The following is a 144,179-nucleotide window of genomic DNA, read 5'->3' on the forward strand; positions in this document are numbered from 1 at the left end:
CGAACAGTTCGGCCGGTGCGCCGGCGCCTATAAGCGCCCTTAACTATAGCATGCCTAGTGCGGTTAAATACCTCAAGCGAGTATCACCTTAATTTAGGAAAAGTATCATCTATATATGTGGACTCCTCTTAAAACCCCTCCCTTCCTTTTCATCATCTTAACGTTCTGCCACACGTTTCTACCCAATGACGTCGATGTGGTACGGGCAATAAAAAGACAATCGCGATATCTCCACCAACACACTTGTATAATTGATATTGTGTCATCAAAATATGATTGCCTCCGTGGCAACACATGGACAATTTGTTAGTATATACAAAACAAGGAAGTAAGAGATGAATGTCGTAATTGATATCTTTGTGATATTGATAAGTTCTTTTTGTAAAAAAAAAGTGAATGTTGAGGCGAGCACTTTTTCAGTCGTGCACGGAGTCTCCTTCCATTCATCTGACGACACACGCGCGCACATCCACGGGCAAACACACCCACATGGTAACCATAGGCTGCAGAGGGCCCACGTGCTGTCTTTCTTTCCTGTACCTGGGCCGTTTTCTTGCCAGTCTCTTGCGGCTGGCCGTTTTCTTGGCAGCCTCTTGCGGCTGGCCGTTTCGTCCAAGAACCTCCTGCTGCTGATGGCGACGTAGCACCATCACGGGTCTACCGAAACCTTCTAGAGAGATTCGCCAAGTCAATTTGTACGATTTCTTGGTGACGCCGATTGAATTTGTATGTTTTTCTTTTCTCAAAAAATAAAAGAGTTTTGATTTCGTTTATATATCAATGTGCATTCCTTCAATTACAAATCTAAAATAAGAATATTTTTTCTCTCTCATGCGTGAGACCTGCCCTGTCTAACAATAATTTGGGCGCTTAAATAGCTACAGCCTACAATGATGGCGATGAAAAGCACGAAAAGAAACCAACAAGCCGTACAAGCATATTGGAGGAGCCGGGTCCATTGATGATGGCAGGGTGTGTCGACACCTAGTCGTCCCCACCACCTGTCCATTTACGCACCACCTCATCCAGCGCCGTCGTGGCGGCGCCGCCCTCGCGGAGGCCCTCCGCCGCCGCCTTCTGCAGCTCCGCCACCTTGGCCCGCACCTCGGCGCCCTTGCCCTCACCCGCCATCACCTCCCTCACCGCCGCGGCGATCTCCTCCCTCCTCTTCGTGTCCGGCACCCGTATCGCGGCGCCGACCCCCTCGCTCAGCACCACGGCGTTCTGCCGCTGCTCGGCGAAGAGGGGCCAGGCGACCATCGGCACACCGTGCGCCAGGCTCTCCAGCACCGAGTTCCACCCGCAGTGCACCAGGAAGCCCCCCGTGGCCTCGTGGGCCAGCACCTTTATCTGCGGGGCCCACGAGGGAACGAGGAGGCCCACCTCCTTGGTCCTCTCCACGAACCCCTGTGGGAGGTAGGGCAGGGGGTCCCTCTTGCTCTCCGCGTCGTAGTAGTTAGCGTTCACCGCGCCCTCGTCGCTCGGGCTCCGCACCACCCACAGGAACCGCTGCCCGCTCAGCTCCAGCCCCAGCGCCAGCTCCCGCATCTGCTCCGCCGGAAGCGAGCCGCCGGAGCCGAAAGAGACGAAGATGACCGACCTGGGCGGCTGCCGGTCCAGCCACTCAAGGCACGCCTCACGCGGCGCGTCAGTGTCGACGTCGGCGGCGTCGGTCTTTATGAGCGGGCCGATGGCGTACACCGGCGGGCGGCCGGGCTCCGGGGCGCGGAGGGCCCGCGCGACGTCCGGCTCGACGGCGTCGAAGGAGTTGACGAGGATGGCCTCGGCGTCGCGGTAGCGCCGGCCGTGGTGCACCATCCAGCGGTAGCAGGGGTCGGACTTGTCCTGGAGCGGCGAGAGGATGTCGGGCCCCGGTATGGGCACGCAGCCGGGCAGCCTGACGGGCTCGGCGAGGTCCCGGAACTCGCCGGGCACGGAGGCGTCCAGCTCCGGGAGGTGGAGGATGAGCGTGAGCACGTGGAGATTCGTGGGAAAAAACAGGCACCGCCTCGCCACGCCGGCGGCCGCCGCGGCGTCGAAGGAGTCGGCCCCGAAGAGGTCGGCGACGAACGCCACGAGCCGCGTCGTGTTCTTCAGTCCTGAGAGGATGGCCGTGAGCGCGGGGACTGCGCGGGCGCACTCCTCGGACATGAGCGTCTCGATGGCGGCGGAGGGAGGCAGGTCGGAGAGGTCGACGGGAGGGAGAGACAGGGAGGTGATGGCCGGCGGGAGGGAGGCGAGGAAAGCCCGCTGCGTGGCGGAGGCGGTGGAGGCGAAGGTGATGAGCGTGGCCGTGGCGCCGTGCCGCGCGGCGAGGCGCTTGGCCAGCTCCGCCAGCGGGATCAGGTGGCCCATCCCGGGCGTCACCAGCATCGCGACGTGCGGGGGGCGGCCAGGCTCCGCCTCCGCCTCGGCCGTGCCGCCGCCGCGGCAGAGCACGCCGCCGTTCGCCTCATCCATCTCTGTTGCTCTGGTGTGGTTGGGGTTGGACTCGTGTGTCGTCGGTGACGATTTGGTTGGACTCGTGTGTCGATCTGGGGATGTGGGCGTGGGCGTGGTATATAGATAGAGCGGAGGAGGTCCGTGTCGTCGTATCTGTTCTCCGTTGGTGGTGGGGATGCGACATGAGTGGAGAGAATCGGCGGCAATAATGGAGTTATCATGGTGAGGTCATCAGGGTGTCATGATCACGTACTACGTGCAGAATACTCAAGAAAGAAAGAAGAAGAAAGACGACGAACGAACAATCATCTTGTAGGCGGCAGCTTCGATTCTTCCAGAGCCTACGGACTGCGGGTCTAGACTATCTAGACGAGTAATCCATGCATGCAAATCGTGTGCTCTTTTTTTAAATTTTAGAACCATGCAGCGGTAGGTGGCAAAATTGGTGTGCTCTCGTGTCTTGGGTCCTATGAATCTACGGAGTTCATATGAAAGCTCTTTCACTTCAGTTAAATATATATATCTTGTTTCTTGTCTGAAGATGATATATAGCACACCAGCCCCTAGGGTAGTAAGATTGTGAGGTTTGATGGGTACACACCAGCCCCTACGATAACAAGGTTTGATCCATGGTTGGCTCCTGAATAGTGCTTTTTTGACCACTGCTTTTTTTTTTTTGAGGATCAGAGACCACTGCTTTTTCAAGCTCCGTGTGATGGGTACCGTTATTGTTTTCTTCCGGTGCAGCAATCTTGGCGCTCCTGTGGTAGCTCCGAATCATGGATTCAGACAAGGCCCCAACCCTGCCATGGCAAACTATATTTGCGTGTGCGTCGAGGCAGGGTCTAAGCCCACAATTCTCCCCCTCAACCCCCGCGGGAGGACCTTGACGACAATAAAGCCCACCTCGTCACGCAACTCCTCAAAACGATGAACACCAAGCGGCTTTGTCAGGATGTTTGCCCTATGACCGTTGATTCCGATGAACTCCACGGCCATCATGCCCTTCTCGGATGAAGTGATAGCGCAAGTCGAGTTGCGGTCATGGAGCACTGGATTTTTGCAGAGCGAGATGGCGGATTTGTTTGTCGATGACGAACGCCGTTGGGGCGGCGGTTTGATTCAACGGATCATCAAGAAATCGAGCTACCTAGATCCCCTCCCATTTTTTTTTGGAACTTCGATCATTTTATTGGATCATAGCACTGTTACATCGTCCACCAAACCTTTTACAATGAAAGCCGGCGGTTCCTCAGCCCACAGCGATGGAGAAGGCCTCGCCAACCTAGCTAAATCATGAGATACATAATTTGCCTCTCTAGGGCAGTGGACAAAAGTGACCGAAGTGTATCCTATGATGAGGACCAAACAATCCGAATAGATCGCCGCTGCACTTGAAGCCGTGAAGCCTCCATTATTCATACTCCACCACAAGCTCGCTTATCCCCAGTAGTTGGAGCCCCCGCCGGTTGATGTGCTCAAGTTTAATGTGGATGGAGCCCACGTTCCGAGCGCGCAGACAGGTGCTTGGGGGGTGGTAGTCCGTGACAGCGACCGAGAGGTGGTGGCGGCTCGTGCTGGGCGGACTGACCGTGTACCGGACGCGTTTGGTGCCGAACTGCTGGCGGTGGAAAAGGCACTGGATGTGGCTGCTGAGCTCGGCGCTGTGCACCTCATTGTCGAGACCGACGCCCTCCTGGTGGAACAAGCGCTAAATAAACGAGGACCGGACTTCTCCAGGCAGGCTCAAATGATTGACGACCTGAAGCTCCAAATGAACCTCTGGTTTGCATCTTGTGATGTAATTCATTGCCGCAGGGAAGCCAACATGCCGGCTCATCATCTTGCTAAGTTTGGTTTATCTCTCCACAACGGAGGAATTCTTGTTTCAGATGTGGATCGATGTTCCACCTCTTGTAGCTGACGCTGTAATGGCCGATTTAGGCCCAACTGTTGCGTAATAAAGCTATATGCTTGCTCTCAAAAAAAAGAAAAAACTGGGTAAAGGGGAGTTAGTCGTTGTATGTTTTGCCCTCGCCTCCAACTCCCACTTTTATTCGCTCGACCCCCTCCCTCTTTTAATCGGGAATTGACACTTACCAAAACACGCATAGTCATAGTACATAGCAAATCTTTTTTTATGCAATGTACATAGCAAATCTACCCAATCAATTGCCAAAATAACACCCACTGCCGTACCATTCACAACACATCCTTACCTACCAAATCAATTAGTTGCCAAAATATTAGCTAATCAATTCACATAAAGTCATTATGCACGTGTTGCTATACCAAATCTACCATACAACACACGGGTCATTAGTGTAGTATACTGTGGTTCCCCTCTCCGTGCGACAGTTAGACACAGGCGAAACCAGGGGTTTTCGTTTCCCTCCCTCGTCGAGCGCCAGCGATCCCCTTTCCGTCCGTCTGCCGCTCTGACGGCGTGAGGGTTGGGGAACCCCGCTCCTCCGTTCCAGCTGTAGATAGGTGTTGGGGTTGGTGTGTCAGCGGCGCGTCGTGATGGCGGGGACGACGTCGAGTGGAATAAATCTGGCAACTTCGCCCCCATCCCGGTATGGTCGTCTACGACGATGTCAGCGAGCTGTGGAGGATAGGTGTGTGTGGCACGGTCGCTAGCGTTCCCCGATCTCATTCCTCTTCCTGGCGTCGTCCTTTGTGGCGGTGGCACGGTCACTAGCTAGCGTGCAAGAAGGAAGAAGAAAGGCAAACGAACAATCATCTTGTAGTTGTAGGCGGCAGCTTCGATTCTTCTAGAGCCTACGAACTGCAGATCCATGCATGTATTTTTTTGATCCATGAATTGGTGTGCTCTCGTTTCTTGTGTCCTATGAATCTACAAAAATCATATAAAAGTTCTTTGAGTTCAGTTAAATATATTGTCTGAAGATGATGGCACACCAAATTCACCCTGGGACAGTAAGATTGGGAGGTTTGATGGGTACACACCACCCCTACGATCGATGGTTGGCTCCTGAATAGGTAGGTGTCAGGCTACTGCTTTTCTGGCTCCGTGTGATGGGTACAGTTGTTGTTTTCTTCTGACGCAGCTATCTTGGCGCTCGCGTGGTAGCTCCTTGGCGACTCGAGGGGAGAAACCCTAACCGGCCGCCCCTCCCTCCACCTTTCCCCCTTCCCTCGCCGCCGCCTGAGGGGCTCGCGGGCAAAGCTCGGCTGGCTCTCGCATCTGTGGTGCATAGGCCACGTCCTCATAGACAACTTGATTCAACATATCGCCGAGAAATCAAGCTAGCCGGATCCTCTCCCCCTTTTAATCGGTAACTGACACTTAGCAAAACATGCATACCCATATATACCAAATCTACGAAATCAATTGCCAAAATAACACACACAACCGTACATAACACATCCATACTTACCAAATCTACCAAATCGAGTTTCCAAAAATATTTGGTAATCAATTCTTGGAAAATCCTTATGCACGTGTTACTATACCAAATCAACTATACGACATACGGGTTACTACCAAATCAATTCGCGGAACTCTACCAAATCTACCATCGAACGCACTGTAACTAAATCTACCATACAATGCACATGTTCCTATACTCACGGTTGGCAATATAAACGCGTGATTGATAATTATGTTTTATTCTAGGTTGCCTGTTCTACGTACTAGTAAAATGAAGAAAACTGGGTTATTATTTTGAGAGCCCGTACACGTTTATTTTGTCAAATCTCTACTATTAAAGAGGAGTTAGTAGTCGTACATTCGCCCTCACCCCTCCCCATGCCCCTAACTCCCCCTTTTATTTGCTCAACCCACCCCCTCTTTTAATCGGCAATTGACACTTACCAAAACACGCATAGTCATAGTACATAGGAAATCGACCAAAATCAATTGCCAAAATAACACCCACTGCTCTACATAGAACATCCATACCTACCAAATCAATTAGTTGCCAAAATATTAGATAATCAATTCATGAAAAGTTTTTATGCACATGTTACTATACCAAATCTACCATACACGACACACGGGTTATTAACAAATCAATAAACGGAAATATCTACCAAAATAATAAAACGGGATGAAAGCCCAAAAGTGTCCTTCTCAGCTCGAGCTCATATGAGCTTGAGTGAATAGTAAAATTAAAAAGAAAATATTCTTTCTTTCAAAACTCATTTTTTGTAGCAAATATTGAAAATGTTTTGATTACTCGTAAAGTTTCACCATCGGGGACTCGGCAACTTGATGAAACGAGCTACGCTCGACGCGATCCGGATCTTGGGGGAGCCAATGCCCACGCGGCCATAGCGGGGTGCCTACTAAGCTGGTCCCCATCTCTAGAGCCGCTCTAGAGCGCTAGCAGACGTCGCGCGCCGGAAACCCCAAAAAATCGACTATCGTCGCGTGTGTCTCAAAACGGAGCCTAGGGTCTAAAAACGGTGTGGGCACGAACAAATTTCGACGGCTGTCCCGGACTTGTCAAAACCTAGGGTAAACTACGGGAAAGCGCACAAAAACAGCTTAGCGGCGACGGCATATTCTTAAGAGGGTACGTATCACCCCGCTTCCATGTATGGCGGCAGTAAGTATGTGCCACCCGAGAGTCTCCCGCCCAATTTTGCCTCGCAACCGCATTCCGTACGAGCGCAAACTTTCCCGCCAAAAATTTCATTTTTACCGCCCTAACTTAGTCTTCGCTCGCGGCTTCCATTATTTTATTTTATTTTCAATCCATCTCTCTCTCTCTCCCTCCCTCTCCTTGTCATGTTTGTTATTGTTTTGTTTTAGGAACGCCATGCAATGATGAGCAACGCGCCCACTTTTGACATACCCCCCCAGTTCCAGTTCAATGCAGGCGACCATGACGCCGATCGAAAGGTAGCCTGGTTGAGGACTAGGCAACTTGAGCGTATGAAAGCTCTTTTTTCTTTTGGAACCATGCAGCAACAGGTGGCAAAATTGGTGTGCTCACGTGTCTTGGGTCCTAGGGAAATTACGGAATTCATATGAAAGCTCTTTCACTTCAGTTAAATATATATCTTGTTACCCTGCAAATATATATATATATATATATATATATATATATATATATATCTTGTTTCTTGTCTTGAGATGATGGTACACCAGCCCCTAGGATAGTAGTAAGATTGTGAGGTTTGTTGGGTACACACCAGCCCCTAGTAGGATAATAAGATTTTGAGGTTTGATCGATGGTTGGCTCATGTATATGAAGTGAATAGGTAGGTGTGAGACCACTGCTTTTTCTAGCTCCGTGTTATGGATACCGTTGTTGTTTTCTTCTCATGCAGCCATCTTGGCGCTCGTGTGGTGGCTCTGAATCATGAATTCAGACAAGGCCCCAACCCATGCGTCGTCTCCTTGGCAACTCGGGTGGAGAAACCCTAACCGGCCGCCCCTCCCTTCACCTTCCTCGCTTCCCTCGCTGCCGCATGAGGGGCTCGCCGGCGAAGCTCGACTGGCTCTCGCATCCATGGTGCATAGACCACGTTCTCCTAGCCTAACGAAAACAACCTAACAACACCAAAAGAACAAAACCGATAAAAGGGTTGTCATGGCAGCGAAAACGGCTGTAGTGATGGCAGTTTTTGGGTTTTCCTGGAAACGCTGCCATGGCAAACTTTATTTGCATGTGTGCCGAGGAAGGGTGTAAGCCCATAATTCTCCCCCTCAACACTGCGGGAGGCCCTTAACATCAATGATGCCCACCTTGTCACGCAGTTCCTAGAAACGAACACGACCAAACGGCTATGTCAGGATACCCCCCCTCTGTTGCGTTGATTTCGATGAACTCCACACCCGTCATGCCCTTCTCAACGCAGTCAGGGATGAAGTGATAGCACAAGTCGGTGTGTTTGCTGCGGTCATGGGGCACTAGATTTTTGCAAAGCGAGATGGCAGATTTGTTGTCGATGAAGAGGGTCATTGGGATGATGGCTAGATTCAACAGATCACCGAGAAATCGAGCTAGCCGGATCCTCTCCCACTTTTAATCAGTAATTAAAACTTACCAAAACACGCATAGCCATATATACCAAATCTACCCAATCAATTGCCAAAAATAACACACACAACCATACGTAACACATCCATCACTAGTAGAAAAAGGGCCTTTAGAACCGGGACTAAAGGAAATTTTATATTTTTTTTTGAATTTTTGTTTGAATTTCAAATTTCTGAATTATTTTAACCTCTAATCTCTAATCACCCCTCATCATTGCTCAATTTAACCTCTAATCTCTAATCACCCCTCATCATTGCTCAATTTAACCTCTAATCTCTAATCACCCCTCATCATTCCAAATCATCTAACTTCCCGGACGGTCACCCATCCTCTCACTACTCTAGCCTGAGCACGCTTAACTTTCGGGTTCTATTCTCCCTCGTTTCCAAGTCTGCACTTGTTGTTTTCCTGACAATAGTAAGATGTCAATTCTATTAACCCTCAGGAATTTAGCTTGAGCATGAAGTCACACATTTCACTGTTTGAGTTTGAAACTATTGTTCTAAAAAACAATAATTATTTAGTAACACCAATATTTCTTGAATAAGTAGTTTAACCATAGTTTGACCAGATTTGACCAAAATTCAAAAAAACTAAAATAATTATTTAGTAACACTAATATTTCTTGAATAATTAGTTTGACCATTGTTTGACCACAACTTGACCAGATTTGACCAAAATTCAAAAAAACTGAAATAATTATTTAGTAACACTAATATTTTTGAATAATTATTTAGTAACACTAATACTTCTTGAATAAGTAGTTTGACCATAGTTTGACCAGATTTAACAAAAATTAAAAAAAAACAGAAATTTGAGCATAACTTTTTTTCCTTTTAGAAATTGAGGATTCTAAAAATTTGCAAACAGGCCGTAGGCGGTCAATATCGGATGCGGATTTTCGTGCTGAACATTTTGATATATTATACGTTTTTTTTCTGACATCGTATGCAAAAGTTATAGCCGTTTTACATTTTCCCTACACTTTTTGCAAAACATGTCCAAATTTAAGTTTTTAAATTTTCCTACCTAGCACATGTAGTAACATAACTACATCTGGAAGGATTTTAATTTTTGAAGTTTTTATCATTTTCTTTTGCTTTTTACAAAACTGACAAGGCGATGGGGGGGGGGGGGGTAGAGCTTGAAAATGGGACCTTTAGTACCGGTTGGTGGCTAAGGTCTAACCTTTAGTATCGGTTCGTGGCACCAACCGGGACTAAAGGTCCCATTTGAACCGGGACTAATGCCTGTACGGTGCCCTAGCCGCTCGAACCGGGACTAATGCTCACATTAGTCCCGGTTCGTAATGCAACCCGGATTAATGCTCTTTTCTGGCCGAACCAAAGCCCTGTTTTCTACGAGTGCATACGTACCAAATCTACCAAAGAGTGGCCAAAATATCCGGTAATCAATTCATGGAAAATCCTTATGGACGTGTTACTATACCAAATCAACTATACAACGCTACTACTAAATCAATTCACGGAAATCTACCATCAAACGCATTGTAACCAAATCTACTAAACAATTCACGTATTCCAATACTCACGGTCGACAATATATGGCACATCTAGATGTGCTTTCGCAAAAACGGATATAAAATATGTGTTAGATAATTATGTTTGATTCTAGGTTGCCTGTTCTACGTACTAGTAGTAAAATAAAGAAAACTGGGTTATTATTTTGTGAGTCCGTACGACGTTTGTTATATGGGCTCGAGTGAATAGTAAAATAAATTTTTTCCCGAAAACTCATTTTTTGCAGCAAACATTGAAAAATGTTTTGATTGCTTGCAAAGTTTCACCATGGAATGACATTCATGTAGGACATGACAAAAAATATTTGTTATATGGGCTTGAGTGAACAGTAAAATAATAATAATAAATATTTTTTTCCCAAAAACTCATTTTTTGCAGCAAACATTGAAAAATGTTTTGATTGCTTGCAAAGTTTCACCATGGAATGACATTCATGTAGGACATGACAAAAAAGATTGATACTCCAAAATTATTTTGAAAATAACATTTTGGAGCATCAATGTTGTTTATTTTGCCACGTCTTTCATGAATGTCATTCCATGATGAAAATTTACAAGCAACGAAAAAAATTGTCAATGTTTGCTACAATTTTTGTTCTGATATTTTTACCGTTCATCCGAGCTCACAGGAGCTAGAGCTTAGATTAATCGTGTCCGGTGAAAGCCTTTGTTTATCGGCAACGAGAAAGAACTTTGACGCCTGCATCTCAAAAGTGCTCTTTTAGTCCCGAGCTCACATGCACCTGAATGATCAGTAGAATCCAAATAAAAAGTTCAAAAAGTTTTGTTTCTTTGTGCTAGACATTGATGAATGTTTTACTTGCATGAAAAATTCCATGATGAAATGACATTACTTGCATCCCAAATTCCATGTGAAACATTTATCAATGTTTATCACAATCTTTTTAGAATTGTTCGGTTTTTTTACTATTCTTTCATACTCCCTCCGTTCCTTGATATAAGGTGTATAGTTTTTTGAGAAAAAAAACCAAAATATAAGGTGTATTGCATTGCATCATTCCTTTGGATATTTTTTTTAGGAATTTGATTACATTTCCTTATATCAAGCAAGCTTCTCTATTTTCTCATGTCAATTAGTCAGGTGAAATCTCGCCCAAAACTTGCGAAATTTTCCCTCCATGTGCGTTCTTTAATTTCCGTGCCAAAAACTATACACCCTATATTTAGGAACGGAGGGAGTATTTTACTCTCCATCAGGGTGCATACGAGCTCAGGATTAGAAACTCTCTGTCCCCTGCATCTAAGCTTCTTCTCTAGTACCTTTTTTTGAACACCTTCTCTAGTACCTCTCTGCTCTTTCTCTCCCTAGTTCCCCGCTAGAATCACCCGCCCGCCTCTCTCATCGCTGCTCTGGGATCCGAAAATCTTCTCACTCAGGCTTTATTTACTCGGCATACTAGGTTTGTCTAGAGTCAAACTTTATATACTTTCAACAAGTTTGTAGAAAAATATATTAGCATACACACCACCAAACATATATCATTGGATTCACCATTGCATATATTTTCACATCATGTAAATTTGTTACTGCAAATGTTCATATTGTTTTCTACAAACTTGATCAAACTTTATAAAATTTAACTTCAGCCAAAGCTAATATGCGGAGTAAATAAAAGCGGAGCGAGTGTAATAAAGCGTCCCAAATATTGGGCCTCACACCGTGGATCTTTCCCCGGCCCAACCCCTTCCAAACCACGGGTGTACTTGTGGAAATACTTGTGGATACCCTAAAAAAAATACTTGTGGAAATTTCCCCGAGCGGAAGGGGGAAAATGCTTCGAGGCGACTGAAGCGGCGGCGGGTCGGAGTGGGCGGCGGCGGCACGACCTACCCGGAGGAGGAGGGCGTTCCCCAGCTTCCACGGCCTGCCACGGAGCCCCGCGAAGCCCTAGCCTCCGCTTCGTCCCACCTCTCTCCCCCGCCGCCTCACTCCGGAGAAGAGGAAGCCGCCGGCGTCGAGATCTTCAGGTACTGGCTCGTCCCCTCTTCCCCCCTCTCTCTCGCGACGAGATCTGCCGGTGCTGAAAACCCTAGCCGAGTCTTGACTCGTGTGTACTGGTCGAGGCTTTCTTGGGGTTTCCCCGTGACAACATTGCTCAGTTGCTGCTGTTAAAATGGGTAACCTGAGCATAACTTCAAGTATGCCACTCCCTCCAATTCATATTACTTGTCACTCAGACGGATGTATCTAGATATATTTTAGTGCCGGGCACATCCGATTTGGAGCGACAAGTAATATGGATCGGAGGGAGTAACAAAATCGTATGTATAGTGTTCTGCTTTTCGATTTACTAGCAAATATTCCTGTGCGTTGCAATGGGGAACAATCAACAATCCCTCCGTAAAGAAATATAAGAGCATTTAGATCACTACTCTATAGTAATCTAAAGGCGGCTCTTATATTTCTTTACAGAGGGAGTACACACCTCTAAAATGGCCCATAACAGAGGCTTTGAATAAACAATTTTCTTTGTTTTCAAAATTTCGTCACGGGGAGCAGTTCAATGCTTTTGACGACCGTGCCATCTAACTAAAAATTTCAAATTAGTTGCACTAGTCATAGGTGCTAGACCAACAAATAAAGTATATGAACGTAATGAAAATAACATTAGCCAACACCAAACCTTCCAAAAGTCCTCTGAATCTTGTGTGCCAACGCTATTCCCAACTAATCATTAGCTTTGATAAGCACATCCACATGCATCAGCTCAACAGCCCGACGATTGTGGACTGTTTAGAAACCGACCCATTTATGTTGGAAGAAGCAATGCACAGTATTAGACTCTAGATAACTGGCATCATGTTTTGCGGGCATAATAGCAAAGAGTATAACTGGTGATGCAACTTAAAAGGACATACAAAAATGAGAAGGCAATATACAAGAGTGCAGATTTTAGGTGCATAAACAGTTGCCGTGAGATTAGGAAAATGATCAAGAAAATAGCGGAGCAATTCATGGCTGTCCTGTATCTGGTGGCCTTTCAACTGAGGGTATTTTAATTACGCGTGGCCTTGGATGAATTTGTTTCAAATATTACAAAATCATGGTTGTGATTGTGCTGTTCTGACTCTGGCATTTACTAGTGGTAAGCATGGTATTTTCTTATTAGTTTTTTCCTAGAACTTGCTTTATTATATGGACGCATGCTGTGATTTGAACATGCTAACCACTCTGGTTTCTTCTGTTGGTAATGTCTTTAGATTGGCTGGATATGGATCTAATTCTTCCATTTAAAATTGGAGATTTTGCCGAGGCAAAGTGCTTTGATGAAGGTTTCAAAGGCGCATGGTTCCGCTCGAAGGTCGGACATGTATTTACATTTTATGTGTGATATTAATGAATTTAGTAAATTAGGTAGCAAACAACCACTCTCACCATGTTTTTTATTGTGTCAATACTTCCCTCAAAGTAGAAATTTGGCCACTCAATCTAAACATTTCTCTTTGCACTTCTAGTATACTCATGTCAATTTCTCATACCGTTTCCATCTATTTGTCGTTGTAGTGATATGTGTGACAAGTAGGGGTGTCCGCTAGCCTCGGAAAAGGTCATTCTACATGGGCGGGAATAATGACAAGTGAATTTCTATACAAAATCTCTTGTCGTAAGATTTGATCAAATTGACATTGGATTGAGAGGGTCGAGATTGGGGCTTAGGATATCACTAGTATATGCTTCGAGTAACTATTTGGTGCTCTTTAAGACTTTATATAAACTCTGACATAAACTATCTTTTTCGACCACCAACTCTGACATGAACTAGGTAGAAGAGACTAGGTAATTAATTATTAACCACCCAAGGATTTATATAAGAGCCTTGTTGACTTGAAGACCACCATCAGCTTTGGTGAGAAGGAAAGTAAAAAGGGCAATAGCATAAAAGGTCATAAGTTACCACGAGCACCTTTAGTGGGAGAGAAAAGCGAGGCTATAAGAGGAAACATGGCCTATACTTTACGACAGGCCATCGATTATGAACCTAGCTCACAGTCCATGGTAGACCTTCGACCTTGAATCTTTAGGGGTCTCAACTTTTTTATTGGTGTTCAGCTTCTTTCTTCTATCTAGGAATTGTTTGGCTCTTGAACTTCTTTATTTCGTCTTGGGTCATGTGCGTGACCCAATGTGGCATGTTCCAAAGTTGAGCTAGCCGCTTGGGCCTCTACACACGCCCTGGTTCCGAGTACAGTATCCACCACACTTCCCCAAGGGGCGTGGGTCATATGCGGATACCTCTGTCGTGGAACCTCCTCAGGTATTGACGGCTCCCCTGTGGCACTACTCTTATCTTCTGCCCCCCTCGAATCTAACGTGTTAACCATCATTGTTATTACGAACTGATCTTCTTAAGGCTCACAACCATAGGTTACCGGTTTAAATACCAGAAAATCATAATGAAATGCACACAAATAGCCCACCAATGAGCATTTGGTAAGAATTGAACTCTAGTCATTAGTTTATAAGACGAAGGGCTATGCTATTGTTGTCCACAAGTCTATGAACTAGACAAATTAGATTAAATCTTGGGTGCTAGAATACATATTACAAACATAGACGAGGAAGCTTTTTCTTTCTAATACATCATGCTAGTATGGCTACTACTTTTGTATCTAATAATAACATCAGTCTGTCGCTTGACCATAATCTCATGGACTACAAATATAATACTCCCTCCGTTCACTTTTGTAAGTCGTTTCAGACAGCTCAAAATGGGCTGTTTTGCACATTGTCTGAAATGTCTTCAAGGTCTTATAAAAATGAACAGAGGAGTGCTTCTCTTCACTCATTCTACAGTAGGGTATAAGGCTTTACTAACACATATTGTATTAATTCTCTTTCAGATAAAAGATATGCGTGTCACAGAATCTGGGCATCTTGAGTATTACTTGGAGTATATTGACTATACTGAAGAAGGTAAGCAAATCTTTATATGCAAGCTCTGTTTTTTCTTCTGCACATAACCTTTTGTTTTTTAAGAGAGTGTGAAGGGACCACATGCAATAAATCAATTTGATTACTCATTCTCAAATTTTTAGCTTAAGGATATTGCGGTGCAAGCACTTTGTTCTTCATTCTGTAGACATTCTATAATATTGCCTCAAGCTTTTAATTGATCACGTATGATATCTAGCCAATACTGTTTACCTTTAAGGAGATGGATCATGCAGTGATTGAAAAACCACGCGATCTGTCTATATCCTCCCCAAAATGGTTTGCGTTGTGCAGGTCATAATCCCCCCGCAAAAAAAAAGTACAGGTCATAATTGATGAGTTTGATTTTGAACAGGCAGTTGCAAAGCTTACACTCGAATCTGCAGGGCTAGTAAAATCATGGAAATATCTGATTATACCTTGCATTTGAATTTACCCGAGAAATTGATCAATCAATGCACCTACATTTTTCCAGTCCCCTATAAAGCATGTGCTTTCTTGCCCAATGTTTGTCCTGTATGGAAGCGGGGGCAGTACAGTTGGTGGCAGTAGCCATCTAGCGCAAATATGTCTTGTCATGATCTCAGTTTTACCCTTACTGTTGGCTAGGCACAACAAAATCTTGGGATACGCGAATCTGACCAAGATTATAACTGTTGGTTTTCTGTACACCTGATATGATTATTCCTGATGCCCTTTTCAGCCAACGAATGGATTGGAGTCTTCCAAAAGAACCCATTCAACCCACCATGCCTGGAAGGGAAATCAAATGGCAGTACTGAAATAATGTTGCGTCCTTCCTTTCCTCGGTGGTATAGGGGGCAACACGCTCCTAGGCACTTTCCGAAGAGCGAGGTGATAGCACATGTTCATGATGCCTGGAAAGTAGGTGATTGGGTTGACTGGCATAATAAAGATTGCTACTGGACTGGGCAGATTATTGAGTTGACCAGTAAAAATGTGGTTGAGGTAAAACATTTACTCCCTCATTTACAAAATATAAATATATTTGATGTTCTAGTTTTGTCCCAAGTCAAACTTCTTTAGGTTTGACCAAGTCTGTAGAAAAATATATATACAAACATCTGCAATGCTAGCTCCCAATAGCATTATGGTTTGGCAATCTCAAATTCTCAGCACTCTCACCCACGGATGATTTGGTGTTCCCTAACATGAAGCACCAATCAACGGTTCAACACAAGCAGGCAGCAGCAGCACAGGGAAGCAACAAACAAGCAAGCAGCAGGCCAGCGGCACGCGAACAACATGGGGAAGCAACAAGCAAGCAGCAGTTTCTGGCGCCCGTGAATGCAACCTGCAATTCTGCAAAACAAAAGGGTTTCCTATCGGGCCGAAGAGTAGTTGGGCCTCCCGAGTCCCTCACGTGTCCCCTACATCTCCCAGCCGTGTCCTTTTAATTCGTAATTCACGAAATATGGTGGGATACGCGTGTCCGAGCGTGTCCCTGTCTCTGGCCGTATCCTGCCGTGTCCATGTTTTTTAGTCTGGTGGTCCAGTTGTGTTACGGGCTGGTAACACACAATCAACTTTCTTGCTGATGAAGATGACACGCACTGATAAAATGACATCAAATGAACTTTCATGCTCTCGTCAAATGATTAAATATGAACTGGGACAGATTCTGTTATCATTTGATGATCTCCATGTTTTCATGCTGATTATTGGTTTTCTGTCATAACTAACATTATCAGAGACAATAAATTACATGTTCTTGCTTGGCATTTGTCTACAGGTAAAATTCTTGGATCATCCCATGGGTGAAGGCCAGCAGTGTCTTGCTAAGAAAAAGGACCTGAGGCCTGCGCTTGATTGGTCCATCATTAAAGGCTGGACTGTGCCTCTTTCGACGGTAAGTTTCTAAGGTTCGTTTAGGTTCTACAGTAGCTTCTAAATACATTTTGTTAATTAATTAATGCTTATTCTAGAAGGGAGTTGAGGTGATCCTTGACCAGTTGTGGGTTAGTTCATGGAATCAAATGGATTCTTCTTTTTTGGATGGTCTAACCTTATATATTCCACAGTTTAAACCAAATTATCGTCTATTTTTGTAGACATCTTATAGTGTATCTATTTATGGTCAGGCAAAAGGGAAAAGCTGGCAAGCTGCTCATCTGGTTCATCCTCAATCTGGTACGGCTGATCTTTTGTGAAAATATATGGCTGGCTGTAAATGCACACTAGCTAGGAAACTGGTGAAATTAAGTTTCATGTTTGCGTGGTGGTTTTCAGATGTAGAAGAGAGGAGCAGCACAGATGAAGATGAAGCTCTGGGATCTTCATCAACCGTCAAAACACCTTCGTCGGACAGAAACACCGTATCTAAGCTAAGCAATCAGAGGATGGCGACACACATATCATTAGACCCCAGTCGACGGCGTACCCGCAGTTCCTGTGGGCTACTGATATCTCCATTGGAGCCTGCCACCGTCGAACCGAATGGAAATAGCGGTTCCCGCCGGTACCCCTTTCGGGTCCGAAGGAACGCAGCGGAACAGCAGAGATAAGCTGGTAACGCTGCACACTTGATGACCCCCACGGGGGTTTACAGGCATTATGGGATATACTTAGTGATATATAGCACATCAGCTCTGGAGAAAATGGCCGATCGCTGTATTTGCGGAATTGGCCATATAGGCAGCAGAGGGAGACTTTTCGCGACATTTCTTATGAGAGTATTTGGGCCATGATCCATTGACTGGCTGTTACTCGGCAGAAGTTGTATACTTAAGGCTGGTTGTTACTTGGACCTGCGTTGTCTCATGTGGTTCTGGACCTCCGTGTCTGAATCAGACTGAACAAAAGCTAAGGCCCGTGATGAAAAAGGAAAAAAAATATACTCCTGTTTTTTTTCTTTTCAAAACTGACACAAGTGTTTTTTTTTGAGGGAAAGCCAATTGGCACTTTATTACTGGTTCAGAATAGTTAATGATTGCTGCGGTCCCGGTTTTCAAAACTTTCCAACCGTTTTTTTTTCGTTTTGGGAACCTTCAAGGAGGTTCCTGAACCAGTTTTTTCTTGTTCTGTTTTTTTCGTTTTCCTTTTTTTCCATTTTTCCTTTTTTTCTTCTCTCCTTTTTCCATTTTATGTTTATATTTCTTTTGTTTGTATTTCATTTTTTCTTTCCTTTCATTTTAAATTTTAATTTTCTTTCTTCAAATTTCTAAAAATCGTTGCGTTTTAAAATTTTGTTGATAAATCCAAAAGATGTCCACTATTTTGAAAAAAATTGTACTTTTGAAAAAATGTTCCCATTATAAAACAATCACAAATTTAAAAAAATGTTAATGTTTCAAAAATTGTTCGCAAATTTCACATTTTTTCTGAAGTTCAAAAAATGTCACATTTTAATTTTTTCCCAATTTTCCGAAAATGATCCTGTTTTCAAATATTGTTCTGTATGTTTTTCTTCAAAATGTTCTAAAAATATTATTTTTTCCATTTTTGCAGGAGTTTCAAAAATAGTTCACGTTTCAAAAGTTGTTTCCAAATTTCAAAAAATGTTTGTGTTTTGAATATTTTTTTCTAAAATTGTTCGGAGGGTTATTCAAAAGTTATTTGGAACTTCAAAAAATGCTTCTGTTTTCGAAACAAATTTAAAAAATGATAATGTTCCCACTTTTTAAGAGTTTCAGAAAATGTTCGTGTTTTCAAATTTTCTTTGGGAGTTAAAAAAAATGTTCGCTTTTCGAAATTTTGTTTTGGAATTACAAACAATGTTCCCGTTTCAAAAAAGTGTTCACGATTTTCAGAAAACGTTTTTCAGAATTTAATGATTTGCGCTGGGGTTTGTTTCTTAAGAGTTTGTGTTGTCTTAAAATCACTGAAGCTCGATAGCTCAGCTGGTTGTATCGACAACTCTCTTAGGACGAGATCCTTGGTTTGACTCCCACATGTGACAGATTTTTCGATTTATTTTTACATTGCCACGGCGCCTAAATGGGCCGGCCCAGCCGGGGCTCCATGTGTGCGTCGCGACGGCAATTTGCCGCAGATCGCGTCACATAGGAGGTCCCGAGAATCACAACTATTTCAACCTCTTCTCTCTACCTCTCATCCCCACGCTGGACCATGACGGGCTGGAGCCACAAAATTCAGATTAATACATCATCATAATTGACATGCTTTTGGGCATTTTGTTTGATTCACTTCGCCGTGGATATGATCAGTGTCAGCGCAAACATTCCAACCGAACACCGACGACTACAATTGTCTCAAACTAGCAAGCCAAACTTCAACATCAAACACGGCTCTATCCACCAAAGGAGGAACCTGAAACTTGTATGAAGAGACAACGGCGACCGGCAAATGGTGATAAGGCAAGCAAAGGTTATGTGATAGCTGATAAATGAAGTGAACACAACCTCTCTAGATTATACCATTTTAAAGAACATGAAAACCGGCCAGGAAAAATCTCCTTGGGATTGTATCAAGCATGCGGAGTCCAGAAGGTACATAACTTAAGCCAAATAATTAGCCAATATCGGCTGTGGGCTAGTTTTCAGTTGGGTATACACATTCCATTGGATCATATTAACCAACCAGAACTAACTTCATCAGATTACAACCCAAGTAGCAAGTACCAAGTAGGTTTGGCAATCTTAATTCAAATTTTATTCCTAGTATTTTTTTTATCATAATGATTTGGTCGTTTTCAGTTGGGTTGGGTTACATAAACTGAAACTAACTTCATCAAACTAGCTTTAGATTTGTATTTTTCATTCCTAGTGTAATTTTTTCTACCATAATGATCTATTTTAGAATGATTTGCTCTTCCCACTTTCAACTCTCAAGTAGGCGTTAGGTGGCATTTAACCTGACTAGGCTCTGCACCAAAATTTAGAGACTCCTCCTGCTGTAGTGCTTGCCTTAAAGCCTCAGATGTGGATGATAATTATGGCCGTTTTTATCACTATATCCTGAAGGTTCTCACAAATATGCTGAGCCAATCAAACTTGTCGGATGTCATGCCTGCAATTTCCTTCCGACATAACCAAAAATAGAACTAATTATGAAAGCTCACATACTAGACCTCTCCCGAGTATTTCTGCATTTGACAGGCCCAGTACTAAATGCCCAGTCAACACTTATTACCTGTGGAAGAAGCTCAGTTCCTTCTGATTCTCTTATTGCAGCCTGGAATTGCTCAAAGTTGTCACACTCAATTAGAGCATATCCCTGCATACGAGAAGGCAAGGCACACAAACATTTGTGTCAGCAACAATGACACGTCGATCGCCATTTTATTTTATGTAAGTCCACTTTGAATCAAACTTTGCACGCAATTGTTCCACTTCGAACCACATTTTAGTATTTGAAGTGTTTCTTGCATGATCTGCCCGGATTGTCATGGCCCTCGTTCGACCTTAATCCTTTGTAACAGCCTCTACCACATCGATCCCAGGTTAGCGTGGAGCCGTGACATGAGAACCACTTCAAATACTAAAATGTGGTTCAAAACTACTCCCTCCGTTTCAAAATAAGTGTCTCAAGCTTAGTACACTTTATACTAAAGTTAGTATAAAGTTGAGACACTTATTTTAGGACGGATGGAGTATAACCATATGTGTTCAAAATCTGGTGCAAAACACGCTCACAAAATAGAATGCAGTTCAACCCGTCACTGTATCACAAATATCTGCCTCTTCACAGTGGAACTTACTCTTTCTTTTTAGCACTCCGCAGCAGCTTTGCTTGACCTGTTCAAGCCTGCGACTTTAGCATCTCGATGGATTAATGAACAAGGCTCTGGCATAGGATTCGGACCCAAGATGAATCGTGCATGTACGTGCATGCCCGTACCGAGAGAGGCGACCTTGACCTAGAACCACTCGCTTCCACCTATAGTTTTTGGCAGGAGTAGTATAAGAAACGTTATTAGTGCCACTGCCATCTGGTCAGAGAGCTGCCTAGAGTGAGTGAGAGAAGAGGCTTTGACATCGATCGCTAATGAGGAAGGGACCTTCTCCTTCTTCGTCCTCGCTCCCATGTGCCGTGCCAATCCTCCTGGTGATTGTATGCTGCTGCTCCCTGCTGCTACCATGCTCTTGCTCTGCCGCCTCCGACCAAGGTAACGGCTTGTTCGCGAAGAAAGGTAACCACCAGTCCCTGCTGTTTCTTTCGTGTGTTTGGAGTTGATGTTCATGCATGCTGCAACTGGCGCTGGTTGTGATTTGCATGCGATGGTGGTGTTCATGCAGGTGCAGGCTATAGTTTCCCGGCCGGGGGTCGTGTACCAGTACAGTGGCCGACGCCACCCCAGCCCGGGCCGCCGATACGCCAGGGCGGTGGCAGCAGCGGCAGCGGTCGCAGCGGTGGTGGTGGCCTTGTCTACGCTCAGCCACCGCCGCTGGCACTTGCACGGCCACATCGTGAGGACCCGCATCCCCGGCCACGCTGCAAGAACCTGCACGGCAGGAGGAACTGAACAACGTCCCACGAGTCTAGCTACCTGATGAGATGAAGAGATGCCGGCGTCAGTGCCCCACCGGCTTGGAGCCTTGGAGTGGAGAGATTCTTGCCCGATTCAACAATGTTTGGGGCTATCACTCACTGGCTTTGTATTTTCAGAGCTCAGACTCATCATGAAATATAATTTCTAAATTTAAAGATTTTCCTCTCCAACAAGATTGCCGTATTTTTCCAAAAGCAACAAGTTTGTAATTTTTTTATTCCTTTTTTGTCAATTTTTTTCGATATATATCAGTATCACCCTTAACAAGTCCATTATTTTTTGAAGATTATTGTTCTTTTGTGGCTTCCTTGCAAATGAAAATCTTAACAGGTCACCTATTATCGATCTGAAGAAGGAATCTGGGCATCACTAGGCTTTTATATTTTTAAGATCACAAAGATCAACCGTCAGGCCAATGTGCTGGCACATGAGATTGCAAAATTCAGTTTTGATAATAGATCAAATGGTGGCATATGACGAATGATCGTGTAGACCTTTTAATTAATTAATTTACGGGGAAGGTTTTTTTAGAAATAAAGAAAGAGAAATAGCAACAGTGCACATATGCAGTGTAGTGAACATTGACCAACACGATATGAAATCATAAATACACAACAAGTCTTGCAGGGACTGGACATCAGGATGTGTCTGTATCCTGCCAAAGGAAACTCACATCCAATTTGGACTTTGGTCTATATGTAAGCAGCAAAGAAGACATACTATTTCTAGTAGTTACTCATCACAACAAAATTTGGATTGCATTTTTTATCCATGGCAGAATTGGCCTTTTTTTTGCTCCCAGCGTGCAATTTAATTTTAAATTTGTAATTTTGTTGTATGATAGATGGCTATATTGACTTCAACAGTAGTAGTGCTAGAAATTTTTACAAATACACGGCTTGATTTTTTTTGCAAAGTGAACCTGGTGATCCAGCAGAAAAACAGTGAGAAAATTGATTGAAAACAAAGTAATGGGCCTAACAGAAGTATTGAAGGCCAGTTTGAAAGTAAACGAGCACATATACTGTCAAAAAATATCAGAGCCAGGTTTCAATCCTGGGACCTGTGGGTTATGGGCCCACCACGCTTCCGCTGCGCCACTCTGATACTCCTTGTTTATGTTGCGATGTCCGTTTAATTATACGGCAGCGGCTGATTTTTTAGAGGAAATAATTTTACTGTAGCATGTACGTTTTCGTGGCCATGCATGCATGCCTCGAATTCTATGTTACTAACACCAAAGATTGACCGGTTCAAGCCTGCAACTTGGATTGAGATGCACTGACACCAAAGATTGAGTGTCGGCAGAGACGACTTTGAGCTCTTGACTTTCAATGGCGGCATCGAAGATCGTGATTACATTTGGTTAATCAAGATGTTCAGAGAATCTGTTGACTTGACGCACTTGTCGTTGCTGTCTGAGTACTTAACTAGGATGAGTAACCCATCCACAACCACAAGAGACATCGAATCATTTCTTCAGAACTGAAGCCGGCAAAGCAGGATAGGATCGTGTGCTGCTGCTCCTTGCCGCTGCTCCGATCGACCATGAAGCGGTCATCTTCTTCTCCGTCCTCGCTCCCACGCGCCATGCATGGCAATCCTTCTGGTGATCGTGTGCTGCTGCTCCCTGTTGCCATTCCAATGCTCTGCCGTTTGCAAAGGTACCAAACCACGGCGTCGGTTATAGTTCTTATATTTTGGACGTGGATGCCCATTTTTGACATATAATTTGTTGCGATGGCACCAGGGCGTGCATTTGGCCACTTTGGTCAGGGGGCTGAGGCCGGGCCAAGGGGAGGAGGAGACCAATTTGATCAGGGGGGTGGGGAGGGAGGGCCTGGGAGAGGAGGAAACCAATTTGATCAGGCAGCGCCAGGGGCAGGAGGAAATCATGTGGGTGAGGGGGTTGGGTTGAGTGGAGGAAACCAAGTAGGACGGACGCCTCCGGCGCCGCGGGGTAAGACACCGAGGAACCACAGGTGATGTGGCGACTCCTGCCATGACGTTCATCTGGCGCCCCCGGCGGTTATTGGAAGCTGATGGCTGCTGGTCTTCCTAGGGGTGGTTTGGGACGATGCTTGTCTTTGGCGCAGGCGCTGCCTTTCGGTTGTAATCTGTGCTGCTGTCCCCAACTTTTTTAAACATTTGTATCACGTGCTTATAGGATTTTTTTCTCATAGTTGTTGTTCGAGAGCGAACATTCACAATGGGTTTCCTATTGGTGCTCCAACTCGCAAGTCTCTTCAATATTTTTGTTTTTCTCGCCTTAATGCAAATGGGTGACTCGGGAAGCCAGTGACTTCTTCTGGATATCTTCTTGGCGGCCAATCTCCTTTCTACTGATCCAACCGTATCTGATCCTGCTTTTTTTCAAAAACTAAAAATATGTTCAGGTTGGCTTTTGGCCGCTGTAGTTGCCTCAAAAAATAAAAGAAAAAACAGTCAGTCAGCTTGACAAAATTTGAAGTTGAATTTTGTTCACAGTATAATGGGCCTTCTTCTTTTGCATGTCAACGTGCAAATTAAATGTAAATGTATAATTTTATTGTATGACATATGATTTTTTTGCCAAAAGGTTTAGACTAAAATAAAGATTCATCGGAAAGCACAAAGCATCTCAAACATAGTAAAAAAAATACATCGAGGTCCATGGACCACAGAACGACCTTTGCCGCTGCCAGAACGAGCGGCTAATGCGCCGCTGTCACCGCTCCCATACCGGAGTCTGATCATGTCAATGACAACCAGAAAGTCTTCGTGCATGTGCCCTAGGGACCAGCGCCCCGGAGCCACACTCGTTGTCGTCGCATCCTTGAATCGATCTGAAGAACCTGACACCGAATCTCACCATTGCGTACGCACAATGAGAAACCCTGAAGTCACCGCCCTGATCGAGGAGGTGACATGAATCTATATCAGAGCTCTATCTAATCCGTGCTAATGAATGAACATGAGGAGGATCTGAGCCAGGAAAACTATATCGAAGAAGCGTCCGTCCGAACAGAGAAGTGAGTCCGCATGTCAGCAAATCACAATCGAGGAAACTGAAGGCCTAAGTCTCCATTCTTTCTATCTTACATCGCCACACAAGTATTCAAGGCATATGACACATAATTCATTTTTATATTTTTTTCTTATTATTAAATTGATTTTTATGCTCTTTTGAAGCATCTCACGAGATATTTAAGCACCAAAGATTTGTTGGTTTTTTCCTTTTACTTTTTACTATAGTATATTCTTATATTATTTTTCTTCCGTTCCATGGATTCTTTGATCAAGAAATGTCTTCAATTTTTTTATTTTGACTTGATTGAAATTAAGTGGATGCAATGAATAAACAAGGACCAAACACTACTGCATGCTGCTGCTAACGCGATAATACGATCAGAGACCCTTCGACGAAACTGTGTGCGATGCAATAATCGCAAACGGTGGTGTAAAAAAACCGTCAAAAAAGGTGCAAAACGTTTGCGATGACGGATGCATCAAACACGGTTCAGATTTTAGTTGCGTGTGCGAGGCAGGGCATACGGTTCAGTTCAATTAACTGTTTGCGATGACTAGGAACAAAAGAAATGGGCAGCCAGATAAAGGTGTGTGCGATATACAGCATACGGTTCACTCGGATAAACTGCTTGTAATTAGGCAACACAAAAGAAACGGTCAGCCAGATCAAGGTGTGTGCGATATACGATATGCGGTTCACTCGAATGAACTATTTGCGTTGAGACAAAAGAACAGAAACGGTTCAATATAACAAGATGTGTGTGTTACACGACAAATAAGTCTGTAATCAGAAATATATGCGAAGACCGATAATAACACAGACGATTGCTGCTAATAAGACGTGTGTGTTGTGCGATGGGATTGCATACAGAACAATATACATACATACATACATACATATATATATATGTATACATACATACATACACACACACACACACACACACATATATATATATAGTGTTACTATTCATCGTAGACACACACACTTATAAGGACATGGTTACATAACCAAATTAAACATTCACTTACATAGGTGGCTACTACAACCATGGCATTTGCACATATCAAAGTAAACTATTACATGCATAATTACATAGGTGGCTACTACACACGTGACATTTCCACATACCAAAGTAAACTATATATTACATGCATGATTAACTAGAATAGACGATTATCTGATCATCATCTACTTCTTGTGACGCTTGCTCTGGTTGTGGCTCGATCCGGCCTAGTCGATCTCCATAACAAGGCACTTCCTCATGTCAACGATCCGCCTATGCATCTCGTAGCATGTGTTTTTACACGCTTTTGACCGCGAACCTGAGGTGAGGTTCATCCAGTTGCCGCATCCAAGCCCCGTGCCAGGATACGGGACATGTTCTGTTGGCATCTTACTTCATCTTTTCGCAGTATGGGTCGATGATGGCCGAAACCAGGGAGTCGTTCCTCGTGCTGCCCCAGACCCTGTAGTGCTCACGAATTTTGACAAGGTTCCGGCAAGCCAAGCTCGTAACCCTGAGCGCTTTTACATCATCGGTGGTTTCCACCATGGCGAACTTGTAGTCGGTGCTGTTGATAAACCTTGTGAAATGGTCGAAAGGCTCTGTGGCCATGCAGTAGTGGTAGATGAGGACATGACGGCGCACGCACAACTGGGCGACGACAACCTTCTGATCTATGTTGGGATGATCGGCGGTGTACTGTAGGTCGATGCCGACTACCTTGTACTTGTCTCGAGCAAGCAACTGCTCAACGGTGTTGCTGTAGTCGTCTACCACGGCCGGGGAGATGGTGTAAACCACCGAGAGATCTGTCTCCCTCGGGTGGGTCTCCACTTTATGCTCGCCGAACTCCATTGGAGCTTCGCTAGACATCGCCTCTCTATGTGTCATCATGGGTGTGCTTGTTGTGTTGTGGGGCGCGATCGAAAGATTAAAGAGACTAAGGTTATAATGGTCGCGGGAATTAAAGGGGAAGCCGGACGACCTGGAATATCGGCACGCACTGATGGCAGTTCTAATTTGCAACTCATAACTCTATCATGCCGCACGTAATTGCATCGCGTGGCAACGCGCGCGGCGCAACCGCATGCATATGGGCCCCCGACGTGATCATGTACACACCCAACCGATGGCAGAGCGCGCGCGGAGGGACGCGAGCAGAGCGCTCCGCGGTCACCTCAACGGTGAGCAACCATATATATGCATATAGCAGTTGAACACGCAAGGAAAAGCTGTACACAAGCCGAGCGCGCCGCGGCGCCTAAATGCGAGCACAACGTGCTGCGGCGCCTAACGGCGAGCAGAGCTTGCCGAGGGACGCGAGCAGAGACCGGCACAGTGATACGTGGTAAATAAGACGAACTGTGGGAGCGTTGTCGGAGACATCAAACACGAATCAGATTAGAGTTGCGTGTGCGATACGTGGCGTACAGTTGATCTATCCGTGCTGTTTGTGATGGAATAAGCCGTGTGTGTTGTGAGCAAACGCTTGCTGGCATATAACCTTAAATTTAACCAACAAAATGTTAACACATGTTACAAAAAGTATATAACTGGAAACTATGTTCAAATTCGAATCCAATGATATAATCTTTGGCGACATGCATTCATATTTTATTAGTTAAATCTTACTTATAAACCAGGACGGGGTATATAGTAGGTAATTAAATCACAAACATTTTTTATTAACCGTATGATGTCTTCGACGAGGCCGTACGATCCGTCGTACAAGCGTGTCCATGTCACGCGGGATGCCGTCTTCGACGAGGCCGCGCGCTGGAACTGAGCGGACACCACTCATGGAGCTCAGACTAAACATAGTGAGTTTTTCACCATTCAGTACCCCGCCTACAAAGTGCAGATTGCTCACCACGGCGGCGAGGAAGGATCGCAGCCGCAGACGCTGTCGATGCCGCAAACCCCGACTAGCACACATGCAGAGTCAGCGCCCGGGTCCGCGGCCACGGCGGTGCACACGCCCTCAATAGCGGGCTGCAGTCAGGCGGCATCCTCTGCAGAACGTACACCTGCAGCGATCTCCACTCCAGTGGGCGTGGAGTTCGTCTCTCCGCCCTCAGGGACCCCCGTGCTTGACGCACACGACCTTGCCCGTGTGGCTCACCACTTTCGCTGTGTCGCCGACCTCTTCGACGAGCCTGAAAGTCAGTGCAGCACACTGAAGAGCTATTGATCGCGTCTGCTGAGGAACCGAACACATTCAGAGAAGCAGAGCGCGATCCAAGCTGGCGGAGGGCAATGCTCGAGGAGATGGGGTCCATCGAGGAGAACGGAACGTGGGAGCTGGTGGATCTTCCCGCCGGCCACCACGCCATCGGCGTGAAGTGGGTCTTTCGCGTGAAGCGGGACGCCGCCGGGAACGTCGTCAGGCACAAGGCCTGGCTTGTCGCAAAAGGCTTTGCGCAGAGGCAGGGGATCGATTTCGATGAGGTCTTCGCTCCAGTAGCTAGTCAGTACGCGTTCTGCTCGTCCTCGCCGCGCACGAGGTGTGGGCGATTCACCACATGGACGTGAAGTCGGCCTTCCTCAACGGCGACCTGGCGGAAGAAGTATATGTCCAGCAGCCGCCGGGGTTTGTCACCGCTGGCCAGGAACACAAGGTGCTGCGACTACGGAAGGTGTTGTACGGACTGCATCAGGCTCCAAGAGCGTGGAACGCCAAGCTCGACGCAACGCTTGTCGCCATGGGCTTCCGCCGCTGCGCCTCTGAGCACACGGTCTACGCACGCGGATCCGGCCGCGAGCTTCTTCTTCTGGGGGTGTACGTGGACGATTTGGTGATTCAAAGGAAATTGATAACTTCAAGAAAGAGATGAAGGGCACGTTCAGGATGAGTGATCTTGGGATGCTCTCCTATTACCTGGGCATTGAGGTGCGCCAGGAAGCAGCCGGGGTGACCATCGCTCAGAGCGCGTACGCCGACAAGATTGTGGAGAAGGCTGGACTGGCAGGGTGCAACCCGAGTCCGACACCCATGGAAGCACGTCTGAAGTTGAGCAAGGACAGCACGGCGGCTCCGACTGACGCAACAGAATACAGAAGCTTAATGGGGACGCTGCGCTACCTCACGCACACACGGCCTGACATCACCTATGGTGTCGGCTATGTGAGCAGATTCATGGAGTCGCCCACCGTCGAACACCTGACGGCGGTAAAACACATCATCAGATATGTCGCGGGGACACGCAGCTTGGGCTGTCACTTCCCGCGCCGAGGAACTGGAGGAGCCAACCTCTTTGGGTACAGTGACAGCGACATGGCCGGCGACATCGACGACCGCAAGAGCACGAGGGGGCGTTGTTCTTCATTGGAGAGAGCCCCGTCATCTGGTTGTCGCATAAACAGAAAGTGGTGGCCCTCTCAACTTGCGAGGCAGAGTTCATCGCGGCCACCACTGCTGCCTATCAGGGGGTGTGGGCGGCGAGACTGCTCGCAGAGATCACCGGCGAGAAGCTGCAGGTGCCCACGCTTCTGGTGGACAACAAGTTCGCCATCGCACTCTGCAAGAATCCTATTCTGCATGACAGAAGCAAGCATATTGACTTGCGCTACCACTTCATCAGAGAGTGCGTAGAAGAAAGAAAGATGGAAGCCGATTACATCAGAACTGAAGATCAGCTGGCTAACCCCTGACGAAGCCTCTGGGACGAGGCAGATTCATTCAGCTGCGTGGCAAGATTGGGATGAAGAAAATAACGTAGGCATACTAGAGTTTAGGGTGTGATTGTTGAATAAACCCAAGTCTGCAAGGTTTAGGCTAGTGTAGTTTGTTTTCTTCAGTTTCGTCAGGTAGTTGCAGTCAGCGAGAATAGCTCGTGGTTCTGTTAGTCTGAACGAGTCCTGCGCCCCTCCAGATGGCTCGTGGGATGGCATGAGCACCATGATCGGTGGTGGCGCAATGTAAGGGGCCACGACCCCGTTTTCCTTGTTACTTCAGAAATAAGAACGAGAGAAAGAAGAGCAGAAAAGCGGCAAGTTTTACGCAGCGCAAAACCTCCCTTTTCTTCCTGTCACCTGGTTTTCCAGAGAGATCGAGGTGAGGAGAGCGAGATAGGCTAGAATTTGCCGACAGCGGAGGCGATGAACACGAATTCCATGTGACTTACACTTACCAGCAGCTTTGCTTGACTGGTTCAAGCCTGCAACTGTGATTGAGAAGCATGCAAATATTGTGACTGTCGGCACGGACGACTATGAGAACTTGACTTGGGCCTCCGACCAGCTATTAGCTCAACTTGTCCAATGGCGGTATCGAAGATCATGATTACATTATGTTAATCAATCAAGATGTGCAGAGAACTTGCCGTGGCTGTTAGAGTACTCCCTCTGTCCCAGAATAAGTGTCTCAACTTTGTACTAACTTTAGCACAAAGTTGTATTAAACTTGAGACACTTATTTTGAGACAGAGGGAGTACTTAACTAGGTGGGGAAACCCGTCCTCAAAGAGAGATCTAATCAGTCCTTCAGAACTGGAGCTGGGCAGGTAGGATCGTCCAATCAACCATGAAGCGGTCTTCCTCTTCCCTTTCCTCGTTCTCACGTGCCGCGGCAATGCTCCTGTTGATCGTGTGCTGCTGCTCCCTGCTGCCATTCCCACGCTCTGCCGTTTGCAAAGGAATGTAACCATGCATCTGTCTTTGTGACAATATATTTGAAGTGGATGACCCTGAAAGCGCTAGATGTGCTATCTGTTTGTTTTGATATATAAAGTTATTGCGATGGCATCAGGGAATGCTGTTTATCAGGGGGGAGGAGGAAACCAAGTAGGACGGCCCCTCTGGCGCCACGGGGTAAAGACGTCGTGGAAACAACAGGTGATGTGACGGCTCCTGCCATGGTGTTGATCTGGCACCGCCAGCGGTTACTGGAATTTCTGCTAGTCTTCCCAGAGCTGGTTTGGGATGATGCTTCCATGTTTAGAGCAAGTGATGCTTTTTGGATGTAATCTGCGATGTGATCTACGGCTTTTTGTTTAAACATTTGTGTCTCTTGCTAATAGGGTGTTGCCACATAGCAGGTGTTCTAGAGCGAACATTAACCGATTCAAGGCAGGGTTTCTTACTAGTGCAGTAGTGATCCAACTTGCAAGACCTTCTGTTATCACCGGCATATTAGGGGCTTAGCCCAGTGGGTTGTGGCCCAAGTTGCCTTATCGTTATTAGGGGCTTAGCCCAATTATCTTATCATTATTAGGATCGTTTGCTTAAGAGTCAACTAAACCTCTCTATATAAAGAGAGGGGATGCATCAATCTAATCAAGCACGAAGCAATCATTATTTGCTCGGCTTCCTTTAGGGAGCCTGGAGACCTAACCCTAGCCGCCTCTTGCGCCACCGCCTCTTCTCCACGCAAGGACGGCGCCCAGCCGCCGGCCGCCGCGCCCTCGTCCTCGTCTTCCCCCATCTTTCCCCTACAATCTCCGCCCTAGAACCGGCAGAGCCCTAACTCCTAACACCTTGGTATCAGGTAGCTCGGTTCCGATCATGTCTGCACCACCACCCAACCCGCCGCTGCCCGTCACCACCGTGCCGCTACCCGTCACCACCGCGCCGCTGCCTCTCTCCACCGCGCCGCTGCCTCTCCCCACCGCGCCGCTGGACTCCACCGCCGGCGCCTCCACCGGCCATACGCCTCCACCCTCAACCGCGCCGCCCGTTGCCGTCTACTCGCCGGCGGAGATGACCGGATCCTCAACGACCTCGTCACCGCCGTCCACGGCATACGCCTCTACCTGGCCGGGCCCTACGGGGCAGCCGCCACCCTTGCAGCCGACTGCCGCGACCGGGCCAGTCGCCCTGCCCTGGTACGCGGCCACCACGACACCGATCAGGCCTCTACACCACCACTGGCCCGGTCAGCCGCCGCCCGCCGTCGCCCCCCATTGGCCGCAGTGGCCGGCTCCGGCGATCGCCGCGCCCCCGATGCCTCCCGGGTCCGGGCAGCCGCAGCCCCAGCTGCTGGCCCCACCGCCGCCCGCTGCTGCGCCTCAATGGCCACAGTGGCCGGACCCGGCCCTCGCGGCACCCCCCACGCCACCCGGGTCCGTGCCGCCGCAGCCGCAGCTGCGGGCCCCGCCACCGCCTAGCAAGGGGCCCGGGTCACCCTCGCAGGGAGGCGTACCGATCCAGCAAGTGCGCTTCCCGCCGTCGCCGTCCCCAATACCGGCCTGGCTAACCGGATCCTCGTCGCCACCCGTCTACACGTCAGCTGGAGTGTAACGCCCACGATGCGGCTATATCTCCCACGTGTCGAGGCACGACTTAGAGGCATAACCGCATTGTGGTTTGTCGCAAGAAGGGTCATCTTCACACAATCCCATGTAATGAACAAGAATGGGATAAAGAGTTGGCTTACAATCGCCACTTCACACAATACATAAATAAATCATACATCAGTCAGAGTACACACATAGACCGACTACGGTCAAAGCCAAAAGAAAAGAAGATAACCCAACTGCTAGATCCTTGATCGTCCCAACTGGGCTCCACTACTGATCAACAGGAAACGAAACAACACAACGAACAAGATCTTCATCGAGCTCCCACTTGAGCTCAGTTGCATCACCTGCACTGGTCTCATCGGCACCTGCAACTGTTTTGGAAGTATATGTGAGTCACGAGGACTCAGCAATCTCACACCCGCGAGATCAAGACTATTTAAGCTTATGGGTAGGAAAGGGGGTAGTGAGGTGGAGCTGCAGCAAGCACTAGCATATATGGTGGCTAACATACGCAAATAAGAGCGAGAAGAGGAGCAACGGAACGGTCGTCAACTAGTAATGATCAAGAAGTGATCCTGAACTCCTACTTACGTCAAACATAACCCAAAAGCCGTGTTCACTTCCCGAACTCCGCCGAAAAGAGACCATCACGGCTACACACGCGGTTGATGCATTTTAATTAAGTCAAGTGTCAAGTTCTCTACAACCGGATATTAACAAATTCCCATCTGCCTCATAACCGCGGGCACGGCTTTCGAAAGATAATACCCTGCAGAGGTGTCCCAACTTAGCCCATTATAAGCTCTCACGGTCAACGAAGGATAAACCTTCTCCCGGGAAGACCCGATCAGTCTCGGAATCCCGGTTTACAAGACATTTCGACAATGGTAAAACAAGACCAGCAAAGCCGCCCGATGTGCCGACAAATCCCAATAGGAGCTGCACATATCTCGTTCTCAGGGCAATACCGAATGAGACTAGCTACGAGTAAAACCAGCCCCCAAGTTTCCCCAAGGTGGCCCCGCAGGCAGCTCAGTTCGGACCAACACTCGAAGGAGCACTGGCCCGGGGGGGTCTAAAATAAAGATGACCCTTGAGTCTGCAGAACCCAAGGGAAAAGGGGATAGGTGGTAGCAAATGGTAAAACCAAGGTTGGGCCTTGCTGGAGGAGTTTTATTCAAAGCGAACTGTCAAGGGGGTCACATAAATCACCCAACCGCCTAAGGAACGCAAAATCAAGGAACATAACACCGGTATGACAGAAACTGGGGCGGCAAGAGTGGAACAAAACACCAGGCATAAGGCCGAGCCTTCCACCCTTTGCCAAGTATATAGATGCATTAATAATATAAGAGATATTGTGATATCCCAACATAAACATAATCCAATAAGGAGCAATCTTCATCTTCACCTGCAACTAACAACGCTATAAGAGGGGCTGAGCAAAAGCGGTAACATAGCCAAACAACGGTTTGCTAGGAAAAGGTGGGTTAGAGGCTTGACATGGCAATATGGGAGGCATGATATAGCAAGTGGTAGGTAGCGCGACATAGCAATAGAGCGAACAACTAGCAAGCAAAGATAGAAGTGATTTTGAGGGTATGGTCATCTTGCCTGAGATCCCGCAAGGAAGAAGAACAAGTCCATGAAGAAGACAAACGGACGTAGTCGAACAAATCCTCACAACTTCGGAACGAAACCGAAGGTAACGAGAGAAGCAACCCAGAAAGAAACAAACAACATAGTAAACAACCACCACATAAACATGGCATGATGCAAAAACAAGTATGATGCATGTCCGGTTTAAATATGCATGGCATGGCAAAGTGCACCAAACAACACTACAAATTAAATGGAGCTCAATATGCAACGAGTTGCATATTGAAGAAACACCACATCAATTATTTAGTTCTCTCTCGTTTATGTACCCAACAATATTAAATGTTATTAAACATGGCAAGAGGAGAAGCATAAGTAAACTAACTATTTAGGCAAGTTTAAATGAGGCCGGAACAACCAACAACAATTCCGGAAAATCCTCATGTGCATATTTTAGATTTGGTACTGTTCTGCCCTAAACACAATTTTAATGTTGTTAAACAGCAAAATGAAGTGCACCATGTTAAACTAGGCATTTTTCTACCCCATTTACATATAAAGTTTATTTAAATCCGAGCTACGGTTATTTAGTTATGAAATAAATCATTTTAACATGGCATTTATGCAAATTTAATCAAACAGCAAGTTTAAACATTTTAAACACGGATGAGAGTGACATATTGTGAAACTAGACAAAAATCCAAGCATCTTTCATATATAAATTATTTACATAAGATGCACGATTGTGGAGTTATTAAATGCATGAAGTCTAGGGGTTTTTCTGTAAATCACTCGTTCACTGGATAATGCTAAAATCGCTGAAACAGGAAAAAAAACATAACGGGCTGAAACTACACAGAACATGGGCTAAATAGAGGAGGGGCTGTGGGCGCTCACCCATGGGCCAAGCCCAAGATGGTGAGGAGGGAGAGGCTGGGGCTGGCTGGCTTCGGCTGGGCCTGGTGCTGGCTGCGGGCCACGGAGGCACATCGAGGCGAGGCAGGGCCCGGTCAACGCTCGGGACGAGCGGGCCGCTACTGCCCTCGTCTCTGAAGAACAGAAACAGCAGCAGGGGAGGCCGGCGATGAGGGCTTGGGAAGGGGCGGCGCGATGCAGGATGCGCCGGCAGCGGAACTTGGCGAGGCGACGGAGGCAGGGCTTGCCGGCGGCGTGGCCGGATGCGGAGGTCAACGCGGGCATGCGGGCGCGCTCGATCCTGACCTGCTGCTCGAAGCAGCGGCCGCGGCAGGCGGACTTGGCGGCGGCGGCTCCTTGCTGCAGCAGCTACAGGGAGAGAGAGATGTGAGCCGAGAGAGAGAAGGAGAGGAAAAAGGGAAGGGCGGAGGGGAGCAGAGGGGTGGCCTGGAGTCGATGTCTCCGGCAGCAGGTCGAGCTCGAGGAGCTCGGGGCCTCAGGTGCGGGAGCAGAGGAGGCCGAGGCGCCATGGCAGGGAAACGGCAACAGCGGCGGCATCCAGATGGGCTCGACGACCTGCTGGTCGGAGACGGCGACGAGGAAGGTCGGGCGAGGCAGCTTGAGCTCGGCGGCTGGGCTCGTCCTGTAGGCAAACAAAGAGGGAGGGCAGTCGAGTAAGAGAGATGTGAGAGCCAGAGGAAGAAGGAGACGGAGGAGAGGTGCGGCGACCTGCTAGTGCTCGATGGCGAAGGGAGCTCCGGTGGCGCTGCTGTTTGCGGCGGCGCGCGAGAAGCATGAGAGGATGCAGGGGGTTGCGGCTCCTGCTTGCTGCGCGGGGAAGCACCGACGAGGAGGAGATGAATGGCGGCTGCTGGATTGGCTCGGGAAGGAATGAGGGGATCCCAAGGCAGAGGGGACTGGAGGAGTGGCGGCGGCGCGATGGGATCGATGGGACAAGGGGGCTAGATTTTTGGGATTGGTCTAGGGTTGGACTATTTATATAGGTAGGGGATTAGGGTAGGGGTTAAACCGGTCCGTCCGATTATAATCGGGCGGTCGTAAATAAATAGGTTAGGTAGCCCGAATAATAAAACGGAGATGTTTTATAGATGTTAGGAGATGATCTGAATGCAACGGTGATGACTGAGTGGGTCGGGTTCAGGACAGGTTTCGGACGAGCAAGCGAGGGGGTCTAAGAGAGGTGATGAAGGCAAAGGAGAAACGGCAACAACGAGCGAATGCAAGTTTTAAAACATGACGGCAACGAAGTGCCGATGCAATGCAAATGATGCGATGATGAAATGCAACAAACCAATAAATCACACGACGAACTCAAAAAACATGGAAGGCTTCTGGAGCGTCGGTCTCGGGGCGTTACAACACTCCACCACTACAAGAGGATCTCGTTCCGAGATCTAGGATGGCACCGGAGAAAAACGGAAGAGGAAGAGGTAAAACAAAAGTTGCTTCTTGACAAACGAGTGAAACCACGAACCTTGAGAGATTGAACGAACGAAAAGAGAGAATACCAGGGAGATGAACGAGATTGAAAACACTCCGTTATCAAAGAGGAACAAGGAACATTGCGAGAACCTTTGTAGGTTGAAGAATATGAAACAAGAGCTTAACGGATCAAAAAGGAATATGAAAGCACACCGGTAGAAAAGAGAAATAAGGAACACCATGTGAACCTTGGAGCTTGCAAAACTATGAATGACGAGCAAAATGGACAAGAAGGAATTGAAACCACTCCGGTTAAAATTAGCTAGGCAAGGAATGAGAATAAAAGAATTCGGGTAGCACTCCGGTTAAATGGATGTAAGCAAGGAAAAGAACATGATCTTGACAAAAGGAGAAGATGGGATGAAGAGAGCAACCTTCACATTGCTTCCGGAAGAAGGAATAGAAGATGGATCATTGGAATAAAAGAATGGAGAAGGAAATGCCAATTTCTGCCACAAATGAGCTTGGAAAGCACCTTTCCAAGAAGGTTAGAACGGAGTTGTTGGAAAAACCAACAACGAAACGAATATGCTTGTAGTGGGCTTATGGAAAACTTCTCAAGATAGAGGCGAAATTCTGCCACTACGGAAACAACTAATATAATTGATAACACCAACGAGATGAAAAACTTCTTTCATCAAGAGGATAGGAGAAAACTTGGATCATTGATAAGCACCACAAATAGCAACAATCCTTAGGGAAGGCTTTAGGTGAAATATAACCCAATACAACTCCAACAAAAAGATTGATTGGTTGAAAAGATCTCTTGAACAAAGATAAAATGATGGATTTAAATATGTCACTCTTGAAAACTTTGTGAATCATGACCCGAAGGGAAATTATCCAGAATGACATAGCACCACCTCAAAAGATAAGGTAGAAAGAATTGCACTTTGGAATGCGAGATGAAAAATGCTTGAACTCCTCAAAACAAACATGTGTTGAGCACCATGTTTATTTTGAAGTATGGCTTGACGGATCATAACTTCGAGAGAATTCTTGAAGAACAATTGAAGAATGAAAGGAATCCTTGATGAGCCACCATGTAGAGCCTCCATGAAGAACTCCGGTAATAAAAGAATGATCAAACGAAAGGGAAAGTTGAAAAGAACTCCGGGAGAAGCCTTGCAATGATTAGATGAAGCTTTGAAATGATATAATTGAAATAACTTGGAGCTCCGGAAAGAAAAATGAACAAATGAGATCAAGAATTTTGATGAATCTCCAGAATGAGGAATTAATCACTTGGATGAAACAAGAATAAGAGTTACATTATGCTTAGCCTTCACCAATTTAGATTGATGACAAGCAACGGATTTGGCATACTACTTATTCTCGTAGAAAGGATTAAGATAGATATTGCGCAAACTTGGGAAGGTCTTCATCGAACCACCGGTAGGATTGAAACAACGAATAAATTGATATGATAACGAAGGAAGATAAATCTTGAACGAACGACCGCGAGAATTGAAAACAATTGAAGAAAAAATAAAGAAACATCGGGAAGAATTAGAAAATGAACGAAGATACTTGACAGAATTTAGATACAAGTGAACGCAGAGATCCCGAGCTGATTAGATAATACTTGAATGATGCACCGGAAGAATATGGAGATGAACGAAGAGACATCAATTTAGAATAATTGGAGAACGAGGCTAAAAACTTAGAACGAAGAAATCTTTTGAAAAGATGGCCTTTGGATGATCAAGAAATGAAAACAACTCTGAAATGCTCTGGATGGGTCAGAAAGAATTGCGCGATTGGAAACCATTTGAGAGGATGGCAACAAGTTAGAACCATGAATCTTGAGAGAACGGATAAGATTTGGAGGAAAAACTCTTCTTCGGTCTTCAAATGTTGAGAATGATGACAAGAAACACCACCATAAATTGTGGAGATACTCCGGGATGAAAATTAGAAAGGTTGAACCAACGATGAAAAGAATTTGAAAGATCTTGGAGAAAGACATTTGACTGATGATAATTCATTCTTACGTCAAACTTTGAAATGAATTTGATAATAACTCCGAAAAAATTAGAAGAGTCAGGTAAGATCCTGGAAAAAGACCTGTGGGTTAGGGCCCACTCAAAAGAAACACCGTTGAAATGATTACTTGAAAGGGAGATTGCACCGGTTGAATTAAATGGCTTGAATGAGATAACAACCTCAAAATAGTTAGAATTGATGCAGAGTGGAAACATGAGTCTTCAGAGATATCTTCAGCACTCCGGAACAATTGAATAGCAAGCGGGGAATGATTAAGAGATATACCGGCATAAGAAAGCACTTGAAATAAAAGGAATACGATCAACACTGAAAGCTTGACTTGAGTCCACCGGAGAAGAAAAAGAACGAAGAATAATAAACTTGAAGCTCCGTTAGTATCTTCATGGGAAATCACCGGATAAGAACATTGACGGAAAAGAATGGAGAGACTTCCCATCTATAAGATGGATACTTGATTAAGAAATCTGAGTCCTTGAAGAAAAGGGTGGGAGGGTGGGAAAATAAAGGCAACTTGGGGCATATGGAATAAACACCGTTGAGAAAAAGCTTAGAATTGATCTTGCGAATGTTGGAATGATCGGATTTACTTGAAGAGAAGCACGCCGGTTGGAAAGAATTGGGATGACAATCTCGATGATCAAGAAGGATTAGTATTCACATAGAAGTATGAGAACACCGCTTAGGAAAGGTAGGGAATCAACACCTGACTTCGAAGCAACTCGAATACCACAAAACAAAACAAAGGATTTGGCTTGCAGAATAAGCCGGAACAAACATATGATAGAGATTTCGTCCGAAGTTTTCGTGGTGGGGCCCACACGGGCTCGATCGTACAGCACCATCATGTACAAGGAAGTGCACATGACATACGAAGCGTCCCCGAGTCGGCATAGCGAAGGACTCTTTAAGACACTACGAGACCACTTTAAAACCAACCGTGGAAAGGCGGACCACTAGACGTCGAACCCCAATCTCATATCATGCATCTGTCGGAAAGATATCCTAGGAAACTCCCGAAACTTTCTGGTTATGCAATCTGGTGTTGGGGATACAGGGGACACAAAATATATCACCCAAACTAACAATCCCTAGATCCAGCTGTATCCATCCGTCAACACATAACCAAGAAACCTTCGGAAATCGTTTACCTCAACCTTTGAAAAGCATCCGTTATACGAGTTATGGCAATACTCCCGAACTCCCGCCCCAGTACTGGGTGGCGTCGAGGTGATCTCACCAACAACTGCATAAAAGAGATTTTCGATGTCGGCGAAACTCAGGTATTCCAGAACTGCAACGATAAAATTGTGACGACAACACCTCGGAGCTCAACTCCCCGGGACACTACCACAACCCCTAAATGTCAGGAGGCACCAAGAACAATGTTCTCGTCACAAAACCATCGGAACGATTCCAAGATACCCGCGTGATCCTAAATTTTTTTTTTGTGAAATTTGAGGAGAGAAAAGTCAAAACTTCTACGTCAGGAGACCTCACCAGAGCGACGAAGGGACTGAGGAGTAAAAAGAATCCTACTCTTCGATATATATAATCCTAAGGCTCAAAACATTTTTGTTCTAGACTCCACAACGCCAGCGATTCGATCAAGCAGGGGGCTCCTAAGTCGGGGATGACTCTGTTTACCAACTTGGAACGTCCACGATGCGGCTATATCTCCCACGTGTCGAGGCACGACTTAGAGGCATAACCGCATTGTGGTTTGTCGCAAGAAGGGTCATCTTCACACAATCCCATGTAATGAACAAGAATGGGATAAAGAGTTGGCTTACAATCGCCACTTCACACAATACATAAATAAATCATACATCAGTCAGAGTACACACATAGACCGACTACGGTCAAAGCCAAAAGAAAAGAAGATAACCCAACTGCTAGATCCTTGATCGTCCCAACTGGGCTCCACTACTGATCAACAGGAAACGAAACAACACAACGAACAAGATCTTCATCGAGCTCCCACTTGAGCTCAGTTGCATCACCTGCACTGGTCTCATCGGCACCTGCAACTGTTTTGGAAGTATCTGTGAGTCACGAGGACTCAGCAATCTCACACCCGCGAGATCAAGACTATTTAAGCTTATGGGTAGGAAAGGGGGTAGTGAGGTGGAGCTGCAGCAAGCACTAGCATATATGGTGGCTAACATACGCAAATAAGAGCGAGAAGAGGAGCAACGGAACGGTCGTCAACTAGTAATGATCAAGAAGTGATCCTGAACTCCTACTTACGTCAAACATAACCCAAAAGCCGTGTTCACTTCCCGAACTCCGCCGAAAAGAGACCATCACGGCTACACACGCGGTTGATGCATTTTAATTAAGTCAAGTGTCAAGTTCTCTACAACCGGATATTAACAAATTCCCATCTGCCTCATAACCGCGGGCACGGCTTTCGAAAGATAATACCCTGCAGAGGTGTCCCAACTTAGCCCATTATAAGCTCTCACGGTCAACGAAGGATAAACCTTCTCCCGGGAAGACCCGATCAGTCTCGGAATCCCGGTTTACAAGACATTTCGACAATGGTAAAACAAGACCAGCAAAGCCGCCCGATGTGCCGACAAATCCCAATAGGAGCTGCACATATCTCGTTCTCAGGGCAATACCGAATGAGACTAGCTACGAGTAAAACCAGCCCCCAAGTTTCCCCAAGGTGGCCCCGCAGGCAGCTCAGTTCGGACCAACACTCGAAGGAGCACTGGCCCGGGGGGGTCTAAAATAAAGATGACCCTTGAGTCTGCAGAACCCAAGGGAAAAGGGGATAGGTGGTAGCAAATGGTAAAACCAAGGTTGGGCCTTGCTGGAGGAGTTTTATTCAAAGCGAACTGTCAAGGGGGTCACATAAATCACCCAACCGCCTAAGGAACGCAAAATCAAGGAACATAACACCGGTATGACAGAAACTGGGGCGGCAAGAGTGGAACAAAACACCAGGCATAAGGCCGAGCCTTCCACCCTTTGCCAAGTATATAGATGCATTAATAATATAAGAGATATTGTGATATCCCAACATAAACATAATCCAATAAGGAGCAATCTTCATCTTCACCTGCAACTAGCAACGCTATAAGAGGGGCTGAGCAAAAGCGGTAACATAGCCAAACAACGGTTTGCTAGGAAAAAGGTGGGTTAGAGGCTTGACATGGCAATATGGGAGGCATGATATAGCAAGTGGTAGGTAGCGCGACATAGCAATAGAGCGAACAACTAGCAAGCAAAGATAGAAGTGATTTTGAGGGTATGGTCATCTTGCCTGAGATCCCGCAAGGAAGAAGAACAAGTCCATGAAGAAGACAAACGGACGTAGTCGAACGAATCCTCACAACTCCGGAACGAAACCGAAGGTAACGAGAGAAGCAACCCGGAAAGAAACAAACAACATAGTAAACAACCACCACATAAACATGGCATGATGCAAAAACAAGTATGATGCATGTCCGGTTTAAATATGCATGGCATGGCAAAGTGCACCAAACAACACTACAAATTAAATGGAGCTCAATATGCAACGAGTTGCATATTGAAGAAACACCACATCAATTATTTAGTTCTCTCTCGTTTATGTACCCAACAATATTAAATGTTATTAAACATGGCAAGAGGAGAAGCATAAGTAAACTAACTATTTAGGCAAGTTTAAATGAGGCCGGAACAACCAACAACAATTCCGGAAAATCCTCATGTGCATATTTTAGATTTGGTACTGTTCTGCCCTAAACACAATTTTAATGTTGTTAAACAGCAAAATGAAGTGCACCATGTTAAACTAGGCATTTTTCTACCCCATTTACATATAAAGTTTATTTAAATCCGAGCTACGGTTATTTAGTTATGAAATAAATCATTTTAACATGGCATTTATGCAAATTTAATCAAACAGCAAGTTTAAACATTTTAAACACGGATGAGAGTGACATATTGTGAAACTAGACAAAAATCCAAGCATCTTTCATATATAAATTATTTACATAAGATGCACGATTGTGGAGTTATTAAATGCATGAAGTCTAGGGGTTTTTCTGTAAATCACTCGTTCACTGGATAATGCTAAAATCACTGAAACAGGAAAAAAAACATAACGGGCTGAAACTACACAGAACATGGGCTAAATAGAGGAGGGGCTGTGGGCGCTCACCCATGGGCCAAGCCCAAGATGGTGAGGAGGGAGAGGCTGGGGCTGGCTGGCTTCGGCTGGGCCTGGTGCTGGCTGCGGGCCACGGAGGCACATCGAGGCGAGGCAGGGCCCGGTCAACGCTCGGGACGAGCGGGCCGCTACTGCCCTCGTCTCTGAAGAACAGAAACAGCAGCAGGGGAGGCCGGCGATGAGGGCTTGGGAAGGGGCGGCGCGATGCAGGATGCGCCGGCAGCGGAACTTGGCGAGGCGACGGAGGCAGGGCTTGCCGGCGGCGTGGCCGGATGCGGAGGTCAACGCGGGCATGCGGGCGCGCTCGATCCTGACCTGCTGCTCGAAGCAGCGGCCGCGGCAGGCGGACTTGGCGGCGGCGGCTCCTTGCTGCAGCAGCTACAGGGAGAGAGAGATGTGAGCCGAGAGAGAGAAGGAGAGGAAAAAGGGAAGGGCGGAGGGGAGCAGAGGGGTGGCCTGGAGTCGATGTCTCCGGCAGCAGGTCGAGCTCGAGGAGCTCGGGGCCTCAGGTGCGGGAGCAGAGGAGGCCGAGGCGCCATGGCAGGGAAACGGCAACAGCGGCGGCATCCAGATGGGCTCGACGACCTGCTGGTCGGAGACGGCGACGAGGAAGGTCGGGCGAGGCAGCTTGAGCTCGGCGGCTGGGCTCGTCCTGTAGGCAAACAAAGAGGGAGGGCAGTCGAGTAAGAGAGATGTGAGAGCCAGAGGAAGAAGGAGACGGAGGAGAGGTGCGGCGACCTGCTAGTGCTCGATGGCGAAGGGAGCTCCGGTGGCGCTGCTGTTTGCGGCGGCGCGCGAGAAGCACGAGAGGATGCAGGGGGTTGCGGCTCCTGCTTGCTGCGCGGGGAAGCACCGACGAGGAGGAGATGAATGGCGGCTGCTGGATTGGCTCGGGAAGGAATGAGGGGATCCCAAGGCAGAGGGGACTGGAGGAGTGGCGGCGGCGCGATGGGATCGATGGGACAAGGGGGCTAGATTTTTGGGATTGGTCTAGGGTTGGACTATTTATATAGGTAGGGGATTAGGGTAGGGGTTAAACCGGTCCGTCCGATTATAATCGGGCGGTCGTAAATAAATAGGTTAGGTAGCCCGAATAATAAAACGGAGATGTTTTATAGATGTTAGGAGATGATCTGAATGCAACGGTGATGACTGAGCGGGTCGGGTTCAGGACAGGTTTCGGACGAGCAAGCGAGGGGGTCTAAGAGAGGTGATGAAGGCAAAGGAGAAACGGCAACAACGAGCGAATGCAAGTTTTAAAACATGACGGCAACGAAGTGCCGATGCAATGCAAATGATGCGATGATGAAATGCAACAAACCAATAAATCACACGACGAACTCGAAAAACATGGAAGGCTTCTGGAGCGTCGGTCTCGGTGCGTTACAACACTCCACCACTACAAGAGGATCTCGTCCCGAGATCTAGGATGGCACCGGAGAAAAACGGAAGAGGAAGAGGTAAAACAAAAGTTGCTTCTTGACAAACGAGTGAAACCACGAACCTTGAGAGATTGAACGAACGAAAAGAGAGAATACCAGGGAGATGAACGAGATTGAAAACACTCCGTTATCAAAGAGGAACAAGGAACATTGCGAGAACCTTTGTAGGTTGAAGAATATGAAACAAGAGCTTAACGGATCAAAAAGGAATATGAAAGCACACCGGTAGAAAAGAGAAATAAGGAACACCATGTGAACCTTGGAGCTTGCAAAACTATGAATGACGAGCAAAATGGACAAGAAGGAATTGAAACCACTCCGGTTAAAATTAGCTAGGCAAGGAATGAGAATAAAAGAATTCGGGTAGCACTCCGGTTAAATGGATGTAAGCAAGGAAAAGAACATGATCTTGACAAAAGGAGAAGATGGGATGAAGAGAGCAACCTTCACATTCCCTCCGGAAGAAGGAATAGAAGATGGATCATTGGAATAAAAGAATGCAGAAGGAAATGCCAATTTCTGCCACAAATGAGCTTGGAAAGCACCTTTCCAAGAAGGTTAGAACGGAGTTGTTGGAAAAACCAACAACGAAACGAATATGCTTGTAGTGGGCTTATGGAAAACTTCTCAAGATAGAGGCGAAATTCTGCCACTACGGAAACAACTAATATAATTGATAACACCAACGAGATGAAAAACTTCTTTCACCAAGAGGATAGGAGAAAACTTGGATCATTGATAAGCACCACAAATAGCAACAATCCTTAGGGAAGGCTTTAGGTGAAATATAACCCAATACAACTCCAACAAAAAGATTGATTGGTTGAAAAGATCTCTTGAACAAAGATAAAATGATGGATTTAAATATGTCACTCTTGAAAACTTTGTGAATCATGACCCGAAGGGAAATTATCCAGAATGACATAGCACCACCTCAAAAGATAAGGTAGAAAGAATTGCACTTTGGAATGCGAGATGAAAAATGCTTGAACTCCTCAAAACAAACATGTGTTGAGCACCATGTTTATTTTGAAGTATGGCTTGACGGATCATAACTTCGAGAGAATTCTTGAAGAACAATTGAAGAATGAAAGGACTCCTTGATGAGCCACCATGTAGAGCCTCCATGAAGAACTCCGGTAATAAAAGAATGATCAAACGAAAGGGAAAGTTGAAAAGAACTCCGGGAGAAGCCTTGCAATGATTAGATGAAGCTTTGAAATGATATAATTGAAATAACTTGGAGCTCCGGAAAGAAAAATGAACAAATGAGATCAAGAATTTTGATGAATCTCCAGAATGAGGAATTAATCACTTGGATGAAACAAGAATAAGAGTTACATTATGCTTAGCCTTCACCAATTTAGATTGATGACAAGCAACGGATTTGGCATACTACTTATTCTCGTAGAAAGGATTAAGATAGATATTGCGCAAACTTGGGAAGGTCTTCATCGAACCACCGGTAGGATTGAAACAACGAATAAATTGATATGATAACAAAGGAAGATAAATCTTGAACGAACGACCGCGAGAATAGAAAACAATTGAAGAAAAAATAAAGAAACAGCGGGAAGAATTAGAAAATGAACGAAGATACTTGACAGAATTTAGATACAAGTGAACGCAGAGATCCCGAGCTGATTAGATAATACTTGAATGATGCACCGGAAGAATATGGAGATGAACGAAGAGACATCAATTTAGAATAATTGGAGAACGAGGCTGAAAACTTAGAACGAAGAAATCTTTTGAAAAGATGGCCTTTGGATGATCAAGAAATGAAAACAACTCTGAAATGCTCTGGATGGGTCAGAAAGAATTGCGCGATTGGAAACCATTTGAGAGGATGGCAACAAGTTAGAACCATGAATCTTGAGAGAACGGATAAGATTTGGAGGAAAAACTCTTCTTCGGTCTTCAAATGTTGAGAATGATGACAAGAAACACCACCATAAATTGTGGAGATACTCCGGGATGAAAATTAGAAAGGTTGAACCAACGATGAAAAGAATTTGAAAGATCTTGGAGAAAGACATTTGACTGATGATAATTCATTCTTACGTCAAACTTTGAAATGAATTTGATAATAACTCCGAAAAAATTAGAAGAGTCAGGTAAGATCCTGGAAAAAGACCTGTGGGTTAGGGCCCACTCAAAAGAAACACCGTTGAAATGATTACTTGAAAGGGAGATTGCACCGGTTGAATTAAATGGCTTGAATGAGATAACAACCTCAAAATAGTTAGAATTGATGCAGAGTGGAAACATGAGTCTTCAGAGATATCTTCAGCACTCCGGAACAATTGAATAGCAAGCGGGGAATGATTAAGAGATATACCGGCATAAGAAAGCACTTGAAATAAAAGGAATACGATCAACACTGAAAGCTTGACTTGAGTCCACCGGAGAAGAAAAAGAACGAAGAATAATAAACTTGAAGCTCCGTTAGTATCTTCATGGGAAATCACCGGATAAGAACATTGACGGAAAAGAATGGAGAGACTTCCCATCTATAAGATGGATACTTGATTAAGAAATCTGAGTCCTTGAAGAAAAGGGTGGGAGGGTGGGAAAATAAAGGCAACTTGGGGCATATGGAATAAACACCGTTGAGAAAAAGCTTAGAATTGATCTTGCGAATGTTGGAATGATCGGATTTACTTGAAGAGAAGCACGCCGGTTGGAAAGAATTGGGATGACAATCTCGATGATCAAGAAGGATTAGTATTCACATAGAAGTATGAGAACACCGCTTAGGAAAGGTAGGGAATCAACACCTGACTTCGAAGCAACTCGAATACCACAAAACAAAACAAAGGATTTGGCTTGCAGAATAAGCCGGAACAAACATATGATAGAGATTTCGTCCGAAGTTTTCGTGGTGGGGCCCACACGGGCTCGATCGTACAGCACCATCATGTACAAGGAAGTGCACATGACATACGAAGCGTCCCCGAGTCGGCATAGCGAAGGACTCTTTAAGACACTACGAGACCACTTTAAAACCAACCGTGGAAAGGCGGACCACTAGACGTCGAACCCCAATCTCATATCATGCATCTGTCGGAAAGATATCCTAGGAAACTCCCGAAACTTTCTGGTTATGCAATCTGGTGTTGGGGATACAGGGGACACAAAATATATCACCCAAACTAACAATCCCTAGATCCAGCTGTATCCATCCGTCAACACATAACCAAGAAACCTTCGGAAATCGTTTACCTCAACCTTTGAAAAGCATCCGTTATACGAGTTATGGCAATACTCCCGAACTCCCGCCCCAGTACTGGGTGGCGTCGAGGTGATCTCACCAACAACTGCATAAAAGAGATTTTCGATGTCGGCGAAACTCAGGTATTCCAGAACTGCAACGATAAAATTGTGACGACAACACCTCGGAGCTCAACTCCCCGGGACACTACCACAACCCCTAAATGTCAGGAGGCACCAAGAACAATGTTCTCGTCACAAAACCATCGGAACGATTCCAAGATACCCGCGTGATCCTAAATTTTTTTTTGTGAAATTTGAGGAGAGAAAAGTCAAAACTTCTACGTCAGGAGACCTCACCAGAGCGACGAAGGGACTGAGGAGTAAAAAGAATCCTACTCTCCGATATATATAATCCTAAGGCTCAAAACATTTTTGTTCTAGACTCCACAACGCCAGCGATTCGATCAAGCAGGGGGCTCCTAAGTCGGGGATGACTCTGTTTACCAACTTGGAACGCCCACGATGCGGCTATATCTCCCACGTGTCGAGGCACGACTTAGAGGCATAACCGCATTGTGGTTTGTCGCAAGAAGGGTCATCTTCACACAATCCCATTTAATGAACAAGAATGGGATAAAGAGTTGGCTTACAATCGCCACTTCACACAATACATAAATAAATCATACATCAGTCAGAGTACACACATAGACCGACTACGGTCAAAGCCAAAAGAAAAGAAGATAACCCAACTGCTAGATCCTTGATCGTCCCAACTGGGCTCCACTACTGATCAACAGGAAACGAAACAACACAACGAACAAGATCTTCATCGAGCTCCCACTTGAGCTCAGTTGCATCACCTGCACTGGTCTCATCGGCACCTGCAACTGTTTTGGAAGTATCTGTGAGTCACGAGGACTCAGCAATCTCACACCCGCGAGATCAAGACTATTTAAGCTTATGGGTAGGAAAGGGGTAGTGAGGTGGAGCTGCAGCAAGCACTAGCATATATGGTGGCTAACATACGCAAATAAGAGCGAGAAGAGGAGCAACGGAACGGTCGTCAACTAGTAATGATCAAGAAGTGATCCTGAACTCCTACTTACGTCAAACATAACCCAAAAGCCGTGTTCACTTCCCGAACTCCGCCGAAAAGAGACCATCACGGCTACACACGCGGTTGATGCATTTTAATTAAGTCAAGTGTCAAGTTCTCTACAACCGGATATTAACAAATTCCCATCTGCCTCATAACCGCGGGCACGGCTTTCGAAAGATAATACCCTGCAGAGGTGTCCCAACTTAGCCCATTATAAGCTCTCACGGTCAACGAAGGATAAACCTTCTCCCGGGAAGACCCGATCAGTCTCGGAATCCCGGTTTACAAGACATTTCGACAATGGTAAAACAAGACCAGCAAAGCCGCCCGATGTGCCGACAAATCCCAATAGGAGCTGCACATATCTCGTTCTCAGGGCAATACCGAATGAGACTAGCTACGAGTAAAACCAGCCCCCAAGTTTCCCCAAGGTGGCCCCGCAGGCAGCTCAGTTCGGACCAACACTCGAAGGAGCACTGGCCCGGGGGGGTCTAAAATAAAGATGACCCTTGAGTCTGCAGAACCCAAGGGAAAAGGGGATAGGTGGTAGCAAATGGTAAAACCAAGGTTGGGCCTTGCTGGAGGAGTTTTATTCAAAGCGAACTGTCAAGGGGGTCACATAAATCACCCAACCGCCTAAGGAACGCAAAATCAAGGAACATAACACCGGTATGACAGAAACTGGGGCGGCAAGAGTGGAACAAAACACCAGGCATAAGGCCGAGCCTTCCACCCTTTGCCAAGTATATAGATGCATTAATAATATAAGAGATATTGTGATATCCCAACATAAACATAATCCAATAAGGAGCAATCTTCATCTTCACCTGCAACTAGCAACGCTATAAGAGGGGCTGAGCAAAAGCGGTAACATAGCCAAACAACGGTTTGCTAGGAAAAAGTTGGGTTAGAGGCTTGACATGGCAATATGGGAGGCATGATATAGCAAGTGGTAGGTAGCGCGACATAGCAATAGAGCGAACAACTAGCAAGCAAAGATAGAAGTGATTTTGAGGGTATGGTCATCTTGCCTGAGATCCCGCAAGGAAGAAGAACAAGTCCATGAAGAAGACAAACGGACGTAGTCGAACGAATCCTCACAACTCCGGAACGAAACCGAAGGTAACGAGAGAAGCAACCCGGAAAGAAACAAACAACATAGTAAACAACCACCACATAAACATGGCATGATGCAAAAACAAGTATGATGCATGTCCGGTTTAAATATGCATGGCATGGCAAAGTGCACCAAACAACACTACAAATTAAATGGAGCTCAATATGCAACGAGTTGCATATTGAAGAAACACCACATCAATTATTTAGTTCTCTCTCGTTTATGTACCCAACAATATTAAATGTTATTAAACATGGCAAGAGGAAAAGCATAAGTAAACTAACTATTTAGGCAAGTTTAAATGAGGCCGGAACAACCAACAACAATTCCGGAAAATCCTCATGTGCATATTTTAGATTTGGTACTGTTCTGCCCTAAACACAATTTTAATGTTGTTAAACAGCAAAATGAAGTGCACCATGTTAAACTAGGCATTTTTCTACCCCATTTACATATAAAGTTTATTTAAATCCGAGCTACGGTTATTTAGTTATGAAATAAATCATTTTAACATGGCATTTATGCAAAATTAATCAAACAGCAAGTTTAAACATTTTAAACATGGATGAGAGTGACATATTGTGAAACTAGACAAAAATCCAAGCATCTTTCATATATAAATTATTTACATAAGATGCATGATTGTGGAGTTATTAAATGCATGAAGTCTAGGGGTTTTTCTGTAAATCACTCGTTCACTGGATAATGCTAAAATCGCTGAAACAGGAAAAAAAACATAACGGGCTGAAACTTCACAGAACATGGGCTAAATAGAGGAGGGGCTGTGGGCGCTCACCCATGGGCCAAGCCCAAGATGGTGAGGAGGGAGAGGCTGGGGCTGGCTGGCTTCGGCTGGGCCTGGCGCTGGCTGCGGGCCACGGAGGCACATCGAGGCGAGGCAGGGCCCGGTCAACGCTCGGGACGAGCGAGCCGCTACTGCCCTCGTCTCTGAAGAACAGAAACAACAGCAGGGGAGGCCGGCGATGAGGGCTTGGGAAGGGGCGGCGCGATGCAGGATGCGCCGGCAGCGGAACTTGGCGAGGCGACGGAGGCAGGGCTTGCCGGCGGCGTGGCCGGATGCGGAGGTCAACGCGGGCATGCGGGCGCGCTCGATCCTGACCTGCTGCTCGAAGCAGGGGAAGTATCGGCCGCGGCAGGCGAACTTGGCGGCAGCGGCTCCTTGCTGCAGCAGCTACAGGGAGAGAGAGAGAGAGAGAGATGTGAGTCGAGAGAGAGAAGGAGAGGAAAAAGGGAAGGGCGGAGGGGAGCAGAGGGGTGGCCTGGAGTCGAGGTCTCCGGCAGCAGGTCGAGCTGGAGGAGCTCGGGGCCTCAGGTGCGGGAGCAGAGGAGGCCGAGGCGCCATGGCAGGGAAACGGCAACAACGGCGGCATCCAGATGGGCTCGACGACCTGCTGGTCGGAGACGGCGACGAGGAAGGTCGGGCGAGGCAGCTTGAGCTCGGCGGCTGGGCTCGTCCTGTAGGCAAACAAAGAGGGAGGGCAGTCGAGTAAGAGAGATGTGAGAGCCAGAGGAAGAAGGAGACGGAGGAGAGGTGCGGTGACCTGCTAGTGCTCGATGGCGAAGGGAGCTCCGGTGGCGCTGCTGTTTGTGGCGGCGCGCGAGAAGCACGAGAGGATGCAGGGGGTTGCGGCTCCTGCTTGCTGCGCGGGGAAGCACCGACGAGGAGGAGATGAATGGCGGGTGCTGGATTGGCTTGGGAAGGAATGAGGGGATCCGAAGGCAGAGGGGACTGGAGGAGTGGCGGCGGCGCGATGGGATCGATGGGACAAGGGGGCTAGATTTTTGGGATTGGTCTAGGGTTGGACTATTTATATAGGTAGGGGATTAGGGTAGGGGTTAAACCAGTCCGTCCGATTATAATCGGGCGGTCGTAAATAAATAGGTTAGGTAGCCCGAATAATAAAACGGAGATGTTTTATAGATGTTAGGAGATGATCTGAATGCAACGGTGATGACTGAGCGGGTCGGGTTCGGGACAGGTTTCGGACGAGCAAGCGAGGGGGTCTAAGAGAGGTGATGAAGGCAAAGGGAGAAACGGCACAACGAGCGAATGCAAGTTTTAAAACATGACGGCAACGAAGTGCCAATGCAATGCAAATGATGCGATGATGAAATGCAACAAACCAATAAATCACACGACGAACTCGAAAAACATGGAAGGCTTCTGGAGCGTCGGTCTCGGGGCGTTACATGGAGACCCGCCGGCACCCACTGTGCAGTTCGGCGATCCCTCCGGCTCGGTGGGGCACTCCACGGGCCGCGGCCATACAGACCAGGCGTCCCAATCCTCGCTGCTTCGCACCTCTAAGCCAGTCGGCCATGACGCTCCGACTCAAACACCGCCGCGGTTTGCCAAAATGGACTTCACCACTTATGACGGCACGGAGGACCCTCAACTGGCTCAATCAGTGCGAGCAGTTCTTTCAAGGGCAGCGCACCCTCGCCTCGGAGCGTACCTGGCTCGCCTCTTACCACCTCCGCGGCGCGGCGCAGACATGGTACTACGCCCTCGAGCAGGACGAGGGCAGCATGCCCCCTTGGGAGCGCTTCCACGAGCTCTGCCTCCTTCATTTTGGGCCACCGATCCGCGGGAGCCGCCTGGCAGAGCTAGGCCGCCTTCCCTTCACCTCCACGGTTCAGGACTTCGCCAACCGTTTCCAGGCCCTGCATGCCACGCGTCGGGCGTGACGGCACATCAGCGAGCGGACCTCTTCGTCGGTGGACTTCCGGATCACATCCGCGTGGACGTGGAGCTTCGGGGACCTCGGGATCTCCAGACGGCCATGTACTACGCGCGCGCGTTCGAGCGCCGCGTGGTGGCCATCCAGCAGGCATCACCATCCCGGGCCGCTACCCTGGCCGGATGTTCCCGCGCAGGGTCGGTCTGCTCAGTCTTCCGCGACACCCCTCGCCGCAACCGTGGCGTGCCCGTTCCGCCGGCTCACCTCGGCCGAGCTATTCGAGCGTCGCCGCCAAGGGTTGTGCTTCAACTGCGACGAGCCCTACACGCCCGACCACGTCTGCCCGCGACTCTTCTACCTGGAGGTTGCAGACTACATTGAGGAGGACGCCGTCGCCGCCGACCTAGCCGCCCAGCTGTCGCGAAGGTGTTTGACGTTGGTTGATCACCTCGAGGAGTACAGCAAGCGCTTCCCCACCTTACAACTCGAGGGAGAGCTGTTTGTGCAGGCGGGGAGAAGTGTTATGACCGGCATATTAGGGGCTTGGCCCAGTGGGTTGTGGCCCAAGTTATCTTATCGTTATTAGGGGCTTAGCCCAATTATCTTATCGTTATTAGGATCGTTTGCTTAGGAGTCAAGTAAACCTCTCTATATAAGGAGAGGGGATGTATCAATCTAATCAAGCAAGAAGCAATCATTATTTTCTCGGCTTCCCTTAGGGAGCCGGGAGACCTAACCCTAGCCGCCTCTTGCGCCGCCGCCTCTTCTCCACCACACAAGGACGGCGCCCAGCCGCCGGCCGCCACGCCCTCGTCCTCGTCTTCCTCCATCTTTCCCCTACAATCTCCGCCCTAGAACCGGCAGAACCCTAGCTCCTAACATCTTCTAATATTTTTGTCTTCCTTCCCCCTTCTTCCCTTTTTTTTGCCGCTTGTATGAAGTTCTTACTTTTCATATAAGCAATTAATTCTCTTAAAATAAGCTTTCGCGCCGCTTTATATATAAAGCAACACCAAACAAAGCACACGACCGAACGATAGAACTTGATAAGGTAGCCCTCATACAACGTCGATCCAATGATAACCGGGTCACGCGGGATGCACACGACTACACTATCAAAAGAGAGCACAAGAAGAAACTAAGTATAACACCATGCTACGGCCTATAACACCTAAGCTCCACGACAACACCCCTAGGAGGGAGAACGGCGCTAGGCGTTGTGACTGCCGAGTCCACAATCGGTCAAATATTTTCACACGGAACCCAAACAAGGAGAGGAGAACCACGATGACGTCTGCAAGAAGAGAGCGGCGCCCGTGAGCATCGCCATCGCCGGCAACAAAGTATGGAGTTTTTCCTCAGGAACTCCCCATGGCACCGCAAGGTCTCCAGAACAAGCGCGACGAGTTCAAATATCCAAATCTGTATCGGAGCATCGCCACTTCAAGTGACACATAGTGCGCTCGAGCTACCCGCTGGTCCCCCCCCCCCCTCGTCGCACACATGACCAAGAGGGAAAGCCATCACCGCCGCCATGGTGGCCACCAAAGAGCCAACCATGCAGACCGCCATCCAAGGCTGCTATCATGGTATCCATATCCGAGATACTACCCACCTCCCACATCACGGTGCACCCATTGCAATAGGATGAGTAAAAGGCATCTCCTTTCACTCCTAGCTCGGAATCAGCCACAGAGTCTGGGTTGACACTAAGGCGCCCACGAATGCATCTCCGGCCAGTCCCTGTAGATCGGGGGAGACACAATCCCGTGACTACTGACAGCCGTCGCCCGACATGCTCGCACGACGCCAAGTTCGTGGTTATCGATGCTGATCTGCCCGATAGAGAAACGGGGTCCCGACCAACACCAACGATCATCACACCCGCGAGGAGAGGGACCTCAATGCCCGCAGGCACCACCCGAGCCACAACCGACCTTAGAGCATCTCCACTAGCGCCCCCAAGAAGCGCCCCCAGGCCACTTTTTGAGCGCCGGCGGGCAAAAAACGCCCCACTCATCCCCCCAAGTCGCTATTTTTCGCCGGCAAAAGCAAAAGTTAGCGCCGGCGGCCCCATGCCACACCCAGCGCACCGGGGGGCTCCTGGGGTCCTAAATCGCCATTTTGTGGGCCAGCACCTCTCCCCTGTCCACTCATTTTTCCTGACCCACGTGATCCCTCCTCTTCCTCTCCCTCCACGCAGACAAAGCTCTCTCCTCTCTCTCCCTCCCCGCCGCCTGTCACGGCCGCCTCAGCCTCGTCGCCGGAGGTACTCGCGCTCGCGCCGAAGCTCGTCGAGGCCGGCCTGCTTGTCATCACCCAGCAGATCACTGCCGACCGCTCCTCACGCTCATCCCCGCCCCTGCTGGCCTCGACTCGGCCGCACGCCGCGAGCGCCGCCGCGACTGGAACACCGGGCATGCAGGGCACGAGGACGGAGTGTCAATGGTCGAGCTCGGAGACCGCGGCGGTGCGCGGGTCCGCCATGTGCGCACGTTCCGGTGAGGCGGCCGCTCCTCCTGGCGTTGCTGGCCGCGACGGGGGCACTGGGCGTCGGTGCTCTTCCTCATGGCCGCCTCCAAGGTCCTCCTCGTCTGCCTCAGCCTTCCCCTCGCAGCTCTCTCTTCCCTCTCCTCTGCGCTCTCTCTCTCTCTCTCTCTCTCTCTCTCTCTCTCTCTCTCTCTCGAACCCGAGCGTGTCTGAGAGCGCCGTTGTGCACTGCTGCGGCCACAGCCACCGCCTCGCCTCCCCGACGCATCCCAGAGACCCGCCTCGACCTACTCTTCCTCCTCACCGCGCCAAGTGAGCCGGGAAGCTCTGCTTCGTCCTCGGCGTCGTCTTCTTCACCCTCTGGCACCCGAGATCGCCATCGCCGTTATGTCGTCGTCCGTGCCTTCCCGAGCTCGCTGACCACCCCTGCAGGCCCGCCGTGAGCTTCTCTTCGTTTCCCTCCGTCCTCTCGCTTGATTTCATGCCGTAACCGTCGTCCCTGCGAGCACCGAGCGCTGCCGTCCGCCATGGCCGATGCTCTGCTTGATGCCGAGCTCATCCCGCCATGCACAGCTGCCCGTCGTGCTCCGGGTGCTCTACTGATGCTGCCTCGTTGCTCCGTTGGGTCGCTAGCTACCCGCAACACGGCCGCCGCTCCGCCCGTCGTTGCCGTCACTACACCCCACGTCGGCGGCTGCAACGACCACTGCTGGACGCGCCACACTACGGGCGTTCCAGCGAACCCACCCGCGCGACCAGTCGTGGCCGGAAACGGCTGGCCGGTGATCGCATCTCGCACCGTTCCTGCGCTTGGCGCTGCTCCGACGGCTCGTTGCTGCCTGGGGGGCCAACGACTGAAAGAAATTTCAATCCCAGGCTTAAATTCTCGCCGGCAGCCCCCAAGCGGCGAAAAAAACGCCTCATGGGGATGCCAACGGCTGGAGATGCTCTTACCTTCACAGGGCGAGAACCACACACTCATCAGGCAAGATGTGATCCGCAAGATCGCGTTTGCTCTGTACTGTGTTTTTAAAAGAATAGAAAAAACCATAACAGACCATATCGACGAGGAAAAATATATGGTTAGAATTTGACCATGAAAACTGGAGTGAGCGCCTACGTGCATGCTGTACACGTGTTCAGCCTAACGCTTCTATACACACATGACATATCCTAGCTAGCTACCCTTGACTTCTGTCCATAGTACTTCATGACCAGGCTAGCTAAGGTTTAGCGGCAATATCACTCGGAGTCACTAAACTTGCGTTGGACGTGTAGTTTGGGCTAGATCTTTCAAAATACGGTCTTTGGGTCATCAAACTTGTCATTTGGTGCAAGTACGGTCACTCTGTTCGAACGCGTCCGTATCCGCCGCTAACGTGGCATGTGCGGGTCCACTGTCAGCGACCAACGCCGTTTCGGTGCGACGCGCGCGTGACTTTTTTACATAGACCCTCCTAGAATTAATTTTATTTGCGCTGACTCCCGATCGTTCTAAGGTGGAGGCGAAGGAGGCGGTTCGTCACGGCGGCCGCCGTCGTAGGAGGAGATGGAGGACCCGTGTCGTCGGCATCTGGGTGAATCAACGCCGTTGTATGGTTATTCTCTTATCCCCTTTGTCTCCTTTCTCTCCTCTGTTACCTGCTTTCTTTTCTGTGGCGACACAAGCCGAGGTAGGATTCCTGTTTGGTGCTCCGATCACGTACGATTGACTCCCTTTGTCTCCTTTCTCTCCACTTGATTCATCACGTACGCGTACTGAGTAAATAATCTTTACCGTACGCATTAGATTTGCAGGGTCTAGTTCCCCCTATTTGGCATTTCAAGCTAGGGGTTTTCTGGGGGTTAAGAACGAGGCAACTTTTATGTCTGAAAAAGTAAGATCAGAACAACAGATGTTTACTGAATTTTTGTGAGACTGTATACACTGAATATGTCTGCAAATTAAGTTAACTGAATATGTTGCACATTATGTGACTGAGATTGTTAACTGAAAATGATAATTATCTGTTTTATTGGGACTTCACAGACTACTTAACTGAATTTGTTATCTGCCGCGGCTTTAACTAAATTAGAGCACTTAACCTGTTAACTGAATGTGTGCGCAGAATATGTTAACTGAATTTCTGCACTAAACATGTTATCTGAAATTCTGTACTGAATTTGTTAGCTCATTTGTTAGGTGAAGTAAAATTGATGTGAGTTTGTGCACTTAGCTCATTTGTGCACTTGGAAGACAAATGAACTTGTTTTGGCTATATCTCTCCCTGATAATTATGGATGATTTCCTTCTTGCAAGTTATATATGTTCTGTTTTGGGCTATCTCTCTACCTGGTAATAAAAGTACTATGTGCATTGGTTGATATTTAGTATTCATATGTCTGGTTCATGATGATGGTCACTGTGTGCAAAACGTTCATGGATAAATTCAGTACAAAACTGTACTGCATTTTTGTTGTAAAACTAGTAGTGTGTCCCGCGCATTTGCGCGGCTAGAACTCATAGTGTGCAAGTACCTCTTTCAGATTGAAAAAGTGAATCATATACTTTAACTATGATTTTTTTGCGTCAGCTCATTGGTCTCTCATTGCCTATGTTGCTTGATCGTTGCATTTTAAATATCTTATATAGTATCTAAAGTCGGCCAAACATCCTCTCTCTCATACCCTCACAACCATGATATAGATATTTGTCATGTATACGTTATTTCGTTGGCACAACTAAATTATCTTATTAAATACTACTTAATAACAGTTGTCTCTTACAACCTTTTTCTTCAAATAATAACATTATCCTTTTCACCAAACTAATTTTTCTACCAACCAGCTGTTGGTCATCCTTTTGCTTTTCTGAATCATCTCCCAGCGATTATCACCATAGATTATTGTTTATTATCATGCCTATGTTGTTTTCCTATTTCCCTTGCCATGTGTGCCATCTCTTACGTTTACCTTTTTTATACTCCAGGATGTCTCCTGCAGTTTTTCTTTAAAAAAAATATCCAAGCATCCATATAACATTGGATGATCCATCTATTTCTATTACGGTGGTCTTACCCGATGTCATGCATGCATTGAACTGAGGTTTTTATATATGCATATATTCTAACTTTTGCAAATCTAAAAATGTTTTGACTATTCTGGCGGCCATGAACTTTGTTAGTAGTTTGTGCATTTTGATACATCATGCATCCAAGGTTGACAGTAGTCATTAGTAATTGTTAGATGATCTCAGATGAAATCAATCTGTCACTTTTTAAATGTTTGTATTCAACACTTCGGTTTTAGATTTATTAATATTAAATATCCTATGGAATTTAGCTACTATGGATCGGAGGCATGTTTGAGAAATGATTTTCACACAATTACACCTGAACCGATTCATTTTGCCATAGAAACGGAAAATATAATACTCTTTTCAACAGTAACCTACTCAAGGGTTCGCGCGCCAACCCGCTTCCTAAGCACAGGTTAACCAGCATTGCTCAACACACTATAGCCACTAACTAGCTAGCTACAAACAGGTGAAATTAGTTGTCTGCTGCTTAATTTTTGAGTTGAACAGAAGTTACATATCAGATCAGCAGCTACTAGCTAGCTAGATGGGTCCTGTGATTAGCCACCGTATCCTGTTTGGCCCCGTTTTTCCTTGCGGGGCAAGTGACGATTAAGTCTTGACAGGGAGCTCGCAAGGTCATGCTAGCCAACCTTTGGTTCCAGAGATGATGTGGATTATTCTTCTGGTCTTGGCAGAAAAAGGTGAAAAGGAAGGCCAGTGGGCATCATTTTTCAGGTTAGATGCTAAATCAGGAAACTGCCATCGATGGTGAATATATACATTTCTATTTCCGGGGCCAATTATCAAAAGCATCAAATTAGTTTTTGAAATCGAATAAACAAGAACACGGCATATCTCCGTGTCTTCTTAATTCTTCGTGGTCTTGAGAAATTGAATGGCTTAACTAATTACTTGATAATCGTAAATATTGTGGAAAACATGGATGAAAACTATATCAAATTAATGGTAAGAGAGAAAGGAAAATAGCAAACAACAATGTAGCAACCAACCTTAAAGGAATAAAAGCTTTTGGAAGGATCCAATCCAAGAGCTACAGACTAGCTAGAAAATTTAAAGCACAGTGAATTTTCATGTGTGGTCATGCGTAAACAAGGCTTGGCTATAGCTATCAACCAACTAACCCTGTAGTTACTAACCAACTAATCTCTCTAATGACCAGCCAATTAAATCAAATACCTTGAAAGGCCAACCATATTCCTATTTGGCTACCACGGCGACACCACCGCCAAAATTGCAAATCACGGCGAGTTATTCCATAGTACTATTACTACTATTGAAATTGAGTTATATATGTGTGATCCCAATCCAATACCCTATAGTTCCACCTAACCGTTCGGAGTTCTATAGGTATGTCGCTGAATAAATCATTCTCTTTCTTTGATAACACCGGTTTCGAAATTCCCCGCTCAATAACATTACTATTTTATCCATATGTTCTGGTCCTCGCTGAATGAACACCACAAGAGCAAAATGGTCTTGGAGGCGACATATAGGGAATGAAATTCAAAATCTCATGATGCAAATTTATTCAGTAGTAATATACATAACACATATTATTTGGAAGAAATACGCAACACATTTCACTTATATCATCTAGTTAACCTCTTTCCTTATTGAGAAATTGGCAGACGCATGGTCTTTCAGTTATCAAGTTAACATCTTTTAGAATCGATAATAAGAGGCACAACTGTGTTGCCGGCGTGAAGCCAATGGCAGCAACCATGCCGTCACATGTCGGGATGCCTGCCTGCCGATTTTACTTACCTTTTTTTTGGAGGAAACCGATTTTCATTTACCTGAAACCAAGGGTATACCAAGTAGTCTTGTAGCCAACGCCAAAGAAGAAAAATATAGCAAAAACAAGGAGAACAAAAACACAAGAACAGCAAACAGGGCCGCACTACGACAGAGTTGGAGCCAAGCTGCAGACAAGAAATTAAGCATCAAGGTAGGAAGTTGTGATCAGGGTCCATACCTGCAGGTTGAAGCAATAGCCAATGTCCTGGACTCCATCCGTGCGCTTTTCCAAAAACACCATGAGAAGCAATACTCCACAAGTCCAGTACCATGTGTTGCTACCGGCATCAAGACATATTCACTTCTCAAAGTCATTGACCAAAGGAACTTGCGCTTCGTGGCACCCGATCACCACCGCAGCGTACCGATGAAATGACGAGATCTGATGACAATGCACTGTAACTGGAAGAATCATTCCTGCTAGACAACAGTCTCTGCAAACTGAAGGGTGAAGTGAGTCAGAAACCTGCAATCAGGGACAGCTAGCCATGTATTCCCCGTTCAATATCAGGAACCCTTTTGATACCTTATGGAGGAAAAAAATACTAGTAACATGTTATTATGCCAGATCATCACTATGTTGCTGCAATGGCATGACCAAATAGGAAATGCTACTACACATCGTTCTGACATGGTCTCCGCGGCACAACATCCGATACTAATGAGTTATTAGCAAATACTATACAAGGAATACATCAGACGGAAACAAAGGTCCCGATGGGCAATTCCATAGTTGCCAGTGAATTAATTGCTTATATTCTGCAACTCAAAGGATGCGCCTACATCTATGGGACCTGAATGATGCTTAATTTTACAGAAGGATCAACAAACTTTTAGCTTCATTAACCTGTTCGCATCAGACACAAGACACTTCATAAGTTCACCTGAATGATGCTTAATTCTGAAACCAGCACCAGACACTTCTCTCAAGGCAAAGGGAACTGAAGCATCAAGGTAGGAATTTGTGATCAGCGTCCATACTTACAGGTTGAAGCAATCCCCAATGTCCAGGACGCCATCCGTGCGCATCTCCAGAGACACCATGAGTGAGACTCAAACATCACTTGCTACCTGTTCGAAGAGCAATACTCCACAAGTCAACTACCATGCCATGTGTTGCTACCGGCATAAAGAAATATGTACTTCTCAAAGCCATTGACCAAAGGAACTTGCGCTTCGTGGTACCCGATCACCACCGCAGCTTACCGATGACAATACACTGTAAATGGAAGAAACATTCCTGCTAGGCAAAGTCGCTGCAAACTGAACGGTGAAGTGGGTCAGAAAACATGTCTGTAACCCTGCAATCAGGAACAGCTAAGCCACATCTCTAACCCTGCACCATGTCTCTACCTGGTAGAACCGGGGATCCTACCGAACCTACTCCGTAGGTTGTAGGGGAAGGATGGAGTAGGACGGGGCGATGATCGGGCGTGCCGGCGGCTGGGCGCCGTCGCGTCGGAGGGAGATGGCGGCGGCGGCTAGGGTTAGAGGCGGCTAGGGTTCCGGCTCCTCTGGGAGCCGGGCAATAGGGATAATAATATTCTTATTGCTTAATTTCAAAAAGAGTCTTACAGCCTATATTTATAACCTAGATAACTTACATAAGAATTAACCTAAGATAACTTGCATAAGAATTAACCTAAGATAACTTGTGGGCTAAGATTGCCCGGTGGGCCTAGCTAAACCGGCCATAACATTTCTCCCCGCCTGCACAAACAACTCGTCCTTGAGCTGTAAGGTGGGGAAGCGCTTGCGGAATTCCTCCAGGCGATCAACCAGCGTCAAACACCTTCTCGACAGCTGGGGCGGCCAGGTCGGCGGCGACGGCGTCCTCCGGAATGTAGAAGCTGAGCCTTCGGGTCTCTCTAAATTTGTATTGCTTTACTTTCACATCTTAAATGGACAACTTATTGTTTTACTGTAGAGGATCACGGTGACAATTGGCTAGGATAGGTGACGAATTGGTGATGGCTCCGTCGACGCTGCCCTCCGTCACCAGCTGGTGGGAAATGATGACGAATTGGCTAGGATAGGTTGTATGTGTTGTGTTTGCGTCTAGGAGAGTGAGTGTGAGTTGGGCCGATGTGATGTGGCGATGTCTGATGGGTTACTGTGTGGTACATGCTAAAACGCTACAACGTATTTTGCTTAGCGTTAAAATAGTGTGCTATAACGCAAATAGCGGCATTGCGAGCAAATTAGCTAAAACGTAACGTGGCCCTTCCATATATATACTCCCTCCATCTGAAAATACTTGCCATAGAAATGGATACAAACGGATGTATCTAGAACTAAAATACATCTAGATACATCCATTCTTCGGAAAGTATTTCCGGACGGAAGGAGTAATAATATAGCGACGCTATAACGTCGAAATAGCGTGTTATTTTTTCGTCAAACACCTTCTCGACAGCTGGGGCGGCCAGGTCGGCGGCGACGGCGTCCTCCGGAATGTAGTCTGCAACCTCCAAGTAGAAGAGTCACGGGCAGGCATGGCCGGGCGTGTAGGGCTCGTCGCAGTTGAAGCACAACCCTTGGCGGCGACGCTCGAGTAGCTCGGCTGAGTTGAGCCGGCGGAACGGGCGCGGCGAGGGGTGCCGCAGAAGCCTGCGCAGGCCGACCCTGCGCGGAATCCGGCCCGGGTAGCGACCCAGTGGCCCGGGACAGTGATTCCTGCTGGATGGCCACCGCGCGGCGCTCGAACGCGCGGGCGTAGTACATGGCCGACTGGAGATCCTTGGGTCCCCGAAGCTCCACGTCCACGCGGATATGATCCGGAAGTCCACCGACAAAGAGGTCGGCCCGCTGCTGCGCCGTCACTCCCGACGCATGGCATGCCAGGGCCTGGAAACGGTCGGCGAAGTCCTGCACCGTGGAGGTGAAGGGAAGGCGGCCGAGCTCCGCCAGGCGGCTCCCGCGAATCGGTGGCCCAAAGCGAAGGAGGCAGAGCTCACGGAAGCGCTCCCAAGGGGGCATGCGGCCCTCGTCCTGCTCGAGGGCATAGTACCAGGTCTGGGCTGCACCGCGGAGGTGGTAGGATGCCAGCCAAGTGCGCTCCGACGCGAGCGTGCGCTGGCCACGGAAAAACTGCTCACACTGGTTGAGCCAGTTAAGCGGGTCCTCCGTGCCGTCATAAGTGGCGAAATCGATCTTGGCGAACCGTGGCGGCGTCTGGGTCGGCGCGCCATGGCCGACCGGCTCGGCGGTGCAGAGCAGTGATGATGACAGTGCCCGGTCAACGGTGGGGAGGCCGTCGTAGGCCCCCGCGGAGCCGGACGAGGCCCCAGACTGCAGCGTGGGTACCGGTGGGTCCCCGGCCTCTGTGTAAACTGGCGGTGGCGACGTCCCGGTTAGCCAGGCCGGGATCGGGGATGGTGACGGCGGAAACCGGACCTGCTGGATCGGAAGTCCTCCCGGTGTAGACTGGCCCAGTCCGGAGCTGACCGGCGGCGGTGGGAGCTGGACCGGCGCGGGCCAGTGCGGCCACTGCGGCGCTGGGGCGGGCGAGGGAGGCGCGGGTGGCGCCGCGAGAACCGGCGCGGGGCACTGCGGCCAGGACGGCGCTGGGGTGGGCGGCAGCTGGAGCGACGGATGGGCCCCGGCGATCGCCGCGGGTACCGAGTACCAGGGCAAGTGCAGCAGCGGCGGGGGCCCGCCGGTGTAGCCCGCCTGGAACGGCAGCAGGGGCGTCCCGCTCGGGCCCGACGCATTCTGGATCGGCCAGTGCGTCGCCGGGTGGCTGTAGGCGGGGGGCGCAGCCGGCGGGGTGGTGTGCGGGCCGGCCAAGTACAGGGAGATGCCCTGGAGGGCCGTCACGAGGTCCCGCAGGGTGCTGGTCATCTCCTCCGGCGTGAAGACGGAGGTTGTCGGCGGCGCGGAAGTGACGGGGGCCGGCGGCGCGGAGGTGATCGGGGCCGGCGGCGTTGGGGACCCGGCAGTGGTCATTGGGGCGGTGGTGATGATGGGCAGCGGAGGCGTGGGTGTTGATGACGACATGATCGAACTCGAGTCTCTGGATACCAAATTGGTAGAACCAGGGATCCTACCGGATCTGCTCCGTAGGTTGTAAGGGAAGGATGGAGTAGGATGGGGCGATGATCGGGCTCGCCGGCGGCTGGGCGCCGTCGCGTTGGAGGGAGATGGCGGCGGCGGCTAGGGTTCCGGCTCCTTTGGGAGCCGGGTAATAGGGATAATAATATTCTTATTGCTTAATTCTAAAAAGAGTCTTACAGCCTATATTTGTAACCTAGATAACTTACATAAGAATTAACCTAAAATAATTTGCATAAGAATTAACCTAAGATAACTTGTGGGCTAAGATTGCCCGGTGGGCCTAGCTAAACCGGCCATAACACTACCCCTGTTCAGTATCAGGAACCAAAATCCAGCCCTTTTAACAGCTTACAGAGAAAAAATATACTCCTCCGTCCCATAATATAAAAATGTTTTTTTACTCTAGTGTAGTATCAAATATTACGGGACGGAGGAAGTAGTAACTTGTCATTTATGCCAGATCATCACTACGTTGTTGCGATAGCCTGACGAAATAGGAAATGCCACATAGCATCCTGGCATGGTTTCAACGGCACAACATCGCATACTCATGAGTTCCTAGCAAAAGAAAAATCAATGTTACCACCAACAAGAAGGCTATACAGGGAATGCATCAGGAAAAAAAAACAGAGTTCTCGGTGGATACAGTATATTGTATGAAAGATGCAAGTGAATATCATATATGGAAATAAGGAATGAAGGATTTCTCAATTAAAAAAAAGGAATGAAGTCACTGTCCATCTTCCCTGATCCAGGATCCTACTTCATGGCATCATCCAATTTCTCTGTTTTCGTCGTCCCCCGGTCCCGGTGGGAGCGTATGATGCACCTTTCCTTCCTCCTGCTGATTCTTTTCAGTGTTTTCAATCCCTGATGCCTCCTCGGACTCTACAAGGTTGTTGCCTCAGCGACAGTGCTCTGCATCTGCTTCAAGCTGAGCAACAAAATGTGGCCTAAAATCATCGTGAGCACCATATATAGCTCGCAACCTCATCATCAAGAGCGACAAACCCATCCAGTTTCTCTGTCAAAACATCCCAGGCGAAGAACCGGATCTCTCTGTTCAGGTAAGCCTCGTAGTAGTGGTGATACCCTTTCCTCAGGTTCTGAACCATGGTGCGGGCCTCCTTTGTAATGCCCAGCAGGGCAACCTTCTGAACCAGCAGGGCAACCTTCCGAACCAGCAGGGCAACCTTCTCAGGCTGATCTCGTCGTGGGGGACTCGGGCTTCAAGCTGTTCTCCTGCTCCAAGCACAGCCTGTAGACATCACAATCAGGGTAAAGATCACCATTGTGCACGCAGAATCTGTGGAGGTACGCATGGTACAAGCATCAGTCCTCGAGAACCTGAGGATACAGGCGTGCGGTTGTACCCCCATGATCTCTCAAAGAGGGAGGCAGGGGAAGAGGATCATGCACTAATGCTCCTGTGGCACCAATGAATACAACATCTGAAGCAAGCACAAAAATTACTGTCACCGAGTTTGCATATTAATAACAAAAGATAAAGTCCACAGGCACGCGGGCGTTTTAGTTCTCCACATGGACCTGTGTTTGAGAAGTACATCAATGGATAAACCAAAGAGAGTGTGATTGCGGGCTACAACAGACTGTACAGGAGAAAGGAACAACAAAGACAGGGAACATGACAGCATGGTCCTGGGAATGGCCGATCACTAAAATGGAAGCAAGGGACTTGTAGGAACACAGGGATAAATGTGGCGACTGCCAAATGTTGTGGCGGTGGTGCATACACATGGAGATGAGATACTCATAAAACCGGGTGAGGGGAGAACAGAGTGCAGACTGCAGAGCCCTTTTGACAGACCTTTTGAATGTACAAGGCGTTTCTGCAAACTGAACGGTAAAGCGAGTCAGATACCGTGTCTGTAACCTGCAATCCGGGACAACCCTTTTGACAGCCTACAGAGGAAAAAACTGTGACATGTCATCATGCTAAATCATCAATATGTTGTTGCAGTAGCCTGACTAAATGGGAGCATTCTGACATGTCTCCAGCGGCACAACATTACATGGCATTGCGGCGGGCTAGATCTGTTCTAGGATTAGGGTGCTAAGGCGAGGCGGAAGGAACTGACTCCTTCGCTTCAATCTATGCTATGATGTCGCTTCAGTCTCTTTGGGTTCAGTATCAGGAACCATAGCCCAGCCCTTTTGACAGCCTACAGACAAAAACAGCAGCATGTTATTATGCCAAATCATCAATTTGTTGTTGCAATAGCCTGACTAAATAGCATTCTGACATGGTTTCCGCGGCACACATTAGATGCCAACATGAAAGAAAAGCCATGTTCCTGCCAACAAGAACGCCTATACAGGGAATTAATTGGTCAGAGGACCTAAGTTTTGTTTTAGATGGATCATTCGACAGACGCATCTTCACAAGCATGGCCTCTTGCCCAGACTCTGTAGTTGATGGTGTTATCAATGATCTGCAGCTCATCCGGCCGACTGTAGCAGAACCTTAGCCGAACATCCATGTACAGGCAGCGCCCGGGGTGACTGCTTTTTCGTTTTTCCTTTGCTCCCCCCTCTCTTTCTCCTTTGTGTTTTCCTCTTGTACAGTCCTAATCTTTAATGCAAAGGCAGAGCACCTGCCATTTTTCCTCAATTTTTTTTAATTCCATATATTCTCTGCAACTCAAAGGATGTGCCTACATCCACCTGGGAGCTGAATGATGATTAATTTTTCAGAAGGATCAACAGGCTGGATGCCATATCAACTCACATTTCTGATTTTTCAGAACCGAAGGAAGCAAACACATGGAAGGAATTCTAGACATCTAAGAACCTATAATTGTACAATCAGGCGCACATATTCGGTTAATGGAACTGTTAACTGCAATTTGAATTTACAAAAACTTGGATTGGGAACTGGGTTTAAATGGTTGAAAGGAGATGACAGTAAAATGGAAGCTGTCCGTGCTGCACACATGACATCAACTCATAACAAGATAAAGATAGATGACCAACAGCGTAGAAATAAGTTCATACAAGAAAGTAAATTACACTGTAGCATTCACAGACATGTTTGTTAATGGTAGAAAAAAAAAGGAACATATTACATCCGTGCGTGCGTGCTTTTGGCATGCCCAACAAAGATCAAAACACTAAAGGACAACTGTGCGTGCGTGCTTCACCATTTCAAACTGAAAGTACAGCGTGCTATAAAAAACCTCTGCATTTCCAACTAGCAACCCCTGCCTGCACTCACCATGTTCTGCTTCACTACACCTAACGAAACTCAACCTGTCTCACATGGCTAATTTTCATCCAATCTTCATCACATTCCTTTGATTCCTCATTCAGCTGAAGCTTCCGTGCCAGCTCTTCAGAAATATCATGCAGCTGCAGGTACTCCAGGGTTCTAAGATGCTCGATGCCATGAGGAAGATCCTTCAATTCACAGTCCAGAAGACTTAGGTTCACAATGTTTTGCATCGCACCTTGTTCAATTGTAACTCTGTTGAGATTTGGAGCATCCCGTATCTCTAGTGATTTGAGTTTTGGAAGTGACGTTGCACGGAAGTTCAGCTCCTTTCCATCATAAGCCATATTAAGGACAAGTGTAACTAAGCCATGCAAACCCAAGATGCACGCAAAAGAGTCTTCATATAATTTGGACCAACCCAAATGTAAATCAGTGAGGTTAATAAGCTTTGAACTGGATGAGATAAACTGAGGTAGAATTCTTTGGTCTAGCTGTGCATATATCTCAACTTTTGATACAGTTGGTGGTAAGCAAAGTGATTCCAGCTGCAGGACTTCCCTTCGATCAACTGAATAGATTGTTACATGAACAAGATGAACCATTTTCGTGATTGCCCTACACAAATCTGCACAATGACCACTCCTAACTTTAGTGATACCAAAAGTTCTTAGTTTGGTCAAACATCCTAGCTGACACAGAACCTCACTGTTAGCTTTGATAAGTTGCAGGGCCAGCAAATCAGTTAAATTGCCGATACCCTTGGGCACCTCGACAGCTCCAGGTTCTAAAGTAACCACATACAGGTATTTCAATTTCCAAAGTGTGGCTACTTCCACGGGAAGCACCATTAGCATAGTATAGCAAGCATCAAGGACTTCCAGGTTCTGTAACCTTCCTATTTCTTTTGGGAGATGCTCAATATAGGTCTGTCGAAGACCTAGAAAGCGCAGATTAAACAAGTTGAAGACCATCTTAGGTAGTCTCCCGATTCGAACTCCTTGCAGATCCAATGTTGACAGCAAGTTGAAAGGTTTGAGGAAAGCCTCTAGAGAATCAGTACTCAGATGATTCGTGAAAACATGCAGAGAGCGGAGACTTGTTGCACACAACAATGGGGCCAGTTGTTCCATGTTTGTACTCTGAACTGACAGACGACGCGTGTTCTCGGTCGAAAAGGGTCTTAAGCCATTGTAAACTTGGCAAAAGGATTCCTCTTCTGATTTAGCGAGGGCAAGAACACGGATAATGTCATGCATTCGGAACCTGCGAACTCGGCCACACAAATTCCGCTTGACAACCTGCAGTAGGCTTCTGTTTACAAGTTCGTTCAGGTAGCCCTCTGCCACTTCTTCCAATGTTCTGTTCGATGTTTTTTTAATGAATCCAGCTGCGATCCAATGCCTGATTACCCCTTTTCTTCCGAATAGATAATCCTCTGGAAATATTGTGCAGTGCAGAAAACAATTCTTCAGATCCGTTGGAAGGTCCTGCAAGCTGACTTTCAGAACAATATTAACATCGAGTATCACATTATTACTAAGCTGCGACTCTAGCTCCTTGTATAAACTTTCCCATTGACAGTAAGTTAGATGCCTGCATGACAACAAGCGGCCTACACAAGCAATAGCAATGGGCAAGCCACCACACTTATCCAAAAACATTTGAGCCAAATCTTTTAGTTCCTTTGGGCATGTTTTGTCCCCATTGTTCCAAAAGGCTTCATTGCAAAATAACTGCCACGCATAATGTCTTTCTAATGGTTCCAATTTGATTGTACAAATTTTTGTTGCCAACAATGCTACCTCCTGAATTCTAGTGGTGATGACAAAACGACCAGTGCCTTCTGTAGGAAATGCATTCCTTATCTTAAACCAGACATCCAAATGCCAAACATCATCCAGAACTATGAAATATTCTGAACCTTGAAGATAGCTACAGATTACCTCAACCAGGTTCCTGTTTGCGTTGGTGGCATCAACTTTAATGCCCAACTCACTGGCGATCTGTTTTAACAAGTCTCCAACTTGGTAGCTACTTGATACAGTTATCCACGCAGAAATACTGAAGTTTGTCTTCACGGCCTTGTACACATGATCAACCAAAGTGGTCTTACCCACACCTCCCATTCCCCAAACAGTTGCAATTTTGCTCCCCTATTCCTCCAAATCACCCACCAGCCAGTGCATCAGCTTGTCCTTGTTTTCCTTAATGCCCACAAGATCCTCTTCCCTTGCAAGATTCAGAGAATGGTCAGCAGATTTTGACTGAACATTGTTCCTACCCTCTCTCTCAATCCCTCTCATGTCGTAGCGGACCTTTCTCCTATCCGCACCCTGAAGCCTGCCCTTGATATCCTGGAGCTTCAGTGTCAAACGGCGCCATGCCTTGATGTGGTTGACCCTTTTCTTCATCTTCACAGTGAATCCCCCATGCCTGTCTTCCAGCTTGTAGGTGAACTCATCGACAACATCCTCGATCTCGAAGGCAAAGCCCCTGATCTTGTTGATGAAGACGCCGGTGGTCTCGTCGGTGTCCTTGAACCGCTCCGCCCCCTGTAGATAGGCCTGCATGCTCTCCAGCTCCTCCTTGGCCTCACGGATCTCACCGAAGAGACCTTTGAGGGCAGATGCTTCCTTCCATAGCACTGACGTAGCGAAGGTTGCTGCCTCTTTTGCTATGGCAAAACCAAGCTTGGCAATCAGCAACGCTACAACGCCCTCCGCCATGGTGGATTGATCTGTGTTCTCGTCTGAGAACGCAAATGGATCTGGTGTATGCGTGTGTATTCTGGGTTGCCCTGTTCTTCAGAGTGTTAGGTGGTCATGTGATGAAAAGTCCTCGGGACCAAGTTACTGTCTGGTCTCACAGGAATCTAATCAGCGCACTCAACCAAGTTGGCATTGTATATGCAAGTACGCATGACCCACCAACTGATGACTTTCTGGACACATTCGTCTCCCCCCAACCACCACCACCACTGTCCCTATCCTCTCATTTTTATTAGTTTTATAAATGATCTGACTTCATTCATTAATTAAAAATAATAATGGTGTAGCAAAGAAACTAACACACACACACACACACACACAAGTGCAAACCTGTGACAGAACTGAAAGTTTCATCAAATTACATTGAAATCCTTGCCTGTAGATTCATCTTTTACATCTCAATTTCTATCCAAAGCTTCAGTGAAGAAACTGCACATGACTATTGGGGTGAGACTCATGAGCCATCATCCACCTAAACAGGTGAGAACCTATTGGGGTGAGACTCTGTTCATCTTGCTTACTCTTTTTACTCCTTGCTACTAATGAATAGTTTGTGAAGTGGCACTGGCTAGATTTGGATCTAAACGAAATATTGTTCATCAGCTAATTGAAGTTCCTGCCCCGATGGTCATGATCCGTTAGCTCAGCTAGCCTTAGTTAATTAGGCCCTTTTGCAAGCACAAAGTATTATTGTCAGATTCACGCGTCAAAAGATATATAGCTCTGATCAAGGCTGAGAAATACATATCCCCTTTCCTGATGATAGCATACTAGTTTATCACCCTGTGAATCTCAAGATGCATACAACCACCAAAATGCAAATTAATTAGCATGTCGGTGCCCGCCCTCCTCTCAAGTATATATGTACTTTTGGCCAACATATATGTCCATGTGGGGAATTCAGAACCGATTGCTGTGGATGTGCTCAAGATAAATACGGCTTGGACTAATTCGTAGCTAGTTAACTAGTGCCAAACCGCGTAATTAATTTCTGTATCTAACCGAGATCTTTCCTTAAGGGAAACGACGATAAACACGAGCCTGTGCCATGGATTAACATGCTGCAACAATTAGTTAATGGTAATTGCAGTGTACTGCTACTTTCCTTGAGATCTGCTAAGCTAGATCTAGTTTACTACTCCATCTTGGGGGCTGGCACTAACTAAGATTACATCTACCAAGAACCATCTGTCGGCACGAACTAATCTTGTCAATGTTGTGCATTGTGCATTGTGCAGGAAGGTAGCGGTTGCAGTTTCAGACCCCAAACCCTACCCTCTGCTTTGGTATCCTCAAACTTAAGACGAAGGAATTGTAGACCTCAAAATCAAGACAAGGATGTCAATCGCGCGTAAGATAGGGCAATAATAAAGGTAAGTAATTTGGCAATTACCGGCGGAAGAAATCTGGCGACTGACCAACGGTGCGAGTTCAGCGCCGTCAAGCGCGCCTTTGCCGTCTGCTGGTGGGGAGGGAAGGGGAAGGACACGGAGACTATGTGTGCTGGAGAGAGACGGGGAGTGGAGGCTCAGTCGCCGGAGCCGGAGTGGTCGAGCTCGCCGCCGGCGAGGAGGCCTTATCAAATGAGTTTTTTTCTTTTTTGAGCGGTGCCTTTTTTTTAGGCTGTTTTGATCCAATGAGTGAGAGGACGGCGACAACACTGCCATGGCCCATAAGCCCACAACGCTTTCTTTCCACCGCCCATGGCCCATAAGCCCATATGTCTTGCTAATCTCTCACCTCGTTGAATCGACAGTTCTCAAAAAACAAAACTCGTTGAATCGACATTTTTGTGGTCGACACTTCTTTCCCTCTCAACAGAAATCCTAGAGGAAAATTCAAAAAAAGAAAAGAAATCTCAAAGGATCTAAAAAAACACAAAAATCACATATTTTCTAAATAAAAAAATGAATTCCAGATTGTTCTTGTGAAGAAGAACATGGGTGTAGCCGTTTAGCTGCAACTTGAACTCTGCTCTCTTCTTGTGAGATCATGGCAATGTTAGCTCTTCTTCCCGATTAAGCTTTTCGATGCAAATTCGGGGTGTGCCTCAGCGGGGAGCTCCTCTTCAGCGGTGTGCACATGGGACACAGCCTAGTAGGCTCACCCGTTGACCACGCGCTGGTCCGCTCATTAGCCCTGCCTCCCGCTCGCTTGCCGTTTTCTTGTTGTTGCTGCAAGTTAGCATTTCCTAAACGACGCCTTTTGCACCCGTTACAAGTTTTTCCGCAATCGGACGCATACCCCCACTTTGCTCTGGGCCAGCCCATATACCTTCTTTTTCTGTTTAAACTCCAAAAAAGGTGGGACCAAAAGGGGTTCAAAGTCGTACCCTCAACACCGAAAGGAACCGCAGTACCCACTATGTTAGCTTACCGCTTGTGCACATTTACTTTTTTGTTTCCTTTCATTGCTTTCTTCGTTATTTCCAAATTCTATGGTCATTTTCCTGATATTTTTATTCGGTTTTCCTTTTTTTGGTTTTCTTATAATCACGATTTCTTTTTTAAAAGCGATGACCTTTTTCAAAATTCATGTTTTGTTTCAAAATTGATTACATTTTTCCGAAATCCATGATTTTTTTCAAATTCATGAATATTTTTTCAAAATCATTGATTATTTTTCGCAAATTCGTGAACTATCTGAAAAATTGATGAATTTTTTTCATATTTGTGAACTTTCTCGTTAATGTGAACTTTTTTGAAATTGATGACCATTTTCTAAATTCGTCATTTTTTTAGAAAAGTCGATAAACTTTTTTCAAATTTTGTAAAAAAAATCAAAATCCATGAACTTTTTTTTCAAATTTTATGAACTTCTTTGAAGTGACTTTTTTATATGTCCATTAACATTATTGAGTTCATATTTCAGGCGCTTAAGGCGGGGCGACTCTAGATGGGCCCGCCCAGCCGCACGGGAGACAAGGGCCTCATTTCCTTTTTTTTATGTTTTTGGATTTCGTTTTACGTCTTTTTTACTTGTTTTTTTATGTTTTTGGATTTCTTTTTTCATCTTTTTACTTACATTTATATTTCCAATTTTTTTAAATAAATATATTATAAAAAATCTATATAAAATATTTGAAAATGTTAATCTTCTATTTGAAAATTGTGAATCAAACATTTGAATTTTTTTTAAAATGTTTATATAGAACAATTAATAACTAGGTTTTCTAAAAATGTTAATCTCTTATTTGAAAAATGTTGATCAATCATTTGCAAAATGTTGAATCATGTATAGAAAACATGTTGACTGTGCATTCAAAAAAATTAAATGTATATAGAAGAAATTTCAAATTATAACGATGAGAAAAAACACAAAGAAAATAGGAGAAGAAATGAGAAATCCAAACATAGAACAAAAGAAACAAAAAAAGAAGGAAAAGGGAGAAATTATAAAATCTAGGGTCCATCCCCTCAAGTAAGCCGCGCGTCAAATATTACCAAGAACGCAAGCGTGGCGCCATGACTGGAAGTGTATGGAGTGATTCTTTCATTTTGCATAAAACGAGATATAGCTCTCGCTGTGACTACGTAGTGGAGCCATGGGCCACTAATGATGGAGTTGATTTCGGTAGATCTCGGTAGGAGGCCCCGAGCTAAGGCCAACTCCATCACGCGACCCCATCCTATCCGTGCGCGTTCATTTGGGATAAAACAGACGAACCAGACGGTCCAGCGCGCGGGCGCAAATGGACTTTTGTCCGTTTTCTGTCCGCTTTCGACCCATCCCGGCCCAAGTTTGCGCCGCTTTTGGGGTGAAACGGACAGCACGCGGACGGGCTGGGCATCTGCGCGTGTCCTCCCTAGGCCCGCCCGTCGGTGGCACAGGGGCGCCTTTTTCTATCCGCCCCCTCCCTCCCTTCGGCCGCACACCCTCCACCCTTCTCCACTCTTCCCTCGCCGCCGCTGCCGCCGCCGCTGCCATTGCAGCTGTGCAGCTCGGACGCGCGCTCGCCTAGCCCCTTCCCCTCGGCGAATCCGAGCTACCCAACCACGGCCACCTGATTTGCGCACCCGCCGGCCGGATTTGGAGCGGATCCGGTCGGTCTTGAGCTCGCCCGGTTGTGGGAGACCACGCCGCGCCATGGACTGGCCAGGCACGGGGCCGGAAGGCCCTGGCAGGGCCGCAAGGCCACATGCATGCAGTGGCTCCTCCTCTAGCCGCTCGGATCTACACCGTCGGTGGTCCGCCGGCAGATACACCAATGGCGGTCGGCCGGGCTCAGTGCTAGCCCAAAAGCTCGTCGGCGCACCGTTGTCACTCATTAAGTGCGACCACTGTCCAAAGAAGGCCGTGCGCCGCGTGTCTACAACGCCGGAACATCCTAGATGGGTGTTCATCAAGTGCTTAAATGATGGGGTATGTGCTCTTTTTAGCTTCGGTTTGTGCTCTTAGATCTGACTAGTTGTGCTAACTTAAAATTTTATTGTGTAGCATGGATGCAAGTTTTGGTATTGAGAAAAAGAGTACGTCGATATATTTTGATAGAGCGCAATTTAGTAGATGTTCGTGCACTTTTAGCTACCATAGAGGCTGTAGATGAGACAAGTGCACTTGTTGCTAGATTAGAGGCTAGACACGAGACTAGATGCGAGGAAGCAACATCGACTTCTTTAGACTCGAAGAAGAAAGAAGCATGCAAGATCGAGCCTCCTCCGCAGATAAACAATGAATGCATCAAGAAGGCACTAATCCAACTTACAGGAGCAGTTATGGAAGTTGGATATATTCTAAAACTAGCAAGATGCCCATGCGTTGCACAGAACATTAAGATGCATTTGTATGAGTAATTTTATCTTGTGGGAGAAAAGGATGAACGAGGGAAGGCCTTATTTGCAAATGTCGAGAGGGGTGTGGGCATCTTTTTGCAAAATTGCCATAGTTTCCTTCCTATCCGTCGGATATAACTCGGACGGCCTATATTGCAAGATGGTAGGCACACCATCATCACCAACTCAGAAAATTGTATGCGGACAAGATGCGGCTGGGATGCGTCCGCGCGTTGGGCGCACGGCCATCGCATCCCGGAAACTGCCCGGACACGACCCCATTGCCCTACCCAAACGGACAGAATCCGGGCAAAGCGGACGTCCGTTAGGGGTCGCGCGGTGGAGTTGGCCTAATAGCCTTGATGCGATGGTAACAGAGACAAAGGTTTTACCCAGGTTCGGGCTCTCCTAAGTGTTAAAACCAACGTCCTACTTGTGTTTTTCTTTGGGATGGAGTGCAAACCACATGTGATCTACCATGAGATCGTTGTGTGCCATCTATGCCCTTGGATTATATATAGGCACATGGGGTCTAGGGTTATTACCTAGTCGGTTAGATACAAGGTAAATGTGTTTGTAGACGACCTCTAAATGTCTTGGAGTATATGTAGTCTTTGGGATCCTTCCTTTGTACTCGCCTTGACATGGCTCGTCGGTGAACCCAGTCTGGGACACCGTCACAATATGTACAAACAACTGTGAAGCTGATTATAAAGTTTATGTTAAAGATCAAGTGGAAAGTTCAGATGGATGCACAACGCAAAAGATTGAACTACAATTCAAATTGTTTTTAGAAATCAATTTTGGTGATCGATTAGGAACCAGGCTCCCAATATATTGTCATTTTTGTGACTAAACTAATTGGAGCGAGTCTTTTCTTCAATTATCTTCAAGATTCCATTACATCCGCACAAAAAAGACTTTAAGATTCTATTAGAGGTGTCCTTACACCCACAACACAAGGTTGGGTGCCACACATGGTATCCTATATACCTAAACCTAAGAGACTCATCCGACTAGCTTATTTATCTCAAAATGCAAGAATGTCATTTTACCATCCAATTGTGTAGATACAGACCCATCGCGACATGCAATCATGCATGAAAAAAAATGCACCACAATATTCAACCATGCATAGGAAACTGTTTACCATTCAATGATTCCACTTGTCTTCAATGAATATTTTACAACGATACATAATCAGATATAATAAAGAGGCAATATCACCGGAAGTCATACAACTTGCGTCACATGTTCAGTTTGATGCTAGAATTTTGAAAATACGGTTTTGTGGTCACCTAACTTGACTCGAGCGTGCAGATCGTTATACGGTCATAGTATACGTACAGGGGCTTATCCATGTGTATGACCCCATCTGTCAGTGAGCGATGACACATATTTTTACACAAAACATCTAATAATTTTTTAATCACGGAAAAAGTGAACCACTTCTCCCCGCAAAAAAAAAGTGAACCACCTCGATCCATGTTTGCACAAAATCTCCTAACATTCTTTTATTTCCAGAATAACCCGATCACGGTAATGCACATCAATGAGAAAATTAACCGGAAAAATTGATGCACCAGTATTCGTACAACAACCAATTGTTTTTTTAAGTGAACAACCAATTGTTTTAACATAGACAGTCTATGTGAACCAACCTGTGGTTGGATGGTTAGAGGGACAGTTTTATCCCTAGCCCATCAGGTTTCAAGTGCTGGTACTCGCACTATTCCTGGATTTATTTCAGAATTTCCGGCGATGCACTTTCAGTGGGAGGAGACGTTCCCGTCGACGACGAGACGCCGATATAGACAATCTATCCAGTACATCCTTCGAGTCTGAATGTCTAAGTGGGATAACTAATTTATATGGGAACGAGGATTCATGTCGAGCCTAAATGGCCTGGCGATACTGTGGCTCATTTTGCGCGTGCTATTTTATTAAGATAAATGTAAAACATTTAAAGTTATGTTCAATATGTTTGTTAAAAATACTATAAATATAGACGATGATTAATAATCTAAAACATTTAAATATAAACATGTGTATTGTATATAAAATATTTAGTAATCATGGCTAATTAGTAAAATAGAAACAATTAAATATTTGTAGAACCAAAAATATTTAAATATTTCTATAACTACAAACCTTCATAATTTAAAATTTAACATTTTAATGTGAATATTCAATCATGGCTAATATTTAAGTTATATTTTTTAAATAAATCACGATTAAAAATTATAGCCAACTGAATAGTCATAAATATTTAATAAATATTTCTATTCATCATTTTGTATAATTTAAATATAAGAAGCAACTGATTATTTTTGGGATTCATTAAACATATTTATGTAATAAACATTTTTAATGTCCGTATTAACTATTTTCTAAAAAATAATACACATGTTTATAATTTTTACACTAATCATACTTTGTATGTATAGTATTTTTAACATAAAATATTTGTTTTGCAAAAAATAGAAATATTTGAACATGATTTTGTTACTTATGTTTTAAAAATATCTTAAATATTTTTGTTACTTATGTTTTACTGAATATTTTGTATATAATTCACAGGTTTATATTCAAAGTTTTTTACTAATCATCATCTGTATGTATAATATATTTTACACACTAATATTTGAACATAACTTTATTACTTACATTATACAATTTTCTTAAAAAAACAGAGCGCGCAAAATGGGCCGTAGTATCCCCATCCCATTTAAGTTCCACATGACCATTCATTCAGTAGATATAAGTTAGTGGAGAACTCTATTTGGCGCTGCAGGCGCCCGTTAATGTGTATTCTGCAAACGGGCGCCTGCAGCGTCCCACACTGGGCTGGCCCGTTACTGTGTAAGTGATTCTGCAAAAAAAAAGAGACGTCATGGACACGACTCGAACAACAGACCCCCCGCAGTGATGTTCATTAGGTTGTGATAAGATTCAACTCTTTTCCTCAATTATTCTTTCGTTTTTCTTTTTTCTTTTCTTCTTCTTCTTCTTCCTGGTTTCTTTCCCTCATCGATTTCTTTTTTTATTTCTTAAATACGTGAACTTTTTCAATATCGATGATGTATTTTTTTCAAATTTGATGAACTTTTCTTTTCAAAATCTATGAACTTTTAACTATTTTTAAAATTGATGATTTTGTTTCAAATTCGATGAATTTTTTTCAAAATCTATGAACTGTTTACAAATTCAATGAACATTTCTTCAAATTGGATGACTTTTATTGAAATTGGATGAACTATTTTCAAAAATCGATGAATTTTTTTCAAAATTGATGAGCTTTTCTCAAATTGATGAACTTTTTTTCAAAATTTTGATGAACATTTTTCAACTTTGGTGAACTATTTTTGAAAATTGATGAACTTTTTTAAAAATCATTGAACTTTTCTTGAATAGGGCAACGTTTTCTTTTTGCATGTTCATGAACTTTTCCCGAAATTTGTGAAGTTTCATTTTTCTTGGAGAAAATCATATATGGGCGGCCATGAAAGTTTTTCAACTATTAGCCTTCAATTTTCTCAGTTGCAAAAACACACCCTAGTCGTTAGCTGATCGCATGTAGGTACTGCAGGTTGCGAGTTTTATATATGGGTACAAAATACGTATATATTAGTGTCGTACTAAATAGAGTTATTTTCGGATTTTTTACCACTTAGTGGTCTTGGCGCAGTGGTTGCTCTGTTGAGACTACCACGGGTAACATGCTTGTTCGAATCCCATATCTCACGTATATTTTCCGAGGATACCTTTTCTTTTCGCGTCTGCGTTTTGAAGTAGCTGCTGGGCCGGCCCGCTAAGCGGCGCGCGCGAGCGCCAGGAGGGCTAAGCGGCGCTGAATGCGCCGAGTAGGCGCTCCCTAAGTTAGTTATCCGAAGTAAGAATCCTGTTGGGCGTAATGGATATACCATCTCTTATTCAAATTGGTAGTAGCGGGATCCAATCCTGGCACACCTTTCTTTGTGCTTAATTTTCGCATTTATGTGCAGTACCGTGGTTGGGTTATTTTGTAAATAAAAAATATAAGGGGTTCTGTGCAAAAATGGGTCGAGGTGGTTTACTTTTTTCGCAAATTATTTTTATGAGGGTGTTTTTCGTAAAAGTATATCCCGCCCAGCACTTTCACTCACTGACAGGTGGGGTAATACACATGGATACGCTCGCATACATGTACTACGACCGTATTTGCACGGTTGAGTCAAGTTAGGTGACAATAAAACTGTATTTTTAAAGTTGTAGCACCAAACTGAACCTGCAACGCAAGTTCTATGACTTCCGATGATATTACCTCCAGAATGAATATAGAACTGTCGAGATACACAAGGCCAATAAGGAGCTAGTTTCACATCGACAATGAAGCGATCTTCTTCGTCCTGGCTCGCACGGGCCATGGTCCTCCTGACTATTATCGTATGGTGCTTACTGCTGCCATGCTCTGCCGCCAGGGCCAAAGGTAACCACCAGCGCACCCTGTTGTTTTTGTCTTCGGAGTTGATCTTCATGGTGGCGCTGGGTGTGAGATTTGCATCTCATGGTGGTGTGCATGCAGGCGCAGGCTTTAATTTTCCAACCGGGGTGCGTGGAGAAGGAATACGTCCGAAATCACCGAAGCCCGGGGCGCCGAGGGCACAGAACTGCCCGGGGTGTGGCCACGACTACGCTCGGCCGCCGCCGGCCGGTGCGGCACTCGCGGCCCCCGGGCCGTCGAAGCAACAGAACTGCCCGGAGTGTGGCCATGCCTACGCTCTGCCGCCGCCCGCGGGTACTTCAGTTTTAGCGCCCGAGCCGCCGAGGCAACAGAGCTGCCTGGGGTGTGGCCACGCGGCCCATGCCTACACTCTTTCACCGCCAGCAGGTACGGCACTTCGGGCGGCCGGGCCGCCGAAGCAACAGGACTGCCCGGGGTGTGCCCATGACAATGCTCTGCCGCCCACGACGGGTACGACACTTGATGCGCCACAACGTAAGAACCTTCCCGGCACGAGGTACTGAACAACGTCCCACGAACCTGCACCCGTGGCCACACTAAGAGCATCTCCACTCGTTCGGCCCCCAGCGCAAAGACCGACGCTCTCTCGGGCGCCCGCCGGCGATTTTTAGGCCCTGGGGCGATCATGGTCCCAGCCACGGCCCCAGGCGCCGCCCCCAAGACGTCACAAATTCAAACGGGTTCATTTCCCGCCTCATAAAACGCCACAAGTCTGGCGATCAGCGTAGTTCGGCGATCACTTTGCCACAGTTCGGCACGCAAAAAAAAGAAAGGACTCAACGCATCAAATGGCGGTGTCGGCCTCCTACGTCGCAGGAGTCGGCGCGCGCGGGCTGGGCGGCGTCGGCGCGGCTTCTTCTGTGCAGGGAGGCGTCGACGCAGCTTCTGTGCTGTTGGGCGTCGTAGAGGCATCATCACTCGGGCTTGGCGGCGGCGTTGGCGTCGGCGTGGGAGTTGGCGGCGCCATCGACGACATCTGGTTCAGGATGAGGCCGCGCTCCGCCATGTACCACGCCTTGACCTGCTAGTCCATCGCCGACATGTCCGCCCCGCCCATTTGGAAAGCCAGGTCGGTGTTCCTCTTCTTCGCGGCGATGTTGGTCCAGAGCAGGTCGAGTTTGACGGTGCTGTTCGTCATCTACGCCGACCACCGCGCCTCGGTCTTCTCCTCCCGCTGGGCGGCCCAGGTCTTGGCGTCGGCGAGGCAATGCTCGATGGACTCGTGCACCCGTGCGGTATCCGACTCGGCGTGTTTCCCCTTCTTGGCCCCTTTGTTGCCGTCCGGGCGCCCGTCGGCCGCGCCCGCCGTCGGCGCGTCCGTCTTGTACGTCTCCTTGGCCTTGGCGAGGGTGCGCCGGACATCCACCCACTTCTCTCACTTCTCGATCCGCTTGAAGACGTGGAGGTACTTGAAGTCTTGGTCGCTACTGTCCTAGCGAAACATGGCGAACATCCGCACCGGCTGCACTGAGAAACAACAGTCGGCGGGCGCGCACAAGCCGAAACGAAAAGGGAGAGCCCGGCGTGGCATACCTGATCCTCTATGCTGGCGCCGCTCTCCGGCCGAGCCGCGATCTCCTCGACGATCCCATGCCATTTGTTGCACGCCGTTTGGATGAGGCTTTTTCCCTTCTCGACTAGACGAAGGAGATATTCATTCCATTCAGGCAGGTGAGGAAGGGCGGCGTCGGCTTGACCCTGTCTTCTCCCTTGGTCGGGTCGGAGGCTAAGTTTCTCAATCAGTGGTATAGCTCAGTTGGTAGAGCTCCGCTCTTGCAATTGGGTCGTTGGGATTACGGGTTGGCTGTCTAATTGTCCAGGCGGTAATGATAGTATCTTGTATCTGAACCGGTGGCTCACTTTTTCTAAGTAATGGGGAAGAGGACTGAAACATGCCACTGAACTGTCGACTTTCTAAATCGTGAGGGTTCAAGTCAAGTCCCCCAATGGTTCGCCATTGCCTTCGACCCGCGCTGCATGTGCACGCCTTTGAAGTAGGGGTCGACGAGCTTGCGCTCGTCGAACTCGGCCTTGATGCAGTCCCAATACATGTCGATGCTCTGGTTCGTGCCGGTGATCGGGTCGAGGCAGACGACTTTCCATGCTTCGGCGAGGCACTCGTCCTCCTTGGACGCCCACTTGGGTCCTGGCCGCCCTCTTCTTCTTCTTCTTCTTCTTCTTCTTCTTCTTCTTCTTCTTCTTCTTCTTCTTCTTCTTCTTCTTCTTCTTCTTCTTCTTCTTCTTCTTCTTCTTCTTCTTCTTCCCTTTCCTCGCCGGAGCAGGCGCCGGCTCCTCCTCCTCCTCTGGCTCCTCCTCGCCGTCCATGTCGCCGGTGAGGTCCATTGTGTCGTCTTGGGCAGTGAACCCGGGGGAGGCGGCGGCGGCGGCCGAGCCGGTCATGATGATGTCGTCCATGTCGGCCTCCATCGTGTCGGTGTCACCAAGATGCGACGAGGAGGCTTGTGAGAAGGGCAGCGCGCCACGGCGGAGAGGTGGCGTCGGGGAGGATGCGTAGGCCGGCGGTGAGTAGGTGTACGGAGGGTACTGCATGCCGGCGAAGGCGGGCGAGGGCGTGCGTTGTGCCGGGTGACCATGGGGGAAGGTGATGTTGGGGCTGAACCCACCATGCGCGTCACCATCGGCGTAGCCCGGCGATGACGTGCAGCCCCAGGGTTGTGGCGACACGAGAAGCCGGCCGGGGACCCGACGCTTTGCTTGATCCATCCCCGCGTGAGCCGCCTCGGCTTGTTCGTGTTGGAAATATGCCCTAGAGGCAATAATAAATGGTTATTATTATATATGGTGAAGCCGGAAGGTTTTGTCGATCCTAAGAATGCTGACAAAGTATGCAAGCTCCAGCGCTCAATCTATGGGCTGGTGCAAGCATCTCGGAGTTGGAACATTCGCTTTGATGAGATGATCAAAGCGTTTGTTACACAGACTTATGGAGAAGCCTGTGTTTACAAGAAAGTGAGTGGGAGCTCTGTAGCATTTCTCGTATTATATGTGGATGACATACTATTGATGGGAAATGATATAGAATTCTTGGAAAGTATAAAGGCCTATTTGAATAAGTGTTTTTCAATGAAGGACCTTGGAGAAGCTGCTTATATATTAGGCATCAAGATCTATAGAGATAGATCAAGACGCCTCATTGGTCTTTCACAGAGTACGTACCTTGACAAGATATTGAAGAAGTTCAATATGGATCAGTCCAAGAAGGGGTTCTTGCCTGTATTGCAAGGTATGCAATTGAGCATGGCTCAATGCCCGACCACGGCAGAAGATAGAGAAAAGATGAGTGTCATCCCCTATGCCTCGGCCATAGGGTCTATTATGTATGCCATGCTGTGTACCAGACCTGATGTAAACCTTGCCGTAAGTTTGGTAGGAAGGTACCAAAGTAATCCCGGCATGGAACACTGGACAGCGGTCAAGAATATCCTGAAGTACCTGAAGAGGACTAAGGATATGTTTCTCGTTTATGGAGGTGACGAAGAGCTCGTCGTAAAGGGTTACGTCGACGCTAGCTTCGACACAGATCTGGATGACTCGAAGTCACAAACCGGATACGTGTATATTTTGAATGGAGGAGCAGTAAGCTGGTGCAGTTGCAAGCAAAGCGTCGTGGCGGGATCTACATGTGAAGCGGAGTACATGGCAGCCTCGGAGGCAGCACAGGAAGCAGTCTGGATGAAGCAGTTCATTACCGACCTAGGGGTGATTCCCAATGCGTCGGGCCCGATGACTCTCTTCTGTGACAATACTGGAGCTATTGCCCTTGCGAAGGAGCCCAGATTTCACAGGAAGACCAGGCATATCAAGTGTCGCTTCAACTCCATTCGTGAAAGTGTTCAAAATGGAGACATAGATATTTGTAAAGTACATACGAACCTGAATGTAGTAGATCCGTTGACTAAACCTCTCCCTAGAGCAAAACATGATCAACACCAGGACGCAATGGGTGTTCGATTCATCACAATGTAACTAGATTATTGACTCTAGTGCAAGTGGGAGACTGTTGGAAATATGCCATAGAGGCAATAATAAATGGTTATTATTATATTTCTTTGTTCATGATAATTGTCTATTGTTCATGCTATAATTGTGTTATCCGGAAATCGTAATACATGTGTGAATACATAGACCACAACGTGTCCCTAGTAAGCCTCTAGTTGACTAGCTCGTTGATCAACAGATAGTCATGGTTTCCTGACTATGGACATTGGATGTCATTGATAACGGGATCACATCATTAGGAGAATGATGTGATGGACAAGACCCAATCCTAAGCATAGCTCAAAGATCGTGTAGTTCGTTTGCTAGAGCTTTTCCAATGTCAAGTATCTTTTCCTTAGACCATGAGATCGTGCAACTCCCGGATACCGTAGGGGTGCTTTGGGTGTGCCAAACGTCACAACGTAACTGTGTGACTATAAAGGTGCACTACGGGTATCTCCGAAAGTGTCTGTTGGGTTGGCACGGATCGAGACTGGGATTTATCACTCCGTTTGACGGCGACGCGCTCACGGCAAGGCGAACGCGAAGCCGGCGAAGGGGATGGCAACGGCGCCACCGTCGTCGCCTCCAAGAGAAGCAGAGGAGGAGCGGGCGCGTAGGGGAGCAGAGGGCTCGGCCGCGCCTCTCTCTCGCCCTCTCTGTCACAGGAGGAGGAGGAAAGAACGGGGAGGGCCAAAAGGAAACGCAGGCTCGCGCGGCACGGCTCAACGCCGTCGCGGGTGGCCGGCGTGGCCCCAACCCGCCGCATCAGGAAAGCCGTTGCGCCTCTCTGCTCTCTCTCTCGATCTCTGTTGCAGGACAAGGGAGAAATTGAAGGAGGTGAGAAAGAGAAGAGGCCAGCGCGGCGCGGTGCCGCTCGTTGCCGTCGCCGGTGGCCTCAAGCCCCAGCCGCAGCAGAGAGAGGAGCGAGCGGCGCGGATGAAGAAAGGAACGGGGAAGGAGAAAGAGCCGGCGGCCGGACGCGGTGCAGTGGCCGCTTGGCGCCGTCGCCAGCGGCCGGGGCGGGCAGCCTGGGCGCAGCCCCGTGCTTCTGCCGTCGAGAGAGAGAGCGCGACGGGAGAGAAAGAATTGGGGGCTAGGTTTCGTTCGAAGGGTCTCGCTCCCAGGTTTTCTTCAAGCGAAAAAAGAGGTAGACCACACGATCAGGTTGAACGGCACAGATTGAAACCCTAGAGCGGCTGCAGGCTTTTGGGCTGAAAGCCTGATGGGCCGTTGGCCGGCGGACCAGGCCAGAGAGGCGCGCGCCCACGCCGGGCCTTTTGGGCGAAAAGGAAGGAGGCGCAGCCATTGTGGCCCAGAGCGCGCGGCTGTCTTCTGTTTTTGTCCAGCTTTGGACAAATTTCATACAGTTTGGCTATACAAAATTATTCAAAGAAAAGATTTCGTTTATAAAATAGAAAAGTAAAAGTAATGTTTTAGAAAATAAAAAGTTCATGAATTTTTTTTCATGTTTTCCGCTGCAAATAAATAAAAGTGCTCTTTTAAAAGTGAATAGAACTAAAGTAAAAGATTAAAATCGTTGCTTCTCTAATGCTTTTTCGAACCAATCGGTTAGAATTGCTTAGAGATTAAAAGAGTACAGAATTGTTTCTGAATAGGATATTATAAAGTTTCCGCTGCAAAGTAAAAGTTTAATCCTCCAGTTAAATTGGAACCAACAGAAAAATTTAATTGGAAGAATTGTTCTTAGCAATGTTTTTTCCCCTATGGGTGAAATAAGATGCAGATAGTTTCCGATATGACAAAAAAAAGATATTTCTTTTAAAGTTAAACTATGGTATTGTTATTTTCTGACCAACGTTGATGATAACAGTACTATAATTCTACGAGTCTTATGTTCAAAGCTTAAATCTCTGATAATTTTTGTATCAAAGCGACCAATTTTCAGAGCATTTGATAAAGATTGAGAAATGTATATTAAAAGTTTTCCGCTGCAATAAAGTTGATGATGATGATTATTTCTTAGCAAAGTTGTTTAATAGAAATACTACCATCACATTGTTTATGAGTTATATGCATTATTTCCTTTTCCGCCCAACGGTGATATGGAATTAATGTAGAAGAACGAGTTTTATTCTAATTCTACCACAACGGTGATTTAGAGTATAAAAAGAAAGTTTTAAAAAGTTTAATGTGCATATTTTTTAACCAGACCAACGTAGGGTTATTTTTTATGCTCATTATTGTTGATTATTGGCTAAGTTTTCTCAGAGTAAAAGTTTTCCATGCTTTCATTCATGAAAGCGAATGGCTGGGTACTTGTTATCCGAAAGATGACCAAGAAAGGTCATAACGTGAGGGAGTATGTTCTCTCTAAAGAATGGCTTCAAAAGAAAAGAATTCTTGGATATTAATCCAAGAAAAGAACGAGATAGATCATTGAGAGTCTTGGTTGACGAATGTCTTTCATGTACTCTTTATGAAGAAGATTATTCAGTCAACATGATTTGAGTTGAAACAAGCAACATGCGTGTTTAATTTGACCAACATCGGATCAAGCATGTGTGTCAAAGAGCATTCGGATTTATTTCTGAATTTGATAATTGAATATGCAGTCAAAAGAGCCAATTCTGGCATTTATGTCCCTTACAGGGAATTACCCGCATAGCGGAAAAAGATGATTATGATAAAACCTGCATGGCGGGAAAAGTCTGGGAAAATACCTGCGTAACGGGGTAAAGTTGACATAGTATTATGTCAAAAATCCTGTATGGCGGGAGAAATTTATGCAAAGGACTTATCCTATATGACAGGAGAAAGATATGATGATTCATGTGCGTTTAATGCGTCCCACTCTGGAAGAAAAGTATGGAGTAGCTATTATGCTTTCCTAGTATCGACCATACACCTTATGTGTAATGATCATTAAGCACTCAATAAATCCAAAGAGAATAAAAGTTACAGACGAACCTAAAGATAAGAATGATATGCAAGTGTGACTTGCAAAAGTACTAATGATAAAGAACTATTTTTGAGTTTCCGAAATGGAATGAGGAATAAGGAATGTCTCTCGTTATAAAGATCGAGATTCACCGAGAAAAGAATAAAAGGGGTATTAGGTGTGTCGCATGGGCATGCTAAGGAAAGTTTCTAAAGTATGCATGCGAGAAAACCTACGCCTGTTCTTATAGTAAAGGGTAATCATTTTGGGAACTTTAGTGTTCCAAGAGTCAATGTGAAATAGACCAAATGAATATGGTACCATATGCTTCAGCTGTTGGAAGCTTTATGAATGCAAAAGTGTAACATTACCGTGACATAGTTCACATATCCGGGTTGTTTTGGCAATGTCCAGTACATATTTAAATTGATGGAATGGAGTCAAAGATATCGGCCTCATGCTGAAAGAAACAAGTGCTCTCAAAAGGTTGTGAGTACAAAGATAAAAACTTGTGAAATGTACAGCGAAATCCACAATTGTCGTTGACCTTCACATTAGGAGTTTTTGTGTGGAAGAACTCTAAAGAATGAATCAATTATCATTAATTTGATGTAAAGATAATGTACAGCATGATATGAGGCTGAGGGACAGGCAAAAAGGTTAAAGAAACAAGTACCCGGAATTGATAATGGTTGACAACAGCGATAACCATTTTAAGTTTTTCGCTCCTATGACAACGAGTCAAGTCAAACACACTGACACATAGTTATGCGTTGTAAAGGAAAAAGTCCGGAATCATGTAGAAATGCTTGAAGCATAAAAGCAACAGACAAGTGTTTGCAGATCTGCTTATTAAAGGCTTGCCGCCCAGTGTGTTCGGAGAACACTCAGTCGACATGGGTTTTATGGTATAGTCTAAGATTTCCGGACAATAAAAGGGCCCAAGGTTAAATAATCTGTTTCAAAACAGAGGAGTGTGTTGTAGGTGTTGATTCTATCGGGAATGAACCGTGATGATGAGACATGCTCTACATGCAAATCTGTGATGGAACGAGTACTTTGAAAAGAGTTATTTCAAAGTATAAAGTTAAAAGTATAATGATGAGATCAAGGGAGAGAATGTTAGGTTGATCTCTCCACCAATGGGCCCAACGGCTCATTGGGCCCTTGACCCACGCCCTGATCGGGGGCGTCCAGCCCAAGCAAGGCTGGTGGGCCCCTGTCGCGCAGTGCTATAAAGAGGAGGTGGGGACCAGGGGCACGGGGTATGAGGTTCGTCACCGCCACTGTTCCCCACTCCTAACCATATCCGTTTCAGAGGGAGGCACTGAAGCGATGGGAAGCTCCACCGCTGCCACTCATGTACTTCACCGTCGACCTCTACACCGACCGTCGCTGCCCGTGCGCAGTCCTCCATCGACGAACCAGCAATGGCCGGAACGCTAAGGTAAACACCCGAATACAGACAATATCCCACTGATCTACTCCTAGTCGATCCAGTAAGTCTATCACTCCGATCTTAGCTAGATTTTTAATGGAGCCATCTTTGGTTAATGAAGATGGTCAGAGACTCTGTTGACTTGACACACTTGTCGTTGCTGTTAAGAGTACTTAACTAGGAAGAGTAACCTAGCCACAACCACGAAGAGAGATCGAATCATTTGGTTAGAACTCAAGCTGGGCACAGACAAGATCGTCGACCATGAAGCGGCTTTCTTCTTCTCCGTCCTCGCTCCCGCGTGCCCTGGTAATCATCCTGGTGATCGTGTGCTGCTGCTCCATGCTGCCATTCCCATGCTCTGCTGTTTGCAAAGGTATGCAAACGCAGCGACGAGTCAGTTCTAGTTCAAATATTTTGGAGGTGGATGCCCATTTTGGCGCAGGGGCTGCCTTTCGGTTGTAATTTGTGCAATTCTCCCCAACGTTTTAAAACATTTGTATCACGTGCTAGTAGGTTTTTCTTCTTCTAATAGTTGTTCGAGAGCAAGCATTCAGAATGGGTTTCTTACTGGTGCTCCAACTGGCAATCCCTACAATATTTTTGTTTTTCTGGCCTTCCCCTTTTTTTGCCGCTTGTAGGAACTGGTTATTTCATAAGCTATTAATCCAAATGGGTTTAGCTCGGTTGTAAAGCCAAGCAAGCCAGTAAGGCTATCCCAGTGACTCGGCAAGCCAGTGACCTTTTCTGTATATCTCCCTTCTACTGATCCAATGGTGTCTGATCCTGATCTTTTTTTTTTCAAGAGAGAAAAAATATGTTCAGGTTGGCTTTTGCCCGCTTTAGTTGACTCAAAAAAGAAAAGAAAAGAAAAAAAATGTCAGCTCGACAAAATTTGAAGTTGAATTTCGTTCACAGTATAATGGGCCTTCTTCTTTTGCATGTCAACGTGGAAATTAAATGTAAATTTATAATTTTATTGTATGACATATAATTTCTATGCGAAATGGTTTATAAAAAATAAAGATTCACCGGAATCACAAACCAGCACAAACATAATAGAAAAATATATCGAGGTCCATGGACCACCGAACGACCTTTGCTGCCGCCAGAATGAGCCGCCGATGCGCCAATATCACTGCTCCCATACTGAAGTCGACATGATTTTATCGATGACAGTCGTGACGTCTTCATGCACGTGCCCCTAAGGACCAGCGGCCCAGAGCCGCAGTTGTTGCGTTGAATCTTTGAATCGATCCGAAGAATCTGCACCAAATCACACCGTTGCGTACGCACGACAAGAAACCTAAGCCTTCCGTGCCGAGGAGCTGGAAGGAATCTACATCGGAGCTCTATGTAATCCGTCCAAATGGACGAACTTGAGGAGGGTCGGAGCTTGAAAGACTATATCGAAGAAGAAGCGCCGCCACCTGTCCGAACAGAGAAGTGAGTCCGCATGTCGGCAAATGACTATAGAGGAAACCGAAGGCCTAACTCCCCATTCTTTCTATCTTACATCGCCATGGAACTATTCATGGCATACCACATATCTCCATTTGTTTTATACCTTTGTCTTATTCTTAGAATGATTTTATGCTCTTCTGAGGCACCTTGCCGGATATTTAAGAATGAAAGATTTGCTGTTTTTTTCCTATTACTTTTTACTATAGTCTATTCTTATATTATTTTTATTTCCTCCCATTGATTCTTTGGTCAAGAGTTGTCTTCAATTTTTTTATTTTGACCTAATAGAAATTAAGTGGATGCCATGAAAAAAGAAAGACCAAAACCCTACCTATCAACTAGCCGGAGTCGAGGGACAAGGCCCTCTTCCCGCCACCAGCAGTCGGAGCGGCAGGCAGGGTGGAGGTGGATCCACGGGCTTGCCGGCGAAAATCGTGGGGAGAAAGGCTTTTCCTAATCGCCTTACTAGAGGGGAAAGAAAAGCAATTTGTTGTACCATATGATAGATGTATACTTATTCGTGGACGGAGCGACAAATGCATGGCTTGAAAATTTCTACAATGTCACCGTAAAAAGAATCTACAATACCCGGAAAAAAAGAAAGTGAAACGGATTGATCCAAGACCTTTTTTCAGGTAAAGAATCAGTTCGATAGATGCATGAATAGAAGAAACTGGCCAAACAATCCTACAAAATCGAAATGGACCACACGAAAAACTGAAGTCCAGTTCAAAACTCATCACATTGAAAATTGGCCAAGCAACGCATAAAATATCACAGCCCAGCAAAAACAGTTCAGCCCAATGGGGAAAATATTACCAGAGCGCGCCAGGTTTGGACCTATGCATTACGGGCCCATTACGCTTCCGCTGTGGCACTCTGATTTTTTTACTGAAACTGCGATGTCCATTTTGCTTGTCGGTGAACTGCCACGCTGCTCCGCTTTAGTGCAACGCAGACTTGCAGTATACTTGCATTCTGGTTCCATGAGTCCGATTCATGCCACAGATCGAAATGTGTGACTGGGTTGAGTGAGGCTTGCGGATGCAGTGAGCATCTCAAGTAGACAAGTAGTGCAACTGTTCAGCTAGCACTAGCAGCTTGTAGGAGCCAGAGTTGCTGGAGTAGTCGTAAAAACTATTTTTACTGTACCACGTAAGTTTTTGTGGCCATGCCTCGATCACTCAGAACGCGTACGAATTGTATGTTACAGTTGCCAGCAGCTTTGCTTGACTGTTTCAAGCCTGCAACCGTGATTAAGATGCACTGACAACAAAGATTAAGTGTCGGCGCGGATGACTTTGAGCAGTTGACTTGACTTGGGGCCTCCGAGCAGCTATTTAGCTAGACTAGATCGTGATTACATTAGGCTAATCTAGATTTTCAGACAATCTGTTGACTTGACACACTTGTCGTTGCTGTTAGAGCACTACTTAACTAGGAGGAGTAACCCGGCCACAAAGAGAGATCAAATCATTGCTTCAGAGCTGAAGCTAGGAAGGCGGGATCATCCTATCGACCATGAAGCGGTCTTCTTCTTCTCCGTCCTCGCTCGCACGCGCCATGGTCATCACCTTGGTGATCGTTTGCTGCTGCTCCCTGCTGACATGCCCATGCTCTGCCGTTTGCAAAGGTACGCAACCATGCGTCATTTCCAGTTCATATATTTTGGATGTGTATGCCCATTTTGACATATAATTTGTTGCGATGGCATCAGGGCATGCATTTAGTCAGGGGGCTGGGGAGGGGCCAGGGAGAGGAGGACGCCATTTTGGTCAGGGGGACAGGGAGGGCCCAGGAGGAGAAGGATACTATTTTGGTCCGGGGGGTGTGGAGGGAGCATGGGGAAGAGGAAATTTGGGTCAAGGGAATGGGGAGGGGCCGGGGGAGGAGGAAATTTGGGTCATCTGTATGGAGGAAACCATGTAGGACGGATGCCTCCGTCACCGCGGGGCAGGACGCAACGGAACCACAAATGATGTGACAGCACCAGCCATCGCGTTGGCCTGGCGCCCCCAGCGGTACTGATTGCTGCTGGTCTCCCCGGGGGTGATTTAGGACGGCGTTTCTATCTTTAGAGCAAGTGTTGCTTTTGATTGTAATTTGTGTTGTGATCCTCAACTTGTTAAACATGTGTATCTTGTGCTAGTAGGCTATAGTGGTTGTTCGAGAGCAAACATCTGCAATGCTAGCTCCCAATAGCATTATGGTTTGGCAATCTCAAATTCTCAGCACCAGCTCCAGGTTGTCCTCCTTCACTCTCACCCACGGATGATTTGGTGTTCCTTCACATGAAGCACCAATCAACAGTTCAACACAAGCAGGCAGCAGCAGCACAGGGAAGCAAGAAACAAGGAAGCAGCAGGCCAGCAGCACGGGAACAACACGGGGAAGCAACAAGCAAGCAGCAGCAGCAATAAGCAAGCAGCAGCAGCACATGAGCAGCATGGGGAAGCAACTAGTGAGCAGCACCAGCAAGGGCATGGCAAACAGGGGGAAGCAAGCAGCAACAACTCAACAAAAAATCGATTCAAATAGAAGAGAGAGGTTGAGGTTACCTGCTCCAGCATGGTTGCCGCTGGGAGGAGAGGCTCCTGCACTTGGGGGATGGCTGCGGTCGAGTCCAGGCGGCGGTGGCGGCGGCGGTGAGTCCAGGAGGTTTCCCAGCTCTCCCTTTTGTGGCGCCCGTGAATGCGACCTGCAAAAAAAAAGGTTTCCTATCGGGTCGAAGCGTAGTTGGGCCTCCCGAGTCCCTCACGTGTCCCATACGTGACGAAGCCGTGTCATCCTTTTAATTCGCAATTCACAAAATATGGTGGGATACGCGTGTCCGAGCGTGCCCCTGTCTCCGGCCGTATCCTGCCGTGTCCATGCTTTTTAGTCTGGTGGTCCAATTGTGTTACGGGCTGGGAACACACAATCAACTTTCTTGCTGATGAAGATAACACGCACTGATAAAATGACACCAAATTAATGAACTTTCATGCTCTGGTCAATGATTAAAATATGAAGTGGGACAAATTGTGTTATCATTTGATCTCCATGTTTTCATGCTGATTATTGGTTTTCTGTCATAACCAACATTATCAGAGACAACAACTCACATGTTCCTGCTTGACATTTTTCTACAGGTAAAGTTCTTGGATCATCCCATGGGTGAAGGCCAGCAGCGTCTTGCTAAGAAAAAGGACCTGAGGCCTGCGCTTGATTGGTCCATCATTAAAGGCTGGACTGTACCTCTTTCGGCGGTAAGTTTCTAAGGTTTAGGTTCTAGCTTCTAAAATACATTTTTTGTTAATTAATTAATGCTTGTAGCAGGGAGTTGAGGTGATCCTTGACCAGTTGTGGGTTAGTTCATGGAATCAAATGGACTCCTCCTTTTTGGATGGATGGTCTACCTTATATACCGCAGTTTAAACCAAATTTGCTGTCTAATTTTGTAGACATCTTATAGTGTATCTATTTATGGTCAGGCAAAAGGGAAAAGCTGGCATGCTGCTCATCTGGTTCCATCCTAAATCTGGTACGGCTGATCTTTTGTGGAAATATATGGCTGTAAATGCACGCTAGGAAACTGGTGAAATTAAGTTTCATGTTCTCGTGGTGGTTTTCAGATGTAGAAGAGAGGAGCAGCACAGATGAAGATGAAGCGCTGGGCTCTTCATCAACCGTCAAAACACATTCGTCGGACAGAAACATCGTATCTAAGCTAAGCAATCAGAGGATGGTGACACACAAATCATCAGACCCCAGTCGACGGCGTACCCGCAGTTCCTGTGGGCTACTGGTATCTCCATTGGAGCCTGCCACCGTCGAACCGAATGGAAGCGGTTCCCGCCGGTACCCCTTTCGGGTCCGGAGGAACGCAGTGGAACAACAGAGATAAGTTGGGTAACGCTGCACACTTGATGATCCCCACGGGGGTTTACGAGCATTATGGGATATACTTAGTGATATATACCACATCAGCTCTATATACGTCGAGAAAATGGCCGATCGCTGTCTTTGCGGAATCGGCCACATAGACAGCATAGCATAGGGAGACTTTTCGCGACATTTCTTATGAGAGTATCTGGGCCATGATCCATTGACTGGTTGTTACTTGCAGAAGTCGCAAACTTAAGGCTGGTTGTTACTTGTACTTGCGTTGTCTTATCATTGACTTGGGCAATACTTTTGCATATGATCAGTGGCATTACAGACATTGCAATCCAACATCAACGGCAACAATTGTCTGAAACTTGCAACCCAAACTTCAACAGCAAACGCGGCTCCATCCACCAGAGGGACCTGAAAATACCACATCGAGAATGCGTGTACCACTTGACATGTGACGTGCAACGAGGCTGCCACAATCACCCTGAACGTGGGGCCATGACATGAGAACAACGTCAAATGCTAAAATGTGGTTCAAAAATATAACCATATGTGTGTTCAGAATGCTAAAACACAAAACAACAACAACAACAACAACAAAAACAAAAAAGTAGTTCCACCCAGAACTATATCACAAATATCAGGTTTTTCAGATTGGATTTTAATCTATTTTTTCTCGACCATGATTGCCATATTTAGTCAAAAGCAATAACTTCGTTATTTTCCGTTTGATTCCTTTTTTCGACAAAAAATGTTTTTCCATATAAACGTTCATGAAAGTGAAATGGCAACAGTGCACATATGCAGTGTAGTGGACAGCAACAAGTCTTGTAGGAACTGGACAACAAGTTGTGTGTAACTGTGTATCACCAAAAGAAAACCACGTCCAAATTTGGTGCATATTTCAAGCGGCAAAGATGACAAATCCTGTACCTAATAGTTACTCAGCTCAACAGAATTTGAATTCAATTTTATTCACGGTACAATTGGTCTTGTTTTACTCTAGACTAGAAATCGCTTTACTCTTTTTTTTAGACAAATAAATCGCTTTACCCAGTTTGACTAGTTGGGCACGGTCCAAAAAAGAAATGGACCTAAAGAAAATATAGAATGGATCTAAAAAAGAAATGGGCCGGAAGAAAATATAGAAAAGGAAATGGGACTAAGGATTACTATTTTTTTTGCAAATTATGAATTTAAAAAAATAAATAGAAAAACTAAAAGGAAAAAGGTTCAAGGAACCTTCTAGAAGGTTGTCAAAACCGATTTGCTCGCTGTGGTAAAGCGTCAAATCGGGTTCCCTTTTTGGTTAATCGGATTAAAGAAACGGGGGAAACAATACTACAAATCAAAATGGGTCGCGCATAAAATTGAGGCCGAGTCGAAAAGAGTGCCCAGGAACCGAGTTGAAAAGAGAAATAGCCCAACGAAAAATCAGAAAAAGCCCAAAAGAATATTATCAAAGCCAGGTTTCGATCCAATTGTCGGTCCAAAACTTGGCCCTCGCTCCATCCCCCAATGTCATATGGCAAGCAGCAGCATACATGGCCTGCACTTCCTTTTCTGTGATATCCGGAAGCCAATGCCACGGCCGCTCTTCCAAGTCCCACCTCAGCCACGACCATTTGCAGCGCAGGGCCATCCCAAAGCACTTAAGGTTAATGATCCCTAGTCCTCCAAATTCCCTTGGCATGCAAACGCTTGCCCAAGGCATGCGGCAGTGCCCCCACTAACTTGCTCTTCTCCTTTCCAAATGAACCCTCTGCATTTTCTGTTGATGATTTTAATGGCCCACATCGGGAGTGGTAGCACAGCCATAAAATGGATCGGCAGCGCCATCAGCACCGATCGTGTAAGGGAGAGGCGGCCCGCCGTGGCTAGCATCTTCAGCTTCCACCCTTTGAATTTTCCAGAGAACTTGTCGATTAGGGGCATCAGATCATGGCGCCTAAGCCTGAAGATAGACAGTGCAAGCCCAAGTACTGAATCGGGAATTGTTGTCGTCGGCATTGGAAGTGTCCCTCAACTGCCATGGCAAGGTCGTCCTCACAGCGGATGCACGTGATCGTGCTTTTGTGAAGGTTGATCCGTAGCCCTGATGCCTCCCCAAATAACTTTAGGATCTCCGATATAACCCGCAGGTCCGAGGGCACTGGTCTGAAGAACATAACTGCATCGTCAGCGAATATAGATGTCCTAGGCACCTTGCTTTGACATCCCAGATCAGAGAGTAATTTCTGTTGTGCTGCCCACTGTAGTATGCAATGGATGGTGTCCATGGTCAGGATGAAAAGAGCTGGCAAAAGGGGGTCTCCTTGACGGACTCCCTGACCGAGAGCGAAGGCCTTCGAGAGCTCACCATTGATGAGTACGGAGGAGGAGGCCGTGGATAGAAGCCCGCAGATCCAGGCGCACCACCTCGATCCAAAGCCCCTTTTTCTCAAAACCTCCAGGAGAAATTCCCAAGATAAAGTGTCGAAGGCTTTAGAAATATCTATTTTCATGAGTACCGACGGTAGCTTCTTACTGTGTAGCAGCTTAGCAGTGTCGCGCACAAATTTGAAGTTCTCGTGGATGTTGCGTCTGCTGATGAAAGCACTCTGAGCCTGCGATATTAGAGCCGGTAACATAGGGGCCAGCCGAACAGCTAAAACCTTGGCGAAAATCTTCGCTGCACCATGGATGAGGTTAATCGGCCTGAAATCGCTGATGTCCAGAGAATCACTCTTTTTAGGCAGCAACATGAGAATGGAGCTGTTCAGGTCTCCAAAAGAAGCGAACCGTCCCTCATACAATGCCTTCATGACGGCCATGAAGTCTGCAGCGATGATCTCCCAGCAAACCTTGAAGAACATGCCTGTGAAGCCGTCCGGCCCCGGCGCCCTATCGGATGGCATATCCAGAATGACCCTCTTGACTTCTTCCTTAGTGAATGGGGCTTCCAAGGCACGTGCCTGCTCCGCGGACAGTTGTTGCAAATCAAGAACATCCAGGTTGATAGAGTGTCCACGTTTGGTCGGCTTGCCCATCAGGTTACCAAAGAACTCCCTTGCAAGACCCAACTTGTCCTCAATTGACGTGACCGTCCTGTCGCCCGTTTTCAGATACGGGATAAGGTGCTTCCTGCGGCAACCATTAGCCTTCATATGAAAATATTTGGAGCTGGCATCACCCTCCCGTAGATCCCTCAGCCTTGCTCTCTGCCTTAACCGCACCCTTTCCAGGGAAGCATACGCGAGGCATTTGCCTTTGAGAAAGGCTCTCAAACTTCTCTCGGCATCAGATAGATGTCTGCTCTCCTCGGCGCTATCCAAACGCAATATCACTTCGCTGGCTATTTGGAACTGCAGATTCATGAAACTCAACTTCTTCTGGCCCCAGCGACGAAGTGCCTTGGCGGTCCGCAACAGTTTGGTGTTGAGAATCTTCATGGGGTCCGACCCATAAACCTGCTCCTCCCACGCTGCTTTAACCGTGTCGAAGAATTCTGGTAGTTTGCACCAGAAGTTCTCGAAATGGAATCTGCGCGCCCGCAGCCTCGCCAAAGAGCATGTGAGAAGCAAAGGGCAGTGGTCGGAAATCGTGGAGCTTAGCGGGAGCAGATCGCTAATAGGATATAAATCCTCCCAGGAGTTGTTAAAAAATACTCTGTCCACCCTGGCCATGATGGAGTTTTCTTGCTGGTTGCACCACGTGAAGCGTCTCCCCACCATTGGCATGTCATGGAGACCCAACCTGTTGATAGTGTGTCTGAACTTGTGCATCAGCCTTCTGTTGACCCTCCGCGAACTGCGTTCCTCCTCGCTGCACACAAGATTGAAGTCCCCATTGAGGATCCACGGCAGTTGAACTTGGTCACCGGAAACTGAACAATCTCATTCAGAAACCTCTCTTTATCTTCGTCTCCTTGTGGACCGTACACTGTGGAGACCATCCATTCTTTTCCGTCTGTCAGGGAGAGAACCTTAGCCGAGATCATGAATTCGCCCTTGTGAATATCAGTCACACGCAGATGATGTGCCTTCCATGCCAACAGAATACCACCCCTAGTGCCCACCGCTGGCAAGAAATCAAAATCATCAAAACCTGGCCCGAGAGTCTGGTTTATCACCACCGAGTCCACAACAGCCAACTTGGATTCTTGAAAACAAACAAGAGGTACATTGCAAGTCTGCATAAACAACCGGATCGAGCATCGCCTAGCGGGGTTATTGAGCCCCCTAACATTCCATACCAAGACTCCTAGTGACATATCCATGGATAACTTGGTACAACCACCGAATCCGCGTGGAGACACCTATGGGCCGCATGGTTCCACCGCCTCGGGGAGTTCGAAGGCGTAGAATCCATGGTGCGCCGGCTCATCGAAGTCGACATCTTCAGAAGCAAAGATGGCCGCCACCGCCTTGATGTGATGAGGGGCGAGCGGCTTGTCGAACAGCTTGAGGTACTCGTCAAGCGCCTCATCAGAGACATGTTATTCAGCCTTGATCACCCCCATGCGCCGCAACAGGACAGTTTGGGCCCATTGCACGGGCCCCGTGTTGCGGCCGTCGTTGTTCTTGCTGAGTCGGGCACTCCGTCTTGGCGTGAAGTTAGGTGGCAGGGCTTTCTTGCGACACGCCGGTGCCGACGCTGCCGGCCTGAGCCCCAAGATGGATTGAGCAGGTGTGCACCCGATGGCCTGTAGCAGTGCCACTTCTGCATCACAAGGCCCGAGCGCCCTGTCTTGATCTGCCTTGTTCATCACAGGAGGGAGAAGCTGATGTTGCTCAAGTGGCACCGCCACAGGAGTGCGCACTGGGCTCGGAGTGCTGCTGCTCCCCGGGATGCTCTGAACTGAGATTGCCTGGATGTTGTGCTGTGTCTGGATTGTGTCATCAATCAATTGAAGCTCTGCATCCCCATGCCCACCGGCCAGAGTATCATTACCAAGAGTGCCCGGTGAGCCAGGGGGGCCCTTGGCTACCAGCAGATGAGCGCGTCCAGCAGGGTTGGTAGCATGTACTGAAGAGCTCAAAGAGTTGAGCTCGTCCTCCTCCAGCTCACCACCGTGTACCCTCGCCTCCTGCACCGCCGTAGCTGGCAATTCTGGGCTGAAGGCAAGCCGTCGTGGCATGGCCACGCCCCAGAATGATGCCTTGTCGATGACCGGGGTTGTACCCAACGCCTTGGAGCCAACTGCCGTGGAAGCAGCGGATCGCTGCAGCTCTGGCGTGTCAACACCTGCTCCCGAGCCGACGGCGGTTGCTGCCAGCGATCCGGACCCGTCGACACCCCCAGCGGGCGCCATCTTTGTGGTGGTGGCCACGTCACGGCCGGAGGAATGAGCACTGGCGATGGATCGGCCGCTGGCTTGCAGAAACGGTGCGGGCATGCCCCCTGCCGGCGCCAAGAACCCGGTGACCCTGCGGCCACCACCCCAGTCACCCACCATGCCATATCCTCCCGGGCCTCCAAAAGGGTGACCGCCCGAGTTGGGCACATTCCCCCTGCCGGTGCCGTCGATCCTCCCTCTGTAGCAGCACCGGGAATAGTCATGCCTCCTCGTGACATCCTCGTCATCTTCAGGCTCGAAGTTGGGGTCAAATTGGAGGTACAGTACGGTGCGATCCACCACATCCAGGACGTGAATGGTGAGCGGGTGAAGCAGAGTTGCCCTCTCAGTAGGCGGGGCAGGGAGAGGTGGTGACATTGGGAGCTCCTCTTCGAACGAATCCATCAGGCCAACCGGCTCCGGCACCTCCAGATCATAAATCTTCGGGATGCCCGACGGGTTGCGCATCCATGCAGTGACCTCCAGTTGCCAACGGTCCTCCGGAGGAAATATCTCAACAAGCTGGCCGTTCAGGTTGTTGATGAGCTGGGTGATGGCCCCGCATTCCCAGGCGCTCGCCGGCAAGCCCTCGATCCCGAGCTTGCAGAAGAAACCGAGCTTGCCGCTCGATGCAAGCGCACTCCTGTGCCATCGCCGGAAGGCAATGGGTGCCCCCGCGCAGCGCAGCTTGCCAGAGAAGGAGAACACCCTGTCACAATCCGCGTTGGAGGCGAACGTGATGAAGAAATCGGCGGGGTGGGTGACCTCGACCCTGACATGCCGCCTTTCCACCCCGCAGATTCGAGTCAGGGACTGGACCAAGGCCTCGGGCGAAACCGCAGGCCGCCTCCCCCCCACTGTGGCAAGCAGAGCGCGGTTGCGGAAGTCCGCCTCCAGCTCCTCCATACCAGCTGTGCGCGAGATGAGCCCGCCCCCCCGTTCCGGCCTCAGATCCGGGTCACTGTGGGTCAGGATCTCCCCTGGAAAGCAGTCGCGAGCAAGAGGGGGGTAGTGCGCCATCGTGACTGGAGGCGGCGCGCGGCGGGGTGGGGGGCGGGGCGGCGCTTGCTGGCGGACGGTGGCGGGGTGGCTGGGACGAGATCCGGCTGGACAGAGCGTAGCGTTGTTGGAGGCAATGGGGGCACGCGAGGACAACACAGTGGAGGCGCGAGTGGGCGGGCAGCGGCCGGATCTGTGATGCGGTGGGAGGAAAGCGACGAGTCTGGGCGTGGCGGACAATCACGGGCGATGTGGCCGGATTCCCAGCAACGATGGCATCGAATCTCCCCAAAGCACTCCGCTTTATTGTGACCCGAGTCCAGGCACCTAAAGCATCTGCCCACCAGCCATCTAGGAATCCAAAGCTTGGGGCGGACGGGCCGACTGACGGAGGGCGCGTCGTCTTGACGGCGCTGACGACGACTATTACGCACCTCGACCCAGCTGCTGTTGTCTGGCTCCAGATCGGCCGAGGCGGGACGAGACCGACCAGGAAGCGGCGCGTCAGGGATAGTGCCGGATGGAGCAGCCGCACCAACACCATTCTGTCTTGGGGCGTTATCTGGCCGCCGGACCTCGGAGTGAGCGACCGGCGGGTGGGGCTGTGGTTGGGTGCCGCGGCGGCCGCAGATTGGGCCGGCGGTGGTGGTGGGTGCGCGAGAGCAAGAAGACCGTTGGGACGCCATCCTACATCAGAAATAGCGTTACATGGTTTCTTCCATGCAACCCCTGAAACATGCGACTGAGTTCATGTACGGTGGGTGCCGCGAGTTTTGCAGGTTCTCGTCGAGTTTTCTCGGCATCTCTGAGGAGGCAATGACACGCCCAGCTAGTGGAGACCCTACCGGTACTACCACACGCTCATAAAAAAACTAGTAGTGGAGACGGAATGATGGAGGGTGCATTTTTGTGGCCATGATGAACGTACGTAGGAATAAGGAATTCTATGTTACACACACATATTAATACCATTTTAGCAGCAGGTTTGCTTGACTGGTTCAAGCCATTGCCCTGGGATGGAGGGGACAGCACTGACAAGCAGAGCGGCGACTTGGAGCAGTTGACTTGGCTATACATCTTCAAAATGTAGATGGGAGTGTAGATCGAAGAGCGTGGTAAGATTAGACTAATGACAGTGCCACCTTTGCCAGAGAAGCCTCTAGACACGGATTTGTCTGGCACTGGTTTTTAGCGCCGTCTCTAGAAATTTGTGGCCTCCGTGCAAAATGCAAAAATGTGGGCCCTAAAACTGAAATATGCCATGTGTGTTGCTGTTTTTTTAGAACGAAGGCTCAAGAAGAGCCCGGCTTTGAATTAACAAAGCCATCAACCGGCCAGGCGTACAAGACTGCAACGAACAACAAGAGAGAGGAAAGCGGAAAGAAAAAGATACAATGTGCTCAGCAGAACAACTCGAAGGCAAAGAGTACACACTCTTGCCACCGAACGACGCAAAGCCAAAACTAGCTAACCTACGAAAGCGCCAGGAGGAGGGCACCACCATTCATGATTTGTGTCGCTGGCTGCCACCAAAGGGATCAAACAGGGCAAACATGATCTGACTCCGCTGCCGCAAAGGGCCCCTACCCTACCACCCGGGTTCGACGGGTGCCGCACCGGCGGCCGACGGAGTGATTCACCCTAGAATCCAAATCAAGAGTGCCCCGGCTGCCAAAGGAGAGGCACAAGGGACAGACCCACATGAAACGGAGAACCGACCACCAAAACACCGTCGTCGGCAGCAGCAAGGCAAAACACCGAACGAGAGTTATCGGACGCAGACGCTGAAACCTCAGAGAAGGCCAAAAGGATGCGACACCATGCCCCCTGGTCAAGGATAGGAATTGCCACGCCGAAGGCCTACCGCCGGCATGGAGACAGGGACCCCAATCCCCTCGAACCAGCGGCTGGAACCCTCCGCACCTGGACCAGAGAAGGATGCCGTTGATGAAATCAGGCCACCACATGCCGCCCTCGAACCACACCCAACTCCACCACCACTCGAGCCATCTTCGGACGACACCCTCAGGAAGGAACACGCCACCAAAATGCCGTTGTCGCCAGGAAAAGGGGACCTGAGGCTTTCACCTGAGCTCTTGGACGAGGTGGGAGGAGGAGGAGTCCCACCGAAGCCTCCAACAAGGTAAACGACGCACAAAGGCGTCGCCTTCGGTGTGGCCGCCACGACGGCCAGGGGTTTCCCCTGGATCCGCCCCCAAGCACCAGATCCGCGCACCCGACGCCGAGATCCAGCGACCAGAGCCGCCAGAGGCCGAGATCAGCGCGGATCGGAGTAGATCAGGGTTGAAGACGCCACTTCTCCAGGGCGCAAACGACTGGCGAGGAGTCGCCGCAGCAGCCGTCGCCCGCCGCCTCCGCGCCGCCCTCACGGCCAGGGAGGCGGCCCACCTGCACCCGCCGACGCCACCCGCCGCAAGGCCACGTCGCGCGCCGCCGTCCGGGGCCGCCGCCCCGGAAGCCGAGGCCCTCCACACAGGGTGAAGCCGCCGAGATCCCCGCCGCCACCTTCATCAGAGCCGCGCGGGCTCGCCGAGGTGCTCCTCTGGCGGCGGCGGAGGGGGGGAAGGGAGCGGAGGGGGCTAAAGTTTGGCGGCTAGGGTTGGCCCCCGAGTCGCCTCGGAGGAGACGATGCGGGGGGGGGGGGGGGGGGAGTTTATCCACGGAGATGAAGAACTACGTATGATCATTTTTCTCTAATACAACTTTTGGATATTATTTTTCTGTATCTAATTGAATTTTTTGTGTTATTGAGAATGAACTTGAATTAACATTTTTGTTGTAGATGAACTCTATTTCTCTCTAGATTGGGGGAAACAACTTTCCCGTCTGCTTCCTTGACCTGTTCAAGCCATGCGCTGCTGGCTGGAGGGAACAACACTAACAACCAAAGATATCTTCAGTAGATGGCAGTATGGATGGTAGCGCGTGGTTAGATTAGACTAACGCCAGTGCCATCGATCTGGTCAGAGACACAAGCAGCAGGCTAATTAATCTTGGCAAGTACTAAGCCTGTTGTTAGTACTCCTACTACTGTACTTGGTTAGAGTGAGTAACCGAGCCACAAAGCGAGAGTGAATTACATCTTCACAAGCTAGCTGGGCAGGATCGACCATGAAGCGGTCTTCTTCTTCATGGTCCTCATTTGCACGCACCGTGGCAATCCTTCTGCTCATCATATGCTTCTGCCCTCTGCTGCTGCCATCCTCTGCCAACCACAAACGTAAGCACGCGTTCTTCCTACTCCTCATATCTTTCAAGTCCATGCCCGTGATAGCTAACACTAGATGCGTACTTTTGTTTGTTTGTTTTGGTACTTACCATATAATTTGCCATGGCATCAGTAAAAGCAGTTGATCAGGAAGTGCCTGGGTGGGCAGAAATTGGAGGAACCCATGGAGGAAGGACGCCTCCCCCGCCATGGGGTAATTCACACCCTCATGGGGGAGAAAGGCCGCCGCCGCCGCGGGGTCCTACGTAGGAGGTCAGCAGGAACTGAACGCCGCCTATGCCGACTAAGCTTGTTCATCAAGTGAAACCCCTTCCTATTTCTTTTATGCTTTATTTGGGCGTGTTTATGTTGATGCCCCAACATAATATCTTATTACTTTGCTGCACTTAAACTTATTATATGGATGTGCTGGTTGCTTTATTTATAAAGCGGGACCAAAGCCTATTTCAAGATAGTGAAGTGAAACTCTGCTTCCGGTTCTGGAGTGATAAAGGATGATGGTTAGTTGAACTTACATTGGAGCTTGTCTTCCTGGAGGTGGTTTAGATTGATGACTCTATCTTTTGAGACAGTGTTGATCCCAAGCTTGTTTAGTTTTCGTATATCTTGGGCTAGTAGGTTTTTGCCCCATAATGGTGTTCGAGACCGAAACTTAAGACCTGGTTTTTACTAGTGATGCCCCAACTCACAACACTCTTTCTTGTTTCTTCTGTTTTTTCTTCCCTTTTGTTTTTATGTACCTGAGGTGTTTACCCCCGTCCGATCTTAGGAATGAACAACTTCTCATTTCGATCGAACGTATCGTTGAACCCCGGGACTAAGATTGGAGGACGCCAGATTTTCAGTACGAACAGAAGATCGCTGCCCCTCCACTCTTTCCAAGAAGCCCGAGATAATCATTCGATAGAACGAGCTTATCCGCCTGCAATGGGTGGACAAGGGCAAAGCGTTCAAGGGCAGTGATTACACAATCCAAGACAAGCATATACATGAGTGTCGCGATGGAATCCCATTGTGAAACTCATGAAGAAAGGTCCGCGATAGGCTCTAGTAACAGTCCAGGCCTTATCCCGTGGTATTTCCGACCACACGCCGCTTTTTGTGGATTCTGGTCAGCCCTCCCACTTGGGGAATAAGAATGTATTCTCCTTTGAGATGGCTTGGTTTGAGCGTGAAGGTTTCTTTGATCTTGTGGCTAGAGAGTGGGCTAAGGATTCAGGAGGCAAGACTGCGCTCCAGCGATGGTAGAATAAGATTAGGCACTTGCGGAGTGTCCTGCGTGGATGGGCTAAGCATCTTAGCGGGATCTATAAGGTTGAAAAGGAAAGGCTCCTTTCCCTTATTCAGTCCCTAGATGTAAAAGCAGAAACCACGCTGCTGCCAGTAGCTGAGCTTCAAGCCAAGAGGGATGCGGAATTGAGGCTGAAGGAACTTCTTAGGGAAGAAGAGTTGAAGTGGGCGTTGCGGGCCAAGGTCCGGAGAGTAGTCCAGGGGGATGCGAATACTGAATTTTTTCATATGATTGCTAATGGTAAGCATCGAAAGAAGAGGATCTTTCAGCTTGAGCAAGATGAGGGTACAATTGTAGGACAGGAGAACCTAAAATTGTACATTACTGAATTCTATAAGCAGTTGTTTGGTCCTCCAGACAATAACTGTGTGTCTCTGGATGAGTCCAGGGTTGAGGATGTTCCTCAGCTCACAGTTGTGGAGAATGATGTTTTGACGACTCCTTTTACCGAGAAAGAGGTATTTGATGCCGTCTCCCAAATGGAAACTAACAAAGCGCCTGGCCCAGATGGATTTCCAGCGGAGTTTTATAAGAAATGCTGGTTTATTATTAAAGGAGATTTGTTGCCTTTGTTCCATGATCTGTTTGCTGGGCAGCTTCATCTTTTTCAGCTAAATTTTGGAACGATTACCCTTCTTCCTAAGAAAGCAGAGGCAGTGAGAATTGAGCAATTCAGGCCAATCTGTCTTCTTAATGTTAGCTTCAAAATTTCCACCAAGGTCCGGACCAATAGGCTCTCACAGATCGCGCATGCCGTTGTGCAGCCTACTCAAACGGCCTTCATGCCGGACAGGAACATTCTTGAGGGTGTTGTGGTCCTACATGAAACACTCCATGAAATCCACACGAAAAAGCTGGATGGGGTTGTTTTCAAAGTGGATTTCGAAAAAGCGTCTGACAAAGTCAAATGGCCTTTCCTTCAACAGGATTTACGCATGAAGGGTTTTGATGAGGCCTGGCGACGCCAGGTAGAATCCTTTACGCAAAAAGGCAGTGTTGGAATTAAAGTCAATGAGGATATAGGTCATTATTTCCAGACACACAAAGGCCTGAGACAAGGAGATCCAATGTCCCCTATATTGTTCAACATTGTAGTTGATATGTTGGCCATTCTTATAGGTAGGGCAAAGGACGCCGGTCAGGTAGGTGGCTTGGTGCCTAACCTAGTTGATGGGGGTGTCTCCATTTTGCAATACGCTGATGATACAATCATCTTCATGGAGCATGACTTGGCAAAAGCGAGAAACATGAAGCTCGTGTTGTGTTTATTTGAATAGTTGTCCGGTTTAAAGATTAACTTTCATAAAAGCGAGTTGTTCTGCTTTGGTCGAGCCAAGGAGGAACAAGAGGCTTATAGGCAATTGTTCGGGTGTGAATTAGGGGCTTTACCTTTTACTTACCTAGGTATACCCATTCATCATCGTAAGCTCACGAACAGAGAATGGAAATGTATCGAAGATCGTTTCGAAAAGAAACTTAGTTGTTGGAAGGGCAAACTTCTGTCTTATGGAGGCCGGTTGATTCTTATTAATTCGGTGCTCACAAGTTTGCCGATGTTCCTACTATCTTTCTTTGAGGTTCCAGTTGGGGTTAGGAAACGACTAGACTTTTATCGGTCACGATTTTTTTGGCAGAGTGATGATCTAAAAAGAAAGTATAGACTCGCCAAGTGGGATATTATTTGTCGTCCCAAGGATCAGGGGGGGTTGGGTATTGAGAATCTTGAGGTAAAGAAGAGATGCCTGCTTAGTAAGTGGCTATATAAGTTATCAGATGGGACTGATGCGACTTGGGCACAGATACTTCGTAACAAGTATTTGCAATCCAAAACGTTGTCACAGGTGACAATGCGACCAACTGATTCGCCATTTTGGAAGGGGCTTATGAGAGTTAAGACAACCTTCTTTAATAGAACAAAGTTTATAGTCGGCGATGGTAATGATACTCGCTTCTGGGAGGACACCTGGCTTGGTGAGACTCCGTTGGCGTTACAGTACCCAACTCTATATCGTATTGTGCATCGCCGTGATGCGCTTGTGGCAACGAGTATGCAAGCCACACCCCTTAATATTCAGTTTAGAAGGGTGCTTGTTGGTAATAGATGGGAAGCTTGGCTTCATCTGGTGCGTAGACTGATGGAGGTTCAGCTACAAAATCAGCCCGATCAGTTGTGTTGGAAGCTTACTAGGTCTGGACATTTTACCGTTAAATCGATGTACATCGATGTTATTAACTCGAGTGTCATTCCTAACTCCAAACATGTTTGGAAAGTTAAAGTTCCTTTGAAAATCAAAGTGTTTATGTGGTTTGTACATAAACAGGTCATTTTAACAAAGGATAACTTGGTTAAGCGCAATTGGACAGGATCTACTAGGTGTAGTTTCTGTGATCGGGATGAAACCATTAAGCATCTATTCTTTGAGTGCCCGTTGGCAAAAAATTTGTGGCGCTCCGTGCAAATTGCTTTTAACATTACTCCTCCGAGTTCGGTCGGGTCGTTATTTGGAACGTGGCTGGATGGGATAGAGTCCGGTACAGCTAGACATATTCGTGTAGGAGTTTGTGTGTTGTTATGGGCAATTTGGAACTGCAGAAATGATCTGGCTTTTAACAGAATAACTACTATTCATTTTTTGCAGGTTGTATTCCGAGCTACGGCGTTGATCCGTATGTGGTCCCTACTCACTCCGACGGAGGCCAGGGAGCGTTTGGTTACTGGATCTGTCCGGTGGGAGATGGTAGCGCGGGATATATTCAACCGGTTTGGATGGTGGTCATGTAATAGGATTGGCAATTAGTTTCCATTCCTAATTTTCTGCCAGCCGGTTGTGGCTTTATGGCCTTTTTATGGTGTATCTTCCTGACGAGGTCTATGTGAGCTCGACGTAGTTTTCTTTTACGACTTTCTTGACATTGTGGAACCTATTTTATTTATCAAAGTGGCCGTATGCATCCTCCTGATACAGAGGCCGGGGTATCACCCCTTTTCCAAAAAAAAAAGGCAGCGGTTCTCGTCGAGGGAGCCTGTCGTCGATAAGCTCTGATGGAACCATTGACCAACCAAAGGCCAGGAGGAAAGTCGCGGACGTTGAACGTCGTGCTAGTACTCCAAAATCACCGTCGGTTAGCGCATGCTCTGTTGCGATCCCATTCTTCGTAGCCAAACCCGGCAACGAATATAGCTTGAATACCCTGCTCCGCCAGGAGCTTCGAGTCCAGGGCTTGTACCCCAGGCCTCGAAGTGACCCATGGAAGGGCCTGTCAAGAAAGCCACTGTCGATTTGCAATCAAGTTCCGCGGGGAGTTGGTGTACTACTGGTTCACACGAATACGGCCGACTCCATCTCGTCGACATGCATCCAAGTAGTGGAGACCCTACGACATGCACATGCAGCTGCTTAGCTAATACTCCCTTCGATTCCTAAATATTTGTCTTTTTTAGAGATTTCAAATGGACTATCACGTACAGATGTATATAGACATATTTTAGAGTGTTGATTCACTCATTTTGATTCGTATGTAGTCGCTTGTTAAAATCTTTAGAAAGACAAATATTTAGGAACGGAGGGAGTAGCTTAGTGGAGACGGAGTGGTACGTAGGGTGCATGCATGGTACGTACAAGTACAATCCATTTTGTGCTACATCAATCCATGGAGATGCACGTCCACATACAAATTCTATCTTACATATATTAAGTAGTAGTAGTACCAGTACCATTTGCCAGCTGCAGGTCTGCTTGACCAGTTCAAGCACACGCGCTGGGATGGAGGGGGCCAACACTGACAAGCAGAGATCGAGTGTCGTCGCACAGAGGGACGACTTTCAGCAATTGACTTGGCTATACATCTTCCATAAATGGCAGTGTCGATCGAAGAGCGTGCTACACGATGGCACAAGGAGGGTAAGCGCAAGTACGCACTTACTATGAGCAACCCAGCCACAAAGAGAGACCGAATAGGTCTCAGTTTGGCCCCCGAGTGGCGTTTCTCTTATAGCCAGTTAGAACTCTTTAAATTGGTGCTGTTCAGGTTTTCGCCCCATGTCATTCGTCACGATGTCGGTCGAATGTGGTGGGTTTCCTGGCAGTGCTTGAACTCGCTTTTCCCCTTTCCCTCCCTTTTGAACTTGAGTCTGAAACTGTTGTATTTCCGTTCATTGCAATGGAAAGGGGTTAATGCCCGGTTCAAAAAAAAAAGAGAGACCGAATCATTTCTTCAGAAGCTAGCTGGTCACGCAGGATCGTCGACCATGAAGCGGTCTTCTTCTTCTTCTTCTTCGTCGTCCTCGCCCCTCGCACGCGCCGCGGCAATCCTCCTGGTGATCGTATGCTGCTGCTCCCTGTTGCCATGCCCATGCTCTGCCAACGACAAATGTACGTAACCACGCGTCCTTCCTAGTTCTTATCTCTTTCATGTCCATGCCCGTGCTACCTAGCTAGCGCTGTTTGTTTTGGTATATAATTTGGGATGGCATCAATGATCAATGCATGCAGTTGGTCAGGAGTCTGGCGGTGGAGAAGGGTCCGGTAACCATGAAGGACGGGGACCACCGTCCCCGTGGCATAATGTCGGTTACGACACGAGCTACCCGCCATACGGGCATGAAGGGTTAGGGACCCGTGAAGGATCGGGGCCACCGTCCCCCTTGCATAATGGCGGTTACGGCGCGATCTACCCACCGTACGGGCATGGTGGTGCTGCTCTGGCGCCGGCTCCTTCCATGGCAGCACACCGCAAGGACCTGCAGGTCAGCAGGAACTGAAGGCCGCTTGCCCCCATTAATTAGCTGATTATGCATGTAAATGGAACTCTCCTTCCAGTGGTGATTTTGGGGTGTGCCGCTAGGATGGTTAGTGGAACCTTATTGTTGCTTGTATTCCGGGAGGAGGTTTAGGAGGATGCTTATATCTTTTCAGATAGTTCTGGTTCTGGTTGTAACTTGCAATGTGATTCTGAGCTTGTTTAGTTTTTGTATCTCATGCATGCTAGTTGCTTTTTGCTCCGTAGTGGCCGTTCTAGGGCGGATATTCACAGTGTGTTTCTTACCGTGCCCCAACTCCCAACCCTCTTCATGTATTCACTTTTATTGACTTAAATGTTTAATTTTGTTAATCATTTAATGGGAAGTGTTTATCTTGGCAAAAAACAAAATGAAACTATCAATTGAACCGACGAGCCATTCCCAATGATGGCATAAGTATGGCACACTGATTTATGCACGATTTACAAGGGTACAAGACAGGGTCGCTCGACAGATAAAATCTGCAGGGAGATTGTGCATGATATATCACACTGTCAGAATAAAAAACATAATGAGAGTAGACTTAAAGACACAATTTTTTTAATTGCTAGTATGAACGGCTCAGATTTGTTGCTACAGAACATAAACAGTGTACATGCTACAGTGCGGAAAAAGTACATCTTCCTACCGGGTTCAGACAGTAAAACACTGCTACAGTGTACCCTGCCGTGCCTTACGTATTTCCATTGCACAGGTTACTGTAGCACCCTACCGTGCCTTCACCACGGTAGAGGAGCCGGTTCCTGACAACATGCCCTGTCTCGAACACTAATAGTACATCGGTCTTCTCACACGCACCATGAGTCTCGATGCATGTGCGTTGGGAGTAGCTATTTCTAGCGGCTAGTCCGTTCGCCTTAGAAAAGCACATTCGCAAAAAAAGAAAGAAGAGAAATAGCAACAATGCACATATTTAGTGTAGTGAACATCAAAATGATAAATATACAAGTCTTGTAGGGACTGGATATCAAGAGGTGTGTGTATCCTACCAAAATAAATCACATCAAATTTGCACTATATCCAATCAACAAAGAAGACATACTATTTCTAGTAGTTACTTAGAACAACAAAATTTGAATTGTATTTTTTATCCACACAACAGTTTTTTTTGTTCTCAATGTGAAAATTAAATTTAAATGTCTTATTTTGTTGCATGATAGAGCCCTATATTTGTAAGTTTTGATATTTTTATACATTAATCTTGTTTTGGTATCGCTGTAGCACTTACAAACAACGATATTACTAGTAGATACTCTGTCTCATGACACAAGGTGTTCTACTCAACCGACATTTGAAAGAAATTTTTAGTTGTTTTATACATTAATCTTTTCTTTTGGTTTGGACATGTTTTATATTGTCATAGTAGTCGATGAAAAAAATACCAACTTCCCAAAAATAAATAAATGAAAATAGAAAAAATATGCGTAGATTATTTTTTTCAGCTAACTGTCTTCAGAACTTACAAGAGGTTTTCTCAAACACAAACTCACATGAGATACTAGAACTTGAAACCACACTACTTCAACACGTTCTTAGTTGTACGCATCAGGCTCTAGGAAGAGGAAGGAGCTGAATGAAAAAAAGGGATAATTTCCTCAATGTCCACTAACAATCATCAGTCATACAAAGAAATTCTTATAAATGCACGGCTTCAAAATTTCTGTAAAGTTACCTTATAATCCAAGACAAAAACAGGGTCAAAAGTGAAAAAAAAAAGAAATGGGCCTAACAAAAAGGGCAGAGCCTAATAAGAAATAAAATGGCGTCAAAAGCGGTTAAAGCCTTGCATGCTTTGCATTCGGCAACTAAAACATGGGAGTGAGTTTCACGTCTCCTCATTTCGCAAAAGAAAAAAAAGAGTTCACGTCTCCTTTGCGCCCATTTTAGGTGTTTACTCTGTCTCATGACACAAGGTGTTCTACTCAACCGACATTTGAAAGAAATTTTTAGTTGTTTAATACATTAATCTTTTCTTTTGGTTTGGACATGTTTTATATTGCCATAGTAGTCGACGAAAAAAATACCAACTTCCCAAAAATAAATAAATGAAAATAGAAAAAATATGCATAGATTATTTTTTTGCAGCTAACTGTCTTCAGAACTTACAAGAGGTTTTCTCAAACACAAACTCACATGAGATACTAGAACTTGAAACCACACTACTTCAACACGTTCTTAGTTGTACGCATCAGGCTCAGGAAGAGGAAGGAGCTGAATGAAAAAAAAGGATAATTTCCTCAATGTCCACTAACAATCATCAGTCATACAAAGAAATTCTTATAAATGCACGGCTTCAAAATTTCTGTAAAGTTACCTTATAATCCAAGACAAAAACGGGGTCAAAAGTGGACAGAAAAAAAAAGAAATGGGCCTAACAAAAAGGGCGAAGCCTAATGACAAATAAAATGGCGCCAAAAGCGGTTAAAGCCTTGCGTGCTTTGCATTCGGCAACTAAAACATGGGAGTGAGTTTCACGTCTCCTCATTTCGCAAAAGATAAAAAAGAGTTCACGTCTCCTTTGCGCCCATTTTAGGTGTTTACTCTGTCTCATGACACAAGGTGTTCTACTCAACCGACATTTGAAAGAAATTTTTAGTTGTTTTATAATTAATCTTTTGTTTTGGTTTGGACATGTTTTATATTGTCATAGTAGTCGACGAAAAAAATACCAACTTCCCTGTTTGATTTTACTTTGAGCTTTTTCATTATTTTCTTTTTTGTTTTCACTTTTTTCATCGAAATAGTTGTGTTTGGTTTTTCATTTCATCTTTTTTTTCTTCAACGGTTTTTTCCATTTTTAGTTTTATTTTTTGCTAAGTGTGTGAACTTTTTCAAAAATATGTGATATCTTTTTAGAAAAAATTGATGAAATTTTCTTTCAAAATTTTGAACTTTTCTATCAAAGCTGATGAACTTTTTTCAAATTTGTGAATTTCTTTTCAAAATCACTGAATTATTTTTTTCAAAATCTTTTCAAAACTCGATGAACATTTTTTCAAAACTGATGATTTTTTTCTCAAATTGATGAACTTTTTAAAATTTTGTGAACTTTCTTTAAAATTTGTGATCATTTTTAATTCACATTTTTTTATTTTTCTGGATTTTTTTTATTTTATTGGATTTTTTTTAAATTCAATGGTTGACCGGTCAACTATCGACCAGTCAACTAAGATCGAGCGAACAAGGCGACCTGAGCCGGCCCAGTTCACGGACGCGTGGGCGCTAGTCCTTCTAGCCGTCGCTGACGGCGCCCTATAGGTGCACTCGTAGTGGACACCCTACGGCAGTGGCGAAGCTATGTGTACGATGCGGGTTCAACTGACCCCACAACTTCTCTACAACACCCCTTTGTTTTTTGAATTATTTTATCACTCCTAGCAACTAGAGCAAATTGACCCGATGGCTTACAAATGAACCCATAGAGTTTTTCCGTGGCGCCATCACTGGCCTATGACATGCAACGTCGGATCCGACTTGCATGGAGGCATTTGCTTGTTGGGAAGGTCTTTCCCTTGCTGAAGATCTGAATCGTGCAAGAGTTCATATGGCCACATATTGCTAGGGACTGGTCAAAGAAATGTAGATGGGCTCGAATGCCCATTATGTGTAATCATTCAGGAAATTCAGGCTATGCCATCTTCATTTTCCAGTTGTTATTTCATGTACGAAAGTAGGAATTGTAAATTTGAGGCTCATACTTGCAAAGCACACTATGTCGTTAGGTGTTGGTCGTCACATTTGGCTTGATCTACCTTATGATCCAGTCACCATACCTGTAACATTCTATTTGAGATTTAATAGTGTGCGTGGCACAATTACTCTACCATGCACTTTTGCTGGCCGTGCATGCATCCGTGGATCGGTCAGGATTAGCGTCTACTTTTGCTTCGTATGTAGTCTATAGTGAAATCTCTTAAAAGACTTATAAATTCATTCTTTTTAGAGATTCCATTATAAAGACTACATTCGAATGTATATAGACACCTTTTAGAGTACGTATGAGCTCTATGTTACACTTATTACTATTTACCAGTAGGTTTGCTTGACCGGTCAAGCCATGCGCTGGGATGGAGAGAGAGCAGCACTGACAAGCAGAGGGACGACTTCGGCCACTTGACTTGCTACGTATCTTCAATAACTTGGTCAGAGAAGCCTTTGCAAGTTATTGGAAAACTTGTTACACATCTTCAAGCGGAGGGTGCTTAGCAGAATTATAAAATGAATGTATATCTATTGGAAAACTTATCAATATTACTCTCCCCATTCCTAAATATAAGACCTTTTAGAGATTTCACTACGGACTACATATGAATGTATATACACATACTTTAGAGGGGAGAGACTTGTGAATATCCAGATTAGTCTTCAACTAGAGAAAGGATAGGAATCTCCTTTGTTGAGTTTTCTTCTCCAGCGGATGTAGCGGTGAGATCTGGGCCTAGTATGAGATCATACGATCCAGCATTATAGGCCGCTGGATGTGTATCGGTCGAATGCTCAGGTGGGTTTCTGAACAGGTCAAGGTACAGTTCACGTTTACACCCTCGGGAAAGGCCTTTTTAGCAGAAACCCCCTCTAGATAGGTTCTGTAAAATTCGTACAGACAGGCTCAGGTTCAGGTGGGTTTCTGTACTAGACCACTACTGCATTCAAAAATATAAAGTGACTGACCTGATAAACATAACTTGGCAAATCTTTTTTCCATGCCCAAGTTATGAGATCGTGCACTAAAAGTTGTACAAGCTCTCGTTCATCTAAAAATGAAGTCAACAGGAAAGTAGAATAATTATATTTAGAACATAAGCACAAATCAGAGTCTTACAAGATGCAATGGCGAATATACATAGTCCATTGAACCAATATTTCAACTCATTACTTAGGACATGCCAGCCATTAAGAATTTAACAAGAACAACCATCTTGTAGTAGGGTTGATACAATGATTTTAAACAACCATTTTCATTTTTTCATCAGAACAGATACGGCTGTCAATGTAACACAACTTCCTTGCATGTTCTACAAGTGTGTGGCACCCGTAGAGTAACCCCTAATTTCTTCTTATTTGGCCCTGCCTTCTTTTCCTTGTCTCTATGGCCCTTAATTCGCGAGCATGTATCCCTCACATTGACAGTGGTCGGCATTAGGATATCAACTTGGGCAGGCATGGTGCTACTAACAAATGATTCTTCTTCTTCTTGTATAGTTTGAGGAACAACAAAGGCTGATTGCAAGACAACAGACTCAAGTTTGCACAAACCCGTATTGAGTGAGTCAAGTGCTACGCTCGATTTTTTAGCACATCGGATGATATCTTCTAATTTGTTCCGTGCCATCAAGATCTTTCTTCTCGTATCCATGTCAATGCAGTCAATCGGATTATCTTCAAGTGGATTTCCTTCATTGTCAAATACAATATCCCTACAGGAAAAAGATAACATTGTGGGTAGAGTTAACACTTACAAATTTTGCTATAACTATGGAAAAGAATTACCTTTTGCACATTTTCTCCCATCTTTTGAGTACATAAAAGGTTGGAATCTCATTTATCTTTGCACCCCTCAAGACGCGTATGACATGGCGGCACACAATGCCCTTGGACTGAAAGAGCTTGCAAGAAAATTAGCAATCATGGTTGTTGTTTCTAAGTCCACATTTCTTACCTTGTTTTTCCGATGACTTTGATCACTAGTCGAAACGATCTTTAGCCCCCCCCCCCCCACGGTCATAGTGTCCTGGACATCACAATTCTCTCTAGCAGCAAGTACCTCTGACAGAAACAAGGCACTCATGAGTGAATAGTATGCCGCCCTGTCTTTCAACTTCCCAACATGTCAGCAATCTAGGTGTTGTATGTAGGCTTTTGTGTTTAGCAATTAATTCCTTTTGCCTTCGACATTTCAAGGCTGTGTTGAACCAAAGCCAAAACTCAACAAATGCGAGCTTCCGATGGATGAAATTCTTGAAAAATGAGTTTTCACTCTCTGACCTAGAGGTGGTTCTGAGAATACCAGCTAGGGGAATGTTGATGAAGTATGCTGGCACCCATGACCCACAAATCAGGTAACATCTTGCAAACCACTCATCGTCTTGCAAGCCAAAATATGATATTAGAGACTTCCAACTTTCTTCAAATTCTGTAGGTGTTTTAGAATTCCACACACAAGAGTCCAACCTCTTGCAGAAAAATTCATCACTTCGCAACTCAAGAGAGACCATCTTAGGAACCTTCTTCATAATGTGCCACATGCACAACCGATGTGTGGTATGGGTTAGGAGTGCCTTGATATCGTTCCTCATGCTACCAAACTCATCTGTTATAATAACACTAGGCGAAACCCCACTCTTGCATTCAAGGAATTTGTTAAACAACCATATGTAGTCCTCGTTGTCTCATTGAGTAAGAACCCACCCCCTAGGAAGAAACTTTGCATAGGATGGTTGATACCCATGAAGGGCACAAAAATGTAGTCATACTGATTAGTGCTATATGTGGAATCAAAGGACATCACATCATGGAAATGCTTGCAGTTTTTCCTGCTTGTTGCATCTGCCCAAAACAAATGCAACAATGTACCAACTTTGCCGACTTCATAATGAAAGAAAAAACTAGGGTTTAGTTCCTTCAATCTACCAAATTAGTCCACTGGCGTTTGAGCATCACAATTCTTGATTTTATTTTTGAACCTGGAATAGTAATTCTGTACATCTTTCTTCATGCATCCCACATCTACAAACTCCCCTTCACCAACTTGGAGTAGCCTATATGCTTGGGCTGGGCCGATGCTAGCTTTGTGGCAATCAAATAGTGCTGACTTCACCTTCTCACTTACTTTCTTGTTTGATCTAATCAAGTGTTGCTTGCTAGGAGACACTAGTTCGTGATTGTAATGTTCAACGATTGAAGCTACTTCTTCCGTCCAGAATTACTTTTCGTCGAAATGGATAAAAGTAGATGTATCTAGAACCAAAATACGTCTAGATACACCCATTTCTTTGACAAGTATTTCTGGACGGAGGGAGTATCTTATATTTCCAATTGTCACCCCGACTGACCTCAATGTGAGCGTCGCATCCACACCTAGTTAGTTTCGCCTTGCGTCTTTTAATTAAAGTATTTGTGTTCAAGCAGTTAACAACATAAGTACCTTTCATGGACCGGTATCCCTCCCTTGAGCATAAGAAACACTTCCACTGAATTACATTGTTCACAAGCCTTTGTGCTCCAAGACGGACACCAAATCCCACATGTTGTGCATATTTCTTATAAAATTCCTCCACGGTAGCAATATCATCAAATGTCATGCCTACTGTTGGTTTGAGTGCCTCATCACAAAGAGGTTTGTACAATGAACCCTGCAAATAAACACAACACTGTCATTAAATAAATGCAGTCTTCATAGTTTGGAAAGATCGATCACATTTTACACATGTACTTTTGTTGTATTTCACACGCCTAATGTTCTACGAAACATTCATGGTTTTCAGGTACTGCGTAACATGTTTCTCCACTTCCATAATTTTTTTGACAAGATATTAGGTTCTCATGTCAGAGGTAAACACACCGAAAATAAGGAAAGCATCCTAAATTTGATGATAACCTGCATTCCAAACCATTTTGAACCTGAGGTAGCCCGAATATAATTGGTACAATTACGAAGAGAAAAAAACTTGAACATCTTGTCAGAGGTAAACACAAATAAAAGAGATCCGCATTGTACTTACGTCTAGAGAAAATCATTGTCTCTTCTTAGGTGTAGAGAATTCACCAAACGGAAGCATAGTGGAATTAATCTCTGAAAAAAGAGTTGGCATCACATAATTCAAGGCCACTGACCGATTTTGCAAAAACAAAATAAAAAGCTTAAGCAGACATATTGCCATAAAGAAGCAAAATAATTAGCAATCTCAATGCCAAGAATTCACCTGAGAGGACTGGTACACTATGCAGGTTTGTCGTGCATGCCAAGAATCGCGAGGGAGAGGTGGCGCTAGTTTCCTCCATTTAGAAGAATAATGTTGTAGTCAGTTTCACTACCATCAGCAAGAAACTAAAATCTGATTGCCTCCTCTTGTATGCTTCCCTAAAAAAAGTCAAAATGTGGCACAAATCACTAACTGGATCCAGCCTCAAGGAAGTGTAGTTTACTGGACTAAAATTAGTGCTTCGCAAACTGAAACAAGACTGAAGAATCAAACGTATGTTCAAACAGCAAGCATAACGATTTAATCTACACATCCCATATTAAGGACATCTCCGCGTCTGCCCGCATTGTAGACATGAATAGTTTTTCTTAGAACTGGCATATATCCTCGCCGCTGCTCACGAAATCAGTATGTCCATTATCCGCGCATATTTACCACATCAAATAATCTTTCCATTACATGGACTCATGCTGATTAGCTTGTATTGCTACCTAGTTTACTTAACAAAATTACTATTAGCATAGTGCACAGAAAACTGCTACTAAGTCGTCAGAAAAGGGGTGAGAAGTGTGGACTAACTAGATGTACTCTCTCATTGATAACCCAAGTCCCACAACAATAGATTCATGATATTCGATCACCTCTACAGCATCTCAACAGATTCAGGTAATCTCTCTAGAACTTTTCAGTGCAAAATTCAAAATCAAGAGTATAAAATTTGGTTCAGGACTAAGAATATTTGGTCCAAATGCATATTAAAAAATAATGTATGCTTATCAGAAGCACCACAATCAGATAAAATTTCTTGATTACCGTGCATGGTAGCAGTCACCAAAATGGGACACTCAACTTAAAACAAACTAGTACTGGCACGATGCAATACGGGCGGGTTAGAACATATAAAAAATACCACTTTCCCTTGCAATTAAACTGTACTTACAACTAATTGTCTCCAATATCACCACCAGAACAAGCATGGACCGATTCCATATGCCCTGGTAATCATCGGCATACGATGGAGACAGGATGTGTGGAAAATATTTCGTGGTCTAGGGTTAGATGAGATTGAAGAGTTGGATGGAAGAAGGCTTCCGTGGTCGATAGGAGGGATTTCGTGGTCCAGAGTTAGGGAAGAGGAAGAGCTAGCAAATTACCGTCAAAGGGCAAGGAAAATCTGGCTGGGGCAAGGTGGCGACCGTCGCCGCCGGGACTGAATTAGAGAATGGTGTGAGTTTTGCGCCGCCACCATCAGTGGGGAATGATTTGGACGAGAGGACGGAATCAACTGCTGGGACGAGATCTATCTGGAGGTTTGTTTTGCTAAGTGGGTCTTTCCCAAGGATGTAATTGCGAATTGCACCGTTGAGTGGTCTGAAATCCGCCTCAGCCTATCTGTACCGCTTGATACACATTTAACGACTCATGATGCTAGATCGCAGGATCTCATACTAGGCCCAGATCTCATGCAAGTCTCTCCCTGCTTTAGAGTGTAGATTCACTCATTTGCTCTGTATGTAGTCTATAGTGGAATATCTAAAATGTCTTATATTTAGGAACGGAGAGGGTAATATATAGGGCAAATTAAGGGAAGCATTATCTTCTCTTCTTACAAGGAGCTCTTCTTCCTGTGAAGCTATTGAAGCTGAATTATGTGCTTGCATGGAAGGCTTGTCGATTACCATCCAGAGGATTGACTTGCCAATCATGGTTGAGATGTATTCTATTATTACAGTCAAGTTGATTCATTTTCGGGAACTGGAAAGATCGGTCTACTCCTCGCTCGTTAAGGAGATTAGGCACCTCATGTGTCTTCGTGAATCTTGTATTACTCATGTTAGTCGCACTAAAAATAAGGCCATCGATAGTTTAGATAAATTGAGCGTAGGGAAGATAGAACTATGACTTGCAATCCCAAGACATCGGGCTGACTATTCTGGCAAAGAATCTAACCCAGGGTGAGTATCGTGTACATGCGTACCGAGAGACGACTTTGACCTAAAGTCACCTGCTACTAATTCATTTGATTAATGTCACTATGATTTGGGAGTATAGTAGTACTAATAATCCTATAAAAGAAGCCGTTGGCAACTGTCTATAGACACAAGGCCAACAAGAAGGTAGTTTGACATCGATAATGAAGCGATCTTCTTCATCCTACGATTTGGTCCTCCTGGCTATTATCGTATGCTGCTTCCTACGTCCATGCTCTGCCGCCAGGGCCAAAGATAACCTCCCGCCCTGCAGGTGTTTTGTTGTCTTTGGGTTTGATGTCCATGCATGCATGCGGCAACTGACGCTAATTGTGTGAGTTGTATGCGATGGTGGTGTTCATGCAGGTGCAACCTTTAATTTTCCGAGGGGAGTGCGTCGAGGAAGAATATGGCGGAATTCACCGTACCGGGCCCGCCGAGGGGAATGAGCCACCCGGGTTCTGGCCATGAATATGCAGCACCACCGCCGGCTGGTACGGCACTTGTGGCGCCAGGGCCACCGAAGCAACAGAACTGCCCGGGTTGTAGCAATGCCTACGCTCCGCCACCACCGTCGTCCGGTACAGCAGTATCAGTGCCCCGGCCGCCGAACCAACTGAACTGCCCGGGGTGTGGCTATGCAGACGCTCAGGCACCACCCGCAGGTACAACACGAGCGGCCCCCGGGCCACATCACTGCCCGGGGTGTGACCATGCCTACGCTGTCGCACTTGCGGCGCCACAGCGTAAGAAACTTCCCGGCACGAGGTACTGAACAATGTCCCAGGAACCTACACCCGCGGCCACACCACTACTACTGGGAGATGAGGGATTTCCCGATTCAGCAAGCTTTGTGCTATTATTAGTGGCCTTGTATCTTTGGACTCATCACGAACTAGTTTTCTTTAATTTCATTTTTTTTCTCATAGACATTGTCATATTTCAGCAAAGCAATAGTTTCGTGATTTTTCGTTTGTATTTTTACAATTATTTTCCATTAGACAGTCAAGAAAGAGCAATAGCAACAATGCACATGTGCAGTGTAGTGAAATTGGAACGACACATAAATATGCAGCGAAGTTTTGTACGGACTGGAAAGCACGATATCTGTATTGCACTAAAATAAAACCACATCCAAATCTGCTTTTTTTTGTGGAAAAGCCTCATCTCCATATTGGATCGGACAACGATGATGTCTTCATTGTCATTGCCCCCTTGGGGAGTTGTTGTGGACTCATTGATCCTTGTCAGTCGTTTGGCATCTCTTTTGGGCCGCGTTTGGTTTGTTGGCTCTCCTTGGAGGCATCTGGTGGTGGCGGTGGAAGTGCTCTATGGCAACCGCCGATACCATGGTCTTGGTTCTGTTGGTCGACCTACTCGCATGGGTGCTTGTGGGATGATGAGGTCTTGGTGTTCAGTGCCCTTTACGGCATTTGAGGGTTTGTTACCTTGCATAGTGCTCAGGTGCTCTCTTTTAGTGATGGTGGTTTGCGGTGAGGCTCAGGTGCAAGGGTTGTCTCGGCAAAATGCGTTGCCCTACGACACAGTTTGCGGTTGTCCTTGTCACGTTGTGGCTAGGCGGTAGGAGACCAATCTATAGTGGTTACGACGCTCCTTGCTCTACAAAGTGCAGACTGATTGCAAGGCAAGATGATGACTTCTTCTCTATGTCTTCTTGATGTAGGATCTATTTTCGATTGGTCCAACAAAGGTAGCCCCTGGTCTTCACAGTCTGATCTAGTGTTGATGATTGTTATGTTCTTGCTGATGGCTGCTTGTCGCAACTCGTTTCTGGTCCCCCCCCCCCTCTCTCTCTGTGCATGTGCGCACACGTGTGTGTTCCATTATTCTGTTTGGTGCTACTTCTGTCATCGAGCATCTCCAGCGTGTGTCTTAGTTTAAGAAACCGGACCGGACTGTGAGTCGAACTAGAAAAAACCAGAACCAACAATCCCAACGTTTTTTAAGCACAAAGGACCGATATGAAACTTGACCGATGAGAACCGATAAGACTGTTTTTTCCCCATGAAACTGGCTAATAAACCGAGTTGTCGAACTAGTGTTGCAAGTAGATGGATTCAAGGGATTCGATCTTAGGTCATGGGCATTGACCTATCCTTGGGCTAATAATCACCTCAGCTGCGTTTCTTTGTTTTCCAATAGAGGAAATCATTGCTATTTAACCCTATTTGCAATTCTATATTAGCATATATTATTACTCTAAATATATTATTGTTTGTAAAACCAGCAATCGAACAGGTGAACCGGCGGTCCGACCAGTAAAAGCCTGAACCGAAGGCCTTACCGGTTCGACCACTGGTAGGGTTTTGAGTGTGTGTGTGTGTGTGTGTGTGTCCTGTGCTACATTGTCTCGATGGCCACTCACAAAGTCACAATCACCAATCCACTAACAATGGTACATGCACAACTTGTAAGTTTCTACAATGTACCCGTAAAATAATCTACAATACAAAGTCAAGTGGATTGATCCAAGACTCTGCTTCCCTCTTCAGGTTAAGAATCAGTGAAAATAATCCTACAAGGCGAAATGTGGATCAGGTGAGAAACTGAAGCCTAGAGCCAGGTTCCGATCTTGGGACCTGTGGGTTATGGGCCGACCACTCTACCGCTGCGCCACTCTGATAACATTGTTCTTGTTGCGATTTCCACCTTTACTTATCAGCCAACTGCCGTGCGTGCAACGCAGACTTACTAAATGTGCGGCCGACTTCAGGGTTGTGGCTTCAGGATCACCTATCAGCCGACTGCAGTTCGTGCACTAGCAGCTTGTAGTGGAGGCCACGCAACCTGCCGCCATTCACTCCGCTCAGCCACACAACCTTACCCTCCTTCAGAGCTCGCACGTCCGGCGGCGGCCGGTGCCTCCTTCGGCGTCGGGCGTGGCTCCCCTTCCTACAGTCGCAATTCCGGCCTATACTTGACTTCCTCTTCCCCGACTCGTGCTCCAATGGCTTGGGATTGCTCAGAATTTGGCCAGGGCGAAATCCTACATTCTGTGCTGGCAGCGGCAATACTTGTGAGTGTCGTTCCCTTCTTGAAGGCGCTGTCATGGCCATGATCTGTACCCCTCTTCGAGCATCAGGGGAAACCCTAGTTCCGGTTTTCCGGATCGGACAGAGGCGACAGCGTCTTGGTGTCGTTCTCCTTCGTGAAGGCGTTGTCTTGTTTGCTCACGGCATCCTTGGTGCTAACTTCGGAGATGTCGGTTGTCTTGTTGTTGGTTGGATTGTTTCTCTGGTCGGCGAGTTTAGCTGTCTTTTTCTTTGCTTGGGTCGAGTTTCTCATGTCTCTCTATGTTGGGCACCATGTTCACGCATCTGTATGCGTTCGTGAAATGTCTTGTACCCTCTTATGTACGCAAGCTATTTTCCATCTATCAATAAATGACGCAAGCTTAGCGTATTCGCGCACAAAAAAAAAGCTTGTAGTGGAGGCGGAGTGGTAGCAGTAGTGGCAGTAAATATTTTCATTCACTGTACCACGTACGTTTTGGTGGCCATGCATGCCTCGAATTCTATTTTACTTGCACTTGCCAGCAGTTTGGCTTGACTGGTTGGTTCAAGCCTACAACTGCCATTGAGATGTACTGACACCAAAGATTGAGTGTCGGCACGCTGTGAGTCGAACCAGAAAAAACCAGAAACCAACAATCCCAAAGGTTTTTTAAGCACAAAGGACCGATATGAAACTGGACCGATGAGAACCGATAAGACTGTTTTTCCCCACATGAAACTGGCTAATAAACCGAGTTGTCGAACTAGTGTTGCAAGTAGATGGATTCAAGGGATTCGATCTTAGGTCATGGGCATTGACCTATCCTTGGGTTGATAATCACCTCAGCTGCGTTTCTTTGTTTTCCAATAGAGGAAATCATTGCTATTTGACCCTATTTGCAATTCTATATTAGCATATATTATTACTCTAAATATATTATTGTTTGTAAAACCAGCAATCGAATCGGTGAACCGGCGGTCCGACCAGTAAAAGCCTGAACCGAAGGCCTTAACGGTTCGACCACTGGTAGGGTTTTGAGTGTGTGTGTGTGTGTGTGTGTGTCATGTGCTACATTGTCTCGATGGCCACCCACAAAGTCACAATCACCAATCCACTAACAATGGCACATGCACAACTTGTAAATTTCTACAATGTACCCATAAAATAATCTACAATAAAAAGTCAAGTGGATCGATGACAATGCATGCCTCGAATTCTATTTTACTTGCACTTGCCAGCAGTTTTGCTTGACTGGTTGGTCAAGCCTGCAACTGCCATTGAGATGCACTGACACCTAAGATTGAGTGTCGGCAGAGACGAGTTTGAGCTCTTGACTTGGGGTCTCCGAGCAGCTATTAGATTCACTTCTTCAACGGCGGCATCGACGATCCTGATTAAGTTAATTACGTTAATCAAGACGTTGAGAGAATCTGTTGACTTGACACACTTGTCGTTACAGTTAGAGTACTTAACTAGGAGGAGTGGAGTGACCCAGCCACAACCACAAAGGTAGTCTGATCGACCATGAAGCGGTCTTCTTCTTCTCCGTCCTCGCTCGCACGGGCCGTGGCAATCCTTCTGGTGATCGTGTGCTGCTGCTCCCTGTTGCCATTCCCATGCTCTGCCATTTGCAAAGGTACGCAACCACACGTCAGTTCTAGACTTCTAGTTCATATAATTTGTAAGTGGATGCCCGTTTTGACATATGTTGTGATGGCATCAGGATCAGGGCATGCATTTGGTGACTTTGGTGAGGGGGCACGGGGGGCGCCAGGGGTTGGAGGAAATCAATTTGAGCAGGGGGGTCGGGAGGGAGGGCCTGGGATGGGAGGAAACCAATTTGATCAGGGGGGTGGGGAAGCAGGGCCGTGGGGAGGAGGAAACCACGTTTATCAGGGGGGTGGGATGGGAGGAGGAAACCAAGTAGGACGGACGCCTCCGGCGCCGCGGGGTAAGACACCGAGGAACCACAGGTGATGTGACGACTCCCTCCTGCCACGGCGTTCATCTGGCGCCCCCGGCGGTTATTGGAAGCTGATGGCTGCTGCTCTTCCTAGGGGTGGTTTGGGATGATGCTTACCTTTGGCGCAGGTGCTGCCATCCAGTTGTAATTTGTGCTGCTGTCCCCAACTTTTTAAAACATTTGTATCTCTTGCTAGTAATTTTATTCCTTCTCGTAGTTGTTGTTCGAGAGCGGACGTTCACAATTGGTTTCTTATTGGTGCTCCAACTCGCAAGTCTCTTCAATATTTTTGTTTTTCTCGCCTTAATGCAAATGGGTGACTCGGCAAGCCAATGACTTCTTCTGTATATCTTGGCAGCCAATCTCCTTTCTACTGATCCAATGGTATCTTATCCTGCTTTTTGTTTTCAAAAAATAAAAATATGTTCAGGTTGGCTTTTGCCCGCTGTAGTTGCCTCAAAAAATAAAAGAAAAAACAGCCAGCCAGCTCGGCAAAATTTGAAGTTGAATTGTGTTCACAGTATAATGGGCCTTCTTCTTTTGCATGTCAACATGCAAATTAAATGTAATTTTATAATTTTATTGTATGACATATGATTTCTATGCGAAAAAGGTTTACAATAAAATAAAGATTCACCGGAAGCACAAAGCAGCACAAACATAATAAAAAAAAACAGATCGAGGTCTATGGACCACAGAACGACCTTTGCCGCTGTCAGAACGAGCCGCCGATGCGCCACTATCACCGCTCTCATACTGAAGTCGACCTGATCTTATCGATGATAGTCGTGAAGTCTTCGTGCATGTGCCCCTAAGGACCAGCACCCCAGAGCCGCTGTCCTTGGCATTGAATCCTTGAATCGATCTGAATAACCTGCACCAAATCACACCATTGTGTACGGATGACAAAAAACCTAAGCCTGCCGCGCCGAGGAGTTGGCAGGAATCTACATAGGAGCTCTATCTAATATGTCCAAATGGACGAACTTGAGAAGGATCGGAGTCTCGAAGACTATATCAAAGAAGAAGCGCCGTCATCTGTCCGAACAGAGAAGTGAGTCCGCATGCCGGCAAATGGCTATAGAGGAAACCGAAGGCCTAACTCCCCATTCTATCTTACATCGCCACGGCACTACTCACGGCATATCACATATCTCCATTTGTTTTATACCCTTTTTCTTGTTCTTAGAATGATTTTATGCTCTTCTGAAGCATCTCGTGGGATATTTAAGTACGAAAGATTTGCAGGTTTTTTCCTATTACTTTTTAGTATATTCTATTCTTATATTATTTTTCTTTCCTTCCATTGATTCTGTGGTCAATAATTGTCTTCATTTTTTTATTTTGACATGATTGAAATTAAGTGGATGCATTGAAAAAAGGACCAAAATCCTACCTATCAACTAGCCGGAGCCGAGGGACATGGTCCTCTTCCCGCCACTGGCAATCAGAGCGGAGGCAGAGTGGAGGTGGATCCACGAGCTTGTCCGCAAAAATCGAGGGGAGAAAGGCTTTCCCTAATTGCCTTGCGAGGGGGGGGGGGGGTAAGAAAAGCAATTTGTTGTATCATGTGATAGATGTATATTTATTCGTGGACCAAGGGACAAATGCATGGCTTGAAAATTTCTACAATGTCACCGTAAAAAGAACTAAAATACCCGAAAAAACACTACTAGAAAAAGGCTTACTAGTGGCGCACCAGTTTTGCCTACTAATGGCGCACTACTGGTGCGCCATTAGCATCACGCCACTAGTAATTTTTACTAATGGCGCACCGCTGGTGCGCCATTAGTATCTGGTACTCTAATGGCGCACCGGGCAGTGCGCCATTAGTATAGGCCACGGTGCACCATTAGTATGCCTCCCAGGGGGCCATATATACCCATGTGCTTTGCCATACTAATGGCGCACTGCAGTGCGATGCGCCATTAGTATCCTTCGGCATACTAATGGTGCACTGCTGGGTGATGCGCCATTAGTACCCTCTGGCATACTAATGGCGCACTTCTCTGGGATGCGCCATTAGTATCCTTTGGCATACTAATGGCGCACGTTGGCTTGATGCGCCATTAGTATGTATATTAGGGATTATTATTTTTTTCTTTTCTGATTTTTGCACAGATTACAAAATATATTATTGGACAGAAAATAAGCAGCAGGACACAGCAACAGCAGATTCATCGAATACAATTCATCATATTAGACTCCGAATACAATTCATCATATTAGTCTCCGAATTCAAAAGACCGAACGAAGATAGAACATTACAAGTCTCGAGACCGCGAGTAGCGAGTTTGTCTTCACATTACAAGTCCATATCGATCATCTAAACTACCATCACATAGAAGAGAGATGCGGTCATCACGATGAGCATCATCGCGATGAAACTGGTCTTCATCCGGTTCCTCCAACGCTCCCTCCTCTCTCCCGCTAGATAGCGCGCGTATCTAGATTCCGCCTCCGCCCTAGTGGTGTACCCTTTGTAACTGTTACCGCTGAAACGGTGAACCTGTCTCCGACACTCCTCCCAGTCGTCGTAGACTCCGGGAACCTTACCCTTGTACACGACATACGACGGCATCTCTATGCACTAGCCAAACAACAGACAATACATAAGCAATATATAAGTATGCAACAAAAGGATCGGAAGAGAAAAGCAAGACATTAATAGCACGATTCATGGTCCTACTAACAAATAGCATCGATTACATCTAAGTTGAACGACTGTCCAAACCAAAGAGACATACAAGTTCACTACAGTTTAATTACAACATGAGCTAATGAATGTTTCAGAACTACACATAGCATCACAACTTTCGACTCGACTCATGGGACCGGAGCGTGGATGAAGCCGCCGTCTGTCGTGACGGTCATGAAGTCGCGGGCGTTGTCAGCCTGCATTTGTAGCGTTGTGTCTATCTCGCTGTTGGACGGTTGAAATTTGAGGTAGAACTGCCCCGAGGTACGAAGGACATCTTGATGGATGATTTCTGCAAACTCCGACTGGATGCGAAAGAATTCTTGTCGGATGTCCGCGTCCTGGATTGCCCCCAAGCTTGCGGCCCAATCTTTGAGATTATTTGGTAGCAGAAGGTGATTATGGTCCCGCACGATCGCCCGCATGTGATGGAGGGCGTAGTAGGCATCCTTCTGACCGCCAGGCGGCTGCTTGACGCAGGGGAACGTCGTATTGTGGGTGAACACGTGCCTGCCGTACCTACGAACTGGCCTCTTAAAGGTGCCTCCAGATGCGGCGTAGCCGGGGAGAGCATCATCAAGAAGTTTCTTGATATTTGTGTAGTCTATCTTGGAGTCACGGTCCGGGTCGAGATACGTGTCCATGGAATATTTCGGGCTTAAGAGGATGAGTGTGCAATGTGTGTCACTGCACAGAACACGGAATGTTAGAAAAAAAAGAACGATCGAAATCTAAGAAATCATATGTTACGGGGCGGTTAGGAGATGACTTACTCGGGAAAGTAAGGCACGAGGAAGTTATCCTTATCTGGGTTTGGCAGAATGATGCCTTCGAGGTGTGAACTCGCGACTTGCCGGTCCCCAGCGCTGCCCAAGATCTTGGCACGCATGTAGAAGGGGTCGACTATCACAATGTCCGGGGTCTTGTCTCTAATGATCCGCATCTCCATACTCAGCGAAAACAGCCGAACGAAGGTGTAGTGCAGCGGATGAAGGTTAAGCATAGCAAAGATGTCATCAAATCGCAGGACGATCGTACCCCCGACGGCGGTATCCACAAAGCCCTTGCCCTCTGGCACCTTGGCCACGAAAACCGGGTATGCCACATCATTCTCTCTGAGACGCCGCTTCTCCAAAGAAAGAACACTGTCATGCAGACTCCGCATAGCACCGGTTGCAGCATTGAGCATATTTGTCGATAGCATCGGCCTGCCCGCCACATGCACCCTCCTCGAGATATCCTTAGGTGAAGGTGGTCCGTCCTGAGCACGGATTGTACTCGGTGCCGGTTGGCTCGCACTGGCGCCCTTGTTAGTCTTTCGTTTCCGTCCCTTCTTCTTGATCTGCTGTAATGGGATCGAGTTCTGCTCACAGACGGCCTTCTTGAGCGTGTTGGGGATGATAATATTTGGCACCTCAGCTATCTGAGGCTCGGTGAAGGCGGCAGCTGGAGGCGTCTCCTCAGAACTGAACGCCAGACGACGCCTGTTGCAATTGGGTTTCTCCGCCGTACCAGCTAGATCGCGGTCGTCTTTTTGAGGGTTGGGTTCTTGAGAAGGAGGCCCGCAGAACTCGTCACCGTACCCATGTTCGGCAAAGTACTTATCGACGTTGGTAAATGTACCGTCGTCGTTGTCGTCGTCGTCCGGATCCTGTGCCATATGCATGTTCGGATCCTGTGCCATAGGGATGTCCGGCAGGTCTGGTAGCGTTGCGGCGTTCTTGCCATGGCTTGGCGCTGGCACGACTGGCGGTCTTGTATGTGGGGTGGTGTCCCCCGCCCCCAGACGAATCTGGCTCTTCGGCCAAAGCAGTGGCCAGCTTACATAGGCGCTGAGGGTCATCACATCATCTTCGTCGGCCCCAGCGGGTCGAATCGGAGGTAACAACTCGTCGCAGCCTGGCAGTACCCGAACCAGTTCAACCCTATAGAAGGTGGGTGGCATCGGATTACCGTGGAACACGCGTTTGCCCGGTTGAACGATTCTGCCCTTGGCGACATCGACCAACTCGCCGCCCACGAAGTGCAGGAGAGTGCAAGGAACATCGGTGGCGCCCTGCGAAAACATGTAGGGCGTCAGGGATGCCCAGTCAAAGGCAAGGAGATGAAGTCATCGGCCGAGAGGCTTAGTTACCGTGATGCCGTCGAGCTCGGCTAATGTCGAGGCACCGCCAACGGCGGGCGTGCGCGTGCAACTGACGGAGGGGCCGCTTGCTGGCGAGGTGCCGCCGGCGTACACCCAGGTGCATTAAGCTCCAATGCCCGTGCCGGCGCCGGAGACACGAATACCGCCTCCGCCGGAGACACCAATGGCGCCGCCTGCGCGTTGTGCGAGTTGCTGGCCGTGAAGCTGGGAACCGGGGGAGGCCCCTGTTGGCCGCCCGCAATCCACGTCGTCAGCCCCTGAATCAAGGTAGGCACAATGGCGGTGAGCGTCGTTCCCAGTTGTTGTTGCACTTGCTCTTGGACAATCTCCGGAATCCGCGCCACTTGTGCCTTGAGTTCTTAAACCTCGCGCGACTGGCTTTCCGAGCTGGTCTTTTTCTCCTTTCGCCCACCAGCGGTATAGTATGACGACCATTTTGTGGACAAGCCTTTGCCGTCCACACGACCAGCTGACGACGGCTTACTGAGCTTATCCTTGTTTTTCATTACGTTCAACGCCCTATTTAAAGGGGTGTCAAAAGGGGAGCTCTAAGATGACCCCGCGCTACTGCTTCCAGCCTCCTGCGGAAGGAATGTGAACCATTTAGAAATTTGGCTTCATTAACTAGAATGCAACCATATATGTAGCTAATTACGCGGGGGTGTATTCCTTACCAGAACTTTCTCAAGCGCTTTGGTCTTCGGATCCGTGGTAAGCTCCTTTGTTGCCGGGTCCTCCTTGTACCGGGCCCTGACAAAGTTCCTGGTCTGCTTGTCAGGGAATTTCTCGAAGCGGGGCGGTAGGCCTTGCTCGGCACGCTCCGCATCCTCCTTGCCCATATAGGCTCCGCCACTCTATAACCGCCGAGACCGAGTTGGTGGACCCCTAAGTTCAACTGCCGCATTTCTTTCCCCCACTGACTTGATTCGGAGGTTGCGCTGCTCTCGCACTTGATCTTGAACTCCTTGTAGTCATCTTCGCTCATCAAAGGATATTTCGCCTTGATCTTCTCATAACTATCACCTTTTTCAATCATTGCCTTCACCGTGCTTCTCCATGTAGACAGGGCCGTGCTCATCCTCGTGAGGGCGGCATTGTTCACTTTATTCCCTGAGAGGCGTGTGTTTGCAAACTCATTGGGGAACTTGTATCGTTCGTGCAACTTCGTGAAGAGGAGGCAGCGCAAATTCCCTCGGTCCTTATGCCTTAGGTTCTCGGTGTGGATCGAGACGGTGCTCCGGAGAATGCACCCGAGCTGAACCGAGTACCCCTTGACTACATGTTTGGGCGCCGTTGGATGCCCGTCGGAGTTCACTTCAGTAAATTCGTCCTTGACGGTGCCGAGCACGTTCGGGCGCCGGTCATTCTGTTGCCTCTTCGGTTGGCTGCCATCTGTGCGTGCGCCGCCATCATCAGTGGTGGCATCCTCGGCGGCACCATCAGTGGTGTCATCCCCGACGCCACTAGGGGTTGTGTAGTCAGGATCGGTGTCTTCCGCGGCGTCCTCATAGCGGTGAGGTTCTTCCTCCATCTCCTGGGACAGCTCCCAGAATTGCTTGCCGCTCGAACCGCCGGCCTCATCGTTGTGGGCCATGTTTCGCTCTAAGTAGGAAAAAAGTTTGGTCAAAAAGTTGGTTATTGTCAAGGAACAAGATCATGGTCTCATCATTTAGGGTTTGTCGACACCGAGGCATCCTAAAAGCTAAGCTTTTATCATTTAGGGTTTGTCGACGCCGAGGCACCCTAAAAGCCTAAGTGTACATCATTTAGGTTCTCATCGACACCGAGGCACCGTATAGAAGCCAAGGTTTCATCATTTAGGGTTTGTCGACGCCGAGGCACCCTAAATGCTAAGTTAAGTTTTCATCATTTAGGGTTTATCGATGCCGAGGCACCCTAGGTTGGGGCTAATCACTTGGCACTAATCACTTGGCTCTATTGCCACCTATGTTGGGTTTATCATCTAGGGTTTATCGATGCTAAGGAGAATTCTAAGTTGGGCGTAATCACTTGGCTCTATTACCACCTATGGTTTAATGCAGCAAGAATGGCGGGGCAGTCGATCCTACTTAACTAAGTACTAAGATACCCCGGCCCATGCATTAGTCGCAAGTACCCCATATGTCCTATTTTTAGCAAAGTCATGCTAAATTTCACAGAAAATTTCAGCATGACCTTTGCTGAAAATAGGACATATGGAGTACCCGAATTTGCCGGAACGGAAGTTAATCGACATTCCAGCAAACTCAAGGGCCTCTTGGGGTACCTGCAAATTCATCACGACACAATGGTCGGAGATAAAACATGATGGGCAGGCCAAATACTCATGTCACAAGTAATTCAGAGGCATCAAAATAAAGCAACACCCTGCACTAGCCTAAAAACAAGTGAAGTTTCACCCATATAAGAACAACTTTATAAAATCAGAGAAGTTGCTAAATTTTTTGTATCCTTCATACACACTGGAGTACAATGCTTTATAAAGTTCCATCATCATTACAGAAATCCAAGAAACACATGGTCTTGAGGATATTCTTTATGACTGATTGTTTCAGTTTTACATGCAGATTTTGACCAAAAAACACATGGTCTTTTTAACAGTTTTCAGTTTGGACAGAATACTGAAAACTACAGTTTGGACAGAATTCCTAACACTTTGGTCTTCTAGTTACAAAACAAAACTGACATAATTCTAGATGCCATAACTGAATTTTCCTTTGGCATCTAAAAACTGACATAATTTGGATAATTCTAGACCAACTGGCCTCTGTGAATGTCTAGTTCGTTTTCCAACATATGAGATGAAGATCTAAGTGCTCAGCTACTTGATAGTGTTATAGGATATAATATAAATGAAAATTAATTTTAAGACAGAAAAATAAATCAAAGGATATAATTTTAAGACATATGAGTTAATAATGCCCTCAAATTGGAGCCTAATTTTGACCTAAAATTTAACTATTAAACCATAAGTTATATCCCAACGGAAAGTAAATCATTGAAAACTTGATTTGTAATATGAATCAAAGGATATACTTTTTGTGCCATATAACTTATGTTTTGTTTGTGACATTTAGGCTCAAGTTCGGGAGGGGCTAAGAAAGGTAGACGAGGAGAGTAATTCCCAATGCAACACAATCTGGCCATCTGCACATGTTACAGCTTAGAGCAACTGTTTTTTTATGATTGTCATGTGGAAAGGTTTAATTTTGCTCTTTTAGGGGAAATAATTTGTGATGGTACAGGAATGAGTATATCGCTGGTGTCATACTACCATGCTTAGCCCATGCAGGCAACAACCTCTCACAGATCCAGCGAATAAGTTTTGCATCACTGAGGTTAGTATTAGTTTGATCATTGCCCCTTATGATTGTCTTGCGTTCAGAAAGCAGCCTTCTCGTATTGTTTTCAACAAACCTCCCATAACAGACCTCAACACAGTATGTCATAGCGTCTACATTAGTCAAAGAGCATCAAAGGATTACAAAGTCACAATTTACACGACATTGTGTATCAGCAAAAGGATAATAGGCTTGACCGTGTTGATATCTTGACCAAGACATTACAACAAAATATGCCACGTGATGGCACAAGCTTCCACACGGTCATATGTTGCGGGCTCTCAAAATATTGAAGGCTCTATCTTCTCCACCTAACATGGTCATAAGGTTCCAGGTATGTCCCTATTGACCGGGAGTAGACTTTGACCATATCAGAGTCCCTGAGAACGAGAGCCTCAATGACAAATCTCGAATGTAGAACTAACACTCTTAACGTCTCGTCTCTATATATGGACTAACGAGCTCATTCCCAAGGTAAGGCAATCTGGCCACTTGCATAGTCCACAAAATTACATGTTTAATTACAGACACTAAGAGTAGAAACACAAGAAGATTATGAAGCGCTCCTCATCTTCTTCTTCCATGGCAGTAGCCGTGGCAATCCTGGCTATCATGTTCATATACTTCAGCCTTCCTTGCTCGGCGGCCGTCCAAGGTAAGCATCAGATTTTTCACTTGACAATAGGTAAGCATTAGGAGAAGAACGTAATGTTGTTCTAGGTCGGCCTTCATGCAAGCTCTGGGTATTTGCATGGAGTTAGAGTTAAATGATGAGTAGTTAGTAATACATGTGTATATATTATTGCAGATCTTCCAGAAGGAGGCCGTCCAGGAGTGGTTCCCCCGCCACCGATCCCCGGGTCCGGGCGCCACAAGTGCCCTGGGTGCGACCACTCCAGAACTCCGCCGCCACCGCACCGCAAGACCCGACTGGTTGGTACAGCAAACTCCGTAAAATCACAGATGCGTCTTGCACATTCACGTACGCATGTCATCAAATCTGTGGGCGGGAGCCGTCAGCAAACCCTTTCCTGAATTTTGCCATGCAAGCTGTTCAAAGTGAGATCCTGGAGGCCTTTCATTTTGAAAACCAGCCATCGATGCTTTGTCCTACCTAGCCTATGCCTCCTGCTTGTGTGTGATGGATGACCGTGCTATGTACTGTGACGTGTAATTAGTAGTTGTTACCGATCATCTATAAAGGAATAAAAATTGTTCAGGTCTTTGCATCGAAGAAGAGATGTCAGTTCTCTAGTCTCATTTTTTTTCTTTGATGACAATGATTCCTATTCATCTGTTAACTAACTCTTACCTTCGTAGCTCCCATGTGAAAAGAGGAGGTAAGAGGGACCCTGTTAAAATTCCTCACAATCAAACCATTGGTTCTCCACATCAAGTGGGCACTAAAAAATTCTTAGACAATTAAGAATTACGAAAACCGAAATTATCTAGGATGTACCATGCTGGTGATGCTCTTGTTCTTTAGAGTTAGGGGCGCCATCTTGCATACCTTGTTCCCAAAATATTGAAGGCTCTATTTGCTCCACCTAAAATGGACATACATAAAGTTTCGAATATATCCCTACTGACTCGGGGTCAAGGTTTTGGTTACCAGTCGAAATTTCAAGATTTCCCATGGTTACCGCGTATTTCCGTGCCCCTCGGTAAATCCACATACCGAGCAAAAAATACCATTATTTTTGAAAATTTTGAATTTTAACGCTCGATTTGTAGTAAAGTGCCTAGGATCTAATTAATGCAAGGAGAGTTGATTCTGACGTGTTCATAGCAACCTAGTTCCTGTTTTGACAGGTCTTTGGTTTGAATGTTCGTTCATTCATTTATTTGAATTCAAAATTCAACTATAAAATTCGTTCGAAATATTCTCGGTATTTCTCGGTATTTCCCGGTAACCGTGGTAACCACGTTTATCAGTCACCCTCGGTAAAATTGCCTCATTCGGTAACCAAAACCTTGCTCGGGGTTAACTTTGACTGTATAGAACTAATAATGTCAATACTAAGTCAAGACAATACGAGCCTGATGCACAAGTACTAAAAAAATTCTTAGACCTTTTACAGTACAACAAGTTATTTTGGACCGTTTATTTTTTTGATCTAGTGACCCAGATTTGCTAATACTACACCAACAATTGTTTTCTAGGCTAATACTACAGGCTCCCAAACTGACATAATTCTAGATGCCAAAGGACAAGAGAAGGGGTCGGGGTCGCCAGAGGAAGGAGGAAGGAGGAGAGGTACCTGGTCGCCGGAGGGGTCGGGGTCGGGGTCGGCGAAGGGGTCGCGGTCGGGGTCCTCGCTCGTCCGGGTCCTCGCTCGCCGCGGTCGAAGGAGAGCAGGGGCCGGTGGCGGAGGACGGCAGGGGCAGGCGGGATGGGCGCGTCGGGGCCGCGCTCGCCGGCTGCTGCAGGGGCCGGAGGAGGCCCTCGCTCGTCGGAGGGAGGAGGAGAGGAGAGGAGCGGGCGGCGCGCGCTCGGCCGAGCCCGTTCGGGGGACGCGGGGGCGGCGGGTGTGGAGTCCCGCGGGGGTCGGGGCGGCGGCGTTGAGGCAGCGCAAGACCACAGCAGCGGACGGCGTGCAGGCGCGGCGGACGGAGGGGGCGGAGCAAGGGGGCGGCGGCGTACGGTTGGGGTCGATCGAGTGGGGGATCTGGCGAGCGGGAGGGAGGGAGGCCACAGTGCGAGGAACAAGTACGTCGATTCTAATGGCGCACCTCCCCCTGGTGCGCCATAAGTACGTCAACTCTAATGGCGCACCTCCCCCTGGTGCGCCATTAGAATTCGGTTTTACTTACTAGCCCGACTGGTCAGGTTATATCCCACCTAACCCTATCTCCATCAGAACACGCCCACTAGCCCGACTGGTCAGCACGCAGCACACACACTAGGAGGTCCTGGGTTCGATTCCCAGGCTCCCCAATTTTTATTTTTATGCATTTAAAATGCTGTTTGATATTTATTTGTGTTTACATATGTTCAAACTTGTTTAAATCATAACTGTAATTTTTTTTTATAAAAACACCAGGAGCGGGCCGGGGAGGGTGCGGGGGGTCGTCGGCGACGGCCGGTGGAGCGGGGGAGGGTGCGTTGGGTCGTCGGCGGCGGTGGAGTGGGGGAGGGTGCGGGCCGGGGGTCGGCGGCGGCGGCCGGTGGAGCGGGGGAGGGTGCGGGGGGTCGGCTGCGGCGGCCGGTGGAGCGGGGGAGATGGTGCGAGATCGAGTGTCCATGAAATTTAAAAACATTCATGAGTTCAAAAAGTGCTCATGAAATACAATCGAGAAATGAAGGCTACAATTTAAATACAATCGATCTTAGCTAGCTATCTGTTCACAATCTTCTTGCCCTTATTTTTCGTAAATGGAGTTCTTCTCTTGAACGGACGTCCTTTAGGTAGGGTGGTCCTGCTTCTTCTTGTGGTGTATGCTGATACTTCATCGTCGTCGTCATGTTCCATCTTCGGGTCGCCGTACTTGTCGAAGTCTTGCTCATTGGCGACTCCATCCATTCCGATGATCTTCCTTTTGCCTCTCCTCACGACAACACGACTGGGCTTTGATGGGTCGGTAATGAAGAAGCATTGGTCCACTTGGGAAGCCAGTACCCATGGCTTATTTTTCGCGGTGACGTTCGCGCCTGCGGTCTTGGATTTGGCTTCGGGTATAACCATGGTGGTGAAATACCGGTCTTCTTTTATGACGCTCTTGGCCCATCTGACACGGAACATCGGGACCTTCTCTCCAGCGTAGCTCAGCTCCCAGATCTCCTCGATCCTTCCGTAGTATCTATCCTTGTCGTTACCGGTGTAGGATTCCATCGTTACCCCGGAGTTCTGATAACCATCGCTCTTCATGTCCTTGTCCTCGGTGTAGAATGTGTAGCCGTTGATATCGTACGCCTCATACGTCATCAGGTTGTGCTCGGCGCCCTGTGACAAGGCGAACATGAGTTGTTCTTCCGCGGAAGAATCCTCATGTAAAGGGTACGACAGAAGCTTCTGCTTGAACCAACGCGTGAAACATGAGTTGTGCTCTTTGATTATATCTCCGTCTGTCCTCTGTTGGCCTCGGTCATTGTACGTCTTCTCAATAAACGTTTTGTGCTCTACCACCCAAGGATCGACCACGTCTATGTGTTGTAGCGCGACTAGGTTTGCTCTTTCAAAGTCGGCGAGTCGACCATCGAAGTCGACATGCATTTCGCGACGACCCTCACGGTGACCCCATCCAGCGAGCCTGCGAGGTGCCTGTTGACGGAGACCAACGGGGTTCTCGATGCCTAGATAATTCGTGCAGTAGGAGATGCACTCTTCGGTCAGAAAGCCCCTGGTTATGCTTCCCTCTGGACGTGACATGTTGCGAACGTATCCTTTGATGACACCATTCATCCTTTCGAACGGCATCATGCTGTGCAGGAACGTCGGCCCGAGTTGGATGATATCCTCCACGATATGGACCAGCAGATGCACCATAACGTCGAAGAATGCGGGAGGGAAGTACATCTCAAGCTCGCATAGTATCACCACGATCTCTTCCTGTAGCCTTTTGAGTTGCCTCACGCCAACCGACTTCCGAGAGATGACGTCGAAAAAGTTGCATAGGCCAAATAGCGTTTCACGGACGTGCGCGTCCATGATCCCACGGATTGCAACTGGAAGAATCTGCGTCATCAGCACGTGACAGTCGTGAGACTTCATCCCGCTGAACTTCTGCTTCACTGAGTCTAGGTATCTGCTTATCTTCCCCGCGTAACCGTAAGGAAGTTTTACTCCTACGAGGCAGGTGAAAAACTGATCGATCTCCTCCTGACTTAGAGTGAAGCACGCGGGAGGGAAGTCATTTCCGGTCTTCTTGGCCTTTTTGCCTTTGCGACGACTTTCCGTGTCCTGCTTCGCCTCATCATCATCATCATCATTAGCGTGAAGCTCCTCCCTGATGCCCATTGATTTCAAGTCTGCCCTTGCTTTCGGCCCATCTTTGGTCCTCTCTGGCATGTTGAGCAGGGTACCAAGCAGACTCTCGCACACGTTCTTATGCATGACATCAAGGCTGTGAGGCACACGGTGGATCTTCCAGTACGGCAAGTCCCAGAAAACAGACCTCGTTTTCCATACCTTCAGCAGTGGCTCTGGCGCCTTTCGCTTCTTTCCCGGCTCTGGCGCCTTTTGCTTCTTTCCCGGCAGTGGGCAATCTTTCCAATTTTTCAACAGCTCGTCTATTTCCTCGCCGCTCCTCGTACGCGGGCGTCTTCGGGGTTCGGTTTCACCATCGAACAGATCCTTGCGTTTCCTACACGGGTCATCGTCGCGAAGCCACGTTCGATGTCCCATGAACACGGTTTTCGAAGACCCGGGATCTCTATCTAGCTGGCGATACGTTGTGTCATCCATGCACCTGACACATCCAGAAAATCCGTGGACCACCTGCCCCGCGAGATATCCGAAACCGAGATAGTCGTGCACCGTCGTGAGCAGTGCGGCTCTCATAGGGAAATATTCTTTCTCTGCGGCGTCCCACGTATTCATAGTCATCTTGCCCATCCTCATTTCTTTCATGAGCAGTGCCCATCCTCATTTCTTGCCCGACCCCCATGGACGACTTCATAGTCATCTTCATCACCTTGCCACCGATAGCCATCCATGAAACCACGCAAGAGCAGGTGGTCCCGCACCTGCCTGGAATCCGGGTCCGCAATAAGGCTCTTCAGCTTGCATCTTCGACACGGACATCTTATCTCCGTCTCGTTCTTTTCAAGCATCTCGGCCTTCGCGAAGCTCAAAAACCTATTCACGATGACTTCGGTCATCGTGCGGACCATGGTCACCTGCGGGGTAGAGCAAAACGATATTTTAGAACCAAGAAAAAAATTTGGCATGACTTTCCCTAAAAATAGGACCAAAAAGAATGCATAGTGCCAAAATTCTCGCCGAAACGGAAATGAATCAACATTCCGGCAAAATATTTGCAACTATCGCATTTCAAATACCGGTACCTGCAAACACAAACATATATGCAACACCACAAACATATGCAACACCACAAACATACATAGATCTAGCTAGGACATAAAAAGTGCATGTGCACGTTGTTGGAGGGAGAACAACATAAAGATAGCTTCCCCCTTACTTACTTATCAAAAAAAGGGGCTTTAACCACGTAATTTGGATGAATTTATGGTGCAAATGAGGTGAGGAGGAGGAGGCAGCCGAGACAAGCTTGGAGGAGGGAGAAGAGAATGAAGTGGGGAAAGTGAGTGGGTAGGTGTGGCTGTCCAAAATATCTAGCTCGTCCCAGGTTACTAATGGCGCACCACCACATAATACGCCATTAGTAACCCTGGTTACTAATGGCGCACCTGCTGGTGGTGCGCCATTAGTAGTTTTGCAAAAAACACTAATGGCGCACGGGGGAGCAGTGCGCCATTACTAGCTTAAAATAGTAATGGCGCACTGCCCCGGGTGCGTCATTAGTAGTTTTGCAAAAAAGTAAAAAATAAAAAATAAAATTTAGTGGCGCACTATGTTGCTGGTGCACCATTACTAGTTACAACTAGTAATGGCGCACTATGTCCTGGTGCGCCATTAGTATGTCTGGCAAAATGAAAAAAAATAAAATTTGTTACTAATGGCGCACCGTGTCTGGTGCGCCACTGCTACATAGCAATGGCGCACCACATATCTGGTGCGCCATTAGTGGCCATTCCATCTATAGCCCTTTTCTTAGTAGTGAAAGAAAGAAAGTCAAACGGATTGATCCAAGGCCTTTTTTTCAAGTCAAGAATCAGTTCTAAACATGCATGGATAGAAGAAACGGGCCAAACAATCCTACAAAATCGAAATGGACCACACGAAAAACTGAAGTCCAGTTCAAAACTCATCACATTGGAAAATTGGTCGAACAACGCATGAAATATCGCAGCACAGCAAAAACAATTCAGCCCATTGGGGAAAATATTACCAGAGCCTGGTTTGGACCTATGCATTATGGGCCTTCTACGCTTTCCGCTGCGGCACTCTGATGTTTCTTATTGAAATTGCGATGTCCATTTTGCTTATCGGTGAACTGCCACATTGCTCTGCTTAGTGCAACGCAAACTTGGAGTATACTTGCATTCTGGTCCCATGAGTCCGATTCATGCCAGATCGAAACGTGCCACTGAGTTGAGGCCTTGAGGGTTGCGGATGCAGTGAGCATCTCCAATAGACAAGTAGTACAATTGCTCAGCTGGCAGTAGCAGCTTGTACGAATTGTATGTTACAGTTGCCAGCAGCTTTGCTTGACTGTTTCAAGCCTGCAACCATGATTAAGATGCACTGACAACAAAGATTAAGTGTCGGCCTGGACGACTTTGAGCAATTGACTTGACTTGGGGCCTCCGAGCAGCTATTTACCTACACTTGATCGTGATTACATTTGGTTAATCTATATGTGCAGACAATCTGTTGACTTGACACACTTGTCGCTACTGTTAGAGCACTAGTTCACTAGGAGGAGTAACCCGGCCACAAAGAGAGATCAAATCATTTCTGCAGAGCTGAAGCTAGGAAGGCAGGATCGCCCTATCGACAATGAAGCGGTCTTCTTCTTCTCCGTCCTCCCTCGCACGCGCCATGTCAATCACCCTGGTGATCGTCTGCTGCTGGTCCCTGCTACCATGCCCATGCTCTGCCGTTTGCAAAGGTACGCAACCACGCGTGAGTTCTAGTTCTTATATTTTGGAAGTGGATGCCCATTTTGACACATAATTTGTTGCGATGGCATCAGGGCGTGCATTTGGCAACTTTGGTCAGGGGGCTGGGACCGGGCCAAGGGGAGGAGAAAATGTAGTTCATCAGTTGGGTGGGCAGGGAGTGCCACGGGGAGGAGACCAACCCTACGTTGGTCCGAATGGTGTGGCAGCAGGAGGAAACCAAGTAGGACGGACGCCTCCGGCGCCACGGGGTAAGACACCGCAGAACCACAGGTGATGTGACGGGTCCTGCAATGTATGGCCTAAATATGGCGCCACTAGCGATTACTGGAAGCCGATTGCTGCTGGTCTTCCCGGAGGCTGTTTTTCTAAAGGAAACCATTCGGAGCTCCTGGTCCATTTCTAGGGGTTTAGTAGTACCCATTAGCCGATTTGTCACTGTTCTGCCCGGGACACCGAGTTAATGTGTTGGTATTTAGTAGGAGAAGATATTCTTTGAATCCTATATAGCAAGTAATCTCCACTAACAATCATCAATTTTGGAACAATGCTGGGTGCACGAGTGTCATGTGCCGATGATCGCTGCCGAGATGACAGGCCAGTTCCACAAGGGGCCACTCATTATTGAATCCGCAGTCGTTATATTAGTGTCATCAACTCTGGTGATGTCAGAAGAACAAAGTGGTGGAGCATCGATTAGGAGGCTAAGCTGCTGTCAAGAGATTTTCCGCATGCGATGTCGGAAAGATAAGTAGACAATGCGACAGGGCCACCAACGAACTTGCTTCCTATGCTAGAGTGCAGGGAGATTTCCTTCCACCGGCGAGTGTGCCTGAGCAATTACCTCTCTGTGTGAAACTGAATGTAATCTGGGTTGAGCCCTGTTTTTAATACACTTGGATGTTACCTACAAAAAAAATCTACTGAGTCAACCTGATAATTCAAGGCTAAAGCAGCGGCAAAATTGGATGGAAATAAGGATGGGCGTAACAGAAAAAACTGAAGCTCAGTTTGAAACTTACAAAGTCAACCTGATGATCCAAACTAAAGCAGCGGCAAAAATGGATGGAAATAAGAATGAGCCTTACAGAAAATCTACTCAGTTTGAAACTTGCAAAGTCAACCTGATTTTTTTGTAGAGAAACAAAGTCAACCTTATGATCGGAACTAAAGCAGTCACAAAATTGGATTTGTTTTTGTTTAGAATCAGTCGCAGTATTGGATGGAAATAAGAATGGATCTAACAGACAAACTGAAGCCCTGTCTGAAAGTAAATGGGCCGAAGAGAAGAAATTAAAAGCCCAAATAATTTTTTTATTTGGGCCAGGTTTCAATCCTGGACCTGTGGGTTATGGGCCCACCACGCTTCCGCTGCGGCACTTGGGTCCTTCGAAGATCGTGATTACTTAAATATAGGTCCCATCTTGTTTATTATTTTGCGATGTCTTACTTAAATATAGGTTTCAGTTTACAAGGTTGTAGTGGACAGTTTACAAGGCTGAAGTAGTACAGCATCTAGAACTGGCAGCTTGTAGCGGATGCGATGAACGAATTCCATGTTACTTACACTTACCAGCAACTGTGATTGAGATGCAAAGATTGTGAGTGTCGACACGGACGACTATGAGTACTTGACTCGGAGCCTCCGAGCAGCTATTAGCTCGACTTGTTCAATGGCGGCATCGATGATCGTGATTACATTATGTTAATCAATCAAGATGTGCAGAGAACTTGCCGTCGCTGTTAGAGTACTTAACTAGATGGAGAGACCCGTCCACAAAGAGAGATCTAATCAGTGCTTGAGAACTGAAGCTGGGCAGACAAGCTCATCCGATCGACCATGAAGCGGTCTTCCTCTTCTCCGTCCTCGCTCGCACGCGCCGTGGCAATTCTCCTGTTCATCGTGTGCTGCAGCTCCCTGCTGCCATTCCCATGCATGCTCTGCCGTTTGCAAAGGAATGTCACCATGCATCTGTCTTTGTGTCTATATATTTCAAGTGGATGACCCTGGTAGCTCTAGATGTGCTCTCCGTTTGTTTTGATATATAAGTTGTTGCGATGGCATCAGGGAATGTTGTTTATCGGGGGGTGGTCTGGGGAGAGGAGGAGGAAACCAAGTAGGACGGGCCCCTCCGGCGCCACAGGGTAAGACGCCGTGGAACCACAGGTGGTGTGACGGCTCCTGCCATGGTGTTCACCTGGCACCGCAAGCGGTTACCGAAATTTCAGCTAGTCTTCCCGCTGGTGGTTTGGGATGATCCTTCCATGTTTAGAGCAAGTGCTGCTTTTTGGTTGTAATGTGCGATGTGATCCACGACGTTTTGTTTAAACATTTGTGTCTCTTGCTAGTGGGGTGTTGCCATATAGCAGGTGTTCGAGAGCGAACATTAACCGATTCAAGGCAGGGTTTCTTACTAGTGCAGTAGTGCTCCAATTTGCAAGGCCTTCTTATATTTTGTCCCCTCCCCCTCCTTCCCTATTTTTTGCCGTTTTTATACGAAATTATTACTTTTCATATAAGCAATTAATTATCTTGAAACAAGCTTTTGCCCCGCTTTATATACAAAGCAACACCGAACAAAGTACACCGCCGAACGATACAACTTGATGAGGTAGCCCTCATACAATGTCGATCCAATGAGAACCGGGTCACGCGGGATGTACACGACTACATTATCAAAAGAGAGCATAAGAAAAACTAAGTACAACTTCATGCTACCCCCTATAACACCTAAGCTCCACGACAACACCCTCAGGAGGGAGAATGACGCTAGGCATTGCCACTGCTGAGTCCACAGTCGGACAGATATTTTCACCCGAACCTAGACAAGGAGAGGTGAACCACCACGACGTCTTCAAGAAGAGAGCGGCGCCTGTGAGCGCCGCTGTCGTCGGCGACAAAAAGTGGACTTTTCGCTCAGCAACTCTCCATTCCACCGCAAGGCTTCCAGAACAAGCGCGATGAATCGAGATATCCAAATCTATATCGGAGCCTTGCCACTGCAAGTGACACATAGCGCGCCCGTGAGCATCTACAGTAGGAGTAAAAGGCATCTACTTTCACTCCCACGAGAAGAGGGACCTCAATGCCTGCGGGCACCACCCGGACCGCACCCAACCTTAGGGGTGAGAGTCACGCCTGCCTCGGGCCCAGATCTGATCCGCAAGATAGCATTTGCTATGTATTGTGTTTTGTAAAGAATAGAAAAAACCGTAACATACCATATCCACGAGGAAAAATATATGGTTAAACATTGACCATGAAAACTTAAGTGAGCATACGTGCATGCTGTACACGTGTTCAGCCTAACGCTTCTATACACATATGACATATCGTAGCTGATTTTTTTTTTTTAAAAGGAGGATAGACCTCCGGCCTCTGCATCTGGGCATATCCTAGCTAGCTACCCTTGACTTTTTTTTTTGCGGGTAAGCTACCCTTGACTTTGACCATACTTCATGACCAGCCTAGCTAAGGTTTATATAGACATGCTTGGCAGTGACGTACGTAGTTCCAAAGGCACAGTACTAATTGATGATCACCATCCCCGACTCCGTTGTTGCACCGGCAAGCCTACTAGCGCAGGGAAAATAACGATGCGCTTCTCCGCCGTGGCCATCATCGCCGCCATGTGCCTTTCCGCGGTGTGCTCGGCGGCGGTTCAAGGTATGCACACGCACGCACTAAGTATTAGCCCTTTACTTACCACATGTGCCCGGACTGCGACCGCCCGGCCAGCATGTCACCGGCGAAGACACCGTCGCATGCGCCGCACCGGAAGACTCTGCTGCTGGTTGGTACACCAAACACTACACCGTAAAATCGCCGGTCCATCTCGCGCGGTCGCGTTCGCATGGTGTCCAAGTTGTGATCGATGGCTCTGCCTCTTGCGTGTGTATAATGTATGACCGTGTGGAAATAACACCGGTTTCAGATCATCTGAAAATGGAACAGAATCTTGTTTCAGATGCAATGCACTAACTGGGTGACGATGATGTTTTTGTCCTCTTTTAGATAATAATGGTTCTCATCTCCCTCTATGGTGGCTTGCCAAGTCTTTGCACACACTTTTTTTTTAATCATTTCGCCTGCTTGAGCTGCCGTTTTTTTCTTTGTGATGAAAGCAACTACTACCAGTCTACTAGAGATGTCCACGTCTAGCCGTCTCGGCGGACATCTTATTTCTCAGTTAAGATTACTAATGTGTTCATGTAGTTCTAAAAGAGTGTTCAGCGTGTGTCAATAATATGTTTAATTAGTGCAAAATTACTATCATCTTAGTCGACTGGAAATTTTAAATTTCATTCAACTTTACAAAATTGTTCACTCAGTTTAAAAAAAAAGTTGGCCATCCAAGGCTCATCCGATATAAGAGTTTATAATATTTGGTCTCAGAGTTAAAAAAATGTGGAATACTTAACAGATCTCAGCATCAATGCTTCTCAACATCTAGTAAGCGCTGAGAAATTGTCGGTCGACGGAGAGTTAACAAAACATACCTCACATGTACCTTGCTTATGATGCTCTTACTCTTTAGAGTTGGTGGCACGTGACTTGCTTGTTTGCTCCTCAGAATATTGGATTGGAGGTTCTATCTGTCCCACCTAATAATATGGACATAAGGCTCCAAATATGTCCCTGTTGACCGAAGACTTGACCGTATTGGAGTCCATGTCCATCGCTACGAGAGCCTCCGTGAAGACTATTATTGAGCATACCGCGTTTCATCCATGTGTATATATGTGGACTGATGAGCTCATTCCCAAGGGAGATAATTCAATAGAACATCATGAAGGGCTATTTTATTACTATGCAACTTCCTGCCATGCTCGACGGCAACCCGAGGTAAATATTAAGTTTTTTTTGTTTGGCAGTAGTATTATGAGCAGTTCCAACAATCTACCCATGGCTTCATGTATGCAGTTCATCCAGACGGTTTCCGCCCAGGAATGGGTCCTCCATCGCCGCGGCCCCGGCCATCCATTAGCTGCATCCATGGATGTCGCCACCTTGACACTACGCCACCAGCGACACTAGCACCGCACCGCAAGATCCTGCAGCGAGCAGCTGCCAACGTGCCCCTAATGTACGAAGCACCACCGATGCCATGAGGACAGGGTCTCTTTTTCTTGCTGCGCCATGTCGATCTCTCGGTTATTTCAAGATTTTCCTTGTCGTCTTCGAATCACACTGTCTGAAAGGGTGTTTGTGCGACTGGGATATAAGTTAGACTCTGGAAAACAAATAATTAACGAATATGGTTGAATCGTTCTTACAATTGTATAAACAATATCTAGATAGCATGTTATTACGGTGCATGAAAAAACTATAGTGAAACTATATACTCCATTCATAAAAGTGAGTCGTGCCTTGTGCATGGTCCATTCATACATGCTCATCAGAAAATAGAAGGGCCAAGGCTGGGCCATGGACTCCGTTTTGAAAAAAGTTAAACAGAAGGATCTACATGAGACCAAGTTTCTAGTGTTAGCAGCACACTAGTACATAGATCAATTGCTCACTGATTTGAACTACAAGCCATTGATTCAGAGGAGCTGAGGAACACCAGGAAGAGGAAACAAGAGCGAGGAGGCCTCAGCCATCCTAATCAACCGACTTGTCTATAGTCAATTCCCTTGTATATATGTACTTGTTGCGTTCTGTGACTTTTGAGAAGCCCAAGCCCAGTAGGGGAAGCCCATGGTCCAGCCCACGACGATAATAGGGAAGATTGCTAACATTTGGATTCGGAACTCACCGTTTTTTATGGTAACCAAGAAATACCACAAATTTTGGAATTTTTTTATAATAATTTTGAATTCTAATTCTTCTAAACTACTCCCTTCGTTCCTAAATATAGGACATTTTAAAGATTCCAATATGGTCTATATACGAAGCAAAATGAGTGAATCTGCACTCTAGAGTATGTCTATATACATCCGTA

The 144,179-nt window shown here is 46.8% G+C and overlaps 3 protein-coding genes, 2 long non-coding RNA genes and 1 pseudogene across 6 annotated transcripts; 3 read left to right on the plus strand and 3 right to left on the minus strand.

Annotated features, from left to right (window-relative positions):
* Positions 1-742: 742 nt before the first annotated feature.
* LOC123076755 (UDP-glycosyltransferase 72B3) lies at positions 743-2,556 on the minus strand. The gene has a single exon (XM_044498869.1). The coding sequence runs from the start codon at positions 2,458-2,460 to the stop codon at positions 985-987; it is 1,476 nt and encodes a 491-aa protein (XP_044354804.1). The 5' UTR covers positions 2,461-2,556; the 3' UTR covers positions 743-984.
* A 9,197-nt stretch (positions 2,557-11,753) lies between these two features.
* Positions 11,754-92,070, plus strand: LOC123076757 (uncharacterized). Of its 2 annotated transcripts, none has more exons than XM_044498871.1 (7): positions 11,754-11,985; positions 13,219-13,319; positions 14,860-14,932; positions 15,654-15,919; positions 16,704-16,820; positions 17,053-17,101; positions 91,555-92,070. In XM_044498871.1, the coding sequence occupies exons 2-7, from the start codon at positions 13,230-13,232 to the stop codon at positions 91,824-91,826; spliced, it is 867 nt and encodes a 288-aa protein (XP_044354806.1). In that variant the 5' UTR covers positions 11,754-11,985; positions 13,219-13,229; the 3' UTR covers positions 91,827-92,070. The 2 variants fall into 2 exon arrangements, with proteins under 2 accessions (XP_044354806.1, XP_044354805.1); XM_044498870.1 differs by lacking the exon at positions 91,555-92,070 and adding an exon at positions 17,201-17,835.
* Positions 20,865-21,668, plus strand: LOC123076758 (uncharacterized). The gene is made up of 2 exons (XM_044498872.1): positions 20,865-21,062; positions 21,169-21,668. The coding sequence occupies exons 1-2, from the start codon at positions 20,918-20,920 to the stop codon at positions 21,393-21,395; spliced, it is 372 nt and encodes a 123-aa protein (XP_044354807.1). The 5' UTR covers positions 20,865-20,917; the 3' UTR covers positions 21,396-21,668.
* LOC123076759 (uncharacterized) lies at positions 63,535-70,454 on the minus strand. Its single transcript, XR_006436261.1, has 3 exons — positions 70,255-70,454; positions 64,209-64,312; positions 63,535-64,119 (listed from the first exon to the last, which is right to left on the minus strand). It is a non-coding gene; the product is annotated as an uncharacterized lncRNA (long non-coding RNA).
* LOC123076756 (disease resistance protein RPM1-like) lies at positions 65,848-69,061 on the minus strand (annotated as a pseudogene).
* Positions 92,071-130,977: 38,907 nt separating the features above from the next.
* Positions 130,978-131,763, plus strand: LOC123073598 (uncharacterized). The gene is made up of 2 exons (XR_006435701.1): positions 130,978-131,184; positions 131,338-131,763. It is a non-coding gene; the product is annotated as an uncharacterized lncRNA (long non-coding RNA).
* Positions 131,764-144,179: the final 12,416 nt, after the last annotated feature.

The sequence above is a fragment of the Triticum aestivum genome, chromosome 3D (assembly GCF_018294505.1).
Source record: "Triticum aestivum cultivar Chinese Spring chromosome 3D, IWGSC CS RefSeq v2.1, whole genome shotgun sequence".
Classification (NCBI taxonomy): Eukaryota; Viridiplantae; Streptophyta; class Magnoliopsida; order Poales; family Poaceae; genus Triticum; species Triticum aestivum.

Bases quoted from the DNA above. Each gene is read 5' to 3' on its own strand.
- LOC123076755 (XM_044498869.1), bottom strand. From the start codon at position 2,460: ATGGATGAGGCGAACGGCGGCGTGCTCTGCCGCGGCGGCGGCACGGCC.
- LOC123076757 (XM_044498870.1), top strand. From the start codon at position 13,230: ATGGATCTAATTCTTCCATTTAAAATTGGAGATTTTGCCGAGGCAAAG. The intron at 13,320-14,859 runs GTCGGACATGTA...ATTCTCTTTCAG, and splicing joins GCGCATGGTTCCGCTCGAAG to ATAAAAGATATGCGTGTCAC. The intron at 14,933-15,653 runs GTAAGCAAATCT...TGCCCTTTTCAG, and splicing joins TATTGACTATACTGAAGAAG to CCAACGAATGGATTGGAGTC.
- LOC123076758 (XM_044498872.1), top strand. From the start codon at position 20,918: ATGAGGAAGGGACCTTCTCCTTCTTCGTCCTCGCTCCCATGTGCCGTG. The intron at 21,063-21,168 runs GTAACCACCAGT...GTGTTCATGCAG, and splicing joins CGGCTTGTTCGCGAAGAAAG to GTGCAGGCTATAGTTTCCCG.